This window comes from Nannobrachium achirus (genome assembly GCF_963921795.1).
Source record: "Nannobrachium achirus genome assembly, chromosome: 3".
Classification (NCBI taxonomy): Eukaryota; Metazoa; Chordata; class Actinopteri; order Myctophiformes; family Myctophidae; genus Nannobrachium; species Nannobrachium achirus.
In genome coordinates this window covers 23385459-23529637 of record NC_137812.1, presented here as the reverse complement: position 1 = coordinate 23529637, position 144179 = coordinate 23385459, and the positions used below count along the sequence as shown (strand labels likewise).

The 144179-nt window shown below is 41.2% G+C and overlaps 5 protein-coding genes and 1 pseudogene across 6 annotated transcripts; 2 read left to right on the top strand and 4 right to left on the bottom strand.

The window, feature by feature from the left end:
• Positions 1–25325: 25325 nt before the first annotated feature.
• On the bottom strand, positions 25326–42999 carry naf1 (nuclear assembly factor 1 homolog). The gene is made up of 11 exons (XM_080721875.1): positions 42895–42999; positions 41225–41442; positions 40573–40769; positions 39390–39596; positions 38790–38919; positions 35917–36010; positions 35439–35521; positions 33947–34107; positions 29675–29726; positions 29126–29219; positions 25326–27440 (listed from the first exon to the last, which is right to left on the bottom strand). Exons 2-11 carry the CDS (start codon positions 41432–41434, stop codon positions 26977–26979), a joined length of 1692 nt encoding a protein of 563 aa, XP_080578001.1. The 5' UTR covers positions 41435–41442; positions 42895–42999; the 3' UTR covers positions 25326–26976.
• Positions 36373–37603, top strand: LOC308281531 (WD repeat, SAM and U-box domain-containing protein 1-like; annotated as a pseudogene). Its single transcript has 2 exons — positions 36373–36385; positions 36507–37603. The product of its transcript is annotated as a WD repeat, SAM and U-box domain-containing protein 1-like (transcript).
• Positions 43000–47501: 4502 nt separating the features above from the next.
• On the bottom strand, positions 47502–119070 carry LOC308281527 (extracellular calcium-sensing receptor-like; the record flags this gene model as incomplete). The annotated part of the gene is made up of 9 exons (XM_080721745.1): positions 47502–48400; positions 49045–49168; positions 49266–49493; positions 50019–50294; positions 50726–50932; positions 51725–51994; positions 54171–54257; positions 55744–56038; positions 118829–119070. 9 exons carry the CDS (start codon positions 119068–119070, stop codon positions 47502–47504), a joined length of 2628 nt encoding a protein of 875 aa, XP_080577871.1.
• Positions 68934–72559, bottom strand: LOC308281530 (GTPase IMAP family member 9-like; the record flags this gene model as incomplete). The annotated part of the gene is made up of 3 exons (XM_080721748.1): positions 68934–68956; positions 71648–72394; positions 72523–72559. 3 exons carry the CDS (start codon positions 72557–72559, stop codon positions 68934–68936), a joined length of 807 nt encoding a protein of 268 aa, XP_080577874.1.
• LOC308281529 (GTPase IMAP family member 7-like) lies at positions 78654–82963 on the top strand (the record flags this gene model as incomplete). The annotated part of the gene is made up of 3 exons (XM_080721747.1): positions 78654–78684; positions 80240–81049; positions 82953–82963. 3 exons carry the CDS (start codon positions 78654–78656, stop codon positions 82961–82963), a joined length of 852 nt encoding a protein of 283 aa, XP_080577873.1.
• LOC308281528 (extracellular calcium-sensing receptor-like) lies at positions 103416–118354 on the bottom strand (the record flags this gene model as incomplete). The annotated part of the gene is made up of 5 exons (XM_080721746.1): positions 103416–104326; positions 104417–104540; positions 106291–106518; positions 107255–107530; positions 118259–118354. The coding sequence occupies 5 exons, from the start codon at positions 118352–118354 to the stop codon at positions 103416–103418; spliced, it is 1635 nt and encodes a 544-aa protein (XP_080577872.1).
• Positions 119071–144179: the final 25109 nt, after the last annotated feature.

The following is a 144179-nucleotide window of genomic DNA, read 5'->3' as shown; positions in this document are numbered from 1 at the left end:
GGATCGTGGATCATGATTTATTTATTTTTGGGGGAATCAGCACCCTTACATCGCACCACTGAGTTATTTGGGTCCATGACCTAATGCAGTGGTTCTCAAACAATGTTTTGTTCCAGGTACCTCCAGAGAGTTAAAATGTCTGCATATCCTATTCATATACTATAAACTACTGACATGGTTGGTTCTACATTAATAAGCTGTTTAATACCGAATAAGAAGAAGTCCTTTAGTAAGCTTTTTTCCACAAGACCAACTTCTCTACCTTTACCTATTACATTTGCAGATGGCACTCCACTTGAGTGGATGAATTCAAATATTTAGGCATCTGGCTTGATCCTCAACTTTCATTAAAGTCCCATGTTACTTTATAGTGCCTGAGAGTACTGTATTGTTCGATCCCTTCAGGTCAGTAAAATAACCATCACACAGTTAATATTATACCAATTTTAGACTATGCTGACATTGTTTATCAAAATACCTCTGAAACAATCTCTATCCACTTCATGTAATTTACGACAGATTTATCCTGAGGTGTCCTTATAGAACCTCATTGTGCTATGATTCATTTAACTGGTTAACTACCAATTCTAGAAGACACACTCAAACTAACAAATGACACCCAAATTCACAAAACAAGATTTGACAGGAACATGTATTATTTTAGTTTTTCAGAATACCGTATATATATTGTCACAAAAGTGTTTTCATCTTTGTCAAATATAGCTGCAAAAATGTATTTCTTTCATATCTGTGCTCACATAAACAGACCATTGATGTTGTGAATTCTATGAATATAAATGTAAGTGGTAGGTAGATTTAACTCATCTCATCATGTTAGAAAGACAGCTGGTTAACAGGATATGAGTAGTAGCCTCTGTCACCTCATGTTACAGTAAGATCTGTCATCTTTGTTTGCTGTCACTCTTTCATTTAGCACATGAATGAGAACATAACTTTAACAATAAACACAAACAATACAACACACTTTATTGATATACAAAACATTTTGTTAAAATACAACAGATTAGATTAATGTTATTCGTATTCAATAGGTTCCCCTTAAACTAAATAATGAACATATGAATATGAATTGCAATGTAATGCCCTATATTGAGTAGACCTGCAAGGCAAACAAAAACAAACTTCCATATGTACTGTGTAACACAGTAAGACACCCATCATGTAGCTGTACACACAAGCTAATACATTGTGAAAATTATGATTTCAGTTGATGTCTCTTTCACAGATCCACTGGTAATTCTCACGACATGGTGTGACATTCCATTCTCTTGACTGAGAAGTAAACTTAACACAGTTTACTTCTCTGCTATCGGGCGAATGAGTGCTTCTGTACCTGAAGAAATAGGAACATTATTACCATCCCTTTACTAGGATTGTTATCCGTGCAAAATCTTTAGTTTTTTTTATCATGACCTCAAATTATATTTTATTATTATTATTATTATTATTATTATAAAATATAATATTATGAATACAAAATATTATATTCTTTATTATTCTTTATTATTATAAATTCAAATTAACTGGATAGTGAAATGTATTACTTGTCTTAGACTACATTTAGACTGCGTCTAGAGACCAGAGTTTAGACTTTCTATCAGGTAGGAAGGGGCCCAACATTGTTGAATTTTTCATGTGGTTTTGTTTACTTTCACACTGCTCTTTGTTAAGCACACCAAACATTGTAAACAAATGTCACACAGTTGAAACTGTTGCTTGGACAGAATTTTCTAGGGAAAGAAATTCTCATTTTCACATACAGCATGTACAGTATGTGAATTGAATTGAAGCTGGTGATTTGTGTTTAAAGGTTAGGCTGAAGTTTGAATTAGGTTTATTCATGTGGGTTTTGCTGAAGTGTAAACACAGGATGACAGATTCCTGTCATCCTGATTGGCTGGCTATGTGACCAAAACATTGCTTAAATATTATATGTGTTCCTATTGTGCAAGTGCAGACAGGGTGCTGTTCATTTTGTTTTATTATAGTTATAAAAAAGCACTGTGTACAATGTACTTAAAATGTTTGTTATAATGAACAAAAGAAGAATGGAGGACACATTAAGATGATTAGGCTTACATTGGTGAGGCCAGTGGTTTTCCATGCACCCACACATCCTGCTTTAATCTGATAACGAGGTCCTGAACAGAAACACTGCTGGTTATACAAAGTGTACAATACATCTGTGTCTCCACAAAGTGAAATATGTAGGTTAGAGCACACACACACACACACACACACACACACACACACACACACACACACACACACACACACACACACACACACACACACACACACACACACACACACAGGTGCCTGCACACACACACACACACACGCACGCACGCACGCACGCACGCACGCACGCACGCACGCACGCACACACACACACACACACACACACACACACACACACAGCTACCTTTTTTTCTTCGCTGTTTATGACCATCAGGGCTGTTGCTTTGTTTCTACACCACAGTCTGCTCTCCCCCCAGGTTTTCTTCCAAGTAGATGGAGATATGTAATAACACAGGCCATCATCAAATGTAAATCCATGAGGCGATTCTAACAACAAAAGAATAAAGTCAGCCACTGTTTCATTTGCTCAGATTGAACAACATGATACAACAATGAAGAAAAGTAGTGATGTGTCACTGACCACAAAGAATCCTCTTGAAGTCATCTCGTGACTGGTTAATTAAGCTGTTCTCTAACTGGTGAAAATTGGACTGTAACTGATCTCGCTGTACAGTTAAGCTGTTCTCTAACTGGTGAAAATTGGACTGTAACTGTTTTCGCTGTTCAGTTAAGTTGATCTCTAACTTGTCAAAACTGAACTGTATCTCTTCTCTGTCTTTGGCCAGGTTGTTGTCTTTCTCTTTAATTAATTCAGAATCTGTAAGAATAAGAAGCAACACATCGATGAGCTTCACAGTGAATCAAGCAACAGTCATCAACATTATTTCTGACTCAAATATAACACTCACTGTTTTTGACCAGACCAATGATGACAGCCAATAGGAGAACACACAGCAGCACCAGAAATAATCCAGCCAGTTTCTTCTTTGTCTCATTAGACACTGAACAACACAAGACAATATAGGAAGTTACTTCAAGTTATATTTTAAAATAAGACATTGACGTTTTGTGTCAATGCTCTTACACAATTATGTGATTAGGGAAAGGCAACTTGAGGTTCATTGATAGGCCTATCAGTAGTCTGCATGTAAAATGTCTTTAACACTTTAATCAATGAGGTATTGTGTTTCGCTGCATAGCGATGAAAGCTAAATAAATATATACATATGCATGTATACACATGCATAAGATTAAAATAATAAATACAAATAAATAGCATAATAATTGTGTGAGTGGTTAGAAATAATGTAAAAAAAAAAGAAATACAAAAAAGTTAAACACTACGTGAGGAGTTTAGAATACATGAGGGATGTGGTACACAGTGTGTGTGTGTGTGTGTGTGTGTGTGTGTGTGTGTGTGTGTGTGTGTGTGTGTGTGTGTGTGTGTGTGTGTGTGTGTGTGTGTATGTTACCTCCACACTGCTCTTGTGCTGTGTTCCTCTGTACAGCATGCTGCTGTGTTCCAGGGTCAGGGCCGTCTGCAGAGACATAGATGTCTACTACCCTCTCTTCTCTCTCTCCTCTCTCCTCCATCTCTCCTCGGTCATGTCTAACTTCCATTGCCTGGTCTGGGAAGATGGGGTTGTCATACACGTGCTCAGACATTCAAGCGGATGATCAAACTGTATGTATTTATGTGTGTGCTGCCTGTATATATGTAGAGAGATGAAACAATAACACCGACATTTGCATCTTTTGTTGTGGGATCAACTTTCATACATCACTTCCTCAGACATTCTAGTTGTTGTTCAAAGTGTTAAATGTCTTTGTGTGTGTGCTGTGTATATTATATAGCATGATAAAAGGAAACATCTCCAACATTTGCATCTTCAGTTACACCACTGAATCTGCGTGTCTTGGATTATTATCCTCTTTGCAGAAAAGGGAACATGTTGGTTTTATCTTTGAACACAATGCAGCAGCATGTCTCTCAGGTGGCAGAGAAGGAGGAAGTATACTACTGCATGTAGTGTGTACCAAAAAAAAAACAAAAAAAAACAACTAAATATTGGGGTCATAATAGTCACCCTTTTTGCAGATTTCTTGTTTCTGTTATTTATTTATTTTTGCAAATGTTTCTAAAGAGTTTATTGTTCTTATCACAGCAACACTGCTGTAGAACTTCCCCCATGGGTTGTTTAAACGAACCAACCATCTCTGAATCCTTGACTGACTGACTGACTGACTGACTGAATGACTGACTGACTGGCTGGCTGGCTGGCTGACTGACTGACTGGGTGGGTGAGACGGGTCCAACTGCAGTACGCGGAAACCAAGTAGGAGGCGGGCATTGGAGGAGGCGGGCATTGGAGGAGCCAAGTAGGAGGCGGGCATTGGAGGAGGCGGGCATTGGAGGAGCCAAGTAGGAGGCGGGCATTGGAGGAGGCGGGCATTGGAGGAGCTGTATTCAAAAGCGGGAGGCGGATTAGAAAGGTTCATAGTATCCAATAGAATCATGGCAATAATGTCACGTCCTCTTCAAACCTTTATTGAACACAGAAACTAACATTCCCAAAAAATAAAACGTTTTTTAATAATGAAAAGTAACTTTTAATAATAAATAACTGTATTGCATTCATTCTTATTGCCGAAAATGCCTTTTCAATATTCAACACTGGAAAATAATAAGAAAACGTTTATTAATAATGAAAAATAACGTAATAATAAATATTAGCGGCGATACCCCCCCAGTGGTCCGCGAGAGACCCCAGTGTGAGTCAGCCGTCCTGCGGGGGTTTCTTTCTCGCCACCGACCACGGGGTGACCGCAGCGGAGGTCTGTGAGTGGTGGTCTCCCGGTGGAGGGTCGACGGATCCCCGCACGTGTCGACCCTCCACCGTGTCGACCCTCCACCGGGAGACCCGATGGTCACCTCGCCGATGACCGTCACCTCGCCTCGCGTAGCCGTGTGGCTACCGTGTCGACCCTCCACCGGGAGACCCGATGGTCACCTCGCCTCGCCGATGACCGTCACCTCGCCGCGCCGGTGACGGTCAACGGCTCCGCCGGGGCTATAGCGGCGGGGGCCTCGCTGCTGACCACCGGGGTGTCTCTCACCGCTGATTTATTATTAAAAGAAACGTACTATATTATTAATATAGAAACTATTTACTGTATTATTATTATTAACTATTTACTATATTATTAATATAGTAAATAGTTTCTTTTAATAATATTCTTAAAGAAACGTGTTATTTTCCTGTGTTCAATAAGAATTAATAATCCATGTCGTTGTAGTATTCTAAAAACGACTGGGCACCGGTGGCTGTGTTGGGTGGCGAAAACAGCCGATCTACAAGCCCACAAAGCGCTGCGCTTGCTTGCGTTGTGAGCTTGTAGGTCTGCTGTTTTCAGCACCTCCAAGGCCCGCCTCCTCCATGATTCTATTGGATACTATGAACCTTTCTAATCCGCCTCCAGCTCCTCCAATGCCCGCCTCCTACTGAGTACTGCAGTTGGACTCTATTGGGGTGGGTGGGTGGGCTGGAGATATCCTTACCCTGCTTCACCACTGGTACAGTACCTTCAGAAGGAAGATTTGGAACTTCCATTTCATCAGGGCCGGTTCCTGGCATAGGCAACATAAGCGGTCGCTTAGGGCCACAACCATAAGGGGGCCACATCACAGGGAGAAGACTGCAACGAGTTTTGAGCTTGTAGATTAGCTATTTTTCACTATATGCATTGTGGAGTGAGTGTGAAGCGGCCCTCTCGACATGTGGCCAAGACCCACAGGTTAATATCGGAATACTGATATATTATTGATTTCAGCTGTTACCCACTTTAATTACTTCAGTCTATAGTAGTAGCATAATGACCAGTGCTATAGTCTTTTTTGTCAATGTATTTGCATTTCATAAGGTTAACATACGAACATATAAATGTATTTGAAATTAAATAATAATGTTACTTTTCAGGATTCCAGTTAAAAAGAAATAGCTAAAAAGAATACAGGATTCCAATTTAAAACAATTTGAAAATAATGGATCACCGCAATGCTTGTAGATCTTTTTTTTTTACAATATGCATTGTGGCCCTCTGGAGTGATTGTGAAATATAGTGGCCCTCTCCATCATCTAAGTTGCCCACTCCTACCCTATCCAAATGCTACTTATTATTTTAATGCGCAATAAAATTTAGATCTCACACAAGACAACAGAACTGAAAATATGCCACATACTGTAGAGTTGAATAGGCCTACAAGTTGCAATTTGAGACCAAAAGAACACAGGATGAAGGTGTGTGATGTTTTGTATGAATCTGATTCAAATCAATTGTTGTTTTTTCTTGTTATAACATTACACTCATGTTTTTGGACAAATTAAACAGTGTCTAGAAATAGATAATGTATTATAATAGTTATATTTTGGTTTTGAAATGTTTTTCATTAGGGCATAGGCCTACATGTTTCTGTTTTAACTCATTGACTGCGCCGCCACGAGTTTCCCGAGTTATTTCCATTGTCTGAGGCTGCGTCGCCCGAGTTTCACGAGTTGGGGCTGTTTTCAAGGTTTATGCAAAAGTACACTTTCCCCTAGCCTGTTACAAAATGTCATGTTTCTATGATAAAAGGGTGGTTAAAAATCACACATCAAAGTCAGCTTGTTTGAAAACAAAGGAGAAATCGACCTCCCCAGTCCCCATGACCCAAAGTGAACTCATTTATCAGGACACGGCTTCAGTTCTGCCGACACAGTGCGGCGCGGCCGCAGCAGTGGTGAAACAAAACTAGCAGATCTTCAAGCAGACCATTCTGCATGAATCAAAAACATTTTCACTTGAAAAGCTGTGACCTGCTGCACTGGGTCACCCTAACTCTAACCCACACACAGCTCCATACCCACACAAAAAAGTTCAAAGTTTCTACAACAAAAGTTTACCAAAACGGTAAGACCCAGCAAGAAAACAATGGCTACATCAGAGCCTCGTAGCAACCGCCCGGCCTCTCAGGCCTCTCTATACCAAAACAAGCCAACACAAACACATCAACAACACAGCAACACCTCCCAGATGAAAGCATTGACAAATCAACACTCAAAGTGTTATAAAAGTTTCAACATAAACTTACCTCAGTGTGATGAGGAGAGCGTTGGTGTAACACACACACACACAGAGAGAGACAGATAAGTCCAGTGCCGTTTAGTGTCAGTAGATCAGTAATCCTATAGTTTCATTCGTGTAGTTTTCTTTTTCTGTTTGTGAGCGGGTTTCATGCCCTCACCACGGCACAGCAAGCGCCCGACGGCTAGCCATGGTTCGCCGGTCGCCTCTGATTCTGGTTCCCGTCGCGAACCAGCCCGATCCCTGGACACGGGCGAGGGGCTAGAGGGCCTCCATCGAACCCCGGTCCTGGTCAGATCACCATGGATGCCTTTCTAATCGCCAATTTGCCCCGTCCGGAGACGGATACGGAGTACGAGACGGATGAGGCGGCGCCGCCGTCCCAACAACACACACCGCGGGCAGACATGGCTCCACTGCCCGCACTCCTCACGCCGGAATCGGTGGCTTGCGTGAGGCCACGCGAAGAACGCTCTGCCATGCCCATGTCGCCGAGAGATAACATCGAGACGCTCTCCCAGTCCCAGAGTGAGATGTATGTATTATCCATATCATTGATCCATTCAAAAACAGCAGATAGCAGTCAGTGCAAGTTCACAGCGCATCACTTTGTAGCCTACTTTCCTGACTAACTAACTTTCGCTAAATTATTCACTCGATCAAATGATGTGTACTGTACAGGTCCGTGTCCGATGCAGATGATGTCATCGGCAGCACTGATGATTGTCAGAGCAGTATAATCAGAGAGTGGTGTCACCGCGGGGTCAGAAACAGCGCTGGTCACGTGGTTCATTGTCACTTTACACCTCATAGACTTCAATGCATTTTGTAAACTTCCGGTTGGCCGTTTATCACTATACGCCAATAGATGTGTGCGTAGAAGACCTGGCCCCATGAAGTGAACGGGAGTGACGCAACTCTCCATTCTAGGGCTCTGATGATTGTGAGTGGCACCCCCGGAGAGCAACACGCAACCGCAAAGACGACCCTTTCTATGCGCGTAAGTTGTGCACATGCAGCACACATTGCGCGCGCGTGCACACACACACACACACACACACACACACACACACACACACACACACACACACACACACACACACACACACAGTATATTCTGTATAATGTATTTATTTATTTAGATGAGTAACTAATCGCTCTGGGTCTACTAAATGCCTAAAACATTTCCCATGTCAATATGTTCAAAATAAAACAGCATAATGGCAAATATAAATGTATTTTTCTGTTCAAGTTATTCTAGTCAAGGTATTGATGTTTTGTCATTACCCATAACAGTAAAATACATATTCCCATTTTCACCATGCAGTACCCCTGCATACCCATAGTACACATACACCCACAGCAAACCTTTATGTATCTCATATAGCATTGATGCTTTTCTCACACACACACACACACACACACACACACACACACACACACACACACACACACACACATGGAAACAGAACTTTTCATTCAATTTGAGGAGTAAATAATGTATTTTATTTTGGTATGCGTTTTCAGAAGCTGATCAAGGAAGTGCTTCTCTGTCAGGCACTGGGACACAGAGACCTTCAAGCAAAGGAACAGGCAAAGGTAAGATAAAAATAATGATATTTATATATATATATATATATATATATATATATATATATATATGTGTGTATATATGTGTATATAAATATATATATATATATATATATATATATATATATATATATATATATATATATGTGTGTGTGTGTGTGTGTGTGTGTGTGTGTGTGTGTGTGTGTGTGTGTGTGTGTGTGTGTATATATATATATATATATATATGTGTGTGTGTGTGTGTGTGTGTGTGTGTGTGTGTGTGTGTGTATATAGGAGCTCCTGAGCTTCACCGAAGCCATTGTCGAAGCCTGGTGCACCCCGCGACCCACCCAACCCCTCTGGCCCGATCCTCGGAGTGTGAGGAGGTCAGCCCATGTCCCTGAGAAGATACCGCCCAGACCACGAAGGAGAAACCCTACAAGGGTCTGCTACATCTGCAGCAAAATACATAAGAAAAGGAGTGAGACCTCATTCTACTGCCCTCTGTGTCTTGTGCCTTTGCACAGGAGGCTTTGTTTCGAACGGTACCACGCAGAGATTGACTATGAGCATGCAAGCGGTGCTCGACGTCGACGATAGACAGACACATTTTGATGACATGAGTGTAGACATACTGTGTACCGATTTGTGTGATTTTAGGGCAAATTCTGTAGGAGCAGTGTCCAAAAATGTGTTTGAAAAAATTGGCCTGATGGTGGCGCTATATGGGACAGATCCATTTTGATGACATGAGTGTAGACATACTGTGTAGCGATTTGCGTGATTTTAGGGCAAAATCTGTAGGAGTAGTGTCCAAAAATGTGTTTTGAAAAATCGGCCTGAAGGTGGCGCTAAATGGGACATATCCATGTTGATGAGATGAGTGTAGACATACTGTGTACCGATTTGCGTGATTTGAGGGCAAATATTGTAGGAGCAGTGTCCAAAAATGTGTTTTGCAAGAATCGGCCTCATGGTGGCGCTAGAAGAGGGGCATGTGAGAATTGATGGGTGGAGGTTGTAGGTTGGCAGGCAAGGAGTGTGTGTGCGAAATTTGGCATGGATCGGGGCAACGGTTGCGGAGATACGATGTGACGTGCAAAAGTGTGACGTGTGACGGACGGACAGACAATGTGCCCATTACACTGTAAGAAAATATTGTTTTTGTTTCAAATCATAAAGTAAGCATCTGATGTAATAAATAAAGAGCTGTGAGTAAAAAAAAATGAGTTGTTTGCTTGAAAAGAGACCATTCACAAAAACTTCTTTTTCTCCAGTTGTTATTCTGAGAGGGCTTGGTTTTGGTGAAACAAGGGTTTTCAAATGGCTATAACTAAAGAAGTGTACATGATAAAAACATAGTTTTTTTTTCTGTGGAAACTAGAAGTTATCCTCTTTCATCTGGGCCATGGCATGACATAGTCATCATTAGACAGAATTAAAAAAAAAATGGTAAACATGGTAAAAAATCAAGAAATGCTTGGCAACCTAGCTTGATAGTTCACTTTTAATGGTGGCAGTCAATGAGTTAATAGCTTTTAACCAGAGAGAATGATCTAATAATGTTTTACCTCCATTGTAAACTTTATTGTGTGTTATAGGTAGAACTGTCTGATCTGTGCCAAAATGCAGATTTCTATGCATTTCTGGGGTTTTGACCGCCCCTCAAAACCCCAAATATTTTTGGCCGCCCGCCTTGCGGGCGGCCAGGATGTATCCCTAATTTGAATCTCTGGGAGTTGGCAACCCTATGTGTAGTTAGTAGATACATGCTTGAGTGCTAACAACAGACACCACATGTTCTACTAGATAGAAGAAGACATTATTATTTATAACTTTGGTTTTGGCGATTCAAAGACAGTTAATAAGTGCGCGCGTCCGTCAGTGGGGGGCCACCTAAAATAATCTTGCTTAGGGCCACCTGAACCCTAGAACCGGCCCTGCATTTCATGGCCCACGCGGTCTGTTTGTAACTGACCACACTCCATTATAACTAATATCGTCTGATTCGTCTCTGTCGGGTATTGTGGAAACCCCATATGTCCAAAACTGGGAAAACAAACGGATAAAAAATAGCAAAAGTAGCAGATCGACAAGACTTTGGATCGGCTACTGTACATGTGATACTTTTGTGTAACGCTGTAGTATGATCAAGTAATTAATTTCTGCCCAACAGTAACAATATAATATTAAGGAGTTGGGACATATCTAAGCGTTTGTGTGGAAGAGGAACAGTAAAAGTCATCTTTCAAAAGGGAGAGCTACTAAATAGCATTGTTTCATTTGACAATATGGTGTTTGCTTTTCTTTTGGGTGAGGGGTTGATCATGATTTATTTAGTTTTGGGGGAATCAGCACCCTCGCATCACACCACTGACTGAGTTATTGTTCAATGTTTTGTGAAGAAGCAAATATTTGAATTACAAAAATGTTCAGGATTTTTCAAAATTAATGCAGATCTACAAGTTCATATAACCTGGCATGAAATGACGCGCTATGAGCTTTCAGATCTGCTATTTTTGAAAAGCCAAAGCATAAAAATGTATTAAAGTGGTTATTTATTTATGTGGTGGTACCCCCCCAAGGAACCCCGGGAGAACCATGACCCCACTTTGAGACCCACATGGCCAATGTATACAAGCTCACAAATTACACCCAAACTCATAGCACAAAATGTTAAACAAGAACATTTATTATCTTTGTTTTTCAAAAGATCGCGCATATCATGTCACAAAAGGGTAAAGTGAAAAGAATGCATTTCTATCAGCTCTGTAGTGAATTCTATGAATATAAATATAAGCGGTAGCTACAAGTTGTGTGTTAGATAGATAGCTGGTTGTGGCATCAGTTGGCCTACTGGTCTAGGCGCATACCGGATAGATATTGTACCGGCATCGCCAGTTCGATTCCCGATCTGGATGACCTACATGTATAATAACTTAACTTAAACAATACAACATCAGACTATATTAATATACATGAAACATTGTTAAAATACAACAGATTAGATTGTGAGAGTCTGCTAAATGCCTAAATTGTAAATTGTAATTGGTTTAAGAAGTATTATAATCAAAATGCATTATAAGCTCAGCGGAACAGCATACAAGTACCAGGTAACACTTTATTATAAGGTCTGAACAAGCATTCTGTTAAACCCTGATGAAGACTGGCAACAGTCGAAACGTTGGTAAATAAATCATTTGCATCGTGGCTGAAGAGTGTGCGGCCTCTTTCCTCTCATTCATTGTTATTTGCGTGGTCAGCACCTCACTTACTTAGGTGTGCGCTCCTCCTTATGTGCTTTCCTGAACAAGCATGCTAACATTTATAATGCATAATAAATCCATAATGCCAACACTAATACAAGACCTGTCATGTTCACAAATGCAGCAGCATGTCTCTCAGGTGTAAAAGAAGAGGAGGTACAGTATACTACTGAATGTAGTGTGTATCACAAAAATACAAATCTAAACATTGGAGTCATAGTAGCCACTTCTTGCAATTGTTTTGCACAAGGGAATTGTTTCTAAAGAGTTTATTGTTCTTAAATGCGACACCAACACTGCTGTAGAACTTCCCACAGAGTGCATGGGTGGTTTAAACGAACCAACACGCCACTGGGTACCCTGGAGCTACCCTTACACTGCTTCACCACTGGTATGCCTATTGCCATTTAAAGACCCACAAGGTCTGTTTGTAACTCATATCGTCTCTGTCAGGTGGAAGCCTCATTATGTCCAAAACTGTTACTTTTCAGGATTATAGCAAGCTTGCAAATCTGGATCAAAATTTCGATCATCTCTATGCTCTCATAAACAGTCCATTCATTTTGTGAATTCTATGAATATAAATGTAAATGGTCATCTCATCATGATAGAAAGACAGCTTGTTATTTAGAGGATTATGAGTAGTAGCCTCTGTCACCTCATGTTGCAGTAAGATCTGCCATTTACGGTATGTTTTGTTTGCTGTTCTCTGTCAAATGAGAACTCAACTTTGTTTAACACACTTTATTAATATACATGAAACATTGTGTTAAAATAGAACAGATTATATTCATGTCATTAGGTTCTCCTTAAACTAAATACCGGTAATGAAAATGAAATAATGAATATAATTTGTAATTTAATGGGAAAATTATGATTTCACTTGATAACTCTTTCACAGATCCAAAAAGAGTTATCGTTGTTGTTACATGGTCTGACATTCCATCCTCTAACACCATCAGCAGTAGAAATCTCAACACAGTCTTCTTTTCCGCTGTGGTTATTAGGTTGACCATCGAGCCAGTGCCTGAAGAAATAGTCATTACAATAACTTTACTAGGATGCATGGTTTTCCATCCTAAATCTTTAGTTTTGTAATCATGACTTCAAATTATATTTTAGATGTTATAATAAATTATAACAAAAAGCGTAAAATAATGATAAAATAGTCATTTTGGCCATTGTCAGACCGACACTTTGTTTACATTCTAGTCTATAGACTATAGGATGTAAACAAAGTGTCGGCCCTACAATGAAAAAAGTTGACTATAGCTTGACAGTGTGGCCATTGGTGTTCCATCCACCCACACAAATGTTCCTTCTTGCGCTATGTCAGTCAAACCCAGCCACACCCTCTTTTCTTTTAATTTGGCAACAAGCTCCTGAACAGAAACACTGTTGGTTAGTGGTTATAAAAACTGAAAAATACATCTGTTTCCAAAACGTTTAATAGGTTAAAACACACACGCACGCCCGCCCGCACGTTTAATAGGTTAAAACACACACGCCCGCACGCACGCACGCACGCACGCACACACACACACACACACACACACACACACACACACACACACACACACACACACAGAGTATACCTGTTTTTCATTGCTGTTTATGACCATCAGATCAGCATATCTGTCTTTACAGTATTGTCTGCTCTTCCACCAGGTTTTCCTACCAGAATAGATGTAATAACACCCCCCGGCAATTGTCTTCCATCCCGATAATTCTAACAACAAATGAATAAAGTTAGCCACTGATTCATTTGCTCAGATGACAAATTATGAACAGCATGACATTACAATGGGGGAAAAAAAAGAAAAAACATACCACAAAGCATCGTCTTCAGGCCCTCTCGCTTGTATCTTGTCTCTAATTGGTCAACAATTGACTTTAGTTGTTCTTTTCTTTCCTGTTCATTCAGCTGACTATAACTAGTGCCAAACTGGTCAATATTATCTATCTGTTCAGTCAGGTTGTTAAGTCTGCTGTCTAAGTGGTCAAAACTGGACTGTAACCCGTCTCGCTCTTTGGCCAGGTTGTTGCTTTTCTGTTTATCTGCAAGAAGAAGAATCAACAAACTCATGAGCTTCACATTCAACTTCGTTCTGATAGCAAATCAAGCAACAGTCAATACTAAACACAATAATCAAAACAATTTCTGACTCACATATAACATGCAAAGATACTGTTTAGTTTATAGAATGACACTCACTGTTTTTGACCAGACCAATGATGACAGCCAATAGGAGTACACACAGCAGCACCAGAAACAATCCAGACAGATTCTTCTTTGTCTCATCAGACACTGAACAACACAAGACAAACAGTAACAGGAGGCTACTTTGAAATTCTATTCCTGAGTACACTCACATTTTGAAAAACAATATTACTCTTAAACAATTATTTTTGAGAATCAAAATAAATGGCAACTTGAGAGTCTGCTTCATTGATATTGGTAATTTGCAGGTATAACACGCTTAGCTCAGAAAACATTAATGTACTCAAAGAGGCATTGCATGAGTCATGACAATAAAAGCAAAACAAATATGTAATAAATGCATAAATACACATGCATAATATAAATTAATAAAAACAAAATAGCATAACAAGTGTTGATTGTATGTATGGAAATACAGTGTAGAAATAAATAATACAAAAAGTAAAACACTATAAGCAAGGACTTTAGAAACATTACATGAGGGGTGAGGTACGTGTGTGTGTGTGTGTGTGTGTGTGTGTGTGTGCGTGCGTGCGTGCGTGCGTGTGTGTGTGTGTGTGTGTGTGTGTGTGTGTGTGTGTGTGTGTGTGTGTGTGTGTATGTGTATGTGTATGTGTCTGTACGTGTGTGTGTACGTGTGCCTGGTCAGGGAAGATGGGGTTGTCATACACATGCTCAGACATTCTGCTGGATGATCAAACTGTTCTTTTTTGTGTGTGTGCTGTGTATATATAGCATGATAAAAGGAAACAACTCACATCTTTTGTTCTGGGATTATTCTCCTTTCAATTTAATTTGTGTTAAAGGGAAGAAGGTGGATTGAACAACATGTCTGTCAGGTGGCAGAAAAGAGGAATTATATGAAACACAAAAAAAAAAAAAAAAATCTAAATATTTGAGTCATAATAGCCACCACTTGCAGTGTCGTTCTTTGCATGAGTGAAATGCTTCTAAACAGTTTATTGTTCTCAAAGTTCACACAGACAGAACTAGAACCTCCCAAATGCATGGGTTCGGTTGTTAAAGCTAAGACACCATAGCCTGGAAACCAGACAAATCTGCTAGTGGAAAATAAAATAATAAAACAATAAAATCATAAAAGCCCCTGGCATAGTGAGATTAGCCTGGCCATCCCAGGCTAAGCCACCCTCACACCACCTCCCAAATGCTTTACTGACTACTAGGTATCCTGGAGCCATCCTTACAGTAGTTCAGAGACGCACAATAAAAATATAAAGAAAAACATTTAGAAGGAACCAAAGATGTGGAAGTTCTATTGACCTCAGTGTCTATTTTCAATTGACGACCATACCCCACATAATATGAAACGGTCGGGACCCATGTAGGAAGTGTTTGAGTGGAAGAGGAACATAGACATAATGGTCAGCTTTCAAAAGGGAGAACTACTAAATCATATTAAGAATACAATGTTTGTGTTGTGTCTGGTGAGGGATAGTGGTCGGGTTGGGTTAATTTAATTAGAAAAAACAAAAAAAAACAGTGGTGGAAAAAGTACTCACATTTCTTACTCAGGTAAAAGTACCAGTACTGCAACGCAAACATACCCTGTTAGGGCACTTTTATTCTACATATGCATTTCAATGGGAATGGAGCGGTTTGCTGCCATTTACGGATTTCTGCAAAAAACACACTCCCATTCCCATTGATTATCAGAATCCGCCCTCATAGGTAGAATAAAAGTGCGGTGTGAACGTGCCATTAAAAAGGTACTTTCGTAAAGTGCAAAAGTTTTGGTAAACTAAAGTATGTTTTCAAATAAAATAATAAGATAATACAATTAAAGTATTTGTCTCTGAGATGGAACGGAGTAGAAGTTAAAGTATTGAAAATTGGACATCCTATAGTAAATTGAAAGTACCTCAAAATTCTCAAGTACAGAACCTGTGTACTGTAAATGTACTTCACACCAGTGACACCACTGGTAAAAACTAATATACTAGACTCTTCTGCTATGCAGTGTTTTCATTGGCTTGTATGTAGAATGTACCGGTATAAGTAGTAGACGTGTGAAATGAACATTACCGACAGCTTCCAAAAGAAGACATTTATTGATTATCAGACGGTAGAAATGTCTTCAAAACAACACATTAAAGACATTCCTTTTGTTTTCTTTATACAGAGTGAGTGTCGTGAATCCATTTTCTGGATGTTAGTGTGAAGGCAGCATCTCAGCTCTGGCTGTTACAAAATGTTCCAACACAAACAAACATAATCATCATTTTAGATTTGAGCAATATATAGCAACATAGGTTCAAAGAATTAGGATTTAGAACAGAGGTTCTCAAAAATAGCAGATATATAAGCTTGTACAAAACAAAAATCAACCAATCAGATATGAATAATTTAAATTTACATCATCAAGCACATACTTGAGAACATAACTTTAACAATAAACAATAAACACAAACAATACAACACACTTTATTGATATACAAAACATTTTGTTAAAATACAACAGATTAGATTAATGTCATTCGTATTTAATTGGTTCCCCTTAAACTAAATAATGAAAATATGAATATGAATTGCAATTTAATGCCCTATATTGAGTAGACCTGCAAGGCAAACAAAAACAAACTTCCATATGTACTGTGTAACACAGTAACACACCCATCATGTAGCTGTACACACAAGCTAATACATTGTGAAAATTATGATTTCAGTTGATGTCTCTTTCACAGATCCACTGGTAATTCTCACGACATGGTGTGACATTCCATTCTCTTGACTGAGAAGTAAACTTAACACAGTTTTCTTCTCTGCTGTTATCGGACGAATCAGAGCTTCTGTACCTGAATAAATGGGAACATTATTACAATCCCTTTACTAGGATTGTTATCCATGCAAAATCTTTAGTTTTTTTATCATGACCTCAAATTACATTTTATTATTATTATTATTATTATTACCCCTATTATAAAATATAATATTATGAATCAGGTAGGATTCTATCACACCAAACATTCTAAACAAATGTCACACAGATGAAACTGTTGCTTGGACAGAATTTTCTAGGGAAAGAAATTCTCATTCTCACATACAGCATGTACAGTATGTGAATTGAATTGAAGCTGGTGATTTGTGTTTAAAGGTTAGGCTGAAGTTTGAATTAAGTTTATTCATGTGGGTTTTGCTGAAGTGTAAACACAGGATGACAGATTCCTGTCATCCTGATTGGCTGGCTATGTGACCAAAACATTGCTTAAATAATACATGTGTTCCTATTGTGCAAGTGCAGACAGGGTGCTGGTCATTTTGTTTTATTATAGTATGATTTAAAACCATTGAAAAAGGTAACACTTTGTACAATGTACTTAAAATGTTTGTTATAATGAACAAAAGAAGAATGGAGGACACATTAAGATGATCAGGCTTACGTTGGTGAGGCCAGTGGTTTTCCACGCACCCACACGTCCTGGTTTAATGTGATAACGAGGTCCTGAACAGAAACACTGCTGGTTATAACAAGGTGTACAATACATCTGTGTCACCACAAAGTGAAATATGTAGGAGCACACACACACGCACATGTGTATGCACGCACACATGCACGCACACGCACACGCAGACGCACACGCACGCGCGCGCACGCACGCACGCACGCACGCACGCACGCACGCACGCACGCACGCACGCACGACACACACACACACACACACACACACACACACACACACACACACGCACTACCTGTTTTTCTGTGCTGTTTATGACCATCAGGGCTGATACTCTGTTTCTACACCAATTTCTGCTCTTCTCCCAGTTTCTTTTCCCCTTAGATATGTAATAACACAGGCCATCATCAAATGTAAATCCATGAGGCGATTCTAACAACAAAAGAATAAAGTCAGCCACTGTTTCATTTGCTCAGATTGAACAACATGATACAACGATGAAGAAAAGCAGTGATGTGTCACTGACCACAAACAATCCTCTTGACGTCATCTCGTGTCTGTTTAATTAAGTTGATCTCTAACTGGTCAAAACTGAGCAGTATCTCTCCTCGGTCTTTGGCCAGGTTGTTGTCTTTCTCTTTAATTAATTCAGAATCTGTAAGAATAAGAAGCAACACATCGATGAGCTTCACAGTGAATCAAGCAACAGTCATCAACATTATTTCTGACTCAAATATAACACTCACTGTTTTTGACCAGACCAATGATGACAGCCAATAGGAGAACACACAGCAGCACCAGAAACAATCCAGACAGTTTCTTCTTTGTCTCATCAGACACTGAACAACACAAGATAAACATAGGAGGTTACTTTAAAGTTATATTCTAAAATAAGACATTCACATTTTGAAAACAAGTGTCACTGCTTTTACAAAATTATTTAAGAATCCTAATACGTTATTAGGGAATGACAACTTGATCCTGCTTCATTGACGTCAGTCATGTAACACAAAAACATGTAACACAAAAACTTTAAAGTCCTTAATGAGGCATTTCGTTTTGCATGATGATAAAGCAAAACAAACATGTAATAAATGCATAAATACACAAGTCATGCATAATATAAATTAATAATTACAACATAGCATAAAAAGTGTTGAGTGTATGACTGTATGTATGGAAATACAATGTGTAAAAATAAATTATACAAAAAAGTGAAACACTCAAGTGAGTGAAACATTATACATGAGGGATGAGGTACACGTGTACTGTGTGTGTGTGTGTGTGTGTGTGTGTGTGTGTGTGTGTGTGTGTGTGTGTGTGTGCGTGTGCGTGCGTGTGTGTGTTACCTCCATGTTGCTCTTGTGCTGTGTTCCTCTGTACAGCATGCTGCTGTGATCCAGGGTCAGGGCCGTCTGCAGAGACATAGATGTCTACTACCCTCTCTTGTCGCTCTCCTCTCTCCTCCATCTCTCCTCGGTCATGTCTGACTTCCATTGCCTGGTCTGGGAAGATGGGGTTGTCATACACGTGCTCAGACATTCAGCTGGATGATCAACCTGTTCTTTTTTGTGTGTTTGCTGTGTATATATAGCCTGATAAAAGGAAACAACTCACATCTTTTGTTCTGGGATTATTTACTTTACTTTATTTGTTTATTTAGACGGGACAATGCATATTAATGAACACTACATGAAAGCAATGTAAATAAGCCGGAATTAGCAAGAATGCTAAATTTCATCCGTAGTCCCCACATGAAGACAAAACAATACATACCAACAAACAGTAACCCTACATTAGGAGAGGGCGCCTACGAACATACATACAAATACTATTTTTCCTCAACCAAGAGAAAACAACAAAAACAACACATATTACTAACAGTACCCTACATTAGAAAAGAAAGGTTTAAAAATATACGTACATGACATGGGCTGTACTCTTAAAACTATACATGGTCACAGGTTTGATTGTCAACTAACCATTTTTTTAGATTGAACTTGAAGGATGGAAATGACAAACAGTCTCTTATTGTTAGAGGTAGGTCATTCCAGATTGAGCATCCCTGCACTGAAAGGGTGTTTTTTCCAAAAGCGGTTACCCGGTACGGTACTTCGCAATCCCCTCTAGTGATTGCTCTAGTATTGAGTCCTCTATCGGGCTTCCTTTTTATGAATTCCTTTAGGGGAGGTGGGCATAGACCATTTAGGGTCTTATATATGATACTGACCTGTTTAAATACCTTAAAATTAGCGAAACTCAAAAAACGGTACCTCTGAAGAATATTACAATGGTGATATGAGCGGGGTTTCCTATCGAATACCTTAAGCGCACTCTTATATAGCTGTTCAATGGGTTTGAGAATCGTTATACCTGTGCAAGACCAGTTTGTGAAACAGTACTCAATGTGTGATTGGATCATGCATTGGAGGTAAGATTTAGCAGCACTAACTGCCAAACAAGGTCTGATTTGTTTAAAGTTCTGAAGGTTGAACTTGATTGTGTTTGTAACCTTTTTTACATGTTTTTTAAAGGTTAGGGTTGAGTCTAACATGACCCCGAGGTACTTGAACTCTGGCACAAGTTCAAGTTCCTCTCCACCCAGAAACACATTTGATGACTCCATCACAACTGGTCTTTTGGAAAAAGCCATGCAGACCGTCTTTTTTGCATTCAGGAGCAGGCATGAGTCTGTAAGCCAGTCCTGAACGCTGGTCAGAACAGAAGTTAAAACCGTTGACACCTCTGCATAGCTCTTTCCATGAGTCAGTATAACCGCATCATCTGCGTACATCTGGATATGTACATCTTTACATACATCAGGTAGGTCGTTTATGAACAGAGAAAACAGAATTGGTCCTACTATTGATCCCTGGGGGACACCAACCGAGCAAGTGTGATAAGGAGACTTGATGCCATTTATGCTTACACACTGTTCTCTATTTGATAGGTATGATGTAAACCATTTGATGGCCTCTGGGGACAAGTTGAAATGTGTTAGTTTGGACAAGAGGACCTGATGGCTGACAGAGTCAAATGCTTTCTTGAAATCTAAAAATACTGCCATTGCGCAGGGGGCCTTGTTCAAAGCACACTTTAGCTTTTCAATGAATAAGCAATTTGCTGACTCAGTGGAGTGGAAGGCTCGAAACCCAAACTGCATAGGATGCAGAGGGGTGTAGCCTTTGTCTAGATGTTTAACAATAGACTTTACAATCCACTTTTCAGCCACTTTTGATATAACAGGTAAGATGCTTATGGGTCTATAGTTTGATATGTCCGTTTTTGAGCCAGATTTGAATATAGGTGTTATAACAGCAGCTTTCCACTGAGTTGGGACAGTGCATTTTCTTATGGACAGATTTACCAGATGTGTGATTGGTGCCACCAGAGATACAATATTTGTTTTAAGAAAGTTTGTGTCAAGCCCGTGTGCATCTTTAGCTTTGGATGCTTTCAGTGATCTGACAATGTTTGTCACCTCGTTTTCTGTGACTTCCTCCAAATTAAAAATGGGGAGATCATTTTGAACAGGGCGTGAAACAAACTTAGAGGGTCTGAACAACTGTGTGATTTCATACACAGAGTTTAGAAAAAACAGCATTAGATTGCTAGCAAGCGTGTGGGGATCTTTCACCAGGACATTATCTATTTTAAGTTCTAAGTTGTTATTATCCTGCTTATAGTATTTCCCTGTCAGTTTATTTATGTATTCCCACACTTTTTTTCCATTTCCTCTGGCACTCTCTATGATGGAGATATAAAATCCAGCTTTAGCCCTCCTTAAGAAATTTGTGACTTTGTTTCTAGCATGTGTGAATAGCTGTCTGTCCGTTGTCAGGCCAGATTTTAATGCCTTTTTAAGCAGTAAATCTCTGGTTTTCATTTGATCTCTACATTTTTTATCGACCCAAGGTAGAGTAATTTTTCTCACTTTCCTCTGGTTACCACCTCTGGTGAAAGATTCCATTACCCTGCCAATTTTGGAAAGCAGGATATTACAACCTTTCAATTTAATTTGTGTTAAAGGGAAGAAGTTGGATTGAACAACATGTCTGTCAGGTGGCAGAAAAAGAGGAATTATATGAAACACAAAAAGAAAAATCTAAATATTGGAGTCATAATAGCCCCCACTTGCAGTGTCGTTCTTTGCATGAGTGAAATGCTTCTAAAGAGTTTATTGTTCTCAAAGTTCACACAGAACTAGAACTTCCCAAAAGCATGGGTTGTTAAAACTAAGACACCATAGCCTGGAAACCAGACAAATCTGCCAGTGGAAAATAAAATAATAAAACAACTAGAAGCAGTGCTCTTCCGAGCACAGGTCTCCACCAGGCCGTGCGTCCTGGTGGTGCTACTGTATTATAGGCCAATGTAAAAAGGGTGGCATGTGTTCTTCACCTTAGATCTTTCATGGCAATCGGACGCTGCATGCATGATTTGAAGCATTGTTCCAAAAATATGTTTTGCTAAAGTCTACCTGCTGGTGGCGCTATAACAAGCCAATGTGAAAAAGGTAGCATTTGTTCCTTGACCTAGTGGGAATATGTGTGGCAAATTTCACGGTAATCGCAAGCATGGTTGATGATTTGAGGCATTTTGTTCAAAAACGGAGCAATCCTGCAAACTTTGGAAGCTAATATTAGCCAATCAGGATGGAATATGAAATATCAGACGGATCGTACTTGATCACATGACTATAGAGATACTGTGTACCGATTTGCGTGATTTTTGGATAAAATCTCAAGGAGTAATATCCAAAAATGCGTTTTACATAAGTCGGCCCAAAGGTGGCGCTATAAAAGGCTGATGTGAAAAATGCAGGGCAAAGGTTTATCCTTAGCCTCTAGGGAGTGCGCTTACAAAGTTTGAAACTGATCGGTGGAGTTATAGGTAAAAGCACAAATCGGCCTGTTATAGCGCCACCATGAGGCTGATTTAAAAAAAATGAAGTGGCATTTCTTCCTCGGCCTAGTGGGAATGTGTGTGTGCGCGATTTCATGATAATTGCACTTTGCGTTTGTGATTTGAGGCATTTTGTTCAAAACGGCTCAATCCTACAAACTTTGGAAGCCAATTTTAGCCAATCAGGATGGAATATGCAAATTCGGATAGATCCGTGTCGATCACATGACTGTCGAGATACTGCCTACCGATTTGTAGGATTTTTGGACAAAATCTGTAAGAGTAGTGCACAGAAATGTGTTTTGCGAACATCGGCCACTAGGTGGCGCTAGAAAAGGGCCATTTGAAAGATTTAGGGCAGAGGTTCTAGATTGGCATCCAGGGAATGTGTGTGCTCACTTTGGCAGCAACCGGGCCAACGGCAACTGAGATTAGGTGCTCACAAACTGCGAGGACGCACGGACGGACGGACGGACGCACGCACGGACGGACGGACGGACGGACGGACGGACGGACGGACGGACGGAGGGGAAAACATACTCTCCCCCATGCCTTCGGCTGGTGGAGACAATAAAATGAAAAAAGACCCTGGCATAGTGATATTTGTCTGGGCATCCCAGGCCAGGCTAAGCCACCATCACACTAGCCTGACACTTCAGTCCGCACATCACCACCCCCTGCTGGTGGGTGGAAGTGAAACGTAGTGTGAGATGTCTGGCGCTGGCAGTCAGGCAACCATCACACCACCTCTCAAATGCTTTACTGACTATAATAGGTATCCTGGAGCCATCCTTACAGTAGTTCAGAGACACAAAATACAAATATGAAGAAAACATTTATGAGGAACCAAAGATGTAAAAGTTCTATTTAATGACCTCAAGGTCTATTTTCAACTGACCACCATACCCCACATGACATGAAACGGTCGGGGACCATGTAGGAAGTGTTTATGTGGAAGAGGAACATAGAAAGAATGGTCAGCTTTCAAAAGGGAGAACTACTAAATATCATATTAAGAATAGTGTTTGTGTTGTGTCTGGTGAGGGATAGTGGTCAGGTTGGGTTCATTAGTAAAAAACAATGGTGGAAAAAGTACTGAGATTTCTTACTTATAGGTAAAAGTATCAATACTGCAACGTAGAAATACTCTCTTAGGGCACGATCACACCGCACTTCTACCTATGAGGTTGAATTCAGCCAATGCATTTCAATGGGAAACGAGGGGTTTGCTGCCATTTACGTATTTCTGCAAAAAAAATAATAATAATAATAATACTCTATTCCCATTGAATTGTAAAAGGTACTTGTGTAAAAGTGTTTTCACACATTTTTATATAGTATAAAAAATCTTTTTGAAAATAGCTGATCTACAAGCTCGATTCGACACATTGTGAGCTTGTAGATCAGCTATTTTCAAATTGCTGAAATGTAGGGCTGAAGAGGTTAGTGTATGTTTAGTAATAATAATAAAAATCAATAAAGTAAGTAAAGTTTAAAAATAATCTTAGTGGAGCAAAAGTACAATATTTGTCTCCAAGATGTAACGGTATAGAAGTGAAAGCATTGAAAATTGGAGATAGGCCTACTATAGTAAATTAAAAGTTCTTCAAAATTGTACTTAAGTACAGTACTTGAGTTAATGTAATTTACACCACTGGTATAAACAAATATAGACACTCTTCTGTTCCTGCAGTGGTTTCATTGGCTTGTGTGCAGAATGTATGAAACACTTTATTTAGTAGTAGTACACATTACCAAAGAAGACATTTATTGATTATCAGACAGTACAAATGTCATTTACAACATTTCTTTTCTTTTTTTTTTTTCTTTTTTTTTTTTACGGAGCGAGCGTTGTGACTCCATTTTCTGGATGTTTATTTGAAGGCAGCATCTCGGCTTTGGCTGTTACAAAATCTTCTAACACATAACCTTACAAACAACATTATAATTTTAGCTTTTAGCTGTATATATAGCAACATACTAGGTGTGGGGGGTTAATGGTGAAAAACATTTTCAGATGGGGGGTACCTCGACCAAATACATATCATTTTGGGGGTCCTTGCCTCCTTGGCATGAAAATTCTTAATGGGTTAGGCCAATACAGCATTACAGATGCATCTGGGTCTGCATAGAAGATGTATCTAGTTCAGAGTTCAAATTACCAATGTTGGCGATGTGACAATAAAAAACTAATAATTAGCAAAATACTTAATGACGGTTCTATGGAGGCAATGACTCAGCATTAAATCTCCCTTTACAGCCAGGCCTCTAGTTTGAAGGTCAGTGTTCATGTTTACAGAGAGCACAACTGACATACAGTAGGAGTACATTCGGCACTAACAGACTAACATGTTGGTCCTAATGAAGAGCAAATCAAAGAACACATTTATTATCGGATTTTATATTGACATTGTATCACCTGTGTGTCAAATCGAGTCTATGTGGTTCCCCAAATTAAAGAGGGGTGTGATAAATTGATTACAAGTGTTTATTACACTTTGTGGTCATCCCGGGTTATAATTTATATTGTTGAAACTTGTATTTATTTTGCCAAAACAAAAATCTATCAGATATGATATAATAACCTAAACTTACATATCAAAAGATTACACACCCACATCAGGAACATGGACTCGTAAAAAAGATAGATTTAAGTTAAAGGAGTAGTTCACACACCGTTTATTTTCTATCAATTACACACCACATGAAGCCTTGAATTCATGGAGATTATTTAGTTTTTTGTCACATTCCTGAGCCAATCATTAATGACTCATTAAACTCTCTGAAGCAGTCAAGAGACCAAGATGCATAAGGCCACATTAATAATAAAGTGTCAATGTAAGACATCTACACAAGACAATGTACGACATTAGTAAACACAAAAGAAAAGAAGCTTTCACAAGCTAAAGGAAAGTATTTAAAAATGGTAATAATGGAACATCAAAATGATACAAATCTAGCTTGGAATCAAAACGGCTAGCTTTGATAATCGATACTTGGTCATGAAAAGCCATTTCTTGTTTGTCATCCTTTCAATGGCTGTAATGTGAGAAATGCCACCACAAGAGGAAGTGGCGAGCAGAAGTCCTTTTGTGTCAGAAAGGGCAATTATAATAATAATAACTAGACACAATCCACATAGCAGGAACATGTTGAAGCCAGCTGGAACAGGTCAACAAGAATAATTAAACTGTTAATAAAAAAAACTGCCTGCTGTCATCCATTGACAGATTAATATCAACATTCAGTTGATGTCTCTTTAACAAATAGCTGTAAAATACGAAGAAGTATTTCACATAACATTTTGCAACTGCTGCTTTGTACTGCAGTGCAGTCGTAGCATCAAGAACGCTTGAATACCTGTGTACAACCTGTGTACAAACTACATCAGTGACTGCTTAGCACTGGTTACCATACCATTAACATATATCTCAGCCATACATTCAGAGAGAATTCACACACTATTAGTGGTGAAACTGAAATTAAAATATTTTAAACAAAAACAATTACTATAGAAACTTAAATGAACTCTGGTATCTGTTCAGTGCGCTCGCCCCTGGTTGAAAACGCTGTTTTAATCAGTCTGGTGCCCATATTTTGGGCATTTATGTATCAAAAGAGTCAAAACATTTTTTTCATAATAACAACGTAACCTGTATCATAACATAACTACATGTCTAATAGTTGTACAGTAACAAACCAAACCAATTTGCGAGTTATGATTTTCATTGTGGAGAGATCTCCTGCTTCAGTCTACAAACAGTACATGCAATAGGAGGCGCAGCATTGACCAATATGGCGTCCACATCGATACACAGATGCAATCAATACGGTATCTGACGGGTGTATTTAACTACAAGATCTTAAGTGAACCGTGCTGTGCAACGGATTTCACAGGATTCAGGATATGTTTTCATATGCTATGGCTTCATCTTCAGTTATGGTCCTCTGAACCAAATCTTGGGCCCTACTTAAAAGTTGGCAAGTAACCCTGAGCTTGAAAATGATTTGCACAAAAGTAAAACAAACAAACAAACAAACAAACAACCAAATCTTGGGCCCTACTTAAAAGTTGGCAAGTAACCCTGAGCTTGAAAATGATTTGCACAAAAGTAAAACAAACAAACAAACAAACAGAAACGTGTTGCTGCGTGTAGATCAGCTATTTTCTTTTCTTATTTGTGAGTTAATTTTTAAGGACGACTTCAGGGGTGGTTGTGATTATAATAATGGAAACCAAAAAAACTAACATCACAGAAGTTCCATGTTTGGGAAAGTTTCGGGTTATGGAAAATTCTGTTATCCTTCACAGTGGCAACGAGCCACATGCGTAATACAGTATCTATATATTTGTGTGTTGGACGTTTTGCCGTCACTGTGGGGGTGGAGGAGGTGGCGGGGGAGGGGGGGGAGGAGGAGGCAGATGAGCGAAGGCCATATGAGGAGGAGGGGGAGGAGGCATGTTGTGGGGGGGCCAGGGAGGAGAGGAGAAGGAAGGGTGGTAGAAGGGCGGAGGGTGTGGAGGGTAGAGAGAGAACGACGGAGGTGGTGGAGGAGGGAAAGGTAGATGCTGCTGGTTATGGTTATGATGGGGAGGAGGGGGGTAAGGGCAGGGAGGGGGGAGATAGGTGGGAGGCCCGTGCTGGGAGTGGGGGTGTCTGTGGGGTGTGTGAGAGCGCGGGAACGCTTGGTGGTGGTGGTGTTGGGGATGGGGGTGTCCGGCGTTCTGGTGCCTGAAGGGCGGCGCTCTCGCCTGCCTGGGTGAGAACGGCGTCCTGTTGGTGTCCTGCTGCTGCTGCTGGTGTGAGGCATTGTGGGTAGTCTGGGCCGGGTTACCTTGAAGGAGAGGGAAGGATATTTAACCCATTAAGACCTGAGGGCAAGTCTACGAATGCCTTCTAAAATCTGTTAGTTCTCACACTTTAGTGTAACAGGACACACAAATTGATTTATTTGACCCCCATCTAAAAATGTTTTGTGCCAGGGACCCTCAGAAGAGAAGATTTGTGAAGGAAAAAACAGGACAAAGACAAAGACTAAGGAATACAATCGATATAAACTGTGGAATGGTGAGATAGGGCAGTTAGCTGGGGAAAGACATATTGAAGAGGTAGGTTTTGTTAGCAGTTTTGAAGGATTGGAGGGCTTTTTTTTCATGCTTTAAGGCAATAAAGTTAATCCCTTTTTAACACGACCGCCTGTCCAACAGATTGCTCTAAGATATATTCAAACCAATGATGATTACCGAGGGCTCATCCCATCCTATAATGGAATTGCTTTTGTGATATATGGGCATATCGGTCAGAGTGGTGAGTCTAACACTAGATGTGAGGCACGAACATCAAGTAAGTAATAAAGCCTAATATAGACTATACCCAGCAAGCATGTGTTTTCAGCATCATCCTTAAAATGCCTTTCTCCAACGAAATAAGGAAGGCTGTGCAGATTCCTATTTGTAATCTGCAATTTGGTACTTTTTTAGTAAATAAAATGCTATCTTGCAAATCTGTAATGATAGAGTATGTTAATACAATATAACTGACACATCTGCAGTGGTTGGAGGTGGTCTAACCGCTCTTCTCTGGTTGAGTAGGACACCTACTGGTTGACAAGTAGTACTGCATGAAGGTCAAACAGGCTTTGTGTATTAACTCTGCAGTAGAAATTGTGGCTGGTGTCTTGGCTTTGTAGCCTGGCATTGTTCAATCCTTTATTGAACAGCAGGCAACCCCAAGTCTACTCGTACCGGTCTGTTTCACGAGGAAAACTTGAGAGAATATCCATTTCCATTATAGGACAGGTTGAAAATAACGTTTAACCAAACCAGTGTAGATAGACAGAGGGAGAGCCCAGCCAGCTTGCAATTGGCACTGGGTGAAAAATAGGTTACAAAATCGTGGGATAAAAAAAAGGAAAAAATATTGAAAAAGAAAACGGACAGTGCAACAGGTACGTTTTACTCAGTATAGAGGGACTAAGTGGTTACACTGAAGGGATATCGTTACATTTCAAATATATAAGCATTCTGCGGCACCCCTGGACTTTGCTTATTTATAGAAAAAAACAAAAAAACAAACAAAAAAAAAACAGGTAGGACTTCGGGCTTCGGCGCTCTACAGACACATGAGGGTGGCAGTGGGTCAGGGGTCAGAGTGGCCACTTGGCAACCGGAGAGTTCCCAGTTTGATGCCAGGCTCCCCCAGAGTTAGTGTCGAAGTGTCCTTGAGCAATACTCTGAACCCCTAATTGCTCGCGATGAGCAGGTTGGTGACTTGCATTGTTTCCTCCGCCAACGGTGTAAGAATGTGTGCGTGAATGGGTGAATGTAACGCACAATCTCTGTAAAGTGCCATGGGTAAAGGCACTATATAAATGCACCATTAACCATTTACACATGTCCAAGCTGGATGCCCCAGTGGATTTGAACCGCCGCAGTCAGCGGTGAACAGGTGGTACATTCAGGTATTTCAGAATTGCCTTCCCTATCTACCTGTGTTTTTATATCGTGTTGAAAGGCCTACCTGTGCTGCTGCTAAGGTCTCTCTTCTTCTTAGCGCTTTGTCTCTTCTTCCTCTTTGCTTCCTGCTCCAATTCATCATCGCTGAAATCTACAGCCTTGAGACAGTCACACACAGAGATATAGACATTATATCATCCATTCATCCATTCTCAGAATTATGATGTTCCCCCCACACCAGATATCATATGCTTCCATCTCCCACCAAAAAGGCCTTTTGGATACAGTGGAAACCATAGACCTGGCAGTTGAGCCAGTATGTTTATTAGCAGCATAAGGACTTAATTGGGAGAACATCACGTTAACACTACTGCATGGATTACCAGTATTCATGGCATTTATACACATTTAATCCTATTCAATGAAAATAACAGTCCAGAGCAGAATAAATGGCTTTCCCAGGCTAACATTAATTGTGGTGGACACTAATATTAATTATCAAACTACAATAAACAGATGGAAGTCAACACTAAATAATTTACATTGTACAAATACAAATTGTTTTGAGAGCAAATAAGTGTGTGTGTGTGTGTGTGTGTGTGTGTGTGCGTACCTCTGGTGGTGGTTCTTGGTCGTTCTTCCAGGATGCATCGGATCCTTTCAACCTGAAAACAAATCACTTTCACTGAAAACAAACCAACTTTGAACCAACTCAGAAAAGAATGGATAGTTCATGTTTTATATCGATTCTAACTCAACACCACATTCAAGTGTTTCTTCAAACAGTAACTATCCAGAATTTGACTGGAGTCACCAGTGCCCCATCCTTGGTCTCACCAAATCTAGTATGTGGTGTGAGCCTGGAAAACTCAAACTAATTCCATTTCCAGAAAAAAAGTGAATGAAAACAAAATAAAAAATACTCAACTTCCTAAAACTACTAAAACTAAATTGAAATAAAAAATGACATTGATTAAAACATATATAAACTATAAACTATAACTCTGGTCTATATGAATCTGTGTGTGTGTGTGTGTGTGTGTGTGTGTGTGTGTGTGTGGACAGGTTTATATTACTTTGTGAGGACCAAATGTCCCCACATGTATAGTAGAATTGGAGAAATAGACATTGTGGGGACCAAATAGTAGGTCCCCACAATGGTTAGGGTTAGGTTTAGGGTTAGGGATAGAGGTTAGGGTAAGGGTAATGTCCCCACAACCTATGAAAACTAAGCGCGCGTGTGTGTGTGTGTGTGTGTGTGTGTGTGTGTGTGTGTAGCAACACGGAGGTGAAGCACCGGTGAACGCCAATGTTGTTTTTATAAACTAATAACAACCGCACCCGTTGTAACTACCACCGTTAATGTAGTTGGTGCAGAGCTGAGATGCATTTGCAACTTTTGTGGATTATGTGCCTGATCACGGCGATCAGGCTCGTGTACAAGGAGGCACTACTCACCGGTAGAATCTACAAGCAGTCGCGGCCCCCTGACGGCGCCCCCCCCCGCGAATATTTACCCGGGGAGAGAGGCACCAAGCCCGGATGACTTCCAGCAGTACGTCCGTCCGCTGTCGGAACAGCAATGGCTTGATTTCCAGGTCCATGAAAAGATCTACAGGGACCGGTTGAACACCAAGCGACAGTGCGAGAGCGAGACCTTCGTTTCCTCTGGTGATCCGGGAAAGTGGAAAAAGCTCGCTAAACTACTGATAGGAATATTCTTCAAGAATGGAGTTTTCACAGCTCAGAGCCACAGTGGAACACACTTCGGAATACAACTTCTGAAATATGTGGCTAGAGTCCTGAAGAAGTTCCCGCGTTTACATCCACAACCTGATGTTTTGACAGCTATTTCAACAGCTGACTGGATTAGCCTCCAGCTGTGCTTCCTGCGCGACACCGTCCTGCCGTCTCTGGAGACAGCAGCAGCAGCAGCGCGCCCCAATTCCAACAGGGGGCGCAAAGTCAGCAGGAAAAAACTAGCTGATCTCTGGCAGAACAGGAGATCAAAGGCAATCCAGGTAATACTGAACAACAGCGAGCATCCCGACCCTCCCTCATGCCCCAGTGACATTGCAGTCATACAATCTTATTATGATAATAAGTGTAAAGACCCCAGGCATAATGGAGAGCTCCCACCTCCACCTTGGCACAGTGATGTGCCACCACCTGAACCAGCATTCCTCCCCAGTACTGAGCACTTTACAGTAGATGAGGTACAGGCTGTTCTACATGGTCTCCCTAACTGTAAAGCCAGCGGCATAGACGGGGTGACATATGAGTCCCTTAAAGCCACGCAGTCATGCCATATATTAACATCTATTTTTAACATCTGCTTAGAGAATAAGAGAGTACCAGATTCATGGAAGGGAGCTTTAATCCACCGCATCCCCAAAAAAGACAATATCCCTGAGGACTTGACAACCTGGAGAGACATATCTCTTCTACCCACCATCTACAAGGTTTTCATGAAATGCATACTTGCTAGAGTCCTCCCCTGGTTGGTGGATGCTGACATCCTGTCCACTAAACAGAAGGCCTATATCAACAGGCAGGGTATGAATGAGCATGTTTTCTGTCTTAAAACAGGGATTGATGACTTTAAACATGAATCATGCAAACTGTATTCAGTCTTCCTTGATTTCAGGGATGCATTTGGAACATTAACCCACAATGTTATGATTAAATCTTTGGAGGAAATACAGCTACCCCAACTATTTATTGACATTGTGAAAGATGTTTATAAAGGCTCCTTTATCCAAGTAATCTGTGGAAAACAATTTACTCAACCAACACCTCTGCAGATAGGCATTAAAACCGGCTGCCCTTGGAGTGCGGTTAATTTCATAATTGCTACTAACCAATGGATTAAGTGGATGTGTCAGTGTGCCCCCCATGGTGTAATCTCCCCCAACCCTGTACAGGGGTATGCCGACGATATTGTGTTAGTCTCTAGGGAGGAGAGTACTATTAAAAATATGCTCTCCAGGACAGATCATTTTTTAGAATGGTCAGGCCTAGAAGTGAAGAACACAAAATGTGCCGTCCTGTATGAGAGGAGGAGTGGAGGGAACCGGTGGTATCATTCAACAACAGACTCACCCCCAGCATTTACAATAGCATCGGAACCCATACGTGTGTACTCTCTTCACGAGACATACAACTATTTAGGACATAAAGTTAACATCGCAGGTGAATGGAAAGAGCAGGTTAACAACATCCTGTCTGAATACACAGCTAGGCTGGGCCTGATTGACAGGTGTCCACTACCACTCTCCATGAAGCTGGAGGCTGTCAGACAGGTGGCGCTCTCCAGAGTCCAACACCTGTTTGCTAATGTCCACATACAACAAAAGGTACTGTGTGAAATGAACGACAAAACTGTTAGCCTGGTGCGTAAATGGTTTGGCCTCAATACACATAGTACCCGTGACATTATATTTCATCCACAGTGGGAGGGAGGGTTAGGCCTGCCAAACGTGGAATGGATCTACACCAGCATGCGGATTTCCCACCTTCTAAAAATGCTGAATAACGATGACAAGGATGTTAGGGAGCTGGCTCGATCCTCCCTGTTCCTGGACCTGAGGAGGCGTAAGGTCCCATTGGCCAGGGATTCAGAGCCCCATTTCCTTGGGTTCAGGAGGAAACCAAGCGGGAAACTGGACACCCGTTCCGCTGGTTTCGGGGTCTGGTCAGATTGGCCAGACCTTAATGACCTCTGCGTCCGTACTGGAGTGTCCCTACAATGGGTGCGGTCTGACTCTGGGACTGTGAGGGTTTCAGAGGACTTTATAACTGACCCCCTCGTCCAGGTCAGGGCAACAGCCACCTATGCTGGTCACAGTCACCTGCTAACAGCTACAGGTGCCAGACGCGTCCTCATGGACCTACACCAACACCAACAGCAACAACACTGGACTGGACTGAAACTCCAGGGGAAACTTGCATGTCTCCCCTATGCTGACCACTCTGTCTCACATTCATTCCTAAAGAACACTGCACTCAATGAGGACATTATCACATTCACAGTTAAAGCCAGATTACAAGTCCTTCCCACCAGACTCAATCTTTCCATCTGGTTCCCCAGCACTCAGGTTCCTCATTGCTTGCATCACACCACAGAACAGATCACTGAAACACTGTCACATATCTTGAATGGCTGCTATGCATACAAAGGGATGTACATAGCACGCCATGATAGAATAGTGGAACTCATAGCAAAGGACATATCAAAATACCATGCACCCTCAGTGAGAATGTACAAACATTCCCGTGTCATTCCATCCATGTTTCATCTCTGTGATAACTTGGACATTTTTGCATCTTTGACAGCTAATACACCAGATGTTGTTGTGGTTGATGAAGAGTCCAGGGAAGTGTCTGTATTGGAGATGGCCTGCACCTTTGACCCTAGCCTAGAGGAAGCTTTCATGACCAAGGTCATTAAATACCAACCTCTCCTAAATACGATCTCAGAGCTGGGGTACAGGTGCAGACTATTTGTTTTCATATTTGGCAGCCTAGGACATACCCACAGGCTGGTTGTTAGAGGGTTTCAACAACTTGGAGTGCCTAAAAAAGAGGCAAAAAGGCTGGCAAAGTATTGTTCCGTCTCCGCTATAATCGGCAGCCGCCACATATGGCGGAGACGCTGTTACTTATACCCGTAGAGTAAAGTGCCTTGCTATTGTATCATGAAGACATAATGCCATGATTTTGTAAATGTTACTCTACTGCACCTATACTATTTGTGTCCTTGTATGCATCTCCTTTGTGTGGACATAAATAAATGGTTAAAATGTGTGTGTGTGTGTGTGTGTGTGTGTGTGTGTGTGTGTGTGTGTGTGTGTGTGTGTGTGTGAATGCGCGCGCTCATGCTTACTGTCTCAGCTGCTGAGTCAGAATGTATCCGGTGTATTCTTTGATAGCAGGGGCGTAATAGAGGCTCTGCCCCAAGGTCAGCCCTTTGTCACTGATCTGTTCCATGCTGTTGAAACGCATCACGTAGAAGGGACTCGACACTGGACCAAACACCTCAAACACCTGACACATAACACAAACAGTTAATGGATGAAACAGGATCATCTGGAGACAAATCCATCCATTATATACGCAAGTGGAGCTGCTTAAACACTTTAACTTCAACCATTTTCAGTAATCTTCATATAATTGGTCCTCACTAATGCTCATTATACTATGGTAACATTTAGTCGTTAAGAGGAGGGCTTCAGAAACTTGCCTACCAGTGACACCATCGGCAGGCGTAAAGGTTTGTTCATTTTTGTATTAATACGAGAACAATGGTTTCCACTATAGCATGCTAACCTTCCAAGAATAGCAAGCCTGCAGTTTCTATTCGCTAGTTTGCATTATTTTAATGACATGCCCAAACTGCCATAAAAATGGTGCCATGGCATTGGTCCGCAGTCCCCATAAAAATAAGGATACCAGATTTAAAGGAGCTATAGTCAACTTTTTGTCAGGCTGACACTTTGCTTACATTCTAGTCTATTCTTTATAAGTGTTAGACTAGGATGTAAACAAAGTGTCAGCCCGACAATGGCCAAAATGATTATTTTATCATTATTTTACGCTTTTTGTGGTCATTTTTTAATAGAAACAAATATGTGAAGCTTATTTTTTTATAAAATATTTTCGAAACATTCTTTTTATTTTAGCATCCGTTTTTCAAGAAAAAGTTGACTATAGCTCCTTTAAAGTGGTTGAGTCGTTCTCTGGGTCTTATAAACGTTTATCCAATGATAAGTGAAGTATAAACAAGAGCTTGTGACTAAATAATAACGACATTGGATCGACTGGAACACAGGTTCTTTGTTTTTCTCATTTCCATCCCACGATTTTTGTAACCCCCTTCTTTCACACGGCATCAATTGTCTAATGAAATCCTGGGCCTTACTCTCCCTCTGCCAACCTGGGGAGACTAACTGAGAGGCAGCATGTACAGTAGTTCCTGGATAAATGTAGTCTCGCGTAGCCAGACAACTATTCCACAATCTCCGAATGCTATATAGTCTGGAACTGCACCTCCTGAACAGTAATGGAAGCTGGTATTTCCATTCATGAAAATAGATTTTAAAATGTCATTTCTGCTAAGCAGCAAGCTAAATATGCTTAGATGATTTTTATTTATATAAGGATAAATGTGCGCAATGTTAAAACAAAATGGGAGTGGGGGCGATGCTTCACTTCCGCTTTAATCGGGCACTCATCATAAGAACTTCCGTCCCCCAGACTGTATGACGGGAGCATTTGCAAATCGCGGGAGTCAACAGTCTGGCCACGCGAGACTAGGGTAAACTAGGATCACAAGTAAACCAAGAACCTAGCATCAGTCTAAAACACGTGTACTGTACCTTCCCCACAGCCTGCCTCTCAGAGTTGAAGATCATGGTGTCTTCCGACAACGGGGGCATGTCCTTCAGCGACTGGACGATGACTGGGGACGGGGACAGACAAGAGACACAATTCAGTTGTTCCATCAAAAGGACCTGACAAGAAGGGCTAAATGTGACCTGTTCTGCTTGCTACACTGAACTCAACTGTCCCAAGTAATAGTGCTTAAGATAGGACTTATTGTCATTGTGGTCCTCATACACATAACAAATACTGTACATCTCATAACATGGCAGTTATGAACAATGAACAGTAAATTATATATATTTCAGACATGATAAATTACATTTACACTATTCTAAAACCCACTGCAGCTAGCAAACCCAGAATCAACTCTGGAACCAAGCCCTTGTTAAACGTTTGTACGTATCTATTTCGATGGCATTCCACTGTGTTTCCAATGTCCTGTGTGCATGTGTGTGCGTGTGTGTTACTAACCAAGTGTCTGTATGATACTGGAGACCGCTCCCATTGGTAGCATCTCTGTGTCATCGGTTAAGAACGCACACACATCCTCCACGGCAGGAAGCTCCTAAAACACACACACAATGACACAACACACACCATGACACGTTAAAAAAAACATAAACAATACACATAATAAAAGAGGTGGTGCCATATCTTTGATCTTTTTCTGGTTTCCATGTGTCTATGGAAGTTGACAGTACTTCATTAGACCCCCTGGTGTGGTTGTTATGAGCAATTATGTATTCCCTTTGAATTTGGGGTTTCTTCCTGGAGGCTGAAACCTTGGGAGGTCAAAAGTGCCAATTAAAAAAACAGCGATTTAATGACGCAATAAAATCACATGCACCCACACTCCTCCCCTCATTATCATTTCATTATATTAGTACAACCTTTGTGGGCGGAGCTGGCCCCAACACACATGTGAACATGGCAGCGCCAGGTTGCTCTGTGCCCAGATGCTGCTGACAGCTGTCAAACAGTCAAAAGTTTTTTTTTCCCGTTTTATACATTTTTGAAAACATTTGAAACATTTAAATGAAATGGGGCTGTGATCACATGAGATTTCACGTCCAAAAGGCTGCTCAGGACTGCGGCAGCGAACAACGCTACGTTGGCAGCCTGCTCCTTCAGTCCCTGTGGACAGCTGTTCATAACAGGGTCCGCGTACGGGGACCTCCGCCTGTGGGACCTTGACGCGAACCAGCTGCACGCAGAGAAGGACGCGCACGACCTGGGTGTCGCCTGCTGTGCATTCGCTCCCAGAATCCTGGGCAGTGGTCACTGGTCATGCAGTGAGGTTCAATCTAGCGTCCTGTGGGCAGGACAGCAACGTGAAGATCTGGGCCATAGATATAACCGACACGGGGGGCTGTGAGATGAAGCTCCTACATACTCTAACCGGCCATTCGGCTCCCGTCCTCTCCTGCGCCTTCTCCCCAGGCGGACGGCTGCTGGCATCTGCCTCTGTGGATAAGACTGTTGCGATTTACGATGCCGATAACGCCGTTGTGCTTCACACGCTGAACGAACACGCACGGTACGTGACGGCGTGTGCGTTCTCTCCCGCGTCGCAGCTGATCGCTACCGGCTCCATGGACAAGACCGTAAACGTCTGGAGGTTAGAGGAAAGCCGCAGTGGCCGAGGAGGGGAGTCGTCGCCACCCGAGGAAGGGTCACTCATCTCGAGCAAAGGGAGAACCCCGCCGGGGCACTCCAAGAAGCTGCTCGTCGGCGATTGGTCAGAGGAGGACGTTTCGGCCTGGGCGAGGGCCTGAAGGAACTGGTGAAGACATTCCGCAGCAACAACATCGACGGAGCGGAGCTGCTCCTTCTGACCAAAGACATGCTGGCCTCGGAGCTGCGCGTTGAGTCGGCGGGGCTACGCAGCAAGGTCTTGAGGAAGGTGGAGGAGTTGAAAGGTGCGTCGTCATCATCAGACGACGTCCCCGGCGAGTTCCTCTGTCCCGTCACCAGAGAGCTCATGAGAGAACCGGTCATAGCCGCCGACGGGTATTCGTACGAGAGAGAGGCCATCGAGAGCTGGATGGCCACCAAGAGCCGCACCAGCCCCATGACCAACCTCCCTCTGCTGAGCACCTCACTCACCCCAAACCGCACCCTGAAGATGGCCATCGCACGCTGGAGGACCAGCCATTAGCATTCACTAACACTATCTAGACACTATATACCATTTTTGTTGTTTTTGTAGCTAATTTAGCCGTCAAGTACAGTGGTTCCCAAACTGGGGATCCCCATATTATTTTGGGAGGTCCCAGATTATTAGCTTGATATTCAACATTGTTTTCTCACTCAATAACAGTAAACATACCAACGTCAGGGTATCTGCACATTTCCAAAGTTTCATTTTAATTAATTGTGAAATATGACGTAGAAAGAGGCAAACATTATGAATAGCCAATCTAAAAGCTCACACCGCCTTGCCGTGCGAGGCGTTGTAAGCTTGTAGATCGGCTATTTTTACAACGGTTATCTGTGGAACCGAGTCAAACTAAATAAATGTAAATTCCAAGTGCTTGTCAGGGTGGATGGTCCCCAGTTCAAATATGATTATTGTGGGGGTTGCAGCCTGAAAGGTTTGAGAACTCTTGAGTGGTTTTCAAACCATTTCAAGGACCCCCACTTTTACTATATAATTATGCAAGAGGCCACCAACACCCATTGATTTGGTACAATTTTCGAACTCTGGGACGACAATCTACAGTATGAAATCCTAACACAGAGAGAGTACAAATGGGTCCATTTGTTACAGGACCCCTGGGTGTATGATGGAAATTGTAAGACTATTATTTTTCTTTATGTCTTTATAGGACATACAGCATTAGGCCATACGTTTAGGCCATTCTTTCACGCATAATTTTGATATTTTCACTTAGGCCAAAGTCATATTTAATGTATAAATTGTTTTGTTATATTTTAGAAGAAAAGTTAGATTGAATGCAGTGTGACCAATTGTGGTTCCTGGGTCAACTGCGACACCAAGTGGTGAAATTCGGTATTGTCAGAGGGTTTTTGCAACAGCCCATTTGCTGAACAATTATATCATTCATGGAGCATTAGTAACTGCTGAAGTTCTCACAGGACCAAAAGTAAAACAATGTTTAACTTAACAGTCCAACACTACTTTACCAAGTTGACCTTATATTACAATGATTTGGGAAAGTTGATTCAAAAAACGTTTAAGCTTGTAGAGCTGCTATTTTCACTGGTTTGGGTACCGGGTGAATGTGTCATTTCTCTTTTGGGTCACGGGTTAAAACGTTTGGGAACCAGTGAACTACAGACAGATCAACAGACAAACAGACAAGACAGACAGAGAGTCTGACCTCCAGTAAGACTTCATCCTGTGTCTTGATGGGGGCCGGCTGGCTGAAACCTTCATCGTCTTCGTCGTCTTCTCCTGCTAACACAGCACGGAGGAGAGGGCTGGGCGAGGAAGAGGAGGAGGAGCTATCGCTGGAGAGGAGAGAAAACGGGAGAGAAAGCCATCACACTGTGATCCTCATGGAAAACAACTCAACTCATGTTTTCTTCACACAGTCACACACTGTAGCAGCCATTATTAATTACTACTACTTCTAATACAAATAATAAGCATTAATTAATTGGCATGTTTAATCACTTAAAGCACTGTATACTTTCTACGATGAAGCTCCCAGAGCGTCACTTTGTGCCACGCTGCGATCTTGCACAAATCCTCTCTTCTCGAGGTCCGTGGCACAAATGCATTCCACCGCCACATATATATGAATTTGGAGGTCCTTGGCACGAAAACATTTGAGAACTACCGATTTAAAAAGCATTTGTAGAATTGGCCTCAGGTCTCAGGTCTTAACGACACATTCCACTCTACTCCTCCTGTCTACACAAAATCGTTTTAATGTTGTGCGTGTGTGCGTGCGATAATGGCACGTAGGTTTGAGTACCTGTCTGAATCCTCTGACGTCTCTGCCTCGCACTTGATGACTTGCATCGCCGTGGCAGGCTCCCCGTCCGTCGTGGTGGCGGGGGGTGTGGACCCGGGGGTGGGCTGCACCTCTGGGGGTGTGGTGGTACCGTCCGGGAGGGTGGCTGTCGTCTCCCCGGGGGTGACGTTAAGGCTCTCCAGCTGTGTGGTCACGGTAACCTCCATCCTTCATAAACGAAAATGGTAAACAAACGAGACACATGAGCGTGAGTCACCGTCAGACATGGGCTGGACGTTTTCATACTAACTGCAACCTGACGGTCGCGATGACACAGAGGTGTACCCAGCTTGAAAGGTATAACAATGTATAGGTGATAGCACATTTAAAGCAGCAGTGATAACACATTTAAAGCAGCGATGTTGAGAAGTTTTTAATGTAAGGGGAACCGGGAGGGACCCACAGGTGGTCGTTCAAATGCGTCCCAGGGACATTTCTTAATATCTCTCTTTGATCTCAGAGGGTTATTATAATTACTTGCGCCAGCGTAGCGCGCAAGAACTACTTCCGGTGCCGTCCGTTTCTGGTCGACAGTACAAAGGCAGGGTCTTTAGCCAATAAGGGAGCACTGTTATTGGTGACATCACCACCAAGTGCCACCTGATCTAAATAACAAGACGCGTTGGCACCTCGACAGAGTACAGTCTAGTTATATTCATGCATGCTGTAGTTCAGAGCAGAAGACATAACAGAAGTAGAAGCAGAGGGAGATACAGGCAATGTAAACACACCCCTAGTAGGCTGAGCATAGACTGAGGCAGGTAGGGGGCACTTGATGAATTGAATACATACACAATGGAAACAGTCCCTCAGGGTGTTTTGTATTATCCTTTTAACATTATTGTATAACTGTACCTCTGTACCTTTTGCAAGCTGTTAATAAAGTATTCAATCAATCAAAGGTACATTTAGTTGTAGAAAATATACCCGTCTTAATACCTGCAACTGTTTTTTGCAGTACTAAAACACAAATAAATAATTACGATTAACCTACCTACCTAAGAGCAAGATTAAGTCCCATATTGTTTCTAAATGTCAATTTCAATATATGTCCGGTTAATTGACCAGCCCTAGTGTGTATGTAGTATGTACGAACGTACGTGCGGGCTTGCGCACGCGTGTGTTAGCACAAATGCGTGCGTACCTCTCTGCATCCTCTGTGTTGCTGCCATCTTCTCTGTCCTCTGACACACAGCCAGGGTCTGTCACACCGACGCTGCCAACACTCCCTTCAGGGACACACGCGCTCTCTGCCTCGCCAGCGCTCTCCGTGGGGGGCTCGCCGTCCGTCACAGTGGCGGGGGGTGTGCGCCCGGCGGTCAGCTGTCCCTCTGGGCTAGGCTGTGACAATCATGAGATGTGTTAGTTGACGATTAATTGCCTCACAAAAAAAAGATTCATGATCTAATTGTGTTTTTGCCATTGAATATTGGAACATAAATAAAATATCTCATTATTGAACGTTTGCCTTTTAGAATGTCTAAAGAACCAATGAACAGGGCAGTTATGACAAATAAGTAAGCCTATTAGTGAGAAATTACTGACAATGACTGGTACGGATAATCAAAACAAATTATGTGCTACATTCTGCAATAGTACATTTTGATACTAACATGTTCGTGCTCTTACTTAAGTAAAGTTAGAATTCCGGACTTTAGCAAGAGTATCTCTACATTAGCCTCGCAACAGCCAGACTCGAGAAAGGAAGCACATTGGTGATGACGTCGCTCGGGATGCCAGGCTATCTCTACATTGCAGTATGGACGCTTTTACTTTAAAGTTTAACATTTAGGTACCTGTTCCAGCACTGCATTCAGTGGTGCCTCTGGCGGTGTGGTGCTAGTAGGGTCAGAGAGGAGGGCTACGGCCTCCATGGGGGTGACGTTCAGGCTCTCCAGCTGTGCGGTCACCGTCACCTCCATGGCCTCCTGCTCCCCCTGCACTGTGTCCTCCTCCTCCACTGTGGAGGACATGGGTCCATTCTCTTCCACCGGCTTGCAGGCCATCACCACACCTGGAAACGCACACGGTCATATGCCAATGGTGATCCTCAAAGTTTTCCATTTGCGGAACCTCGTGACTCAAGAGTGTACAAGACCTTCTGTTTGTGGGCTTCCACCAAATTGGTTCTAGAACTGGTTTCCTTTCTAGATTCTTTGAACCATGGTGCTTACACGGAAACGGGGTTCAGAACCAATCCATTTTCAGACCAGAAAGTAAACTAATTAGGCAGAGAGGAACCCCCAAATCAATAGGCATTAGGCCTTAGGTGGATCATTTGAAATATTTTTGCCAGGAACCCCCATTGAAGAAGAGTTTCTTTTTTTGTTATACATTGTATACATTGTACAGAATTCTATAATTAACTATAGAGAGAGAAAGTGAACCCAATGATTGGAATATACATTATTATTTAATTTTGTTGTCATTGGTTAGGTTTTTAATAAATACGCATGAAGTATTTTCTAACTTTTAGCGTGACCGTGAAATAATCGTGAGATTAAACTGTTGCTCATCTCTCTGGGGTGAGAACCCAAGAAGGGGGTCCCCCAAGGACTCCTGAGACATGGGGTCCCTCCCTGGACTTTGAGCCACTCTACATAAATATAGAGTTGCAGAAAGAGATTTCTTGATGATTGAACTGGTTTTAGATAGATTATATTATTTGAGTAAATTGTAGGATATTATGTAGTACTGTAGGGTTAGGTAGCTAGCTATATGCTAGCTATTTCCATCTTGTCTGTCTGTATTTTCTGTCTTTTTAAATGCTGGCCATGGGAGCTGCTGAGCGCCAAGATCTCCAACGCATTTGTGCAAAACTGCAAATGGCAAATAAAGTTGATTGATTGATTGATTGATTGAAGACTTTATTAGAAGTTTGCATAGGAAAAGTTACAGTTTCATGACGGTACAGTTCACTGGTACAAGGTCTACTAAAAGGAGATCCTAGAAAAGACTAAGCTTATTTCCATAGGAAACCATTGAAGTATCTCATATAAAAGTATATTCCAATGAAGTCTATTCCATTCTATTTCCATCAATCGCTCACTTATAAAACAGGGCTTAAAGAGGTTAACGTCGTGGTTGTTACAAAAGACGGATTCGCCTTCTCAAGAGAATTAAGCGAAGTTGTGGTGATAGTAGGCTACTGTACAACACTACACAAGCTGTGTAGTGTTGTACAGTACTGAGCAGCCAACTATCACAACACAACACAAAACATGAACACAACACAGATTAAAACAACAGTAGAAGTAATCTGGGAAGTGGGAACCCATCGTCTGGACTCCGGAGAGATTACAGTAGTAGATAGAAGTGATAGAAGTGATAAACCCTGTATTTTCAAGCCAGCTAAACATGCTAATGCTAATCAAGTTAATCACGTTAGTCGCAGGTTGTGATCTGACACCACCTTTTAACCCGCAACAAACGTTATTTTTTCACGTGCGTTAGTTTGTTTTCATACCTGTCCTGGGTGGATGTATTTATGTTCAATAAGATTGTTTCGTCCCACTCTGTTCAGGTCTTCCTTCCATACAACCATGCATCCAACTATGTGCACAACACGTGGGGATTGTTTTTCCTGGTTAACGCTGCGCGCATGCGCATTACTCAATCATAACCGTCGGCTAACTAGCCGCTAGACGGCGACAAAGCTTTTCTTTTAAATAGTCTATGAGCCAGTGCATTTATTTTCTTTCTTTCTTTCTTTCTTTCTTTCTTTCTTTCTTTCTTTCTTTCTTTCTTGACTACGTTGCAGGATTATCTTATGCAAGTGTAAAAATGAAATTTAGATAGCATGTTATGCAGACATGGCATCATATAGTAATAGTATGTAGTCGCAATGTATGTATTTATATATGTATTTATGTATATATGTATGTATGTATTTATTTATTTATTTATAATAGTTGTTTCCTTCCCCACTTCATAGCCGACTTGTTATGCATTCATATCCATGCAAAGTTGCAAACACTATTTAAACCATTATTTTTGGGTTAGGGTGTCATCTTTCAATATAGCTCGTTTTCAATTATAACTATGTTAAATTCACTCATTACATGTCCTATAATGAATGGAGGCACTGACATGTCTTCAGTCAACCAGAGTCTGCCATAAAGCAACTCTTTCGGGCACTTTTTGTTGCATATCTTTTGTCTGACACGGACACCACACCTGTGCCTCTGACGTCCACCAAAGCCTTGGTTCTGACTCACAGGGAATGTGGTGTTGACTGGTTTCCGGCCTAAACTGGACTTTAAAGCGAGTTATAGGCAAGATGACAAGGCAAGTTATTGCCTTGTCATCTGAAGGCACCTTCTGTAGGGGCCTCCAGACTGAGATGGTCTGGTTTCAGGCCCCTACAGCTATCAAGGGCTTCAGCTCATAATGACTGTCTATTGTAAATACAGAAAACTTGTACTTGTACCTTTTTATAATTTGTATATAATAAACATAAAACTTAAAGTTCTGAAATTTGTATTTGGTGGAATTTTTCTATCTCTGAGATAATAGTACATTTGCAGAATGACAAAGGAAGAGGAGTTCAGCCACCAGAGGGTACCACCACACCACCTCTATTTGATCATAATATACTGACAACCCAGTCAAAATTGTATCAACTGGAAATACACAGATTGAACATAAGTCTAGACATCAAATATATAGCGTACTCTAATTCAAAGGCTATTCAGTGACAGGAATATATTCAAAACAGAATACCTATATGAGATACAGGTGATAACATAGATAGATGTTTATATATATTTTTATACAGTAGCCTATGTTGAATTTAGAGTTGCCACATCAAGCGCATTGCATCCAAACAGAGAAGTCCTATCTGATTATATTAAACAAAGTTAAACTCACACAAAGTGTTGATAAAAATCCACCGTTGACATGTTATGAGCTACTTTCTGTAAAGAAATTCTTTGTAAGGTGATTACTTTTTTAAGTGTTGGAGTTTGGAAGTGCTTGTGGGAAATCACTCAACAGTCCAGTCTTTAGTTCTCAGCCCCACTGGCCTGAAAAGGCTGGACACAGGGCTTCATAATAGGTCACTCACTGACTGATGAGTCAACTTGTATTTAAGTGTACCTTCCATGCAATGGCAAAACACTTATTGTAATCCGCCATACTTAAGTATGTATGTATATAATGTCGCCACAAATTTCGGCACGTAATAACTGCCGCATAATTTACGCCACCCCGCAATATATACATCAAAACGTGCCACATAACTCTGGCATACTTTTGCCTAGCAACGTGATTTAAACTTCAAAACGCTCACAAGACTTTGGACTTTTTCCGGCCAATAGACCGGTTTCTTGTTTACAAACATTGAGACTAAATGCACAGCTGAATGTATCATGTAATCAATTCCCACCAATCCCCAAACCTGTTGTTTTGGGGAGCACTGCGTGGTTTCTATTTATTGGCTAATTTTGGTACCGACCCATCAGTGTGACGTGGACCAGAAACCCGTCTATAGGGACGAGCTGTAATTGTTTAAGCCCTGCCCCCTCTGTATCCTATTGGCTGGGTTTAAACTAGCCTGACTGCAAGCGTCAGACTATCACACACTTAGTTTTGGGAAGAGAGTCTGAGATTTCGGGCAGACATTCCACTTCTGGGGGGGCGGGCAGGGGGTGGATTAAAAAAATGTTATGTTGACTTGCTCTTAATTGCTCCCTCTGAACTTCAAAGGGCTTGTGAGCTGCTGTAATTGATTGAGCCATACAAGTGTCAATAGCTCGTTAGTCACTGAAAGCATCAAAGACTACAATCTGTTTGATGTCTGTAATAAGAGTGGAGGGGGGAATGTGTTTGAATACACACAGACTCACCTGATTGGCTGAATGGTTTTGAACCAGGCCACCACCCACCACGTGCCCCCTACAGCCCTGATTGGCTCGCCCTCTCTGAGGGCTGGTGGAAAAAGCTTATTTAATGTGAAGGGCCAGATTATGTTTAAACAGCCATAACTCTTGAAACTTGGTGTCTGGACTTAAATGACCAATAGGAACGTATTATTTAAGCCCCGCCCCCTCTTAAGCCCTGCTTAAGTTATTGGCAGAAACTTTATTTGGCTATAACTCATCAACCGTTTGTCGTACAAACTTGTGGGTGGTGTCTTACTCTATTGACTCGTTTCAGAGTTCTTCAACTTAATTGGTTTAACTTAGCCTTGCCCCCTCTTCTGACTGGCGAAACTTAATTTGGCTGTAATTCATCAACCGTTTGTCATACGAGCTTGTGGGTTGTCATTTGACTCGTTTCAGAGTTCTTCACATAAATTGGTTTAACTTAGCTCCGCCCCCTCTTCTGATTGGCCAGAACTTTATTTGGCTATAACTCATCAACCGTTGGTCGTACAAACTTGTGGGTGGTGTCATTTGGCTTGTTTCAGAGTTCTTCACCTTAAATGGTTTAACTTAGCTCCGCCCCCTCTTCTGATTGGCCGAAACTTTATTTGGCTATAACTCATCAACCGTTTGTCGTACAAACTTGTGGGTGGTGTCATTTGGCTTGTTTCAGAGTTCTTCACCTTAAATGGTTTAACTTAGCTCCGCTAAAGTTAAACTGACCGTTGGTCGTACAAACTTGTGGGTGGTGTCATTTGGCTTGTTTCAGAGTTCTTCACCTTAAATGGTTTAACTTAGCTCCGCCCCCTCTTCTGATTGACCGAAACTTAATTTGGCTCTAACTCATCAACCGTTTGTTGTACAAACTTGTGGGTGGTGTCTTTTGAGTCGTTTCAGAGTTCTTCACCTTAATTGGTTTAGCTTAGCCTTGCCCCCTCTTCTGATTGGCCGAAACTTAATTTGGCTATAATCCATCAACCGTTTGTCATACAAGCTTGTGGGTTGTGTCATTTGACTCGTTTCAGAGTTCTTCACCTTAATTGGTTTAACTTAGCTCCGCCCCTCTTCTGATTGGCCTGAACTTTATTTGGCTATAACTCATCAACCGTTTGTCGTACAAACTTGTGGGTGGTGTCATTTGACTTTTCTCAGAGTTTTTCACCCTAATTGATTTAACTTAGCACCGCCCCCTCTTCTGATTGGCCGAAACTTTATTTGGCTATAACTCATTAACCGCTTGTCGTACAAACTTGTGGGTGGTGTCATTTGACATGTTTCAGAGTTCTTCACCCTAAATGGTTTAACTTAGCCCCGCCCCCTCTTCTAATTAGCCGAAACTTAATTTGGCTCTAACTCATCAACCATTTGTCGTACAAACTTGTGGGTGGTGTCATTTGACTTGTTTCAGAGTTCTTCACCTTAATTGGTTTAACTAAGCTCCGCCCCCTCTTCTGATTGGCCGACACCTTATTTGGCTATAACTCATCAACCATTTGTCGTACTAACTTGTGGTTGGTGTCATTTGACTTGTTTCAGAGTTCTTCACCTTAATTGGTTTAACTTCACCCCGCCCCCCCTTCTGATTGGCCAAAACTTTATTTGGCTATAACTCATCAACCGTTTGTCGTACAAGCTTGTGGGTGGTGTCATTTGACTTGTTTCAGAGTTCTTCACCTAAATTAGTTTGACTAAGCCCCGCCCCTCTTAAGCCCCTCCCCTTTCTTCCTATTTCCTGAGATTTAAACAGCTATAACTCCAGTTTGCAGCATGGTACCGTCTCGAAACTTGGCGTGAGTACTAAATGGCTAATAGGGACGAGCTGTAATGATAAGCCCCACCCCCTCTTTCTTCCTATTGGCTGGGCTTTAAACATCCATAACTGTTCACTGTTCTCAAACTCGATGGGTGGTCCAACAGACCTAACGGCTAACCGCTAATGCTAACCTTTACTTCCGTTAATGCTTATGCTAAAAATGCTAATGCTAACGTTAAAATGCTAATGCCTATGTTAAAAAATGTTACTGCTAATGCTTCAAATGCTAATATTAAAATGCTAATGCTTACACGTAGCGAGCTGCAGGCACACTTAAAATGTCTTAGGAATTTTCTTTTCTAATTATCTTTCCTGGTGCAAGAGTCTGTGTTGATTACATTAAAATGAGTTTTTCAAAGAATTGATAATGCTATACTGCTGCTATATCTTGGTGGTTCATCGACCCATTATGGACTTCTTAGTGTTTCGCTCAGGTCTCAGCAGGATGGTATAACACTTTGGGCCAAATAGTGCCATCAATAGACCAAAACTAGATGCCAATATGGCAAATATCTCCACCACATCAGCATATTTGCCTGGAGAGCTGATATATGCTGGGACGAAGGCTATCCACACGGCACAGAAGATCAACATGCTGAAAGTGATTAACTTTGCTTCGTTGAAGTTGTCTGGAAGATTCCTGGCCATGAATGCCAGGAGGAAGCTCAGGAGTGCCAGTAAACCAATATAACCCAGCAGCACTGCAAACCCAACTGTTGATCCCACTGCACATTCATAGACTATCTTATCACTGTGGTATTGTGTGTTTTTATGAGGAGCTGGTGAGGCAGACACAAGCCAAACTGTGCAAATTATTCCCTGGATGAAAGTAAGAACCAGAACCGTTCCTCTCTGCTGCATGGCACCAAACCACTTCATAATGTCTGCTCCTCCAGGCTTGGAGGCCTTGAACACGGCCAACACCACCATAGTCTTTACCAGAATAGAGCTGACACACATTACAAAACTGATCCCAAACGCTGCATGTCTCAACTGACAAGTCCAGAGCCGAGGACGACCGATGAACAGAAGAGAACACAAGAAACACAGTTTGAGTGACACCAAGAGAAGGAAGCTGAGTTCTGAGTTGTTGGCGCGCACCATGGGTGTGCTTCGATGATAGATGAAGATTCCCAGGACAATGGCACAGGTAAGTGTGCCTAGCAATGAGATGGTGGTCAAGGAGATCCCCAGGGCCTCGTGGTAGGAGAGGAACTCCATGCTCTTGGGGAGACAGTGGTCACGCTGGGGACTGGACCAGAAGTCCTCTGGACAGCTGGTGCACTCTGTAGAGTCTAACAAAGAGGGCAAGATTAAAGGGACATACAAGTATAGTAAGATAAGCTACTCTAGCTATAGCTCTGGTCCATCGCGTCACCTCCCGGTGACGCTCTGACAGACCCGTCGGGAAATGGCTGGACTCCAGTATCTCAGCCCCTCCGAGCGCTCAACATCAGTCAAAATAAACTAAACTACTTCACTACTCACCAAACCAAAGGTAGTTTTGCGTTGTTGAAAGTCTATTCTCCGCGGTGGTAAACCTCTCAGCACCCCACCTACTCTGTAAAATACATTATTTTTGTAATGAAATAAAACGCACCCACCTCGAGCCACCTAGAGGCCACCGCAGATACAATGGTTCACAACCCGGAAATAAGCGGTGGTCGAGTTGGATGCACTTTATTTCATGCCAAAAAGAATGTATTTTACAGAGTAGGTGGGGTGCTGAGGGGTTCACCACCGCGGAGAATAGACTTTTAACAACGCAAAACTACCTTTGGTTTGGTGAGCAGTGAAATAGTTTTGTTTATTTTGACTGATGTTGAGCGCTCGGAGGGGCTGATATACTGGAGTCCAGCCATTTCCCGACGGGTCTGTCAGAGCGTCACCGGGAGGTGACGCGATGGACCAGAGCTACTCTAGCTATATGCAAACCTACCAGTCTCGTTGCTGATCTCTCCCTCAGAACAAGCAATGCAGTCAAAGCAGCAGACAGGTTCTCCTTTCCTTCTGGCCACTCGGGTTCCAGGGGAACAGCTCTCACTGCACACTGACTGCGGTGCCTACAGAGAAGAATAACCTAATGATCAATATCAGTTTCAACTACATTACATTTGCACCCCGAGCTTGACATTAGCTATTCTAGAAAGCCACAGTGACCTTTGTGGATTCAAAGTTCCAGAAGATTCTGCCTTCATGGACGATAAGCTCTTCATCTCCGGAGGCCGTCTTCTTGACCACACCCACATTTTGAACCTGTGTGTTTCCATCAGGGAGCCACGCCCAGTTCATGACATCATAGATTGGTATAGGATCACCATTCTCATCAAATGACACATGATCACCAAATGATGTGGTGAAGTTGATCTTCTCCAGGTAATACATCAGCTGGTGATGCACAAATGGATATGAGGAGCAACAGACTTCTAAATATTATGTTTATACAATATACAGTACATAATACTTACATTGACAGTCTGTTGTTGTACTTACACCCCTGCAGTATTTGCAACACATAAACATGAACTGCGTTTTGTATTTAATTATAAATATAACTGGTGAATACAAGAACACTTTCCCCAAAACACACTCGGTTACCAATCTGTCCATTAGAAAAGGCCTTTTTTAAGCATGACAATCTTAAAATCTTGATCTGCTGTGTCCCTGCATTATACACAGGCTTCTGTGTAACTTTGTGACTGCTTCAAACACGGATAAACCTTTACTGCCACACAATAATGTTGTAGGCCTACTATACATCATTGTAAGAAAATGTATAATCCTTTTTTAATCCAACAATGTCAATTTTAAATGATTTATTCTTTTAACCAATATATTTACATATACATTATTATTCTAAATTTGTATCTAACTATCCATTGATATTAAGTAAAATGTAAATTGTTATCACACCTGCCACGGCTGTATTGTCTGCAAACTGGCACAGCTGTGCCCAGTGAAAGGCCCTCTTCCTGGCACACACTGCAACATGTCATGGAGGGCGTGGGCCAGAGCATAAACAGCCTTGTACACATTATACTCTAGCCTGAGCTCAGACACATCCAAAAGTGTAGTTTCTGCTTTTTCAAGGTCCTCTTGTCCAGTACACACCCCTCCACCAGCATCCACCCACCCTGCCGGAAGGGGTGCAAATTTACAGCCAAAAGTGTTCTCCCAAAACTGCCTCACCTGAACAAACACAATGAAGATTTAAGCATATAAGAATCCACGGTGGTGCATCCAGCATTGCTGAGCGCCAATAGTACTATAGACACTCGACAAAGCCAGACTTATTAACCCCCTCAAACACGCAATTGGCCTGTGTTCGGGGGAGGGAAGTCGGGCAGAGAGGGTTTTATTTATCACTGCACTTATTCCTACAGGCTGTTAGCAGGGAGGGTTTGGCGGGAGGAGTAGGACAAAGGCCCTACGTCCTCCCGGTGTGGGCTCCTCACTGGCAGGTTAGTCAGTAGAATACGACAGGCTGCAGTGACAACACACAAATGATTGTGGGGAGGAATTAATTGGCATGGGGTTAAAATCTTAAAATATAAACATACATACCAACAGACATCAATTAGAAATGACAGCCGAAGTACTAGTTTAAACAAAAGACTCACTATGGTATTTTCATGTCTGTTGTCAGGGTCGCTGTCAGGATGTATTTTTAACAAGAAGTCCTCGAGACCTGCTATCTCTCCACGACGGACAGCAACACCCAGGGTGCCTGCCAGGTACGGCATGAGGCGAGGAATCTGGAAATTAGGGTCTGTCACCCAGCCCAAATCAGCTATCCACTGCACACCTGTCACATTCTGCTTTGCCACCTGTTGATTGTTTTATATATTATTGTATATTAAGGGTGTAATGGTAGATTTGTAATGTCCCAGTTCAATATACCATATTTTGGTTCAGTGCGGTCATGCAGGAGTAAAATCTTCGCTTCCAAACTTGGAAACGGTATGCACCATATTAATGCGAATTAATGCTGAAAACCATCAGGTTGTCAGTGGCAATAATTGTATGCAAATGTGAACTGTGCGTTTTTGTTTTTCACAAATTATTATATGTTGACATGGGAAAGTGTCAATTCAATGGCTCTAATTAGACCTCTGTGAGGAATGGTCAGTTCTTTAAAAATATGTTTTGGTTAACACATTTTATTATTATTTTGTTTTGTTTGCAGGGAATTATATATTATATATAAGCATGTCCCCCCTTCCCCTTTACTGTACAATAAAGCAATAAAACAATAAAAAAGGAACTGTGCCAACAAAACCCTAACCCTAACCTTATTATATCAACGTTGTTGGGTGGAAACCTTGTACATCCTAAATGTCATTGTTTGTTATTATTAAAAAATATATATATTTAAGATAGTGAGCCGATCTACAAGATTTTAACTACTTTGTGCAGGGCTGATGTAGGGATTTAACTTAAAAAACAATACAATAATTTGAAACTTGGAGATACAAGGTTTCTGCCTGACAGTGATGCTATGAAATACTGTAATACCTATTTATGAACTGTATACAGTATGAAAGCATGTCTTAACTTTATATATATTTTCAGATTCCAGATACTTGTGAATCTAGATCAACGTGAATCTTAACCCCAACCTCCTCCATGAGATGAACCATATATCTCCCATATACGAAGGCAATGACCACACGCGCTGTGGAGGTCTTCATCACGGCGACAATCCTCTGCAGTTCAGCTGGGTCATTGTTCCAGGGCAGGACCTCCACATAGGCCAGACAGCCCAGACCAGACTGGGCCAGCTCAGACTGGAAGGTCCTGGCTGCATCGCGGCCATAGGCGTCATCAGTGAACAGCATTCCTATCCACGTCCATCCAAACCGCCTCAGAATCTGGAGCATAGCTTGCACCTGGTTGGATAAAGCAGTGTTTCACAAACCATTACATTTAAAGGTCTCCCCTTAACTCTGACAGTATACAAATGGAATCAAATCGACCCATCAGGGTCTATTTGGTTCCACTTGGTTCCATTTGTATACTGTCAGAGTTACATACTTGTATGGGTCAATGTAGACCCCCATAAAGGAACCCACAAAGTTCCTGGAAACCATTTTGAGAATAGAGAGAAGAATGGAGGGACACATGTTTAGGCTACTAGGCTATTATAAAAGAACAGTAAAAAGTGACCCTCTGTACTTTGTACTATGCACTTTCATTGGTTAATATTCTTGCCCTGTATTTTATTGTTTGTGTGTTTTAGATAGTTTTATCATGTTTTTATCATTTTGGAGCCTCCAAGCGTACATTTTTCACTTGTATGTACCTAACCAGTGCAACCAAGTGACAATAAATCTAATCTGAATTTGACCACATCACCCATTTTCAAATGGTCTTCATTAATGCTACATTATAAGATGGCACTATTTCTGTCTACTTGCTCTGCGTCTCATAGAAGGGCTGTGGACAGCTTCGAAACTTGCCTACCATTGACATCATCGTCGGCAGGTTTGGCAATTTCAACTGTCAATTTAAAAATGCTTTTGTTATTAATGCAAGAACAATGGCTTCTACCACTTTTTCGAGTCACGTGTTCAAATACTGGATTCTGATTGGCTAAATTCCGGAGGTTATCAGAGGACAACTGCCGCAAAGTTGTGTGTCCGAGATCAATGCGCCTCAGTGTACATCCGGGGACTTCCCCCAACCAACAAATGACGGTGGCAACGGTCCTATGTTTACTAACGTGCATGCTATAGTCGCCGATTTATTTGGATCCAATGCAATCCGCCAACTTTAAAGCCCCTTTTCTCTGAACCTATGCCTTTCTGGAAGCGAACAGCCTCTATTTACGGCCGGAACGGTACTTCTAACTGACGTTAGCTTAGCTGTAAGCTAGACGCATGGATTAGTATGGAGTTGGCGCCATCTGTTGGTGAGTAGAAGATGTTGTTTGTGGAACTATCTGCTGTCTCGCGGAAGTTTTATAGGCAATAATGATTGTAACTTAAGATCCTTGCAAGTTACAACTATGTGTTTTCTTTCATGTATACGGGAAAAAGTGGTAGAAAAGCTATTTACCACTCGGGGTCGGACATTATGCTCTCATAATGTCCTGAGTGAGGTTGTTATTGGACTCGGCTGCGCCTCGTCCGATAACAACCTCACTGCGGACATTATGAGAGCATAATGTCCTCTCACTCGGGGTAAATTGCTTACTTCTATTTCAGTATGCCAACTTTACAAGAAGAGAAAGGTTGTAGTTTATTTTAGCATGGAATCCCTGTTGATGATGTAATTGAGGCAGGCCATAGCCCACCAACGATACGCAGAGAGTGAGTATATATATGGAAATTGTGCCATCTCATAACAATCATTAGTGAAGACCACGATGATGTTGGAAAATGGGTGTTCCTTTAACTTAATGGTAAATCAGTGAATTTCCTAAACAGATTCCACAATAAAAAGGTCTCATTCTAATTACATTTTTGAGGCACTCAACAGAGACATTCAGCCCCAGCAACAGGCACGTGCACACATAGACATCAAAGGGGGCTTGAGCCCCTGCCCTTTTATTCGTCTGTAAAAAGTGCCCTCTCCAGACGTGAATGTAGATTTACTATGGTGAAAGAAATGCAAATGCTCTCTTTCCATGCCATAGCTGAAAGCCTTGTCCAAACTCTCCTGAACAACATCTTATGTTGAGAGATAGTCGAAAGTAGTTGACCTCCAAGCTCACACTTTGTGAGCTTGTAGATCTGCTCAACATTTGTTTTCTACTTTATAGAATTTCTTCAATTGTTCTTTTATTTATTCAAGAAAATAGGCTTACTTAAGAATAAAATCATTGCATTTTATATAGATTTCTTTTGCCTTTTAGAAATGTTTTTTAAAATATTTTTTAAATAATAATAAAAAATAAATAAAAATGAAATGTAGACAACATAAAATTAAGGGACCCATAAACATGTGTCTGCGACCCACAAATGGGTCCCAACCCAGTGCTTGGGAAACAGTGCACTAGAGGGATGCTTTTGTCAAGAGTGTGGAACATGTGCTACTTGATACCAGCTGTTTGTAGAAGTTCACCTGGAAAGCACCACTTGGAACTGTTCTAAAGAAGGATGGAAACTTATTCCGGTCACTCAGACACGAGCAGGTGGCGTAGTAACTAACCTGCAAAAAGCACAAAACATTTGTTCCTTAATATAGGCTACTACATTTATAATTTAGCTGACAATCTTAACCAGAGTGACTTATGCTAAACAATAAGGTAAATAATTACAATTTAGAGAGAACTGTTTAGTGCCTGAATAAACTAGGATCTAGTATCTAGTATCTCTCTAAATAACAAGCTTTCTACCGTAATTCACATTCTTTACATTTCAAGGGCTTGGACGCAAAGGGCGTAAGTAACATTTACAGAGTGCTTTTTCATTGATTTTAAAACAACATATTTAAGGGGTGCCCGCTGGTGCCCGCCTGGTGGCGTTGACAGCGCGCACGCACGCACGCACGCACGCACGCACGCACGCACACACGCACACACACACACACACACACATACACACACACACACCCACACACACACACACAGTGGCAGCCCTTACAATTTGCAGGCCTTTGTCATAAACCAGTTGGAGCTCAATGTATTCTTTCAATGTTGTAAGCATGTAATCACAGTGTACATTATACACTCTATAGACTACCCCTATAGACTATATTTTTAAGCACCATGGATGTAACCTGATGTAATCTGGAAACATACAGGAATAAACCATCAGACTTAAAAGATTACATAGAAAGTTTAGAAATCTGTTCAGAACTGAAATGTACAAGACCCGAGATGTATTGTTTGTGTGCATGTTGCTATACTTTAGTATTATGATACGGTTGAAACCTTATTATGTATTACTTGAGCATATTATGATTATAAGTACTTGACCCCCAGCATCCATAATCTGGGGGAACATCAGCCAAAAAGTGATTGACAACATGACGTGTTGTGACACGATGTTGATCTGTGATTTTGGGAAAGAGGTTTGGTTTAAGTGGTTATACATGATATACAATGTTCCAACATTCTGAATACCACACCAAACAGCTTAAGCTTCTCCCCAATTACAAAATAGTAGGATTCCTACTCTTTGATTCAGGCAGAGAATCAAACCTGTAACACAGATCCAATGCACTCTCCCTTTTTGAAAACCTGTTCCATTCTAAATCTGCCCTCAACACTCCCATGCTCTGCCTGCAAGTACATTATGCTCTGTCTTTAAAGCTGAGGGGAAAAAAGATGACAAACAGTTATTCAATAAACAAAACTTGGTTTTGTCCCCTGAATCATAAGAATAAGTTGTTGTGTCTTTCTGTTGGCTTTTCTCTTTCTTGTTTTTTATGAGCTGGAGTGGGGAGGGGGGACATCGGGGTTGTAATGTGTTGCATGGTTTTGGATGTAAACAATCTGACACTGTGAAAAAAGAAAAAAAAGGATAAAGCTCAATACAAAATATACAAAATAAAATAAACATAACATAACATAACATAACATAACATAACATAACATAACATAACACTACATTGTTTATCATATTGTGTAAATCACAAAATAAGCATGATTAAACTTGGCGATGGTAAAAGTGGCTTCACGTGGGACACTTACCATGGGAACTCTGTACAAACCTAATATACTGGAGATGTCAATAGAAAGTGCTGAGGAAACGTCGCCGACTATTCCGAGCACTGGAGGAGACCCGACACAGCTCTCCTCCAGTGTGAACTGCTCCTCTCTCCCACTGACCATTGACAACGCTGCATGGAACCCAATTCCAAGCGAGTAACAAGTATCATAGAGACTGTATCCCAGAGTCACGTTGGGCAGCAGGCTGGGGTTTCTGTTGATCTCTGCAATGGCAAAAGCCATGGTCTGGGCCCATCTGAACGCTTCAATGTTAAAACTAACACACAGAACTCCACTGTAAAATTTAATAGGCTATTCATCATTGTAGGAATATACAACATAATCAACAAATCCTAGCAAGACTGCAGCAGTTGTTCTGAAAGTTGTTGAACCACCCTTAATGGAGTTCCAGAGGCCCCCAGGCAAAACTTGTTAACATAGCATAAAAGACCCATATTTTATGCTTCAGCTATTTAAAGAATTACACATTGCAACGTGTTGTTAGCTTGTTAGTACCGGTAGATCTGCTATTTTAAAAAGAAAATAGTCTGATCTTTGTGGAATAATGTGAATACTTCTTTTAACACAACTCTTCTCTTATGAGGGTCCCCTGGCACCAAATCTTTTCAAATGGGTGTCTGTGGCCAAATACATGAAAACGCTTGAGAACCAACTGAACTACAGCATCTTGCTTGCTACTTTATTGTTGATATACTCACCCATAGCAAGTGGGGTCCTTTTGCCTGGAGGTGAAAGACAACTCAGTGACCACAGACAATGAATGGATGTCAAACAAGCCACCCAGAATGAAGTCCCCGGCCTTGTAGATTCTGTTGAGATTGAACTGTGCCTGCAACTCACAAGAAGAGGAAGGCGAGGAAGACAAAGGAGAGGAGAACAATAGCAAGTACAAGTACAGGTATGAAAGCAGGTGTATGTCTAGAGAAGCTCTCATCATGACTGTCCTCGTCTGTCTAACCCCCCCTCTCCCCAGGTTGTTTGTCCAGTTGCTATGTTTTATACACAGTGCTGTGCCGTCCCCTGTGTCAACGTAGGTCATTACGTAATTGTTTACTCTTCCCACAGTCTCTACAGCTAAGAGTAGGTGGTTGAGTAGGTGGGTTTATGGGGGGGGTGGGTAGGGGAGCAAATGAATCCCGGTCCAGAAATGCTAATGGGAATGAATCAAATTAATGCTATTGGCTGCAACCACAGCGAGGGCGGGACTTCACTTTGTAGAACCAGGAAAAAGCCTAGAAACATAGCCTACTTTATCATTAATTTTAAAATGAATGTGACCATAATTTACTGAATCCATATCATGATGATTTAACAAAGTAAAACTAGCGATTGAAAACTTTTATGAAAAGGTTTACTAAGGTAATAAAATCAAGTGTAAAGTTCACTCCAAACCTCATTGACTCATATTGAGATTGTAATGTCTTGCCACCAATAGAAGGTGAAATAGTGACATCTGCTGAGCCATTAATAGGAACAGCAGGCTCAACGAGAACTTGGAAATGGGCTTAAATTCCAATGAACGAAGCTACACTCTTCGTCCACTCCAAACATCATGCAAATCTGTAAACAGAATATCTCTATAGTCATGTGATCAAGACGGATCTGTCCAATTGTCCATATTCTATCCTAAATGTCTATGATTGTCTTCTAAAGCTAGCAGGAGTGTTCCATTTGAAATAAACGCCTCAAATCATGAACGCAGCGTGCGATTGCTGTGAAAATCTGCACATACATTCACACTAGGCCAAGGACAAAATGCCACCCTTTCCACATTGGCTTGTAGCACCACCAGGAGCCCACAATAACATACCTGACCTGGCGGAGACCCGTGCTTTTTCTAGTCTCTATTTTTTAACAGCTGACCAACCAGCTCACCACAAATCCAAAAGCAACAATGTGTTGTGAGCTTGTAGGTGGGCTAGTTTAGCTATTTGTCAGGAAAAAAATGGGCCTTGCTCAGAATGTAGACATGATTTGTGTACTCACCAGGTTAGCATTCACCAGCGTTAGTTAGGGTTAGGATTAAGGTTAGGTTTAGGTGGTCCAACCAAAGAGAGGTCTAACCTTAATTTAGGCCTTTTTCCTTTGTTTAATTGTCTGACCACACCACATGCACTCTGTGAATCCGTTGTCTTGCTGTTTTTTTTTAGTAAATTAAATTAGTAGTACATTTTGAATTCCAGACTTTTGCTTGTAACAGAGTATTTCTACATTACAGTATTGACACTTTTACATACAAAATGTTTGTACTTTTTCCACCACCACTAACAACTATAACACTCCACAATCATAATCCATGCAACCCTCCATCCATATCCTAGTACCTCTTCCAACCTAAAAGTTAGCTCGCCTAGTCTGATCAAAGTTATTTGCTTTCACATTAAACTATTTGTGACACTGTATTCAATTAAAACCTGTCATGCCCTTCATTAATCACTCATCAAGTACATATCTTTTGTTCTCTCTCAAGTTTCCTTGTTCCAGTATTCCATTGGCATTCATCCTTGACGTTTCCGTGAGAAGCATTTATCATGTAAATCGAGGGTAGCTTGCGTGTGTCTTTAATGGAAACTATTTAAGCTACCTCGCCAAACCTGGTTTAGCTGGTAGAACTAGATCTCCTTCTGTCCTCAAGAAACACTGTCCTTTGAAAAGGATAACAGGTATATGATGCATAATATGCACCCACTCACCTTTGCAGCTTGTGTTCCTTTTGCAATGGAAGCACTGTCTGTACTGATGAGACTCAAATATTATTATCATCCAAAATAATTATTACCCATTTTAATTGTTGTTTTTGTGAAGTTGCTCAGTGGTTTATGCAGACATTGTTTTAAAATGGGCAGCGCTTTGGAGTAGACCCTACATTAGGAGTCCATTATACATTTAAGGCAGGCCAATGTGTTTTTGGTCAAATTATTGTGTCCATGTCCATGGCAAAAGTGAATATTCACAAGCTGCCATGGTGATGACCTCACACTGTACGACTGCATGGCTAGTTCAGATGTGTTCAGATTAGACATCTACAATGCGTCACTACAACAAAATGTAAACCAGGATTCCGTGTTGGATTGCGCAGACTGAGACGCATGTTTTGAAATCCGACTTTTAATCACATTTCAAACCATCAAGGAATGTGGTTCAAATCTGATTCACAAAAATCTGATTTGGACACTTTCCAATCTGATTACGATGCGGAAAGGCCAACAATCTGACCTGGACTGCCTGTGTGAACAGTGGCTGAGGGGGACTTCCCACCATGCCTCAGCATGTTCTGTGTGTTTTTTGTTTATTATTTACTGATTATATAGTTAGTATGTGCACAATAATGTGTTTATTAGGTTTAATTTGTCATGGGGTTTGTGTGTTGTGTGTAATAAAATTTAGTTTATATGTATGAGTCACATGTGTGTGTGACATAGTATTTGGTGTCACAAAAACTGATCCTTTGATCCGAATCCCACCGGTCAATACAATATTATAGTTAGCTATAGCTACATTTGACGTATTTTGTTTACCACACAGATGTATTGTTGCACATCCCTGTCTTCTGTTATGACACTGTACATTAGACATAGCTGCTGCCAATTAATGTTATGGAAATGATCCCTGGTGACTCAATCCCCTCATTAATTATGTTCCAATATTGCACCTGTTCAGTCATTATTTCATAGCCCCGGGCACCGGTGTCATCACTGACAATTACAAACACATACAGTACCTGTCCTGCTTGCCCAGTTCATGTGTAACCTATAGCATTGTGTTGCCAGACGATCAGAGATCTTCTCTGCCGAACCAATACATCTGGGAACTTCTAAATGCAATTAAGCTGGTTGAGAACAATGGCAAGAGAGAACAAAGCAGCAGATGTGCTATTTCAAAACTTCACACTTAGGCTATTGCCATTGGCATTGACCAAAAAGGAAGAAATGGCCCAAAAGAGTGGGGACTAACCATAAGACCTCTGACCTCCAACCTAAATGTTTTCTCACCTCGGAATCGGATCAAAGTTATGCACCTTTGCATCACACTAGTTGTGACACTGCATTCCTTTAAGTCCTGTCACGCCCTTCATTAATCACTCATCGTATACGTATCTGTTTCGACTCTCACCTCAACTCATAGAATGCATGTTCACGAAGCCGTACAGCTGCCTACCGTGCAAAAAAAAAAAAAAAAAATGTTTCGCTGGAAGAACTTGATCTCCTCCTGTCCTCCTGTAACTCATGTCCGTGTGTTACTGCATTGCGTTTGACAGGAAGTAAGTAGATTGCACTTTAAAGGAGTAGTTCACCCCAAAATGTTTTTTTCCCTATTGATTAGTCACATCATGGAGACTTGAGTTCAATAATATTTATTTGTATTTGTCGCATTCCTAAGAAAAAAAAAGATTATTGCGACCGAAGGTCGCAGTATGAAAAATGTCGTAGCTTGTCCTTCTGTAACGGAAGTGATGTCACGTTACTTCACCTCATCAAAGATCAAACCCTGGATATCCATACTGTCACTGTGACATCACTTCCTGTTCCACTTTCTGATTTCATCAATCTCAGGCCCTAACTGGCCCAAAAGCCTGCTTTACTCTAATTTACACCCTACCTTCCGTTAATATTAAGTCCATATATGTATATATATAGATATATATATTAATAAAGGACCCCTTATGCCCATATATGGAGATCCCCAGGCATCAAACCCAGGCCTTAACTCACCAAGGCCCTGCTTGGCTTTACTAATTAACATACATTTTATGCCAATATATTGAGATCCCTGTCCGAATGTCGTTTTTGGGCATTCCCAGATCTCCATATAATATGGGCATAAGGGGGGTACCCTTATGCCCTTAGGCCCTAACTCGCTATATTATCAATATTAAGGACATTAATAAGGATATTATGTCATCAATATTAAGGACATATCTGGGAATGCCCATATTTGGTGATGTCCATTTATGGGCATGTTTTGACATAAAATTGTTGACTATCATGCAGGGGTCTCCATATATGAGTAACTGGTCCCATATACATCAGAAATATATCAGATGGCCAAGAATTATGGCACCCTAAGGTGTCTTACTAGTAGTAAATTTACCCCCATTGATTCTGGATGGGGACCCAAATGCATGGCCCTGGATGGGGACCCAAATAAGGCCCTGGATGATTATTGAACTCAAGTCTCCTTGGGGTGACTAATCAATAGTAAAAAAGTCATTTTGGGGGTGAACTACTCCTTTAAGGGACTTATGACATAAACATTGTAAAATACACCAAACATTTATCATAATTTGGGCTTGATGAAGACTAGTGTTGGTCGTAACGTGTAGACTAACTTATCTTCTCTGCAGTGCACATATGGTTGTCCAGCCTCCTTTACAATGTAGATTTTTGGATTTGTGTGCTTCCCTTTGGACTCTGTTGTTGTTCACAATGAGGACATACTGTACTAGCCTCGCACGGCCATCCCGAGCTACGTCATCATCAATGTGCTCCCTGGGAGAGTCTGGCTGTTGCGAGGCTACTGATACTGTACCTATCATTAGATGCAAAAAGAAAAACATAATAGGGCTGCTACTTTAACCAACTCAAGATGACAGCCAGACGGTGAATTACGTTTATTATCTTAAACTGAAACATACATTAAAATATGTATTTGAACACATCTGAGGTGAGATACACGAATCAGTGCATCTCTCAATCTCTCTCTCTCTCTCTCTCTGCGTGCATGCGTGTGTGAGGTGAGCGGAGGGTGGCGTGGAGTGGTGTGGAGTGAGGTTTCTACGGAGCGAGTGAGCTTGGTTTCTATCTTTCTTTTTTCATGCTTTGCTGGGTTACTGTTCAAAGTGATTGTTTCATTCATTGTGTGTAGTGTTTAACCCTGCAAGACCCGAATTAATTTCTACTGGCCAATTTTTTTTTTTAAATCAGATGCTGTTGTAGGAGTCCTAATCACAGGAAAATGTAATGTTAAAAAATGAATAATGTTTTTGTAAGGTTCTATAGCCATAAATCATGCTCTAATTTGCATTTTGGAGATATTTTTCACAATAATAACATACATGTTCTAGACATTCTAATGATCACGAAAAAATATATTACAGGCATTTTACTTATGTTTTAGTGAGGAATAGCTTCAGTTAAAAAGTGAGATGTTCTTCGTCCAGACGCTGGAATTTCAACTTCTCTGGGAGGTGTGAATGTCAGCCCCTGTGGGGGGTATTTATATGCAAATATCGTGGCCAATGGCATCGTAATACTAAACAATAGGATTTAATGGTGATGTTAATGTGGAAAAAGAACACGAAAACTAACTATAATTTTTTTTTTAAATGATTTAAAAAATGTTGCCAAAAAGCAACGCTGGGCCTTGCAGGGTTAATCTCCGCTGACTGCCGTGCGCGGTGCGTCGCGGAGGCGGTCCTTCGTGTCTGTAACGCCTCTCGCTACACCTGCGACTAAAGTTTTACTGTCAAACATCCCGCTGTTCATAAGCGACCAGCTTATTGTAGAGCTGGCCAGGTTTGGTAAAGTTGTGCCAGTCAGAAAGTTGGCTTCAGGGTGTAAAGCGCCTGAACTGAAGCATGTGGTGTCACACAGGAGAATGCTTTTCATGATCTTAAATGACAGGACACGGGAAATGAATATAACTTTTAACTCATACCCCGCCATTTGCAAATACCTTCGTACTTTCATATGCCTCTGTCTCCATAGACTTCCATGTAATTCATAGTGCACTGATAATGTCATGTCCATGCCTAGATCATGCACCACGTGTGTGCACATTGCTCACAGCTTTCAAACAAAAAAATCTGAATGGAAATCCGTTCAGGCATTCATGAAATAGCAGCCATTATGTTTTCCTAAAATGTAACAAAGATGGCTGCCATGTTTGAAAGATGGGGTTGCTATGGGGGTTAAACATGCAATTTCGCAATTGCTATCATGCCTACTACATTTTGTTTTTTCAAAAACGGGAAATTCTCCGATTCAGATGGCTGGGAAAATGATGATCATGGTTGTTATGAGCTGTCGCAAATGAAACAATTTCTGCAGAAAACAAAAAAAAAATAGAGATTTTTGAAAATTGAAAAACACTTCCCTGGAAAACTGTTTGTGAGATCAGCCAAATTAAATATGAAGAAAAAAGGACGGCTCTCACTGACCAAGAGATTAGGTTGAAAAAAAATGTATTACAAAGGTTAATCAAGAGTTGAAAGACACTGATAAACAGACAGCTTAATTTCTCTTGTCATGTTTATGGTCCTTTTTCATCCTAATATTTTAGTCCTGTACAAGGTTTGTTTGGTGCTGTTTTGGGGTTCCCTCTCTGTACCGAGCCCTCCTTGACATTGAAAATGACTTGTGCTGTTCTGTGGACGACAAACTGTTGCACAAGTGTTGTGTCCGCGAGGGCGGGCTGGGTGTGGAGGAGGACTCGGTGCAGAGAGGGAGCTTAGAGGTGACAGCATCAAACAATTGGTGTATCTTTTTGTATCAATTGATTCTTTGTGTTAATGTACCTAGTCTAGAACATGGAAGGATTTATTGTGTGACTGGAAAAACTGAAATAATTTAAAGTAAATAGTCATTTTGTTTTGCTCAAGAAAAAGTGCCTGGAGCCTTTGTTTTTTATTGTCATCACAGTGCTGATGTGAGAATAATATGAACAGTATTTGGACAATATTGTTTAAATAAAAGGGATTTTTAAAAGTAAAAAAAAGTCTCTCTCTCTCTCTCTCTCTCTCTCTCTCTCTCTCTCTCTCTCTCTCTCTCTCTCTCTAGTAAAGCCGATTTTCATAAATGGAGAGAAATTGTTTCAGAAAGTGTCCCATAGGCTAATACTAATAACTACATAACACACCAATAATACCAATAATATTGCAAAAACAAAATGACCTCCAAGTGCTACAATAATAATGCTTTACTGCTGCCTGTCTTCAGTCGGAGACATGATGTTCTGTTTCACATAACATAGACGCCTAAGGGCGAAAAGTAGGGCGAGGTTATATAGGAATAATTTGCCCATACACATTCGAGCTGCCTAGTCGATATCTATTTTTAAAACCCTTTTAAAAACGTATTTCTTCTCCCTGGCTCTTAGCAACACCTGATTTCCTTTATTGGTGCTAATGCTTTTTCTTTTTTGTGCTTATTTCATTGTATGCTATTGTTTTGTTCTTATTGCACTGTTCGCTCTTTGTTTTTAACTTGTACAGCACTTTGGTTGACTTGTCATGTGAACTCCCAGAGATGATCATCAGGGACATAGAAATTCATGACTTTTGGCACAGTTATACCTAACACTCCCAGAGCAACCACAACCAAAGAATTTTTTCTCCCTCCCCTGTGATGTGCCCTAGCAGAAACCGGTACTGTCACCTTAGATCAACGTTAGGCATCTTTGCATTCCTTTAAGTCCTGTCATGCCCTTCATTAATCAATCATCATGTACGTATCTGTTTTTGATTCTCACCTCAACTCAACAACAGTACAGCTGCTTACCGTGCCAAAAAAAAAGCTGGTACATCTTGATCTCCTGTCCTCAAGTAACACTGCCCGAGGGTGTCTCCCTAATGAAAATCACACAGTGTACTGTACTGTACCTATCATTAGATGCAAAAAGAAGAAAAAAATAAATAATAGGGCTGCTACTTTAACCAACTCAAGATGACAGCAAGACGGTTGTTTATTTATGTTTTTTATTTATTATTTATGTTTATTATTTTAAACTGAAACAGTACATTAAAATATGTATTTGAACACATCTCTCTCTCTCTCTCTCTCTGGCATACCATGTTTGAGAACAAATGAGGACCTGAGACGAATAACCAGACTGTGATTTACAGACTGTAAACCACAAACTGGTAGTTTCTAATCTGATGTACTCCCCCCTCATTATATTCAATTAGATTTTTTTGCTTAACTCTTATATATTAGGAAATATAAGACATAATACTTATGGAATCTGGAAAAAACAGTATATCTCCAACAGTTTGTGGAATAACAGTATATGTCCATACAAGCAATTCAGCAGACAAAGGGAGCAGATAACATTAAAACTGAATTTATTGCAAAGAAGGCACATCAAAATACAATCTACTGCAATAGTATCACACTCTTGCATGCATGTGCACGCGCATGCACGCACGCACGCACGCACGCACGCACGCACGCACGCACGCACGCACGCACGCACACACACACACACACACACACACACACACAGATCTAACTTTAACTTTTTTTTTGGTTTGTTTGTTTGTTTGTTTGTTTGTTTGTTTGTTTGTTTGTTTTTTGCCTGCCTGCCTGCCTGCCTGCATGTCTGTCTGCTTGACTTTCATGGACAGTATCATGGCTGCCTGACATGACAGTATCGTGTCAGTATCATGGTCAGTATAATAGTCATACTGACACAGTACTGACCATGATACTGACACTAAACTGGCCATGATACTAATATTACTGCCATGATACTGACCATATTACTGACCATGTTACCAGCATCATGGTCAGTAATATGGTCAGTATCATGACAGTAGTATCATGGTCAGTTTAATGTCAGACAGACAAAAATAGCCGAACTACAAACTCACAGCACTTCGCAATGGGTTGTTACCTTGCAAATTAGCTATTATTTTCCATTGTTGATCCTTTTTTTACCCGTCTGCCTGACAAAATGGCAAAAATAGCTGATCTACAAGCTCGCTCTGTCTGCCTGCCTACATGTTACAGGTCTGTAACAGAGACTGAATGTGTTCAAAATGGAAGCAAATGGACTCTTAGCTCTTTAACTTCCACTATTTTGAAAAACATTAAAATACCTCAAATAGCTGATCTACATCCGACACATTGTGAGCTTATAGATCAGCTATTTTAACTATTTAAAATGTTTTTCAAAATAGTAACAAAAATGCAAAGAAGTTTAGGGATAGGAATTAGGGGTAATATCAATAAAAACTACATATACAAAAAATAATAATGGCCCTCAAGTGCTACAATAATAACGCCTTACTGTTCCCTATATAGAATGACTAAACACAGTGGACACATGTCACGCAGAGGCAAATATAATAAATAAAATAAAAGAAGAGAAGAAAAAAAAATACCCTAAAAGAGTATAGGGACTAACCATCATACTTCTGACCTCCAACCTAAATGTTTGCTCACCTTGCCGGGCCGGTTCTAGGATTTTGGTGGCCCTAAGCCAGAGGTTTTCAAAGTGGGTGACGGGGCACCCTGGGGTGCCGCGACGGCAGTCCAGGGGTGCCGCGAGATAATTTGATAATATTTGGAATTTATTTGGACACAAAAAATATTTAGTATCATTTTAAACTTGAAGTACACAGTTATTTTCTGTCAGTTCTAACCAAAATGGCTATTATCTTAACGTTTTCCTCGCAACATAATCACTAAAATATCATCACTGTCAGGCAGAAACCTCAGTCGCACAAAACTAGTGAAAACAGCCGATCTACAAGCACACAACGCCTTTAGTACATTTTATAGATTGTTTAGTACATGTTGTAGATCTGCTGTTTTCACTAGTTTAGTACATTTTATAGATGATAAATACAAAACGAACGGTTTTGGACATACAAGGTTTCCACCCGACAACGATGATATGCTATAAATATAAGGTGCTGGGAGTGAAAAGTATAATTTAGGGGTGCCTCGGATTCAAAAAATATTTATGGGGTGCCCCGAGACAAAAAAGTTTGGGAACCCCTGCCCTAAGCAAGCAAGATTTTCTTTGGTGGCCCCCAAAAACCAAGGGTGATAGTGACTTGAAATTTATGCTGGAACTCCCAGAGATGAACATCAGGGACATAGAAATTAATGAATTTTGGCACAGTTATACCTAACACTCCCAGAGCAACCACAACCAAAGATTTGTTTTCTCCCTCCCGTGATGTGCCCTAGCAGAAACCGGTACTGTCACCTCAGATCAACGTTAGGCATCTTTGCATTCCTTAAAGTCCTGTCATGCCCTTCATTAATCAATCATCATGTAGTACGTATCTGTTTTTGAATCTCACCTCAACTCAACAACAGTACAGCTGCCTACCGTGCCAAACAAAAAGCAGGTAGATCTTGATCTCCTGTCCTCAAGTAACAATGCCAGAGGGTGTCTCCCTAATGAAAATCACACAGTGTACTGTAGTGTACCTATCATTAGATGCAAAAAGAAGAAAAGAATCATAATAGGGCTGCTACTTTAACCAACTCAAGATGACATGAATTATGTTTATTATTTTAAACTGAAACAGTACATTAAAATATGTATTTGAACACATTTGAGGTGAGATACACGAATCAGTGCATCTCTCTCTCTCTCTCTCTCTCTCTCCCTCTCTCTCTCTCTCTCTCTCTCTCTCTCTCTATTTCTCTCTCTCTCTCTCTCTCTCTCTCTCTCTCTCTCTCTCTCTCTCTCTCTTTAGAAGAAACTGTTTGCTACCAAGGCAAAGGAGGGCATAACTTGATAGTAAAGCCGATTTTCATAAATGGAGAGAAATTGAAAGTGTCCCATAGGCTAATATCAATAACTACATAACACACCAATAATACCAATAATATTGCAAAAACAAAATTACCCCCAAGTGCTACAATAATAATGCTTTACTGCTGCCTGTCTTCAGACGGAGACATGATGTGCTGCTTCACATAACATAGACGCCTAAGGGCGAAAAGTAGGGCGAGGTTGCGCCATCTGTCTTGGCCATATATGGATTCTGTTAGTGTGGTTCTCCATACAGGGAATCATCTGGGATACAATGCCTTTTATGCCCATACATGGAGATTCCTAACACCCCCCCCCCCCCCCCCCCAGAGGGTGTCTCCCTAATGAAAATCTCACAGTTGAATGAAATCATGATTTGTATATTCATAAGGTCTTGCTGATGTAATTACACGGTATGTTCACGTTTGACAGGAAGTAATTTAGATTGCACTTTTAGAGACTTATGATATAAAAATGTATGAAATATTTATCATAATTTGGAGCTGATGAAGACCTGTTGGTCGTAACGTGCAGAAAAACATATCTTCTCTCCAGTGCACGTATCGTTGTCCATCATCTTTATATTTTGGTAGGTCATTCCTCATTTTGGAGGCAGCATGGCATCAAACCCATGTTTGAGAACAAATGAGGACCTGAGACGAATAACCATCTAAGTACATATTTTTCAAATTTTGAATATAGATATTTTTGTGATTTACCAGACTGTAAACCACAAACTAGTAGTTTCTAATCTGCTAAATTCTTAATGTACTCCCCCTCATTATATTCAATTAGATGTCTTTGCTTAACTCTTATAGGCCTGCCTATATTAGGAAATATCACACATAATACTTATGGAATCTGGACAAACAGTATATCTCCAACATTTTGTGGAACAACAGTATAACACACGCATGCACACACGCACGCACGCACGCACGCACGCACGCACGCACGCACGCACGCACGCACGCACACACACACATCTAACTTTAACTTTTTTTTGTTTGTTTGTTTGTTTTTTTGATTGCCTTTCTGCCTACCTGCATGTCTGTCTGCTTGACTTTCATGGTCAGTATCATGGCTGCCTGACATGCCAGTATCGTGTCAGTATCATGGTCAGTATAATAGTCATACTGACACGGTACTGACCATGATACTGACACTAAACTGGCCATGATACTAATATTACTGCCATGATACTGACCATATTATTACTGACCATGTAACCAGCATCATGGTCAGTAATATGTCAGTATACCTTGCAGATTGGCTATTATTTTCCATTGTTGATCTCCTTTTTTTACCCGTCTGCCTGACAAAATGGCAAAAATAGCTGATCTACAAGCTCGCTCTGTCTGCCTGCCTACATGTTACAGGTCTGTAACAGAGACTGAATGTGTTCAAAATGGAAGCAAATGGACCCTTAGCTCTTTAACTGCCACTATTTTGAAAACATTAAAATACCTCAAATAGCTGATCTACATCCGACACATTGTGAGCTTATAGATCAGCTATTTTAACTATTTAAAATGTTTTTCAAAATAGTAACAAAAATGCAAAGAAGTTTAGGGAGAGGAATTAGGGGTAATATCAATAAAAACTACATAACTATACAAAAAATAATAATGGCCCTCAAGTGCTACAATAATAACGCTTTACTGTTCCCTATATAGAATGACTAAACACAGTGGACACATGTCACGCAGAGGCAAATATAATGTGACAAAGAAGAGAAGAAAAAAAAATACCCTAAAAGAGTATAGGGACTAACCATCATGCATCATACTTCTGACCTCCAAGTCTCCAACCTAAATGTTTGCTCACCTTGCCGGGCCGGTTCTAGGATTTTGGTGGCCCTAAGCAAGCAAGATTTTCTTTGGTGGCCCCCAAAAACCAAGGGTGATAGTGGCTTGAGGTTTATGCTGAAACTCCCAGAGATGAACATCAGGGACATAGAAATTAATGAATTTTACCTAACATTCCCAGAGCAACCACAACCAAAGATTTTTTTCCCCCTCCCCTGTGATGTGCCCTAGCAGAAACCGGTACTGTCACCTCAGATCAACGTTAGGCACCTTTGCATTCCTTTAAGTCATTTCATGCCTTTCATTAATCAATCATCATGTACGTATCTGTTTTTGACTCTCACCTCAACTCAACAACAGTACAGTTGCCTATACCGTGCCAAAAAAAAAGCTGGTACATCTTGATCTCCTGTCCTCAAGTAACACTGCCCGAGGGTGTCTCCCTAATGAAAATCACGCAGTTGAATGAAATCATGATTCATATTATATTCATTCACAAGGCTTGCTGATGTAATCACGCAAGTAGGCTACGTTTGTGGTTGACAGGAAGTAATTAAGATTATACTTTTAGTGACTTAATGACATATGATGATCATAATTTGGAGCTGATGAAGACCTAGAGTTGGTCGTAACGTGCAGAAAAAACGTATCTTCTCTCCAGTGCATGCATATGGTTTTCCAGCACTTCCTGTACAATTTACATTTTCGGATTTGTGTGCTTCCTTTTGGACTATTGATAATGAGGACATACCTATCATTAGATGCAACCCCAGATTTGGCTCAAACAAAGGGTTAAATTAAACGCCGGCTCAGGGACAGATTGGCTGAACATAACATTTACAATACGCACTAACAACGTAGATTACCCAATAGCTAGACATTTTAAGACAGTCCACAAGAGTAATGATTCTCTTTTACGTATCACAGGCATTGAACACGTCAAACCCTTCACCAGAGGTGGATATCGTCTCAAAAAACTGAATCAACGTGAAACTTTCTGGATACATTCCCTAGACGCCCTAACTCCTCCTGGTCTAAGTGAGGATATTGATTTCATGTGTTTTTTATAAGTTGTTCTTTTCGTTCTTTTTTCTTACATGATATTTCGTACAATGCATTTTTTTCCTTTCTGTTTGAGGTACTTTGAGTATACCCTTTTTGCATGTATTTTCTTTATTGGTTTTTTTTGTTATTTGTTATTATGATAGCCTATTTGAATATGTCTCCTACACTTATAGTGCAGTCTCAGACTTCTCTGTATGCTCAGAACGAGGACATACTATGGGTGTGTGTTGCAGTGTGCAGACACCACAATCAGTGTACATGCACACACACACTTGCGTAGTTTGGGTGTGTCTTTTGACAACAATGGTCATTAATTGCCTGTTTATCTGTAACATCACATGAATAGACACTATTTAATAGCTCTGTATGTTTGGTGCTCCAGTTCTTGCCCTGAAGAAGACTGCAAAGTCGAAACATGTCGGTTTTAATGTAATACATTTGTTTTAACTATTAATTCCCTCTCCTCCTTATCCTGAGTGCTCGGATCCCCTCGTCCTTTTAACAGTGTTTTTCCCACTGATCGTGGCAGCCACACTTTTTAAGACGCTTTTATTTCCCTTGAGCACCCGGTTGTTCTCTGTTTTTTGCAAAGGGTTAAATTTGTTCTCCTGCTATGCCTCTAAAATGTGGAACACCCTACCGAAGGCATTAAAGGAGTGTAAATCGCTATATTCCTTTAAAACCGCTCTGAAAAGTCACTTACAGGCGGCTGCTATACTCAAAACTCAGCAGAAGCGGGTGCAGCACTGGTAAAAGAAAACAAATCCTATCCTTACCTCACCCTGACCTTATTGTAAATACCATTATTTTGCATTGTGTTCACGTTGTATTGTACTGTTGTGTTGTAAGTACTGTGTTGTATTTGTTCAACACAGTATTCATTCAATGTTATATGAGTTAAAAAAGGGGGACCCTGTGATTGTTGAAAACAACCAAAAGAAAGTCAACTGTAGTAGGAAAACCCATAAAAGGCTATGTTTATGGAGTAAAATAACAAATTCACTTTACTTACTTTATTTGTTTATTTAGATAGGACACGCATATTAATGATAAAATACATATACATTGAAATACATATCAATGTAAATACAGTACACCAGAACGTAGGTGTTTCGCCCGAACCTCAAGTTATCATTAAAATCTTTGTGTTTTGCCAAATTCATTTGGGGGCCCACTTGCAATATCCTCACGGTCAACAATGTGCCCCGGTTCACAGGTTGGGAATCGCTGTCATTGGGTTGTGCATGAACTCAATGAAGTACCGACCCATTTATCCACTGCAGTCCCTACAACACCCCCTATTGCCGCACCAATCTCTCCTTGATAAGCACGTCCAATAGCTTGTCCAGCTGTCATGAATATGTTACATTTCTCAGCTTTGTTTCTGGCTTCTTGTTCATATCGTACTTTCAACTCTGCTAGTTGTTCTCGTTGTTCTTTCAACTGGGTTGCGCTTTTTTCCAGGGCCTGCCTCATTTCTTCCGTCTCTCTACTTTTACTCTTTTCCATCTTTCTAGCAGATCTGTGTTGTTCCAGTTTTTCTTCAATCCTTTTCTCAAATTTGCTCTTCAGTTCTTCCTCCTCTTTACGTCTCTCCTGTTCAGTCTCTTTAAGAATCCTCTGTTTCTCTTCCTCTATGGCTCTCTCTGCTTCTTGGAACATCTCAGTGGTGTAGTGGCTTCCTCCATTCTCCAACACCATTTTGTTGATTTTCTCCAGCAGCTCAGTGACCTGAGAGGGATCCTTGGTTTTGTTCTTGAAGACGTGATAGCGACCTTCACATTTTCCGATCAGTTTTGGACATTGTTTCACGATGTCTTCAATTGTTTGATCTCCAATCTCATCACCGTGAGTGAAGAGAATCATAGTGTATTTGGCTGACATTTGGCCAAATACCTCCTGAATCATGTCAACTGATTTCTGCTCCTCTTCTGTGAATCTTCCCAGTTTAATCACAATCAGGAACACATGGGGACCGGGAGCAGCAAAACAAACACACTGTTTGATCTCATTAAAGATTCCCTCTTTACTAAACCTGGTGTCAAAAAAGCCTGGTGTGTCAACAACAGAGATCTTTCTACCAGCCACTACCCCACTGCCCTTTTCACATTTCTTTGTCAGAGATTCAAGCGAAAATTTGGATTCAAAAACTTTAGATGCCAAGATGGTGTTTCCAGATACGCTCTTTCCAGCTCCAGTCTTTCCAACCAGCACAACCCGAACTTCTTCATCATTCTTTACGACAGCTGTTGGATTAAAATGATATGATTATGGATGCTATATATTTGACATTTCCAGAAACATGATTTAACAACTTTATGCTTGTCTTATAATATATATAAAAAGATATTTGGGTTATGTGTCCTGCACATACCTTCCCCTTCCTTCTTGCGGCTTGAATCTCCACTCATGTCTGTTGTCTTTTCTGCGTGAGAGAGAGAGAGAGAGAGAGAGAGAGAGAGAGATAGAGAGAGAGAGAGAGAGAGAGAGAGAGAGAGTCAAATGATGTTATACATATTTTGAAGCATAGATGCCTTCAAAAATAAAGAATTTACATAATATCTGTGACCTTTTGTAATTTGTATGTGTCACTGAGTGTGAGGACAAAACACAATGACCTTTTTCACTGATCGGTTGTATTAGTATCAGATTCATGTTGCGCAGTGACAGCCCTAGTATGTCCTTTTTTACTCCCTGTCGCATTTTCTGCATCCTTGTACCGACAGTCTATTGTTTACACTAAACTTTAGTGCCAGTGCAACGTTTCGTCTGCTGTCTCCTTGTTATTATTAGTGTCATATCAAATTGTGTATGGATTTACACAACAGTTTAGGCTATACAGTACTACGATGTAAGGTATATAGCCCACAGCCCCACACACACACACACACACACACACACACACACACACACACACACACACACACACACACACACACACACACACACACACACTTTAAACTTTATTTAACCAATTTAGTCCCAATGAGATCAGAATCTCTATTACAAGACAGGCCTATAAATATACATGTTTTAATTATGACATTATTTCGATTGACTAAAGTCCTTTGCACACAGGACAGTTGCGTTTTTTTCGTTTGCGGCATGAATATAACGCATTGGATTTGGTGTGCAAGGCTGTGCGGAATCGGCGCTGCGGATCCAAAAAGGAGTCATAAAAGGAGTGATGAGTTTTTTACCGCATGCGACAAGACGCACGAATCGAACTGGGTTCGATCGAGAAAGAAACGCACGGCGGCAGCCACTCGTCGCACGGCTAATTCGGAGCCGGTGTGCATGAGGTCATAGAGAATCATTGTTTTCTTTTCAAAAAATTATATTGTCCGTTTTATCCGTGCGGTTAAACGCGCCTGTGTGCAAAGGGCTTAATCGTTAAAGATTTTCATTAGAAATTGTGTGTTCAATACATTATTGGAAAAACATGTAAACCCGGGAAAGCATCGGCATGCGTGTGACTGACTTTACATCATTTTGCATCACAATCTTATTAGTATAATAGTATTTTCAGAAAACTGTTAGGATTTAGGCTAGGTTAGGATTAGGATTTTAGGATACATTATTGGAAAAACATGTAAACCCGGGAAAGCATCGGCATGCGTGTGACTTACTTTACATCATTTTGCATCACAATCTTATTAGTATAATAGTATTTTCAGAAAACTGTTAGGATTTAGACATTATGATAATTTAAAGTGAAGTAAGTAAGTTGTCTAAATGTCACTAAAAGACAAGCAGTCTCAGTGTCTTACCTGCTTCAGTAGTGAGATCTTGATGTAGGTCAGGAGAGAGTGAGACAGAGGAAGGATAAAGACAGGCTATGAAGCTTCAACAACAAGGATCAGCTCACTGACACGTCTCCTGTGTGTACATTACTGTGTGTGTCTGCATTATACATTCAAGCAGGGCTTCCAGGACTGAATACTCCGTCAGCACATCTAAACCAATCACAGCAAAAGGGAAGGGATGGGGGTGTGGGGGGGGGGGGGGGGGGGGGGGGGGCGGGGTGGCTTACACGTCCTTCTAAAACAATCAAAGCAACTGTAGGTGTGTGTGTGTGTGTGTGTGTGTGTGTGTGTGTGTGTGTGTGTGTGTGTGTGTGTGAGACTTCAAGGTCACCCTGGGGCAGCACACAGGGTTCATCTGGGTCTGACTCCACCTATAGAAGGGACTGTCTGCAACAATGCATAAAATGACAGGCAGACACAGAGTTGTGTCAGTGAGCTGGTCCTTGTTGATGAAGCTTCGTAGCCTGTCTTTACTTCCTCTGTCTCTCCAGACCTACATCACTACTGAAGCAGGTAAGACCGCTTGTCTTTTAGTGACATGTGTACAGTAGACGGTAATGTGTGACTTAACCACTTTAATGAAATGGTTTTCAAATATTTTCTTGTCCAGGACGCCCAAATTAATACTTAATAGGCCATACCGGTATGGTCCCCTATTTGAAAAGACTTTGTGCTAGAGTAACTGCATGAGAGAATAGAGCAGTGAAGTCATGACGTGACTCACTCATCCCCCGGATCATGGAAGTAATTTCTCTATGGAGAATAACATTGAGTAATCTTAAAATCGTCTCATATAAGCATTGTGGTCGTCGGGGAGGTGTCTCTGTATGGTTTATGATAGTCAGTCACTCATATTTGATAAAGCCTGTTTCTAGGGTTAGGGTTGTAACTAATTCGGCGACAGTAACAAGTTTTCTCACCATCAGCTGATTCTTCATATCCATATGAGTGAAGCCGCGGAGATCATTTGTTTATGTTTGGAACACAGTTCTTATATGATGCGATATGAAAAAAGTCTATGGGAATTCAGAATGGGGGAAGAAAACCGCGAACTAAGTAGGATGTGTAAATTACATCAAACTTCACTGCTCTATTCTGTTTTATGATCTTCTTAGCTTTTTAAAATAATTTAAAAACGTTGGTTCGGTTCTGCAATTAGCAAAGCTTTATGCAACTTTATAAAGAGCTCTATACATTTTATTATTATTATTATTATCCCAATTATTTTCAATGCATGCAACGCAAAATACATAATTTTATTATTATTATTATTACCCTTATTTGCCCAATTATTTTCAATGCATGCAACGCAAAATAAATATGGAAATAACACATTCTTAATATATGAGTTAATCATTAGTCATTTCTATAAAAAAAAATGTAGGCTGAAGCCTATAGCTATACTGTATACTGTTCACCTACGCTTTTTATATTCATAATTTTGTTGACATCCCTTTAGAATTATACAACCAATGGTGCTTGGGTGACGCAGTGGTGAATTATCTGCCCACCAGCATGGAGTTTAGGGCTTAGCATGGAGATAGATATGTTGCATAATTTGAGAGAAAATACATTTGATTTGATTTGAGCACTTGAAATATACAATCAACACACTTGTGCATTGATGTTTGCAATTATGTAATCTATCATCCACACACAGGTAATCTGAATTTGAAGTCACACAAAAGAAAAACCTGATGCATTACAAGTTTGCAGCAGTCGATCTACACATTTGTGAGTATTCTTTTTCAGTGACTACATTATTTCTTCTTTATGACTGCAAATGTCAATTTACAAGTGTAGATTGCACTGTATGAGCGCTTGCTCAGATTTGTGTTTTTGTAAAACTGATTTGAGAGGTTGAAGTGAGTGATTTAAAGTTTTACTTGAAAATGGGCTAAAGTAAAAAAGAAAATGCACAAGTAAAAGTTGGATTACAAATGTGCAAGTGGCGATTTACATGTGTTTATTTCGGCGAACAATTATTTTCCCCATTTGCATGGCTTAAAAATCAGAGTAATATGCTCGTGTGGATGATGACAGATATCAATGCAGTGCTCAAATCAAATCTTTTTGCTCTCGAATTATTCAAGGTTCAAGGTTGGTTCAAGGTTGTACTTTATTGTTACGTCTTTTGTACAGGTACATAAGAGTAAAATTTGTTTTTGTTTGGCATCCTTCAGTCAATGCAGTCGTATATCAAAGAAAAAAAAACAATATAATAACATCAAACCACATCTAAAAATAATAATAATAATAATCTAAAAAGGAGTGCAAAAGGCAAAAAGAGCAACAGGAAAAGAAAAGAGCATCCTCAGATGTACTTGTGCAAAAAGTTTGGCATATTCTATACGCCAACAGCATATTTTTCCAGTAGTTGCTACTGTACTGTACTTAACTTTTGTAAACATCTTCACAGAGTGTTCTATGTGAAGTTGTGTGAAGTTGATGTTCTATTCAACATACAGTATCTATCTCATACCATACTACGAATCCACCGGGGTGCATCCGACTTGCAGAGCGTCTAGATACAAACAGCAATTAGCCGTTTTCGGGGGAGAGAAGCAGGGCAGGGAGGACGATCTTTCATCTTTGTACTTCTACGGGCTGGGGCGGTGCCTGTCTGCGGGGAATGTTGAAGAGCAGGGGTAGGACAGAGGTGCTACCTGTGCTTGCCTGACTGCAAGCGTCAGACTCTATCACACACTTCGTTTTGGGAAGAGAGTCTGAGATTTCGGGCAGACATTCCACTTCTGGGGGGGCGGGCTACATTTTTTTTTAAGTTGACTTGCTCTTAATTGCTCCCTGAACTTCAAAGGGCTTGTGAGCTGCTGTAATTGATTGAGCCATACAAGTGTCAATAGCTCGTTAGTCACTGAAAGCATCAAAGACTACAATCTGTTTGATGTCTGTAATAAGAGTGGAGGGGGGAATGTGTTTGAATACACACAGACTCGCCTGATTGGCTGAATGGTTTTGAACCAGGCCACCACCCACCACGTGCCCTAAGCCTACAGCCCTGATGGGCTCGCCCTTTCTGAGGGCTGGTGGAAAAAGCTTATTTAATGTGAAGGGCCAGACTACACAACACCACCACTACCAACAGGGGGTGGTGTTGTGCAGTCTGGTTTATTAACCAGGCTACCTGAGCAGGGCTCCTCACTGGCAGGTGAGCCAGCAGAGGGGACTAGAGGGTTGCAAGTGACAATTAAGCCCAATTTCAAAAATAGACACTATCTACAATGCATAGCATCAATGAATGAATACATAAATGATTGAATCAATCAATCAATCAATCAATCAATCAATCAATCAATCAATCAATCAATCAATCAATCTATCAATCAATCAATCAATCAATCAATCAATCAATCAATCAATCAATCAATCAATCAATCAATCAATCAATCAAGCAAGCAAGCAAGCAAGCAATCAATCAAGCAAAAAACCAAACAAACATAATTGTCACAATACAGTGACTGGTAAAGGTGGGTGAAACTCTTGTATGTATATGCACTGCAAGCTTTCAAGTGCAAGAAAATGCCTACAATGAATACAGTTTAAAAGTGGTTAAACAAGTGTCATAATTGTCAATCTAAAATCATATTAATCTAAAAAAAAAAAACATATTACTCAGCCTCTGTAGCAGTTAGAAACAAAATTCCAAAACTATTTGATAACTTACAACTTTGGCTTTCATAGACAAAAATCTGAAAAAATTAAAATATTTTTTCAAAAATTACTGTACTACATACTGTACATACTGTAATACACAAAAATGTGTTCCCGGCCTGAGGGGGTAATACACTTTAATGTGTACCCGTCCAGAATGGGTTAAACCAGTGGTTGTCTAATATATTCATGTCATGGACCCCCAAATTAATATGTATTTGTCCCTAACCCCCACCTGAAAATGTTTTGTGCCAGGTGTGTAAAGTGCTCATGTGGCCTATAGTCTATTCTTTTGGGCAGAGGTGTAATTTCATAAAGAAATAGGGGGTGGCAAAATATAAGTTACAGTACCATAGCCCCATTTCTAAAATAGCGAAGACAGTGGATCAACTATTTTCAGTTTTGGGGCGAAAAGAAACAATGTTTGTATAGTTAGTTGATTCACATTGGATCAATTATTTTTCAGTTTGGGGCGAAAAGACAAAATGTTTGTAAATATTTCTATTTCTACAAAATCTGGCAACACTGCTGGAACCCCAAATGTGAGCCAGTACGGTACAACAGCAGTGGCAAGCAGTGGGAAGAATTCATTTGTCATAACCACTAAATTTGTCTACTCTAAATAAAAGATTTAATAAAAAGCAGCTGGGTGAAGCTGAAAACTGAAGTTCCCCCTTGGGATAAGCTAAGTGTAGGCCTAAATAAATAAATAAACGTATTTGCAATTTTGAAAAACATTTTTGAAATGTCCAAAAAGCTGATCCACAAGCTCACAACGTGTCGATGTAGATCAGCTAAAAATATTTTGTTTATGTTTTGTAAAATAGTAAAAGAAAAGCAAAGAAGTTTAGGCATGGACGAGAATATAGCTGCCACCAGTGTTGTCTACTTGACTTACAATACATGTATTCCCTCTCTCTCTCTCTCTCTCTCTCTCTCTCTCTCTCTCTCTCTCTCTCTCTCTCTCTCTCTCTTCTCTCTCTCTCTCTCTCTCTCAGAAAGTAAGAAAGAAAACTTCAAAACAGACATGAGTGAAGATTCAAGCAGCAAGGAGGGAGGTGAAGGCATGTATCTTGACAAGACATACAACTCATTTCAAGACAAGCCATGAGGAATTCTGTGATGAAATGTAATTCATTGAAGTAGAACAGTAGAATCTTTAAAACCATGGTGTATAGGAGCCCTCAAAGTTTTTGCATCCATAATCATATCCTTTGTAATCCAACATCTTGTAAGAAATAATGAATCCTGATAAGACAAAAGCAGTCTAAAAATGATGGCACACTAATGTGATCCTCATTGAGGGGTTAGTATTGTTTCAAGATTGTAAAAGGGGAGACCGGGAGAACATGTATGGCAGTTGTGCATTTTGTCATTAAGGTCCTGTGTAGCCATGGGTGGAAACTACTGCAGGGTTTAGCGGTTACAAGGAGGACCTTGTCTAAGTTCCCGATAGGGGAATTCTATCATCAGATAACACCTCATATCAGATATATTGTTATAATACCCCCCCCCCCCCCTCTCTGTCTCTCTCTCTCTCAGAAAGTAAGAAACAAAACCTCAAAACAGACATAACTGAAGATTCAAGCAACAGGGAGGGAGGTGAAGGTATGTACTGTATCACACATACCCTGTACAACTCATTGCAAAACACATTTCTGTGCACTACTCTTACAGGTTTTGTCCAAAAATCCTACAAATCGGTAGGAAGTATCTCGACAGTCATGTGATCGACACGGATCTGTCCACGGATCTGTTCCATCCTGATTGGCTAAGATTGGCTTCCAAAATTTGTAGGATTGAGCCATTTTGAACAAAATGCCTCAAATCCCAAACGCAAAGTGCAATTATCATGAAATTGCGCACACACATTCCCACTAGGTCGAGGAAGAAATGCCACTTCAAATTTTTGAAATCAGCCTCATGGTGGCGCTATAACAGGCCGATTTGTGGTTTTACCTACAACTCCACCGATCAGTTTCAAACTTTGTAAGCGCACTCCCTAGAGGCTAAGGATAAACCTTTGCCCTGCATTTCTCATATCAGCCTTTTATAGCGCCACCTTTGGGCCGACTTATGTAAAACACATTTTTTAATATTACTCCTTGAGATTTTATCCAAAAATCACGCGAATCGGTACCCAGTATCTTTATAGTCATGTGATCAAGTCCGATCCGTCTGATATTTCATATTCCATCCTGATTGGCTATTATTGGCTTCCAAAGTTTGCAGGATTGCTCCGTTTTTGAACAAAATGCCTCAAATCTTGTCACACATATTCCCAAATGCTACCTTTTTCACATTGGCCTGTTATAGCGCCACCAGCAGGTAGACTTTAGCAAAACACATTTTTGGAACACAATGCTTCAAATCATGCATGCAGCGTCCGATTGCCATGAAAGATCTAAGGTGAAGAACATATGCCACCCTTTTTACATTGGCATATTATACAGTAGCACCACCAGGATGCACGGCCTGGTGGAGACCTGTGCTCGGAAGAGCACTGCTTCTAGTTTAATGATATGCAATTCACTGTTGACATTGAGTCTTTAAACATACTGTTGGAGGCCTCAAAGACTTTGCATCCATAATCATATCATTTTAATCCAACAGGTCTCATAAGAAATAATGAAGAGGTTCGGATTGTGATGGTTGGAAAGACTGGAGCTGGAAAGAGCGCCACTGGAAACACCATCTTGGGTTGTAAAGCTTTTGATTCCAAATTGTCTATGGCATCTCTGACAAAAGAATGTAAGAAAGTCAGGGGTAAAGTGGCTGGTAGATGGGTCTCGATTGTTGACACACCAGGCTTGTTTGACACCAGCGTTAGTGAGGATAAGACTGCCAAAGAGGTTGCGCAGTGTTTTCGCTTTGCTGCTCCTGGTCCCCATGTGTTCCTGATCGTGATAAAACTGGGAAGATTTACAGAAGAAGAGGCAAGAACCATGGAAATTATTCAGCAAAGATTTGGTGATATGTCAAACTCATACACCATGATTCTCTTCACTGGTGGTGACAGCCTTGACGATGATACAGAACCTGAAGTCTTGTGGGCAAATACTCCAATGCTACAAGAATTGATCAAAAAATGTGACAATCACTATCACATCATCAGCAACAAAACAAAGGATCCCTCTCAGGTCACTGAGCTCATGGAGAAAATCCACAACATGGTGTTGCAGAAGGGAGGAAGCCACTACACCACTGAGATGTTCCAAGAAGCAGAAAAAGCCATTGAGGAAAAGAAACAGAGAATTCTGAAAGAGAATGAAGAGGAGAGACTTAAAGAACAGGAAGAACTGAGAAACGAACACGAGCGAGAAGAGAGAGAGGAAAAGGAAAAAGCAGAGAAAGCTAAAGAAGAAGAGAAAAGGAGGATTCTTAAAGAGAATGAAGAGAAGTTCCAGGAACTGATAAAACAACGTGAGAGAGAGGAAAGGGAACAAGGAAAGAAAACAAAGGAAGAGAAACAGAGGATTCTTAAAGAAAACAAAGAGAGGTTCCATAAAGAAATTGAAGAACTGATGAACAAACAGAGAGAGGAAAGGGAAACAGTAGAGAAAGTAAAAGAAGAAGAGAAACTGATGACTCTTAAAGAGAACGAAGACACGTTCTGGGAAAAGTTAAAACAATATCAGAAGGAGGAAATGGAAAAAGTAGAGCAAGCAATGATGGAAAAGATATACAAGGCGCAGGAGACTAGGAGAGAGCATCATAGGAATGCACTTGAAGAGTTGAAAAACAAACAGGAAAGGAAAGCAAGAGAGGAAGCTGAGCTTGAGAGCACAACAGGATCACCATAGGCGAATTCACAATACACAATGATTTCAGTGTTTTAAAGTAATGTTTGGTCGAATTGCATGTCAAAGTTATAGTTCAGGCTAATGATAGCTTGCTGATTTATCTTCTTTCCTTTTAAACCCACTTGTAGATGTTTGTATTGATACGTTGTTGTTTTTGTCATTTTATTTTACATTTAATCAAAATGTCTTTATTCTCCTTTTAGATATTGTATTGATATTCATCATACATGTCACTGATTCATTTAGATTATTTGGTGAATAATTGACAAGGAGCTTTTTACTATAATTTTCCACTTACACCTACTCCACTCTGGTCTCTTAAACTAATCACTCTTACACTTTTGACTTTTATTATTTGACACATTTTAAGTTGTTTCTGTTTTTTACATGACTGTTGATTAAGTTTTATGTTGCAGCTTTTCCTGCTGCTATCCTGAACAGGAAAAATAACAATTGCTGCCTTTGATATGTGTGAGGACCAGCTGCTTGGAAATATGAATTTACACAACACCACATGTCTACTAAGTGGGCTTCAACATCATTAAAATGCAGAGGGCATTGGGCTGGTAGCAGCCGTGTCATTTTTTGTCACTATGTCACTATGTTTTTGTTTAGGTAGCGAGTGTAGATATCTTAGTTTTTTAGTTTTTGGTGTAGTTTAGCTTTTTATTTCCAGGTAGGATTGTATTTTTGGCTTTGGCCACCCTAACGATTTAAGTTTTCCCTGTTTGATCTATCCCTTGTAAATTCATGTTTGGTCATAATAAATGTACACTTTGTCATTACTTTGTTTGTGTTACTTTCCACTATTTGACTCCTTCTTGACCCTATAGATGCCATATAAGGGCGGAACACTGATACAGCTATGTGTGAGGATTTAATTTAATCTTAATTTTTTGTTTTGTTTTGCTAAATTCATATTTATATTCCAACTGGATTTTAGGACTGGCTAGATTTGTATGGTAATAAGATGAGATAACATGAACAAGCTGAAAATGACTTCCACTTTCCACCCAATGTATGAATGAATGAACCATTGTAAAGCACTTTGAGTACTTAGAAAATACCTAAAAAATGCAATTCATTATTATTACTTATTGCATGTGTTAATTCTCGTATTATTTGTCTGTAAGACAAGCTCAATTAAAGTGCCTTTTTGTCCAGCAGGCTAATGATAATGCAACAAATTATTGATACCTTCTTGGAAACATCATTCTTTATGATGTCATGGATCACATCTTATCTTTCTGTTTCATATAATGTATGTTTACCATCATGTTCCAACATACAGCAGCAGATAACACAATATTATAGCATAATTCTCTCATACAGGTCAATGTGGGAAAGGAGATTATTGGTAATGTGGTAACTGTGGTCAGGTCAGGAAAACAAGACAGCTAGAATTTATATTAGTTAACTATGAGAAACGTCACACGGTCTATGGGTTTGCCACTCTGACATCATGCTCTGGTGTCACTGTGATGTCCGGCACATCTTGTCCACGTATCCGTGTATCTCTGAAGGTCACGCCTGACACATCACATACACGTACATATGGGTATTCCCCAGAATCCCTTTTATGCCCATATATGAAGATCACTGATGTTATCAATATATATCACTGGCCAGATGGCCAAGACATGGCCCATATCTGTGTGGCTGGTTCGGATAGGGATCTCCATGTATGGGCATAAAATATATTGTATGTTGTGATGTCATGGGAACCATTCTAACAGATTCCCTTTTATGCCCATACATGGAGATCCCTGATGTCATCAATATTAAGCCCATATCTAACAGGACTTCATATTAGTAAGGGAAAGTTAGCCGAGTGCTGGACCAATCTGGGAACTAAATCATTACCAATAGCTTTCTTCACAAATGTGATAAAGGTGTCTACTATCACCTCTGAACCTTTTCAATCACAACTCCCTTGGGAGACTTTGTGGGAGCCAATCAAAGTTGGGGGTATCCCGAGGGCCTTGGATTAAAGGGGGAAAAATAAGAAAATTGCCAATATGAGTGTATGAGGTGTGTAATTAGGGTATTTCGGGGCTGCTGAATTCATTCCAACCATTAGTTATTAGTAAAAATGACTCCTTGGCCATAAAATAGGCCAGACCTACTTTTGTGTGTCCATGAGACATAATATTGGCAATAACAAAAATGGTTGGATTAGGGTTTGAATTCATGAAAACTATTTAATACAGTATCTGGCTTAAAGTCCTGTTCGCAATTTGGTGTTAGGGGGGTTTCTCACCTGAACTGAGTCAGTGGGTCCCTAGACATTAAAAATCACAGAGGTGCTCGTCCGCCATAGTGCCAGGAATGGCGCAATGGCCAAATCAAATATGGCTGCCATCGGCTATGATGAAAATCCAACTTTTCTGTTTCTGGGTGTATATGCACATGTAATACCTCTATTTGGACTAATTGTGGTGTGGGGAATTCATTTCTGATATTGTTTTGACCATTTTGGGCGATTTGGACCTCAAAAGGTCATGGTCAAGGTCATTTTGCTATTCCGAAGACCGTGGGCCATAACTTGGCCATTGTTAGGAGTAAAAACAGGTGCAGTAGGTCTAAATCAACTAATGCTGACATGTATAATTCATTTCTGACATTGTTTTGACCATTAAGGATCATCTTGTCTTTGAAATATCAATGTCAATGCCATTTTTCAAAAACGACTTGCACTTTTATAGTATTTTGTGTAAGTTTGTTACTATTTTATAGTAAGTTTGTTTTGTTTATAACAAAAGACATACTAGTGAGAAATACAACAAGTAAGCATCCACATTTAACTTTAAATTGGGGTTTAAAATGGGTGTTTAAATGAGCAAATAAGACTATTTACGAATAAAAGCACACACAAAATCACACACAATTAAATAACAATTTCCCTCAAAGTGCACCATATTGGGATTGTGTGCATGCAAGTTAGTATGAGGTGTTTTTACAGGATTGATTTGGCATTGTTCCATGGCAAAATATGATGCACAGAACTCCATCAGTGTCGAGTGTCTTGCTTCAGACATGGCAGGAGTGTACTAAAGTCAAAGTGCTCCTTCCATCCATCAGAGCTTGACATTGACTTTTTGAGGCAGTTGTCCTTTGGACAAGTATATTTCCCATTCACTTGTCCGGAGACAAAAGTCACTTGTCCGGATAAAAATTTCATACATTGAAATAATAACAAAAGGACGGCTAATGACCCCCCTTGCTCCCTCCACTCCATAGTATGGGCACTTGTCCCGGACAACAGGACAAGCCTTTATGTCATGCCCTGTTCCATGTTCCATTGGTTCTAGTCTTTCCTCAGGTTCCTTGGCTGTTCAAGCAGGTGGCAAGAAATGCGCTAGAAAGGTGCCTTGTTGGTCTCAGCAGTTGTACTTCTCTGCTACCAATACTGTGTCTTGTTCTGTCAAGGTCTTTGCCTCTCCAAAGTTTGTTAGACATTGTACTCGGTCAGAAGCCATAACTACATGTTTAATCCTCACCTGGCCCATGCAGTCATCTCCTGTCTCCAAGGCATATGTGCCTTGATCACTGTCTTGGCTAGTGGTGCTCCAAGATGAGACTGCTTGATGCAGTGCAAGTGAGTCTCACCAGTGCCATACTGCTGCCAGATCTCCTTCATCCCCAGTGCTTGGAAATATGGGGTGTAGTATAGCAGTAATTTGAAGGAGACAACAACTCTCTGGGGTCCGCTCATAGTTCCGACATCCCATTATTCTGACCATTAGGTTAGTGAAGGTTAGGGATAGGCTTAGTTATAATGGAGGCTGTACATGCACCAGGTGTCAGCCTCCTTAATCCTATTCAAGATGTCTGGGATCTCTTCTCCACTAGCGACATCATCAACAGAGACAACAGAGCTGATAATGGTAAATGGACTGCATTTACAGTATATAGCGCTCTTCTCCAAAGCGCTGTACAATGTATTTCACATTCACCCATTAACACACACATTCACACATACATTCACACCAAGAAACCATGCAAGGTGCTCATCGGGAGCAGTTAGGGGTTCAGTGTCTTGCTTAAGCACACTTCGACAAATAAGCAGGAGGAGACATAAATCGACCCTGGAACCTTCAGATTCCAAGGCAGCCGTTCTACCTACATCGCCACAAGCTTGAATGGCCACCATATTCCGAACACACAGCTGGAGAGCTGTTTGTTCACCTCAGACACCCAGAATGTGTAAAGTTGATGAGGGATGGGTGCGTCTATCGACTCTGTTATCTCTGATGATGATGAGTGGCTCCCTGCAAATGGGGCTGGAGGTGAAGAGATCCCAAAGATTGAACTAGATTGAGGAGGCTGTCACCAAGCTGCTGGTACATGTGGAGCCAACTGGCCCTATTATAACTAAACCTACCCATAACCCTAACCTAATGGAGGGAATAATGGGTCGCCAGGATTATGAGTGGACCCCAGAGAGTTGTCGTAGTGATACTTCCAAGCACTGGGGATTAAGTAGATCTGGTAGCAGTATGGCACTAGGTGTGCAGCGGCACATGCTTCTACAGCATCAAGCAGTCTCTCATCTTGGAGCACCACTAGCCAAGACAGTGATCAGGGGACATATGCCTTGGAAACTGGAGATGACTGCATGGTCCAGGTGGGGACTAAGCATGCAGCTATGGCTTCTGACCGAATACAATATCTAACAAACTTTGGAGAGGCAAAGACCTTGACAGAACAAGACAGCATTGGTAGCAGAGAAGTACAACTGCTGCCTGAGACCAACAAGGCACCTTTCTAGTGCATGTCTTGCCACCTGCTTGCAACAGCCAAGGAACCTGAGGAAAGACTAGAACCAATGGAACATGGACGGATGCAAGGAACACTTCGACTCTCGAGGATATGGCTGCCTTGCTGAATACATCCTGTAAAAACACATCATACTAACTTGGATGCACACAATCCCAATATGGTGCACTTTGGAAATTGTTATTTAATTTTGTGTGTGCTTTTGTTGTGTGATTTTATTTGTCACTTTTATTCGTAAATAGTCTTATTTGCTCATTTAAACACCCATTTAAAACCCCCCTTTAAAGTTAAATGTGGATGTTTACTTGTTGTATTTCCCACTAGTATGTCTTTTGTTATAAACAAAACAAACTTACTATAAAATAGTAACAAACTTACAAAAAATACTATAAAAGTGCAAGTAATGAACAAAATCGTTTTTAGAAAATGGCATTGACATTGATATTTCAAAGACAAGATGATCCTTAATGGTCAAAACAATGTCAGAAATGAATTATACATGTCAGCATTAGTTGATTTAGACCTACTGCACCTGTTTTTACTCCTAACAATGGCCAAGTTATGGCCCACGGTCTTCGGAATAGCAAAATGACCTTGACCATGACCTTTTGAGGTCCAAATCGCCCAAAATGGTCAAAACAATATCAGAAATGAATTCCCCACACCACAATTAGTCCAAATAGAGGTATTACATGTGCATATACACCCAGCAACAGAAAAGTTGGATTTTCATCATAGCCGATGGCAGCCATATTTGATTTGGCCATTGCGCCATTCCTGGCACTATGGCGGACGAGCACCTCTGTGATTTTTCATGTCTAGGGACCCACTGACTCAGTTCAGGTGAGAAACTCCCCTAACACCAAATTGCGAACAGGACTTTAAGCCAGATACTGGATCAATTCAAGATCAGGCGGGTAAGCGCACATCATGACACAGGATCATGAGAACACAGAGTTCCCTAAAGGTTTAATGCTAAATTGTTTTCTATAACTGTATTTGTGTGATTTCTTTGTGTGATCTGTTGCTTATTTATTTCCAATACATTGATTGTTGTTTTTTATTAGTGGCCAAGGCCACGAAGTGGCAAATGGCCACTCATTGATATTGGACTTTCTCATTAGTGGCCAAGGCCACGAAGTGGCAATGCCTTGGCCACTCATTGTTATTGGACTTCAGCACTATTATTATTATTATTATTATTATTCTTCCGCCACTTTTGCTCTAGCGGCTAGACCGTGCAGTCGCTTTTTACGAAACTCGGCAGTATGGCAGAGGACTATGCCAAACGGCTAAAACGCGAAGCTCGCAACAATCGGCCAAAGGGTGGCGCTGTAGGAAGCCTTCGAAAGTGCAAACTTTGAACTGGTGTAGCTCTTGCCCTGTTTCAGGTACAGCAATGAAACCTGTATACACTTATGCGTCTCCTCATGCCGAACATCTTTTACGCTCTGACTTTTGACCTCTGACCTTTACCTCTCCCACAATTTTGAATTATATGAAAAACAGTCAAAATCTATCTCCTCCTGGGATTTTCGCGTAACGTGCGCAAAACTTTTTTTACATGAACTTTGGACCAACACGGTCATCGCACAGCGGCCGGATTTTCTTTAAAGCGAAACATTATTTTTTAATAATTAACCGTATAATGCAGTTTCATGCAAATTATTCTTCTGCCTCTAAATCATACATGCAAAGTGACACGTTCATGGCAGTATGGCAGAGGACTATGCCAAACGGCTAAAACGCGAAGCTCGCAACAATCGGCCAAAGGGTGGCGCTGTAGGAAGCCTTCGAAAGTGCAAACTTTGAACTGGTGTAGCTCATGCCCTGTTTCAGGTACAGCAATGAAACCTGTATACACGTATGCGTCTCCTCATGCCGAACAACTTTTACGCTCTGACTTTTGACCTCTGACCTTTACCTCTCCCACAATTTTGAATTATATGAAAAACAGTCAAAATCTATCTCCTCCTGGGATTTTCGCGTAACGTGCGCAAAACTTTTTTTACATGAACTTTGGACCAACACGGTCATCGCACAGCGGCCGGATTTTCTTTAAAGCGAAACATTATTTTTTAATAATTCACTCAATGTTGCAGTTTTATGCAAATTATTCTTCTGCCTCTAAATCATACATGCAAAGTGACACGTTCATGGCATTTGGCAAATATGTCGAGGGTTAGTCCAAATATCACTGAAAGCAATCTTACTCCAATTGGCCAAAGGGGGGCGCTATACGAAGCGTTTGAAAACTCAAACTTTAAAGGGGCATAAGTCATGCCTCGTTTTGTTTGAAGACATGCAACTTGCTTACACGCGTGCCTTGACTCAAGCTGAAGACATCTGTGTCTTTGTTAAGTAAGCTCCGCCCTTCGATTTTCCGCCTTTTGGAGCAGTTCGTAAAACACTTAAACCATCTTTTATTCCGGAACTTTCGCGTCACGTGCACAGAACTTTTTTTACATGAACTTTGGACCAATATCTAAAGATCTGTCAGATCGGATTTTTTAAAAATTGAAACATGCTTTTTTAATAATTCTATCAACATTGCAAGTTTTATGCAAATTATTCTTCTGCTTCTAAAACAAACATTTAAAGTAATATTTTCTCACTGTGCAGAGCTGTGCATAGCTCACATGGTAAGGCCTTTGTCTATCATTCCAGAAGTCCCCTGTTCAAGCCTTACCTCATGCATTTAAAATACATTTTACAACATTTTGCCGTGAAAACCCTGGTACTGCAACTGAACATGGCAACCCGACCAAACATGGCAACCTTCTTAAGCAAGGGTATAAATAGTGGTTGAGTTGAGGCCACTCCCCCCCTCTCAGATTGTTTGAAGCCGCATGGTGCTGGTGGTTGCTGCTACTCACTGCTACATTATGCAGCAGCTGCAGGTCTGTACACTGTTCATTATTCCAACAACTATTCCAATTTCTAACAGTTTCATTCATTATACTTACCCATACTATAATTTGTCTTTTAGATTTACCTCACCTGAACATACCTACCTGATCCACTCGATACACTGGCTGTGTATGATGGAGGAACAATGTGTCACTTGGTAAGCTGACCATGTGCTCTGAAATGTTATGTTGTTTTTGGTTTTGGTATCTAAATGTTAAACGATTTCTTTTGGAATGTAATGCTTGTATGTTAGCTGCAACGTTGATTATTGAATTGATGTATTTTGAGTTTAATGCCAATGCCTAGTTGGGGAGATTAATGGAATTATTTTGTTTCAAGCCTGTAGTGCAGCAGATTATTTGAATTTGTTGTTTTTCTATTCATTTGGCCTTTTTCTTTGATCCAGGCCAGGTTTATTGCCTAGAACTGAATCTGAAAGATGGCGAGCCTGCAGAAAGACTGACACAATCCTGTCTGACCTATGGTTATGGGTAGGAAAAAGCAGCCGCAGTGACACTCATTCCTAGTTTGATTTGATTTTGAAGTAATGACTTTGAGTTTCTTTATAAAGTAATGATGTTTGAGTGCATTCATTTATTCGTTTATTGTTTCAAACCATGCAGGGGAAGCTCAGCCTCACACCTGAAGCCCATCTGACAATCAGCTGACAATCAGTACCAGCTCCCAGATTGCTTCATTGAAGCCAAAGAACGGCAGTGTAAGTGGGTTCATTATTCTGAATTGTGTGGAACGGGCAGATTGAACACCTCTTCTCTAACTTGTGGCTCAACTGTAATTATTCTGAAGCTCACCTCATTTCTCTCTCCCTCCCCCACCTAGGCTGGCTGGGTTCCAACACCCCCAATTGGAATCCATAGTCTGCTCTGCCCACAGGACGGCAGCCCCATGTGAGCGTCTAAAGTTCCAAGTTTTGACCCCCAGCCGCCTTCCCCTCAACGTTTTTCAATAAAAACAATTTAAGTTTAGTTAAGTCTGACTCTGCTAGCCACTTACAGAAAATAATGCTGCCAAATATTTTGCAATTGCAAATCCTTTGTGTAAATAAACTGAAATTCATACTATTGCATGACTATTTCTTTATCATGTTTCACAAGCATCTGGGTCTACAATGCCAGGGGTGTAAAAGTAACTGAGTACATTTACTCAAATACTATCCTTAGTATAATTTTGAGGTATTTTATACTTCACTTGTATAGTCTTACTTCTAGGCTACTCCAGTAAATGCTCATGCGTTGCATTGCATTGTGAGCTTGTAGATCTGCTATTTTCAAAAAAATTCAAGTTGATGCCAATACCTTCGTACTTTTATTCAGTATTACTATTTATCTCTATATATTCATGTTATTCCTGGCACCGCCCCTGTTATCCTGTTCATATCCTGAAAAAGGTGGGGGCTGAAAAAGCTGTCCTGAAAAACATCATTTGATTTCCTGTTGTCCTTGCATTAAAGTGTCAGTAGTTGGGTTCTGGGTTGCCATGTCTGCTTATAATAAGCAATTTGTGTCTCGTTAAGATTTTTATTTATCCAGCCCCCACCATGCAGTTGTACAGTGAAACCCAAAATTCAAAAATGGCAAAAATAAACTTTGCCAAAAATCTAAAAATGAAGAACTCGGGAACGGGAACAAAAGGCAAAACTCAAAAAGGCAAAAATAACAAACACTGCACTAGGCTATGGGGCCCTTGCAACTCTCACTGAGATTTGTTCATCTCGCTCTGCAGCTATAGACAGAAAATCACACAAATCAGTACACAGTATCTCTACAGTGATGTGATCATGACGGATTTGTCCGATATCATATTCTATCTAATTGGCTAAAATTGAATTCCAAGGTTTGCAGGATTGCTCCTTTTTGAACAAATTGTCTCAAACGCAGCCTGCTATGTGTGTGAGATTTTGCACACACATTCCCACTAGGCCAAGGAACAGATGCCACCCTTCTCACATTGGCCTGTTATAGAGTCACCAGTGGGCCAAAAAAAACACCTGACCTGTTCGGAAGAACACTGCTTCTAGTTTCTCTTTGATGTCTTCTTTGCTTTCCCTTGATGCTTTTGCCTTGGCCACTTTATCGCTGCTTGCAGCTATATTTATTATTATTATTCCGCCACTTTTGCTCTAGCGGCTAGACCGTGCAGTCGCTTTTTACGAAACTCGGCAGTATGGCAGAGGACTATGCCAAACGGCTAAAACGCGAAGCTCGCAACAATCGGCCAAAGGGTGGCGCTGTAGGAAGCCTTTGAAAAATGCCAACTTTGAACTGGTGTAGCTCATGCCCTGTTTCAGGTACAGCAATGAAACCTGTATACACTTATGCGTCTCCTCATGCCGAACAACTTTTATGCTCTGACTTTTGACCTCTGACCTTTACTTCTCCCACAATTTTGAATTATATGAAAAACAGTCAAAATCTATCTCCTCCTGGGATTTTCGCGTAACGTGCGCGAAACTTTTTTTACATGAACTTTGGACCAATGCGGTCATCGCACAGCGGCCGGATTTCTTTTAAAGCGAAACATTATTTTTTAATAATTCACTCTATATTGCAGTTTTATGCAAATTATTCTTCTGCCTCTAAATCATACTTGCAAAGTGACACGTTCATGGCATTTGGCAAATATGTAGAGGGTTAGTCCAAATATCACTGAAAGCAATCTTACTCTAATTGGCCAAAGGGGGGCGCTATACGAAGCGTTTGAAAACTCAAACTTTAAAGGGGCATAAGTCATGCCTCGTTTCGTTTAAAGACATGCAACTTGACGTGCCTTGACTCAAGCGGAAGCCATCCGTGTCTTTGTTAAGTAAGCTCCGTCCTTAGATTTTCCGCCATTTTGAGCAGTTCGTAAAACGCTTAAACCCGCTTTTATTCCGGATTTTTCGCGTCACGTGCACGGAACTTTTTTTACATGAACTTTGGACCAATATCTAAAGATCTGTCAGATCGATTTTTTTTAAATTGAAACATGCTTTTTTAATAATTCAATCCATATTGCGGTTTTATGCAAATTATTCTTCTGCTTCTAAAACAAACATTTAAAGTAATATTTTCTCACTGTGAAGAGTTGTGCATAGTTCACCTGGTAAGGCCTTTGTCTATCCTTCCAGAGGTCCCCTTGTTCAAGCCTTACCTCATGCATTTAAAATGCATTTCACAAAATGTTGCCGTGAAAACCCTGGTATTGCAACCAAACATGGCAACCCTATTAAGCAAGAGAGTATAAATAACGGTTGAGGTGAGGCCATTTCCTCCTCACTCACATTGTTTGGAAGCCGCATGCTGCTGGATGCTGCTCCCTTCTGCGCCCATCTACTCAGCGGTGAGTTGTGGCTTGGTTGGTTAGTTTTGCTAAAGTGTGTTGAAATGTGTCTGCTAGTTGTTTGGTGATTTAGCAAAAAGGCTAACTTTAACATGGGATTTAACATGGAACACAAGCTCAAACCGATTATTTTATTAGACAAAATGGAGAACAGTACAAGTACAGTCAATACAATAGTAATTGTAACCCAGGGTTCAGATTGTATATTTTCATTTTATTTTTAAATGGAATGTTTTCTTCATTTCCACATGCAATGTTTTGGTCCCGGTCAGGGGCGTCACACCAAATTCTGGGCCCTGGGTACAAGGATTCACAGCGGGCCCCCCATGAATGTTAACTATTGAAAAATAGCAGATATACAAGCTCACAGCGCGGCACCGAGTGCCACGCTGCGAGCTTGTAGATCTGCTATTTTTGAAAAAAATGTGAAAATGTGTGCAAGAAACATATGTTTCCATGTCAGTGATGCTCAAACTTTTTCATGTGAAGGACCCCCAAAATTATATGTATTTAGCCACGGACCCCCATCTCAAAATATTTAGTTCCAGGGACACCCCAGAAGCAAAATTTGAGTTACAAATGTTCGCTTAAAAAAACACATTCAAAGATTTGCACACATTTTCACGACTTTTCAAAAATAGCAGATCTACAAGCTCGCAGCGCGGCACCGACGCGCTGTGAGCTTGTATATCTGCTATTTTTCAATAGCTAAAGTTACTAGGGCCCCTCCAACTTGGGCCCTAGTAACTCAGTCCCACTTTCCTACCCCTTGTGACGCCCCTGGTCCCGGTCCCCAAGTCACACAGCTGCGCAGCAATTGACAATCATCACCACACCCAGTATAAAACCGTCAGTCTGCAGTTTGCTCAGTGAGGTGCACATCACTGGAGCTGCTGCAGATCTGTACTGTTCATTATTTCAACAACTATTCCTATTTCTAATTCAGTTTTAATTCATTCATTATACTTACCCATACAATAATTTGTCTTTTAGATATACCTCACCTACCTGATCCACCTGATCCACTCGATACACTCGTGTGTGTGATAGAGGAACAATGTGACTTGGTAAGCTGACCATGTGCTTTGAAATGTTATGTTGTTTTTGGTTTTTGGGATCTAAATGTAAAACAATTTCTTTTGGAATGTAATGCTTGTATGTAAGCTACTAAATTGACTTTTGAATTGATGTGTTTTGAGTTTAATGACAAGCCTGTAGTTGGGTGGATTAGTAGAATATTTTGTTTCAAGCCTGTAGTGCAGCAGATTATTTGAATTTGTTATTTTTGTATTCATTTGGCCTTTCCTTTGATCCAGGCCAGGTTTTATTACCTAAGAACTGAAACTTAAAGATGGCGAGCCTACAGAATGACTGACCCAATCCTGTTCGATTCCTGCATGATCTCAGTGCAGTCCTGATCTATGGTTATGGGTAGGAAAAAGCAGCAGCAGTGACACTCATACACCACATTCCCCCCAGTTCACAGTTCTCCCAATGCCAAACTCCACTCTGCCCCTGAACATTGAACATTGAACCCTGACAATGACTTGACTGCCAAGAACCTTTGACTTATTTGGGTTTCACATCAACTGAATATCAACTGAATGCTTTTTTTTTTTTTTTTTTATACAATCCCTTGCAATGCAGTTCTGTCTCTCTGGTTTCATTTAATGTTTTTCATCAATTTAATTCCTCCAACCCACACCTACTTCTGCAATAACTGGTCCATTAGCAATGTATACTTTTCATTCACAAAGCATATGCTACATAATGTAGTACAAGTAAGTTAAACACCCTGCCTAAATGGAACATCTCAAATAAGACCTTTTTACTGTATAATATTTGGACACCCAACTGTATTTAATTCATGGGCTTGAATTTTGATTATTCACTTCTGAAGTATTCATGTTTTGAAGTAATGACGTTTTTGTTTCAGAGCTGGCTGGAGAAGGCAACGCCCACCCCTGGGCCAAGTGATGGGCCAATGTACCTGTTCAATCAGCCTAATCTGCTCCACTCACCACTTTCCACTGACTCCTCCATGCTGACAGGGGCTGACGGTAAGAGAATTATACACTCCACAAGTACTTTTAAATGCCATATAGTTAAATGAAATCCTAATGTTGCATATCTGTCATTTCAGGCAATATAGGAGAACATGCACAATGATGGAACGAGCATGCTTAAGGACTGCAAGTACGAATCAAGGGTTGACTAGACTGTTAGACTGTTTTTGACTTTGACCGGAGTTACTTGGCTTTATTGTTTAAAGGAGTAGTTCACCCCCAAAATGACCTTTTCTATTGATTAGTCTTACCATGGAGACTTGAGTTTTGTATTGAAACATTCCAGACAAAAAAAGTATTATAGTACACCCCCATTGATTCCGGACGGGGACCCAAATGCATGTGGGTCCCCATCCGGACCCAATGGGGGTAACTTTATTGAAAGCAAATTGTTTTAGGAATGCAACAAAAAACTAAACATTATTGAACTAAAGTCTCCATGGCCTGAGTTAAGAGTCATTTTGGGGTGAATTACTACTACTAATACTTAATTCCTCATTTGATTATCTACTTCATTCGTACTTACTACCTACTTTACGGAGCAGAGCTCCGCTGCTGCTTGTCCTCCTTTTTCTAAATAAATGTGCCAGTGTGGCTACACTGCTCATTGTTTCTAAGTGTTGGTTTGGTCTCAGCCCCCACAATATATATTAAGTACATTACATGGAACTTTTTTTTGTTTTTAAACATGACTGTCATGCATGTGCATCAGCCAATGGTTAGTGCCTATGCTGAGTGAAAGAATACGATCACATAATGTCAAATACTCAGGTTACATTTACTCAGATTACTTTTAGTAGCCTCCAAAATATGGAAAATCGATAAAATACTGTGGCAATGGCTATTGAATCATTGTTTAATCGAAGGCACTCAGCCTACATGGAACCTTCTTTTTTTAACAAACATGATGGACACCAAATGTGTGGCTGTCTAGCGGTTAGAGCATATGCCTTTTATGCAGAAGGTTGGTGGATCAAATCCTGCCTGTTGATATAAGCATAAAACAATGACATTTGTTAGACCTGTACAAATGCCCCTCCTTGATGCATATTTTTTATATCCGCCATTACTAAAGGTATTTTGCATCATAACTCCTGAACCAAGCATTATAATACAAACTATGTGATGTCTACACCTACTGTATGTTCTGATGTCCAAGGATTACAATGATATCATGTACCAGCTCAGTGGCCTGTTGGATTGAGTGTCTGCCCATGAGACAGGGAGATCGGGGTTCAAACCCCAGTCGGGTCATACCAAAGACTCTGAAAAATGGGACCCAGTGCCTCCCTGCTTGGCACTCAGCATCAAGGGTCGGATTGGGGGTAAGTCCCTGCAACACGCTAGCGTCATGTCAAGGGGGTGTACTTGTACATCAAGCTGCCTCACGCTGCAGGAGACAATAATAATAATCTTTATTGTCCCTGAGGGGAAATTTGTCTTCAGTCTGTTCAACACAAAACCATTTAACACAAAACATCACTGGACAGATCATCAGGTCCCCACTAGTCACAGAAAACCATCCTAGCGACGGGGGCGCTTGCTTAGCAGATTGTTTAGTGCAGCGATGGCTGAGGGGACAAAACTCCTACTAAACCGGCTCCTGCCCTATGAGCCTCATGGCTCGGCCGAGTCATATGGGCCTCATGGCTCGGCAAGGCTTACTATGTACAGCATCATAAACTATCCAGGTGAATAGTATCACACTATTTTATGTCTGTTGCATATAGGCCTACAGTCTTTTGCATACATGTTGTGTAGAGGCCAATTTGTGCTTTTACCTATAACCACCGATTAGTGTAAAACTTTGTATGCACACTTCCCAGAGGCCAAGGAAAAACCTGTGCCCTACATTTTTCACATCTGCCATTTATAGCGCCACCAGAAGGCCAACTTACAGTATGTAAAACATATTCTTCAATATTACTCCTTCAGATTGTATCCGAAAATCACACAAATCAGTACACAGTATCTCTACAGTGATGTAATCATGACGGATTTGTCAGATATCATATTCTATCTAATTGGCTAACATTGAATTCCAAGGTTTGCAGGATTGCTCCTTTTTGAACAAAATGTCTCAAACGCAGCCTGCTATGTGTGTGAGATTTTGCACACATATTCCCACTAGGCCAAGGAACAGATGCCACCCTTCTCACATTGGCCTGTTGACCCGCCACCAGCGGGTCAATTTTTGCAAAACATACACATGAAGCGTCCGATTGCCGCCCAAGAACATGTGGTACCCTTTTCACTTTGGCCTATTATAGAGTCACCACTAGGCAAAAAAAAACCTACCTGACCTGCCAGAGTCCTGTTCGGAAGAACACTGCTTCTAGTTTTTCTTTGATGTCTTCTTTGCTTTCCCTTGATGCCTTTTTGCTTTCCTGCTTTTTATGCCTTGGCCACTTTATCGCTGCTTGCATCTATTGATGTCATTTAATAATGAGACACAGCTGTATTAATTGTATGTTCTACAAAGCAATTTAACCTATACGTCACTTCCTGAGCTAGCCATTCAGTAACACTGATGATGGCCTAAGGGCCGAAACGCGTCTGTTCCTGTCCTGACTACTGTTGCTGCTGTTCTTCCATTATTAAAAAAGACTCTTAATGAAAATGTGAGTTGCTTCTCTTCACACGTTATACCCAAATTCCGCACCCAAGAGACCCAGAAACACGGCAATTCTACAATGAGTTGAGCAAACCAGTTCTTTGAAGCAATCTGACAAGGAACACTCAAACACAGGGTTTAAAACATAGGGACTAACAGGACACAGGTGAACTCGAATGACATGATTGGCTAAGCCTTAGCCAATTAGGCCTATATTATGGCCAAGGAGTCATTTTAACTGAAAACCTCAAGTCATGTCATATCATAAATGCGTGGCTGGTTCAGACAGGGATCTCCATGGGCATAATGTACTATATACAGTACATGGATCTCCATATATGGGTAACTGGTCTGATATACATCACTGTCCAGATGGCCAAGAATTGGCGCATGTCGCCCTGAGGCGTCTTACTAGTATATATATACAGTATATAGCCAAGAGGCCCTTTGGCTCATGTGAGATGGACACACTGTATTTCTTATCTGGGTATGTTAAAATCCTCATCTCTCACTCTCAGTGTTATTGTTCCTTCTGCTTGTAAAGCAGAATGAATGTGTTTTAATGAATTGTCATATTTATGTGGCTATTTGAGGTATAGCCTACTTTGGTTCAAGCATGTTTACCTATCGTAGTTTAGGTACTGAACTGATCAAATACTCAAATACTTTTTGATTTGATTAGCACAGACCCAGTTCCTTCTGTCCAAACCTTCACACTGATTTACATTCATTGTTAAAAGCCTAGCGGATTATATATAGCCTACTCATACTCACCTGAATGTTTGCTAAAGAGTTTTCGCTTTCAGTGTTTTTGTTACATGTAGCCTATTTTGTTTTTACTGTTACTGCACTAACAGTAGGCTACTACAAAACAAACAAAGTCTACAGTTGGACAAGACAAGTATAACATTGGCTATTGAGTCATTTGCATTATTCCTGGGATTGCATTAGGCTAGCAGTATGCAACCTATTTATTAATTAATACTAGCCTACAACAAACTGCAAACTCCTTTTGCTTGTTGACATAACCACCAGGTTCTTCAAAAAAGAAGTTGCTCAAGAACACATTACACAGACAAGGAGAGAGGGGCGGGTCGCGGGAGGTGTGTGTGACCTTAACATACTGACAGTGTTCCAAATATCATTTGAATGTGCTGGGTACACTGCAGGCAGGTGTGCATTACACTTGTCCATATGCTATAAAGAATGAGAGCCGAATAACAGAAATCCAAGTGTTATACGTCCTTATTTAGCACAGTAACTCTAGTTGCGTGCTGGTGGTGCGGAACAAAAATGGCTGATCTACAAGCTCTAATAAGCACAACATGATGCTATGTGTTGTGAGCTTGTAGATATGCTACTTTCTATGCAGTGCTACACAGCGGGATCCTTAAGTGGATAATCTGGGATGGGACTATAGGCTGCTTCAGTTGTGCCTGTCTCAAATGTCATATACTAGTAATAACAAACGTTATATGCTTAAGTATGTTTTTGTAAATTATGTTTTTGACCAAAAGTCCATTTGGTTCAACTTGTAGCCTCTCAGAGTTAAATTAACACAGGTAAATTGGTGCTGGAGGCGTCAGTGACTGTGTAAATTGTATCTGTTGTAGCCTATATGCCAGCAAATTACAAAAAGCCCCCGTAATGGCATTTGAGTCAACAAACTGTTGGATTATGAACGTCTGACGTCTCATTACTCCGACTACGTGGCTATGTGTGCGGTTATAAGGGTCAGAGATAGGGTTAGTAACGGGGAGTAATGGGTCAGACGGACACTACGTTGGATTAATGAGACGTCGGAACAACAACACACCCCGCAATGGCGATGGAACATTAGCGAGCGGAGAGGTCATGCTCACACTCACAGACAACCTGACAATTACCAACAGCTGCCATTCGCCAGGGATTGAGAGAAACACACGGTCGGTGGCTAAAGATAAACATCGAGAGCTGGTTCTGGTAACATATTTTGGCTAAATATGCTTCAGTTTACAAATGTGTGTACAGAAACACTTCCGCTGCTTTTATTGATTGATATTAATTCATTTCATTGATAAGATGGGCCTACTACAAATCAGCAGGAATCTCTGCTGTAATTTCATTTTCTAATAAATATTAATAAATATTCATACAGTATGAGGCCAGCAATGTATGGTTTTATTTTAAGAACCGCTAAAACATTTCAAACATCCTCTATTAACAAAATGTAAATCGCACACTTGAATCATGTGATGTCCTTTCTCCTTTTACTGTACTATTGTGGAGATTTTGTGATTAATGTACTAGGAGCCAAAGGTCATCTGACAAGCGAACATGACAGATAAGCATAGGACAAAAGTGATGTGAGCATTATTACACTGCATTATAAAACTTAAAAAAGCACAGAAATGAGGTCAACAACAATAGCCTTCCCAAACCTCTGGCTCACCCACCGCCTATTGCAGTTATCTGATAAAACGTTTGGAGCCCGCGCCACTAACTGCATTCCCAGTGACGTGTTGGGCCCCTGATTCAGCCCGGGAAAAGGAATTGGAGAGGCCCTCATTGTGCGTGGCTATTGGCAGTGCGCCAGATTTTTAGGGGGGCTGTTATTCACATGATAGACAAGCCCGTGGGGCCAATGTGATTGCAAGACTTGTCTATGTCCTTGGCCCATTTTGTTTATTTCTTTTCAATGAAAAATATAGTCTATATAAATATGTTCTTTGATGAGTACATAATTGTGTTGGGATGACTTGCTCATTAATATGTTGCAGGATATTTGTGGTACTGTACATGATGGCATCAGATGAGACCAAAACAGCTATGATGGCATCAGATGAGAACAAAACAGCTAGAAGTAACTATACCCCAAACCTAGTTTTTGGACATATGGTGTGGTCAGACAATGAAACAACTAAAGTCAATGGGACCGCAGTGACAAATTGTGCAGGAAAATATCAAAAACAGATCTGTTCAGAAGGATCTATTTGCTACAAAAGCAAAGGAGGGCAGCACTGGACAAGTAAACCCTTGAGAGAAAGTGTTTGAAAGTGTCCAAAAATAACTATAATGCTGTTGTAACACTCCACAATCATAGTCAGTGGAAACCACTTGGGTCCACAATCACCATCAGACCTCCAGCTTATATATCTGCTCACCTCTGATTAAAGTTAGGAGACATTGCATTAAAGTAGTTGTGACACTGGATTCCTTTAAATCCTGCCATGCCCTTTATCATGATCTAATCACTGGTCATGTACCGGTATGTCACGTACAGTACATGACCTTTCTATTTCCATTGTTGCACATATCTTGTATCACAACTAATGCACGGTCTAAGACTTTCTCATCATGATAGAAGATTTCTCATCAATCTATCACCACAGTGGAAAGAAACAACAACTGCTGAAGCTACCGTACCAAAACATAGTTTGGGATTGATAAGGTAGAACTGGTAGAACTTGATCTCCTCCTCACCTCAGCTAACCTCTGACAAGCCAGCAATCTCTACAATAACCATATGACACGCAGCAACTCAACTCTGCACCTAAATGACCCTTTGGCTCATGTAAGGGGGGGGGGAGGGGGGGGGGGGGTGACTGAGTTACTAGGGCCCAAGGTGGAGGAGCCTTAATTATTAGGGCCCGAGCACCACACAGTGGTGTGAGGACCCTATTGTAATTGCAAAAATTATTAGGGCCCGAGCACACACAGTGGTGTGAGGACCCTATTGTAATTGTAAAGATTCTTCTTCTTCTTCTTCCGCCGAATGAATTGCGTTTTTGAGGCGCCAAACGTACTCCAAAAGTTGCGCAACTTTGCATGCACATCACAAGTGGTGAAAAATTACGTATTTAAAAAAAAGATATATAGGGGGCGTGGCCTAATGGCTCAACAGCGCACCCTACAAAATTTCAATGGTGCAGCCCCACTATACGGTTTCACCTACCAGGTGTGTACCGAAAATCGGTACACACCTGTATCATGTCCGGACTCACAAAAAAGTCTCTTGGCGCCACGTCCGAAACCAAACAGGAAGTCAGCCATTTTGACCTCTTTGAGGTGTTTTGGCGCATTTTGGGCCGTTTTCACGTGTCACACTTTAACACACTTCAAATTCGCTCAGCGTACACAAGACACGTTAACGATGAAAAGTTATCAAAATCGCGAGTTTTCATAAAACGGGGTGACTGTGGCGAAGCGTCAAACTTCCTTCGCCAAACAGGAAGTGCCTCCTCTTCTGATTGGTCGATACTTGATTGTTCCTTTTTTTGGCTATTACTCGTCAACCGTTTGTCGTACAGACTTGTGGGTGGTGTCATTTGACTTGTTTCAGAGTCCTTCAGCTTAATAGAGGGTATGCGTGTGACATCATCATCATACCCGGAAGTTATGTGGGAACGCCTACTGAGGCAAAAAACTATTTTTTTGCCTTGACAGCCCATATATCCAAACAGAAAAGTCCTATCTGATTGCATTAAACAACGTTAAACTCACTTTGCCACCCGATTTGCCACTCGATCTGCCATTCACTTTATGCATGTGCATACCCTCTATTGGTTTAACTTAGCCCCGCCCCCTTTTCTGATTGGCATAAACTTTATTTGGCTTTATCTCGTCAAACGTTTGTCGTACATAATTGTGGGTGGTGTCATTTGACTTGTTTCAGAGTCCTTCACCTTAATTGGTTTAACTTAGCCCCGCCCCCTCTTCTGATTGTCCGAAACTTTATTTGGCTTTATCTCATCAAACGTTTGTCGTACATAATTGTGGGTGGTGTCATTTGACTTGTTTCAGAGTTCTTCACCTTAATTGGTTTAACGTAGCCCCGCCCCCTCTTCTGATTGGCCAAAACTTTATTTGGCTATAACTCATCAACCGTTTGTCGTACAAGCTTTTGGGTGGTGTCATTTGACTTGTTTCAGAGTTCTTCACCTTGATTGGTTTAACTTAGCCTTAACCCCTCCTCTGATTGGCCGAAGCTTTATTTGGCTCTAACTCATCAACCGTTTGTCGTACAAACTTGTTGGTGGTGCATTTGACTCGTTTCAGAGTTCTTCACCATAATTGGTTTAACTTAGCCCCGCCCCCTCTTCTTATGTGCATAAACTTAATTTGGCTATAACTCATCAACCGTTTGTCGTACAAAGTTGTGGGTGGTGTCATTTGACTCGTTTCAGAGTTTTTCACCTTAATTGGTTTAACTTAGCCGCGCCCCCTCTTCTGATTGGCCGAAACTTTATTTGGCTATAACTCATCAACCGTTTGTCGTACAAACTTGTGAGTGGTGCCATTTGACTCGTTTCAGAGTTCTTCACCTTAATTGGTTTAACTTCACCCCGCCCCCTCTTCTGATTGGCCAAAACTTTATTTTGCTATAACTCATCAACCGTTTGTCGTACAAGCTTATGGGTGGTGTCATTTGACTTTTTTCAGAGTTCTTCACCTTGATTGGTTTAACTTAGCCCTGCACCCTCTTCTGATTGGCCGAAATTTTATTTAGCTCTAACTCATCAACGGTTTGTCGTACAAACTTGTGGGTGGTGTCATTTGACATGTTTCAGAGTTCTTTACCTTAATTGTTTTAACTTAGCTCCACACCCTCTTCTGATTGGCCGAAACTTAATTTGGCTATAACTCATCAAACGTTTGTCGTACAAACTTGTGGGTGGTGTCATTTGACTCGTTTCAGAGTTCTTCACCTCAATTGGTTTAACTTAGCCCCGCCCCCTTCTGATTGGCCGAAACTTTATTTGGCTATAACTCATCAACCGTTTTTCATACAAACTTGTGGATGGTGTCATTTGACTCGTTTCAGCCCCGCCCCCTCTTCTGATTGGCCAAAACTTTATTTGGCTATAACTCATCAACTGTTTGTCATACAAGCTTTTGGGTGGTGTCATTTGACTTGTTTCAGAGTTCTTCACCTTCATTGGTTTAACTAAGCCTCGCCTCTCTTAATCCCCGCCCCTGTCTTCCTATTGGCTGAGCTTTAAAGAGCTATAACTCCAGTTTGCAGCATGGTACCGTCTCGAAACTTGGCATGAGTACTTGGCCTATAGGGACGAGCTAATAAGCCCCGCCCCCTCTTTCTTCCTATTGGCTGGGCTTTAAACATCCATAACTCCAGTTCCCAACATGTTAATGTTCTCAAACTCGATGGGTGGTCCGACAGACCTAACGGCTAACCGCTCATCGCTACTTCCGCTAATGCTAATGCTAAAAATGATAATGCTAACGTTAAAATGCTAATGCTAATTTTATATAATAATTGCGGTGCGAAATAATTGCTGCTATTTCGTGCCGGCTCGACCCATAATGGACTTCTTAGTGTTTCTCTCAGGTCTTAGCAGGATGTTATAACACTTTGGGCCAAACAGAGGCACCAAAAGGCCAAAACTAGATGCTAAAATAGCAAATACCTCCACTGCATCTGCATATTTGCCTGGAGAGCTGATATACGCTGGGACGAAGGCTATCCACACGGCACAGAAGATCAACATGCTGAAAGTGATGAACTTGGCTTCGTTGAAGTTGTCTGGAAGATTCCTGGCCATGAATGCTAAGAGGAAACTTAGGAGTGCCAGTAAACCAATATAACCCAGCAACACTGCAAAACCAACTGTTGATCCCACGGCACATTCATAGACTATCTTATCACTGTGGAGCAGAGTGTTTTTATGAGGAGCTGGTGACGCAGTCATAAGCCAGGCGATGCAGATTATTCCCTGGATGGAAATAAGGACCAGAACCGTTCCTCTCTGCTGCATGGCACCAAACCACTTCATGATGTCTGCTCCTCCAGGCTTGGAGGCCTTGAACACGGCCAACACCACCATAGTCTTTACCAGAATACACGATACAGACATTACAAAACTGATCCCAAACGCTGCATGCCTCAGCTGACACGTCCGGAGCTTGGGACGTCCAATGAACAGAAGTGAGCACATGAAGCATAGCATGAGTGACGTCAAAAGTTGGAAGCTAAGCTCTGAGTTGTTGGCGCGCACCATGGGTGTGTCTTTGTGATAGATGAAGATTCCCAGGACAATGGCACAGGTAAGTGTGCCTAGCAATGAGATGGTGGTCAAGGAGATCCCCAGGGCCTCGTGGTAGGAGAGGAACTCCATGCTCTTGGGGACACAGTGGTCACGCTGGGGACTGGACCAGAAGTCCTCTGGACAGCTGGTGCACTCTGTAGAGTCTAACAAAGAGGGCAAGATTAAAGGGACAGACAAGTATACAGTTACTATTTACTGTAGTAAGATAAGCTACTGTAGCTACATAAACCTACCAGTCTCATTGCTGATCTCTCCCTCAGAACAAGCGATGCAGTCAAAGCAACAGACAGGTTCTCCTTTCCTTCTGGCCAAACGGGTTCCAGGGGAACAGCTCTCACTGCACACTGACCGAGGAGGCTACAGACAATATTAATTAGTGTGGTTGCCCAGACTATAGTACTTGTCCGACTTTATTATTCTTTCCATCCTTCTTTCTGGATAAACTTTATTTTGCCGCGCCACTCCTCCCACTGTTTTGGTGGCATGCACTTTGCCGGGCCATATATCAAATTGGACAGGCTTCATCTGGACTCGTCTGCTTGCATTTTGCTAATAATTTATATCAAAACATTTCCCAAATATGAAGATGACTGACATCATAGATGTCTCCCGCACTGGCGCCTATTCAATGGAGCTAGGGGGTGAAAGTGCTCCCCCTATCGGCCATTGCTAGTACACAACAATAAGCAATAATAAATAACATAATAATATAATGAACGTCACCTGTGGCCGGCTGCCCTTCTGACAACACACACACACACGCGCACGCAAGCCAAGCACAGACTAACACATAAATGTTATCCGTTCAACACCATCGTGCAACGAAAAATAAAAACAAATCAATATATGATGGAAGTTGTAACACTGTTGTCAACAATCTCTTCCCATTGTGATGATAATATGAATTCACTTTGACAATTTTTGGGGTGATCTGTTTAACTCTTTGACTTTTCTACTCTCTCTCCACTGAACACTGCTGCTGCTGCTGCCGCTGCGTCCTGATTTATGATTAGTCGTATCTGCTAGGGCCACCTTAAGACACCCTACCCGACCCGTGGTTAAAAAGGTTGTTAAAAGGGATAAAACTTAAAAAAAGTACGTGTTATATTTTGTTTACAAAATTTAAATTCATAGTAGCTCACCATTTAATTCATTGGGAGTTTATTTTAGTTTTGTTAAAAATAGTCAAACCAGACACATTTAATTTGGGGTTAACAAATGATCAGAGGAAGCCGGATCCCATATCTCACCCTAAACTGTGCTTGACAAAGTTAGCCACACCTGGTCTGCATAATGTTGGAGATGTTTGATAAGGACTGTATAAGTACTGTGGGTTTGTCTCATTCGCCCCTGGGGCATCAGCCAGGACACATTCGACAGGAGAGTGAAGATGGTTTTATGGCAGCTTTACTGGAGTGGTAGGCACAGGTAGGCATACAGACATAGGTTGCAGAATAGATGTGTAGGGTAGACAGTACTGAGTGCGGTTAATCGTCAGGGACTCACACAGGCACGTCAGTGCTGTACAATAATAAAGTTTGTAGACGAGCGAATGTACCATCTGGCTGGCATTCACCGCTACGCATGAAATGAGAGAGAGAGAGCCATAATGCATTGCGTCTTAAGGTGAATAACGCTCACCATTCTTAATGTGGTAATAATTAGGGTGGTCAGTTCGATACACTTGGAGCCTTTTTAACATAACATGATGACATAACATGATAAACAGGGATAAACATATATGAGCATAAAAGGGACAAGGACAGGATGGTTAGCACCACTCAAATAGAGACATGGACGGACAGATACAGAGATATCCATATGGGCACGAAAGGGACAAATGGTAAGACAAAATACATTTCCCAGCGGATTCCTCGTGACAAGTGTCAGGGCAACCACACTTGCAATTTCCCAGAATTGCATCTTTCTAGTTAATCGCTGTCCGACCTAAAAGACATACTGTGGAAGGAAAGGAAGCCGGCAAGCTTATTTGGAATCCTTTCCTTAATGGAAGGGGTCATTAAATAACAGATTAAAAGTTCAATAAGAACAATACAAAATAATACATTCACATTATGAGCTCAACATTTTAGAAAGCCAAAGAGACCTTTGTAGATTCAAAGCTCCAGAAGATTCTGTCTTCATCAAGGATGAGTTCTATCCCAGCGGAGGCTGACTTCTTGACCACACCTACATTCTGAACTTTTACACTTCCATCAAGAAGCCACTCCCAGTTCATGACATCAAAGATTGGTGAAGCGTCACCATTCTCATCAAATGATACATGATCACCAAATGATGTGGTGAAGTTGACCTTTTCCAGATAATACATGAGCTAGAAATGGTGAGTAAAATTATGAATATCGAAACTACTGAAGATCAAGACAATATGAACAGAACTTTGAGATGGACTGTTGCTGTATTTGCTTGGGTACTTGTGCTGTGTGCTGAAAAATAAAAAGAATAAACTGCACTGGCATACTGCAGTGACAATGACCTCTTCCAAGTCTATGAAAGGGGCCTTAAATAATTTGGCCAATATGAAAAAGTGGCCATTTCTTCATTATGAAAAACATTCTCTTCTCATCTCAGCATGCATCCGAATAAAAACTATGTTTATTGCCACCGAAGTATACCATGAGAAATTTCGCAGCTTCGTGTCAGTCAGTCAGTCAGTCAGTCAGTACGTACACATTTTTGCAGTCGGTCAGTCCTATTGGTTGGTTCCCTTGTCACTGTATATATATATATATACCCTACTATGTCAAGTTCTACCAATGTCATGAGACTCCAACCAGAAACAATGGAGTTTAATCAATGACGGTTTTCAGGACGGCTCCGCCGGCGACGGGTTCCCACCCCTTTTACTGAACCCTTTGTTTCCCAAGGTGACGCATCACGTTGTAGACACTTGATGGAAGTGTCTGTAGTTTCTGCCGTAGTAGGAAGGGCTGCGACAGCAAGCAGGTTTCTATCGGGCACTGATTTATTACCGGTTGCCGGAGCGGACTGCTGTAGCCATCCTTGCTTAAAGTCCCTATTAACAAGTAAACCGTGACTTCATATCACACCTGCCATGGCTGTAGTGTCTGCAAACTGGCACAGCTGTGCTCAGTGAAAGGCCCTCTTCCTGGCACACATTGCAACATGTCATGCAGGGCATGGGCCAGAGCATACACAGCCTTGTACACATTATACTCTATCCTGAGTTCAGACACATCCAGAAATGACGTTGCCTCTGTTCCAAGGTCCTCTTGTCCAGTACACACCTTTCCACCATCATCCACCGACCCTGAAGGAAGGGGTGCAAATTTACACTGAAATGTGTTCTCCCAAAACTGCCTCACCTACGGAAACACAGATAAATTACATTAAGATATTAATCACTTTGTATATTCATTCACCACAATGAAATTGCAGCATGAATACTAAATAATAAAAAAGACAGACTATGGTATTTTGATGTCTGCTGTCAGGATCACTGTCAGGATGTGTTTTTGACAAGAAGTCCTTGAGACCTGGTATCTCTCCATGACGGATGACACCACCCAGGGTGCTTCTCAGGTATGGCATGTAGCGAGGTGAGTGGAGATTAGGCTCTCTTATCCAGCCCAAACCGGCAATCCATTGCAGACCTGTCACATTCTGCTTTACCACCTGTTGATTATATTATGTCACAGTACATTTTAGGAAACCAGTACAAGTGGGAAAGCCCAGCAGGCCAGGGGATAGCCGTGCCGAACGGGAAGGGAATGTGGCCGGGGCGCCAGGCGAGCGAGCGGGCTGTCCCGGCACAAAAAATAAATAAAAACGATAACGCTTGTTTGTTTCCCCTCCATGGGCCTAGATTAAAAGTTACAAAAAAGAACGGGCGCTCCTCAATCCACTTTTCTCACTTGTACTGGTTTCCAACTTATGTTCATAAATGGAGGGATATCTTCAGTTCAATACAACTACTTTCTGATTCTTTCTTATAGTTATGAATCCCTAAATTAACACAACATTGCATAACACAAACCTCCTCCATCAGATCAACTATATAGCTCCCATATCCATATGCAATGACCACACGAGCTGTGGATGTCTTCATCGCAGTGACAATCCTCTGCAGTTCAGCTGGGTCGTGGTCCCAAGGCAGAGCCTCAAAATAAGCAAGACAACCCATACCCGACTGGGCCAGCTCAGACTGGAAGATTTGGGCAGCATCGCGGCCATAATCATCATCAATAAACACCACTCCAACCCAAGTCCACTCAAACCGCCTCATAATCTGGAGCGTAGCTTCCATCTGATTGAATAAAGAATGGAATCACTTTGGCTTTTCACATACATTGGTGGAAAGTACTGTATATTTATACAAATGCAGTTAAGTACAGTTTTGGAATACTTCAAAGTGTTTTCAATTTTTCAATATTCTTTTCTCACGACATATCAGAGGCAAATATTGTACTTTTTCTACAATTACTTTTAAACTTTAGTTACTAGTTAGCTGGTTTTGATTATTATTACCAAACATACATTAAACATTTTACTCAAGTACATTTTGAATTCCAGACTTTTACTTGTAACAGAGTAGGCCTATTTCTATATTGCAGTATTGATAAGTAAAAGTACTTAAAAGAGTACTTCACCACTTTTCAACCTATCTTCATATAATTGGTCCTCGCTAAAAAATTGCTTTTCTTTTTTTCTTTTTTCTTTTTTTTTCTCATTGGAGGGTTGTGGGCAGGTCAGAAACCCATCGTCTTTTGACATCATCGATTATGAATCCAAGCTAATAGAAAATGCAGGATTTCTACTCTTGAAAAGTTGCAATGTTAAAGTGTAAGCCATTGTTCTTGCAATAATAAAAATCGAAATATTATTTTCAAAAATATTGTTTTTTTTTTTTTTTTTTGAAAATGATGATGTCACAAGACGATGGATTTCGGAACTTCCCACAGCTCTCCTAAGAGACTTGGACAGAGTAGAAAAAAAATGTTCTATTTTTATTATGAACATTAGTGAGGACCTATTATGAAGATGGGTTGAAAAGTGGCAAAGTCCTCCTTTAAGTAAAGAATCCGAGTACTTTTTCCACCACTGGAAGAGAGGTAGTGTGTTGACTGCAGCTCATTGAGTAGCTACTACTTAACACTAAAGGACTAGTCTGGATTCAATTGAAGTATTAAGATAATGATAATGATAAACATCATCTTCAACAACTAAGTAGCCCACTTCAAGATCAAGGTCAGGTTCCCAAACTGGGCAATTTATGCTACAGGCTGCAGCAGATAATACAAACTCTACAACACAGTACACATAGCCTAAATGAACTTACTTTACTGCTCTTTTCATGAAAATTTCCTGCAAATGCATTTTTTTCCACAGATTTTCTTTCCCTGTTTTGCCTTTCAAATTTGTATGGAGAATGGAGTGTATTTTTGCAGAAATTCGCATGCTAGAAATCACTCGATTCCCATTGAAAAGGGAATAGGTAGATTTAAACGTCAAAGTCAGAGAAGCTCAATGTTCTGCACTGCAAATCCCCTGAACATCTACTGTCTTGCCAATGGCAGGACATGTGAAGTTTTGAATTGGCACTTCTGTAGACATGGTCACAAGTGTAAGTAAAACTAGACCAGGTCAACCTGGTTGTGCCAGACCCCCTGTCTGTCATCATCATTTATGACATCATGCCTTTTGTAGGCATGTCATCATCATGTCATCATCATATATACCCTTTATATAGAAAAGGGACAGACCGACATTTGCTTATGTAGGCCTACCCATTTCATGGGTCTGGCAACTAGACCAGGTCAACCTGGTTGTGCCAGACCCCCTGTCTGTCATCATCATTTATGACATCATGCCTTTTGTAGGCATGTCATCATCATGTCATCATCATATATACCCTTTATATAGAAAACCCGGACAGACAGACCGACATTTGCTTATGTAGGCCTACCCATTTCATGGGTCTGGCAATAAGAACAACCACTCTCCCTCCCACCCACCCACATCCATAATTATGGAAGTAGACCACGACCATATTGCACCATAGCAAACAATCCTTTAATCTCCTTTAATGTCTAAATGTCTAATGATTCTCATTTGATGCTGTCAATAAAGACCTTATTCGGCTCCAGCAGTAATACTCACAAGCAAAATGAGAGGTGAAATGCAATCTCAGTTACACTCACTAGAGACTCACTAGCGTGTGGAAAATGAACTAGTTCGTACTGACTGTATAGATACATTATTTGTTTACAAACATTGAGACTGAACGCACAGGTTACTCTTTCATGTAATCATTTCCGACAGATCCCCAGAACCTGTTGTTTCGGTGCCGAACTGCGCTCGCATACTGGTTCTTATCAGTGTAATGTTGTCTGATAAGGGGTCTATACCAGGGGGGCCCACACTTTTTTGATTTGAGAACTACTTTTAAAATGACCAGCTCAACATGATCTATCCACCCAAAAATGTTTTACTTGAGGCGGCTTTGGAATAGTGGCATTGGCATTACATTATAAGACAAACTCACTTGATAAGGGAAAAAAAAGTCTTCGTCCCATTCTGTATTGAAGCGGTAGGTTTTAAGGTTCCTTAGAATGCTACTGACTCTTGAAAACACACCGTTGCATTAGAGGGTTTGCCTACTTTAGTGTGTTTAGAAGCCGGGAAGGGAGCTGACTATATATATATATATATTAGGGGTATGTCATTTGGGCACCCCTGGTCTATACCAACAGCATTGTTGTGTGTGTGTGTAGCAGTTCACCTGGAAAACATTACTTGGGATTGTTCTAAAGAAGGAGGTGTAGCTGTCACAGGTTCAATGAATAGGGTCCACGCCTCATACAGATGTCTTTCAGGTTTTTTAATGTCACAAAACTCCTCCAATCTCCTCCAACAGACATAGACACCATGACACCGTGAAAACTATAAGAAAATAAAACATACAGTACATTTGAGTCCATAATCATTGTGAAGCAGTCCTCTCTGATCAGTCCACACAGCTGCATTAATTATACAAATGCAGTTTCTCTGGCAAAGTATACGTTTTACAATAATACAGAAATCAATCACATATCAATGCAAGACACAATAAAGAGCATTTACCGTGTGCGCCTTTGAACCATGTGCAGAATCTGTAGCAATGTTAATATTTCTCTCTCTCTTTCTCTGTTTCTCTCTGGAGTTTTCTGCGTGGCTTCTCTCTGTAACTCTGCTTTGATCTGACAGGCTTCACTCTGACCAGGTGTAACTCTGTGCGCTAATTACCGTACACCCTCTTGATGACAGGCACATCAGTTTTTACCTTAGATCCATGTGATATATAACCATTTTAACATATTTATTTGTACTTTTTAATACCAATTATTTATCATGAAATTACCTTTTTAATCCCATTGTGCACATGAATTATAAACCAAACCAAACACATATTTATATTAATTAAGTCACTGTCTTGACCTCTGGGACAGTTACACTCCCACCAAATTACTGTAATTTAGGATGAACTTGTGTAATAAATTCAGTAATTTCTCAACCAGTCTTTAACTCTTGACTCAAAACCTTTGACCTTCAGGTACAATGAAATCTTTTTAACACTTCACACAGGTAAGTATTCGTTACACCATCATAAACATTGTTTCACATTATACCCATTTCTTTTCACTCATCAATAGGAACTCAAGTAAATATTTACAGATTAGTTCAATCAGACCTCATATTAGTGAAAAGAACCTTTAGCCAATACCCCTTTGGCACTTTTCTAGGAAGGGGAATAGGACCTCTAGGGGGTCGAACACAGATACTACAGTAGTGCGCATTCCACTCTGTGTTACTGGTTTCTCATCCGAAGTGACTTCTAAGGAGAATGTGTCCTTGTTCACACTCTGTTTGACTCCCACCATAGCTTGGGTAGGCGGCTTGTCATAATCTACATCTTGAACTCTAATGGCTTGCTCAGGACTTGACTCCAACACCTCTCTGTTGTTGGACATGAACTTGAGAAAATGTAACCTCCCATTCTCAGGTTCCTCTTTTTTGTCTTTATGTGCATGTATTTGCACGTTGTGTTTCCTTTCCTCTTCAGGTTCTGGTACCACTTTGTGAGTGCAATGGGTCTCTTTCTTTGAGACTTCCATCTCCTCTTCCAGACTCTTGTTCTCTGTGTCTCTGTCGTCCTTTGTGTTTGTCTCTCTGTTTTTCTCTGTGTCAAGAGCTCTGGTGACAGCAGTTGCTGTCTTTTGAGGCAGTTCCTTGACTATGATCTGATGACACAGGCTAGTCACCTCTGTTGACCTTTCTTCCTGCGGTGCACTGCCAACGATGCTCCATCCCAAGATTGTCCGTACAGCATACGGCTCGTTGCTACCTCCTGTGACTACTTTTCGTGGCGCCAGTGCTTTAGGGCAGTCGAACCCTATCAACAACCCCACCTTGATGGTGTTGATCATCTCTGACATATCTTTTGCTATATCTTTCAAATGCTCCCACCTTCTGGCTGTCTCTACGGTAGGAATTTGGGAGCGTTCATGTGGGATAAAGTCCCTGGTGTAGACAGGTGGCAAGTCCACATAACCACATGTGTTATGTGGTCTAACTCTTAGCCCACTCACTTTCTCAGTGTAAATGATGGCGTCTTTTCCCATCATTGTGGTAAGCTTTAACTTGACAGGTTCTCTTACTAACCCCATATTGCCTAACACTTCCTTGTCTACAAAGGTGTTGCTACTCTGGGTGTCTAGTAGGGCATATACTAGTGTCCTTGTTTTAGGATTGGTGGTTGTGGAAAGCCATACAGGTACTATCATGGATGTGCTCCCACCATCACCACTGTTTACAAAGCAAGAAAGAGAAGAAGTACTTGCTTCTACTTGCTCATCCTGAGAAGATGTATTGTCCTTAACAGGACGGTCTTCATGAAGGGGTGTCGGATGATTTCTCTTACATATGTTACAAGTAGCTTTTTTCTTGCAATCTTTTGACTTGTGTCCTCTTCTTAGACAGCCGAAACATAGGTTATTGTCTTGAATGAACTTTTTCTTGTCCTCAGCAGACTTGTCACAGAATGTCTTGCATTTGTAGATGAAGTGGCTCTCTCCACAGCATATACATTTGATTGTGTTCGAGGATGCTTTTGCTTCCTCCTCTCCGGAAGCCTCCTCTGAACCACTCTCCTCTGTTTTTGGCTTATCTCTGGTACTTAGGTTTGTGACAAACACATTTGCCTTTGGGCGCTTAATTTCTCTCGATTGCCTCTCTTCATTAGGCTTCAGTGCATGAAGTGAGGATACTGGGTTGCACGCAATGTATGCTTCTTGTGCAATAAACTCTGCAAATTCCTTGAAACCAGGGTATTCCTCATTTTCTTTTAGGCTTTTAGAGACCATTCGATTCCAACGAGAGGTCACCCAGTCAGGAAGCTTTTGAAGCATCTCTTGATTCTTTTCACATATGTTGAGCACTTCAAGCCCCTTCACATGTGGCATGGCATTGCTGCAAGCTTTAAGAAAATCACCAAACTCTCTCAATTTAATTGCCTCTCGTGAACCAATCTTTGGCCAGTTCTTCAGTTTGTCACTGAAGGCTCGCTGGATTATGAATGGGTGGCCATAGCGCTCATTCAATGCCTCCCAGGCCTGGTCGTAGGCTTCCTCATCCTTTCTGAAGAAGCTTCCTTCCAACACGGATCGTGCCTCTCCACTGATATATTTTGATAAGTAAAAGAGCCTGTCTGCCATATTTGTGCAGCGGCGCTCAATCAACGCTTTGAAGCTCATGCTCCACTCTAGGAATTTCAACGGGTCGCCCGTGAAGATAGAAGGCTCAGGTGCAGGAAGTCTGGTAAGCACCATTGTGTCATGAAGGGCTTGTACTAATGACACTTCGTTGTTTGTACTGTTTGATTGTACTTTATCTTTACATAATATTTTACTTTTTATTTCCATCTTAGGTACTGGATAAGGAATGATAACTTTACTCCGAACTGATCCACTTTTTATTTCCATCTTAGGTACTGGATGAGGAATGATAACTTTACTCCGAACTGATCCGTTATCACAACCTTCACTTTGGTCAGCTTCAGAGTATGCCTTAAGTTTGGCAGTTAGTACTTGTACATCCCTCTCATTTTCTAGCCGTTTAAGCTCTGCTTCCATCGCTTGTTGCTGCGCTGCTATATCTGCTGCCATAGCTTGTTGCTGCGCTGCCATATCTGCTGCCATAGCTTGTTGCTGCGCTGCCATATCTGCTGCCATAGCTTGTTGCTGCGCTGCCATATCTGCTGCCATAGCTTGTTGCTGCGCTGCCATAGCTTGTTTCTTTTCTGCCATGTCTTGTTTTTGCGCAGCAATGGCATCCTCCATCTGCATTTCTACCTGTTTTGCAGCCAATTCTGCTGCACAATCTACAATTTTTGCAGTGACACTTGGTCGTTCTGATCCATGCTTTGACAGCTGCTTACTAACAGTAGATTTAGATATTGTAGACTCTATTACAGACTGGGCGTATTCCTTTTTAAACACCTCATTGAGTCTTGCTAATTCTGCTTCATCATTAAACTCCGATCCCAATTCAGTCTGGCGTGTTTTAATCAAATCGATCAGGTCTCTTGTTAGGTCTACACAGCCATCGATTCTTCTCCTAATTTCAAAGGAGGGTGTTGACTGTGCTCGTATGTTATGATACGCATCTTTTAACCGTCCCTCTGACACTGCAACACGATCAATAAATTCAAGCAATTCACCATCAGAGCACTCATATTTCAGACTTGCCCGTGCAGTTCTCACATATCCTTTCCAAATTTCGTAGAGACCTTCAAATTTACCCTCCAGTTTGGATACTTCTTGCTGTTTTAGCTCCTGCATTTTTGGAGTTAACTTTCTCTCTCTACTAGATTTCCGTGTTCCGTCTTGTTTTGACGTGGATGCTGGCTCTCCTTGTGGGACTCTGAGTATTTCTAATTTAGCATGAATTTCACCTATTAGTGTCTCCAGCTTTTCTCTTTCTTCTTCATCATCTTCTGTTTTTAGCTGTTCTTTTAGTTCTTCATATTCTTTTTGAAGAGACTCAATCTTTGTCTCATCACCTTGTGGTTCTTCACCGTCAGAAGGCATGATGTAATTCAAAAAACAACTTGCAGTATATCAAAATGCACATAGAACCTTGTTGCAAATAATGAATGCAAACCCAAATACAATACTGTATATAGCTCACTCAAAATATTATACCTTGTGCACTCTTATACTCTGTTTTCAATATCTAAACTCTCAAACACAAACAACATTGCAATGAAATGTCAGAAAAACAGCAAAATAACAATTTACAGTCAGTAATTGTATAGAATCTCTTTTTCTTTTAAATTCTTCTTTGTAACTTTTATAGCTCTTTTATCTTTTTACTTTTCTTAATGGGGTGCATTGTCAAACCTTGACGTCTGGGATGATGATGCAACCTTGCTGCTTGTGTAGTGCTTCGATGACGCTGATGCGATGAAACAGTCCGCACGCAAAGTCTCTTGTTGACTGCAGCTGTAGACTGAACATGAACAATGCTGCCCTCCGTGGGTGGCACCGCGGTACTGCAGCTTCAATTCTTCAAAGCAGTCAGTTCTTTCCTCTCCGTCGGACCTTCTCTCCACGACACGATGATAGCGTTCTGTCGGTCGCTGTTCTTTCACCGTCACGTTGCCTTGTTCAAGTTCTCTCTGGGACAACGCTGGCGTGGAGTTTTGTCGTTCTCTCTTGGGGACCACGCTGGGCGTTACGTTTTCACTGTAGCTGTCACAGGTTCAATGAATAGGGTCCACGCCTCATACAGATGTCTTTCAGGTTTTTTAATGTCACAAAACTCCTCCAATCTCCTCCAACAGACATAGACACCATGACACCGTGAAAACTATAAGAAAATAAAACATACAGTACATTTGAGTCCATAATCATTGTGAAGCAGTCCTCTCTGATCAGTCCACACAGCTGCATTAATTATACAAATGCAGTTTCTCTGGCAAAGTATACGTTTTACAATAATACAGAAATCAATCACATATCAATGCAAGACACAATAAAGAGCATTTACCGTTTGCGCCTTTGAACCATGTGCAGAATCTGTAGCAATGTTAATATTTCTCTCTCTCTTTCTCTGTTTCTCTCTGGAGTTTTCTGCGTGGCTTCTCTCTGTAACTCTGCTTTGATCTGACAGGCTTCACTCTGACCAGGTGTAACTCTGTGCGCTAATTACCGTACACCCTCTTGATGACAGGCACATCAGTTTTTACCTTAGATCCATGTGATATATAACCATTTTAACATATTTATTTGTACTTTTTAATACCAATTATTTATCATGAAATTACCTTTTTAATCCCATTGTGCACATGAATTATAAACCAAACCAAACACATATTTATATTAATTAAGTCACTGTCTTGACCTCTGGGACAGTTACAGGAGGGGAACTGATTCCGGTCACTCAGACAGGAGCATGTGGCCCAGTAACTTATCTGAAAGAAGGCAGAAAACATCTGTTCTGTAATACACTAGTTACCAAACACGGGGTCACATTTTTATGGGTCACTACATTTTTTGTTTCCTACATTTTGTTTTTAGAAATTATTTTATTAAAAAAAATAAAAAAATGATTTTGATCAGTAATTTCATAAAGAAACAAAAGAAAAATCTAATCAATTCCATAAATTAGAAAACAAATGTGTTGTGAGATTGTAGATCTGCTGTTTGAACACCGTGACAATAGCCGGGGAGCCACTGTGCCAAAATGAGAGAAGACCTGTGATGTCATGACATACTCCAAATTTTAGTTTTTCCTATTAATTTGGTCAATAAGGTACGCAGAATGAGAGGCCTGCTCTGCCGGAAACATTGCGAAAAAAAGTTTCCCATTGACTTCACTATACTGGAAAAAACACACAAAAAAAATGTGCTTTAAGTAGCATGTGAGGGGTCAAACTAGGGGTTCTTCTTGATTCTGAAAACATTGCAAGCATTTGTTTTGCATGAAAAACATTCCTTGGGCTATATTTCAGCCTCTCAAACCTGTGAAAAGTGATGAGTCATCACTTTTCACCATTATTTTGGTCCGTTTTCTAGCCCAAGGAATGTTTTTCATGCAAAACAAATGCTTACAATGGATTCGGAATCATCAAGAACCCCTAGTTTGACCCCTCACATGCTACTTAAAGCATATTTATTTTGGTGTGTTTCTTTCCTGTATAGTGAAGTCGATGGGACAGTGATACAAATGGCCATAACTTTTTTTCGCAATGTTTCCGACAGAGCAGGCCTCTCATTCTGTGTACCTTAATGACCAAATTAATAGAAAAAACAAAAATAAAAAGTATGTCATGACATCACAGGTAAAACCCTATTCTTTGAGCTTTTGGGCCTGTGGCTCCCCGGCTACAAGCACTTGGAAATTATGAGTCAAGGCATTACATTTAGTTTGACCACAGATAAATATTATGAAAATACCCCATCTACTGTACAATGCACATCAGCTATTTTCTTTTTTCCTTTCTTTTTTCCTTCTTCTTTTTTGCCTGTTATATTATTTGACAATTTGGCCAATATTTGACCTGTTTTTACACTAATAAGTAGTTTGTTGATTACCTTTGATGCAGTAATGGTCTTTTTCATTCCGCTCCTTCATTAGGTTTAAAAAGGTCTTAATTAATATATTAGCAGATACAAGCTTTGTACTGTGGGCTTGTATAAATGCTATTTTATACAGGCAAATAAATCTAAAATGACAGAAATAATTTCCTGGTTCCATGTAATGTCTTTCATGCTGCAAAATACCAAATACATTATTTATCATAATTTAAATAATTAAATAACCAGATAGCAAACAAATCATACACAAAGTAGGTATGGTTAAAGGGAATTTAGGTATAGACAACTTACCATGGGCACTCTGTACAAACCTAATATTTTAGAAATCGCAATGGTGCTTTTTGAGAGAGCGTCGCCCACAATTCCAAGCACTGGGGGTGACCCGACACAGCTCTCGTCCAATTGAAACCTCTTATCTCTCCCACTGACCATTGACAACGCTGCGCGGAATGCTACTCTCAGCGTGAGACAGTTATCATAGAGACTGTATCCCAGAGTCACGTTGGACAGCAGGCTGGGGTTTCTGTTGATCTCACTGATGGCAAATGCCATGGTCTGTGCATGCCGGAACCCTCTCATGTCAAATCTAACACACAACATATCACTGTAACCTTGAATATGCATCTGTGTAGAAATATACAACTTCAACCAATCCTGTTTTGCTATATCATCAATTTATTTTGGGGCTTTTTATGCCCTTATTGATAGTGAAGTGAAGTCAGACAGGAAAGGGGGCCGAACCCGCAACACGCTATCAGGCTACAGTATTAGAGAAGAGTTCTCAACGGACCTGAAAATGAAGACCTGGCCCTAATTGGTAGGGTCGGGTTCGTAAAGACATTTGAGAACTCTATATTAGAGCCTAAGTGCCCGGACCGCTACGCCAGCTGTCCGGGCCTCTAATGTCAAATCTAACACACACACCATGCATGTAACACTGTAAATATTAAAGGGATTATGTCTCTTTGTAGAACTAATACACATCAAAACACGTTACCTATCGCCTTGCTTGCTATTGATACTCACCCATAGCAAGAGGGTTCCTGTGGCTCAGAGGTGAAAGACAGCTCGGGGAACACAGAGGAGAAGTGGATCAGAAATAAGCCACCCAGAACAACGTCACCAGCTTTGTGCATTCTGCTGAGATTAAACTGTGCCTGTAACTCACAAGAGGAGGAAGGTGAGGAAGATAGAGCAGAGAATGAAGAGAACAACGTCAAGGTCAACTGCATGTATGAGAGCAGGTGTGTGTCTAGAGAAGCCCTCATGACTTTCCTCCTCTGTCTACCCGTGACCCCTTTCTGAATCCACTGTCCAGTTGTTACGTTTTATACACAGTGCTGTACGTGCCACCCCCTGTGCTACCTATGCCACTACGTAATCTTTCAAATCACCCATCTGGGCAGAGGCTGTAAGAGGCAGGGCTTAAAGGAGTAGTTCACCCCTAAAATGACTTTTCTTTTCTATTGATTACTCAAAATGCATTTGGGTCCCCATGCGGAATCAATGAGGGTACATTTATTTTAATCAAATTTTTGTCTTAGGGATGCGACAAATACAAAAATAAATAATATAGCTGCAAGCAGCGATAAAGTGGCTAAGCAAGAAAAAGCAAAGAAAGCAGCAAGGAAAAAAAAGCAGGAGAAGTGGGAAAAGAAATCAAAGAAAAACTAAAAGCAGTGCTCTTCCGAGCACTAGGTCTCTGCCAGGTCAGGTAGGTTATTGTGGCCTCCTGGTGGTGCTATAATGGGCCAATGTGAAATGGGTGCCATGTGTTCTTGAACCTTTCACGGCAACCTTTTGTTTCAAAACAGTGTTTTACAAAAGTTGACCTGCTGGTGTCGCTATAACAGGCCAATGTGATAAGTGTGGTATTTGTTCCTTGACCTAGTGGGAATGTGCTGTGCGTGCAAGATTTCTCGCACATCGCAGGCTGTGTTCAGGATTTGAGGCATTTTGTTCAAAAAGGAGCAATCCTGCAAACTTTGGAATCCAATGTTAGCCAATTAGGATAGAATATGACATCGGAAAAATCATGCGTGATTACATCACTATAGAGATACTTTGTACTGATTCACGGATTTTTGGATAAAATCTGAAGGAGTAATATCAAAGAATGTGTTTTACATAAGTCAGCCTCCTGGTGGCACTATAAAAGGCAGATGTGATAAATGCAGGGCAAAGGTTTTTCCTGGCCTCTGGGAAGTTAGCATACAAAGTTTTACACTGATCGGTGGAGTTATAGGACAATAAACACAAATCGGCCTGTTATAGCACCACCAAGTTTAAAGTTATACCATGTAACTTTTTTTATAAAACAAATCTTAAAATTGTCCTAACTGTTAAATCGCTAAAGTTTTAGAACACCCACTCCGTTATTTTCAGCTTCTGAAGCCTTCTCTTTATGTTTTCTATGAGCCGTGAGGGGGGTAGAATTTCGCGGCAAAATGACGTAATCTGCATCATCTGTATACGTTGTGTATACGTTGGCCAATCACATCGCAGATCATACACACATGATACACTACCGGCCAATTACAGTGCATCTTGCGTCTTTTCAGGAAATAGCTTGCTTCAACAGCTTTGTTTACACTGGTCTAGAAGTCTAGCATGTAACTCCCCAACCGCTGCTCGTAGAGGCACACGAGACCCCTCTATAGATGCGTCTCGGAGAGGCGGACGCGGTGGTCTGAAGGCCCGGTTCAAGCCGAAAAACGGCCGAAAAAAGCAGACGCGACCGCGGTTTGCTATACTGCTACAGACCACTAGTTGAGCAACTTACACAGTATAGCTTTAAGAAATAAACCTTAGACCATGCAGGATACCAAGTTTCAAAATGAACAAAAAAGAAGGAAACAAAAAATAATTCAAGTCAAATCAAAGAACCCAAGTTACGTAACCTATAAGTTTCAATGCAACCAAAAACAATTTAATTGATTTCAACCCACAACAGGCAGCGCACAACAGTTCAATGAATGAACACCAAATAAATAAATAAATGTCTTGTGCCACAGGCTTTTAATAGTATGCGACCGGTCCTGGAACGCAAGCAACGCAACGCAACGCAACGCAACGCAACGCAACGCAACGCAACGCAACGCAATGTCAATAGCACTCCACCGAGGAATAGTGATGTGCACATAACATAGGCTTTTGAGCCGAGGTCATCCAAATCCATCCGCGCAAATTAATTAGAGAGAGAGAAACAAACACTCACACAGCTTGTTAGTGGGAAGTTTAACTTAGCTATACTTTGCAATATGCGTGAGGGATCTATGAAAGATATTCAACTTTTTAGCGCAGCGTGACCATAGAGGTAAGGTAATGACTAATGAGCGCGACGTGGCATGCAGTGATGTGGTTGCAGCTGTTTTGTTTTATTGTGGACTGTCTGGACATTGCCTCTGCTCCTCCAACGCAGATGCGATTCTCTCAGCTCCTCACCAACGTAAGTATTACATTCTCTTCTGCTTTCTCCACAGAGAAGTTATAATCGTTCCGAAGACAGCCGAAAGCGACAGCCTAGGTCCAGTCCAACGGCTTCGGGACTCTGCTTCTCTAGTCTTCGTTTTCCAGCGAATTATTTCACTGTTTGGTGCATTATTATTGTGCTAGCCTAGCCTGTTCCTAGCCTAGCCTAGCTTTAGCCGTTGCCCACTAGCCCTGCTAGCGTCTATGGCCTTTGTGTTGCTAACCTGCTTTTAGCTTACCGCTTGCTTGCTTGCTTGCCTCCTGCCACAGAGCCCCAGTGCTTCTCAGGTAAGACTGACGCTGACGATGGCTGCCTCCAGCCCCATCGCCATCTGCACCAAACCTGAGTGCAGCCATCCCCTGCGGGTCGGGCCGCGGCTGCTGCTCCTCCGGCCCACCCCGTGGCCGTGAGTGTTTCTTCGGATTCCTCCTCCTCGTGCTCCGAGGACGACGACAGCGAGGAGGAGGATGAGGGGGAATTCAACGACGACGAGGAGCAGGATCTCTCCTCGGCTCAGCAGCCGTCCGCCGCCGTCGCTCCCATGGAACAAGGGTTCCCTGTGATCTCCCTCCACCCTGAGGAAAATGACTCCCCCCTCCTCTCCTTCGCCTCCATTTCGGCTGTGGCCCTGTCCTCACATGGAGGCAATGAAGCTCGCGCCGCTCCCGGAGCTGCCGTGGCAGGCCTCGCTGCCACCCCGGGATCGGCTCCAGCGACCTCGACTCCCACTGATGCTGGGACGGGGACAGGCCTCGCTGCCCCCCCAGCCAGTGCTGGTGCTACGCCTGCGAGGGCCGCCATGTCGGACTCGCAGGCATCCACCCCCTCGGCAGTCGGTAGCTCACTTCTGTCACAGATGGCCCTGTCCACCCCCCCTGTGGGCCTCCTAGCAGCCTACGTGAAGCTGCTCCACAGCTCCCCCACTCCGCCTCCTGACCTCGACGTGAAAGCCGAGCTCAAGGCGGCCATGGACCTCCTAATAGAATTGAACTTCTACGCCGTGGCGTGGAACAGCAGGGCCATGGATCACCTGATGTCGCTGGAGGTATGCCACTGGTTAGACCCCATCGACTGGAAGAAAGACGGACCGGACAGGAAGGAGCTCAGTGACCTGCCCCACGCAGGGACCGAGCTCTTGGCGGGAGAGCTCCAGCTCTTCCAGGCCCGCGCCGCCGCCAGGAGAGAGACAAGAGAGCTGGTGGTCAAGGCTGTCCCCATGCCCCCACCGGCTGCCCCCTCCACGCCCAAGAAACAGCGGACACATCGCTCTTCCTCCAGGGACAGCGGGAAGTCTAAATCTTCAGCTTCAAGCAAGTCCTCCAAGTCAGGTGCCCGACCCCGGACTCCGGCGGACCCCCCTGCCACCTGACCCAAGGAGGACCGTCCTAAGCCCCGCCCCGCGAAGGGACGCGGAAAGGGACAGCACAAATGACTCTTTGCCCACAAATGACTCTTTAAAACCACTGACACACAGTTTGCCTCCCTCTCCCCGAGAGGGCAGCCTAGCTCCAGGTCTAGAAAACTGTCCTATGCGACATTTTGACTTGCCAAGCGGCCAGCAGCGTCACCACCGGCACCATCTTACGAGGGTGCGTTCCAGTCGCCTGAGCGCCCGTCGAGCTCCACAGCGCCTCCCGCCCGGGCGGTGCTTTCTCCGGCGGCGCGCCAGACGGCGCCAACGCAACTCTACACTCCACTGGCACACTGTGCCGCACAGTGGAGGAGGTGCAATCCGAACCCTTGGATTTATCGCAACATCAGAAAGGGCTACAGAATACAATTCAAGAAAAGCCCCCCACTCTCCTCCACGTTGATTTTCACCAACTCCAAGGGTAAATACGCCCGTGCTCTGGAGGAAGAGATACAGGCCCTCCTCCTAAAGGGGGCCATTCGTGAAGTGCCGTGGAGCCGACTCCGTCTGGGTTTTTACTCCACCTACTTCCTGGTTCCCAATAAGAGGAGGGGGGGGGGGGGGCTGCGTCCCACTCTGGACCTCCGCCAACTCAACCAGTACTTGATGACGTTCAAGTTCAGGATGCTCACCACCGCCAGTCTGCTGCGGTCGGTGAGGGAGGGCGATTGGTTCACTTCGATAGATCTACAAGACGCATACACGCACGTCGCGATCTACCCTCCACACAGGAAGTTCTTGAGGTTCGCCTTCCATGGGAGAGTGTTCGAGTACACTGTCCTTCCCTTTGGCGAACCTCTGAGACGTCAGGGAATAAGGATTTCAAACTACCTGGACGATTGGCTCATAAGCACTTCCTGGAACATGATCGCACGCCTCTCCCAGGAGAGGGTGGATAACTTCTTGTCCCGCGCCAGCACCTTCCTCTCTGCGGAGGAGGTCCCTGTCAAGCTGGTGCAACATCTCACAGGACTAATGGCTTCAGCCTTAGACCTGGTGAGACTTGGACGGTTTCACATGAGACCTTTTCAGAGGTGGATGCTCTCTCTGGGCATCGCCTCCACGCAGGGCAGCACTCTAGTCCGGGTCTCCGAAGGAGCTCGAGCAGCCCTGGGCCCCTGGTTAGAAGCAGACTAGGGGCTGTGATCACCACAGACACCAGTCTCTTGGGTTGTGGAGCAAACCTGGAGGGGCGCACAGCGAGAGGACTTTGGGGCCCCCACTTGAGCAACAAGCACATCAATTACTTAGAATGGAGGGGTTGTCACGTCGGCGGCGAGCACTGGACAGCCTAGCTCGCAAGGTGGCTATCTGGTGCTCGGAACACCTGCAGTGGAGCCAATGGAGATCGCCAAGCTGACTTTTTCAGGGTGGATAGTGGAGGCCAGTAGGATAAGGGGCAGTTAGGTCGGGAGGGCAGTTGGTGACGTCACAGTAGGTGTGCGTGCATGTGTGTGCATGTGCGTGCGTGCGTGCGTGCGTGTGTGTGTGTGTGTGTGTGTGTGTGTGTGTGTGTGTGCATGTGCGTGCGTGTGTGTGTGTGTGTGTATGTGTGTGTGTGTGTTTCAAAAGTGAATATGTGTAGAGGCATGTGTAAAGGGCCCCTGTTGGGTTATTGTTTAGTCTTCTTTCTTAAAGACAGTGGGGTTTATTGTTTCTCTAAAGGGTGGCTTTACCGTGACTGTAATTAGTGAATGGACAGGATGAGGGCAGCCCGGGTTGTGCTCCTTGTGGGATGGGGAAAGCAATGGCTTTTTCTTGAGGGCGGTTTACCGATCAGCCTGGGGTTCTATTCCTTGTAGGATGGGGAGATGATGATTTTGGATTAATAGCATTGTGACTCCTCTGTCATAAAGGTATGTGTACACATTGGTGAATGGAGGGTCACCGTGTTGGGGGGAGATTGTGGCTCTCTTATGTATGACTTTAGTCTCATTCTGTATGTACTGGGGACAGTGGATATGGCTGGATGGACATGCTGCAACATGTGTGATGTCCACAACAGGGAGAGAGGATGGATCACTTTACCTAACTATGCTCCTGACCCCAGCATGGGTTAACTACAGCAGGTCCATGCCAGTAGAAGAATGGTCACACATCAGGGGGTGGTGTAAAACAATGATAGGCCTACTGCTAAGCTCAGTGACCACAACACAGGGTGTGTAGAAACAGGGCATGCACTTTTAGTGGATAATGCACTATATATATTTTTTTCCAGTATGCACACATGGATATATTATAGAAACCTATTACCTAGCCAAATGTGAGAAATTCCATACATGAAAATAAAAGAATAAATAAGTAATGAAAAACAGCCGATCTACCTGGTCACAGAACGAGGCGATATGGAGAGAGAGAGTAAGATGTGACAGGGGGCAGACGCTGACAGATCTACAGTACAATTATGGCTTGTACTGAGGCTATGTTGATCGTTTTGGGGGGGCAAACATATAATTTATCGATTGGGTCTCGAGATAAATAAATACCATTTAAATAAAAAACGTTTGGAAGCAATTAGTAGACACAGAGTTTTAAAAGGTTATAGTCCAAATAATATTAACAGACCAGTAAATATTTAGTTATTATTTTTTTACATTAGCAAGCCTTAACTAACTATGTCATGGTGTCTGACATGAATTTCGTGGTCAAACCTTAACACAGTTAGTGGTTATTAACAACAACACTCATTAGTTGAGTTTTGCAGTCGTACAGTAGAGTACATAAAATCAGAACTAGTCTTTAACCCTCAAATAAAGCCAAATGATTCAAGTCACAAAGAGGGAGTGATAGGAGTGTGCTGTGTAATGTGTAATGTTAGGTTTGTACGAGAGTGGACTCTCAAAGCATTTACGGGTCAGGGGACAGGCCTGTAAATCCAGGGGTTCAAACTAGTCAAAATAGATGATATACAGTATATCCATGTCAGTGTCAAATTGTTCAGCAAAACCTCATTCTTGCATGCTATTCTTAAAATTCTATAATGCAATATTATAACACACACACATTTCATCCTTCAACACGATTTGAAAGCTTTGAAAAACTATGTAGTTCTGTATTTAAAGAAAAAATGTGTTACACACGCTCTTACAGAAATTATACGAAAACAGCAGATCCACAATCTCACAATTAGTTTACTCTTTACTGTCACTTAACAACAATAACAATGTCTGAGGGATGTAGATTCTTTCTGGTTTTTTTCTTCCTATTTATATATTTTCAATACATGATAGGGACCATAGTAATAATTAGACAACTTATTGTTTATTTCCTGGGTGTTCTGTAGGGTAACTACGTTTGTAATTAGCCTGTACCTGTCACGATTTGTTAAACTGGCAGACCCAAAAGCAGACAAAAACACAGTCAAAGTCCAAGGGTGTTTATTGAAACAAAGGCTGGAGAGAGGGGGTCTTGGTGTGGGCCTGGGGTGGGCACAGCGTGAGCAGGCAGGCAGGCAAGGCAGCAGGAAGCGTAATCACTGAGGAGGAGCAGAGGGCAAAGTCAGAAAACACAAAGGCAAAAAGTCACGAGGATCAAAAACTGGGTTTCGAAAAAACACAAAAGCTGAGATTCACTAGAGCTAACAAAGCTAAAGACTGAACTGGCTAGTAGCGTTACCACGCACGGGAGTTTGTGCAACGATCTGGCATCGCGGGCAGAGCAGACCAAACATTTATAGACTCCCAGTGATGAGCTGATGGCAGGCAGCAGAGGATGATGAGGGAACAGGAACCAGGTGTGCCTGCTGGAAACTGGAGCCAAGCCGCCGCCCAAAACACACGCCCACTCACAAAGACACACACACATACATAGACAAACACAGACACTGACAGACTGTGACAGTGCCTCCCCCTCAAGGAACGCCTCCAGGCGTTCCACCAGGCTTGCTCGGGTGGCGGCGGTGAAAATCCGAGACCAGGGAGGGATCCAGGATGAAGCGACGCGGCACCCAGCAACGCTCCTCGGGACCATACCCCTCCCAGTCCACCAGGTACTGCAAACCCCTTCCTTGACGGCGAACATCTAGCAGCCGCCGGACCGTGTAGGCTGGGTGGTCGTCAATGACACGGGGGGGTGGGGGGGGCGTATCAGGAGGACAAAGCGGGCTGGTCGAGACAGGCTTCAACAGGGAGACGTGGAAAGTGGGATGAACCCTCCAGCGAGGGGGCAACTTAAGCTTAACCACAGTGGGATTGATGACGGAGACGATCTCATAAGGGCCAACATACCGGGGCGAGAGCTTCTTGGACTCCACCTTCAAGGGAAGGTCTCTGGAGGAAAGCCAAACCCGCTGACCCGGCTGGTACACAGGGGCCGGTGTACGGCGGCGATCAGCGTAGCGTCTATTCCGGTCAACAGAGCTGAGTAGGGCTGCACGAGCATCCTTCCATACCTTGCGGCAGCGCCGCAGATGTGCCTGGACCGACGGAACGGCGATGTCCTCTTCCTCAGAAGGAAACAGTGGAGGTTGGTAACCACAAGACCCCTCGAACGGAGACACTCCTGTGGCAGCACAGGACAAGGAGTTGTGGGCATACTCAACCCACACAAGGTGGGTGCTCCAGGAGGAGGGGTTCTTGGCCGCGACACATCGGAGAGCTGCTTCCAGGTCTTGGTTAGCTCGTTCTGTCTGTCCATTAGACTGAGGGTGAAATCCTGACGTTAAACTTACAGAAGCCCCGAGGGCCCGACAGAAGGCCCTCCAAACCTTTGAGATGAACTGGGGTCCTCTATCGGAAACGATGTCCAGGGGAATTCCATGAAGACGGACCACATGATGTACTAGGAGGTCGGCAGTTTCTAGGGCCGTGGGGAGTTTGGGGAGAGCCACGAAGTGTACAGATTTGGAGAATCTGTCCACAATAGTCAGGATTACAGAATTACCCTTAGATGGAGGGAGACCAGTGACAAAGTCCAAAGCAATATGGGACCATGGACGACTGGGTACTGGCAACGGATGGAGTAGACCAGCAGGTGGCCGATTGGAAGACTTCCCACGGGCACACACAGCACAGGCAGACACATAGGCACGGGTGTCAGCATCCATGGTAGGCCACCAAAAGTGTCGCTTTAGGAGGGACAGGGTGCGGCCAACTCCAGGGTGGCAGGCAAACTGGGACGTGTGTGCCCAGAGAAGAACCTGAGAGCGGACAGAGTCAGGCACAAAGAGACGGTTGTCAGGACCATTGCCTGGGTCCGGTTGATCTCGCTGAGCCCCTCGAACTAGCGACTCAATCTCCCAAGTCACTGTGGCCACCACACAGGACGAAGGAAGGATTGGCTCTGGACAGGTGACACCCTCTGAGGTGAACTGACGTGACAGGGCATCCGGTTTGATGTTGCGGGAGCCTGGACGGTAGGTCAGCGTGAACCGAAACCGGCCAAAGAACAGAGCCCATCGGGCCTGGCGGGAGTTGAGGCGTTTGGCAGACTGGATGTACGTCAGGTTTTTATGGTCAGTCCATATGATGAACGGGTGTTCAGCTCCCTCGAGCCAGTGCCTCCATTCCTCCAGGGCGCATTTGACCGCAAGCAACTCTCGATTTCCCACATCATAATTGCACTCAGCCGGCTCTAGACGACGGGAGAAGAATGCACAAGGGTGGAGTTTCTGGTCTTCGGCAGACCGCTGGGAAAGAACAGCTCCCACTCCGGACTCCGAGGCATCGACTTCTACAATAAACTGGCGTGAGGGATCAGGGTGGATGAGGAGAGGAGCAGTAGTGAAACGTCTCTTTAGTTCCTTAAAGGCGGCGTCTGCGTCATTGGTCCAAGTGAACGGGACAGCTGGAGAGGTGAGTCTGGTGAGGGGTTGAGCCACCTGACTGTAGTTCCTGATGAAACGTCTATAGAAGTTAGCAAACCCCAAGAAGCTCTGAAGACGCTTGACAGAGGTTGGTTGAGGCCAGTCCACCACTGCCCGCACCTTTTCCGGATCTGCCTTCACCTGGCCACTCTCAACGATGAACCCCAGGAATCTAGTAGACTGAACATGGAATTCACATTTCTCTGCCTTTACGTAGAGCTTGTTCTCTAGAAGACGCTGGAGTACTTGTTTTACATGAACAATGTGCTCTTCCAGACTACGTGAGAAGATTAGAATATCGTCCAAATAAACAAAAACAGAGCGGTTAAGCAGGTCACGAAGGACATCATTCACAAGAGCTTGAAACACTGCTGGGGCATTTGTTAAGCCGAAAGGCATGACCAGGTACTCAAAGCCGTCTTCCATTCATCCCCGGCTCGGATTCGAATCAAATGGTAAGCATTACGGAGGTCCAACTTCGAGAATATAGTGGCTCCTTGGAGGGGCTCAAAAGCAGAGGCTAGTAATGGTAGTGGGTATTTGTTTTGGATGGTGATGTTATTGAGTCCTCGATAATCAATACAAGGGCGTAAGGAACCATCCTTCTTACCCACGAAGAAAAAACCTGCGCCCACTGGAGAGGATGAGGGTCGAATGATGCCTGTAGCCAAGGAGTCACGAATGTAGCTCTCCATAGTCTCACGCTCAGGACGGGACAGGTTATAAAGCCGGCTGGAAGGCAGGGGAGCCCCAGAAAGCAGGTCTATAGCACAGTCATAGGGGCGGTGAGGAGGGAGTGACAAGGCCAGTTGTTTGCTGAAGGCCTCTCCCAAGTCATGGTAGACTGCAGGGACCTTGGACAGATCTGGGGGCTCAGAGAAGACAGGGGAAGCTGTATCCTCAGCAGGGGAGCGGGCAGACCGCAGGCAGGTGGAATGACAGAAAGAGCTCCAGCTCACTACTTTGGCTGCGGCCCAGTCAATGTGAGGATTATGGAGTCTCAGCCAGGGCTGGCCAAGGACTACAGGAGCAAGTGGGGAGGCGATTATGTGGAACTGAATTTGTTCATGATGATTACCGGAGACCAGGAGATGTACAGGTTCGGAGCGGTGAGTAACTCGAGCGAGGAGTCGACCAGTCAGGGCATTAGCCTGCAGAGGTGAAGGAAGAGGCTCAATGTTGATGCCCATTTGAGAAGCGACACCTGCATCCAGGAAGTTTTCATCCGCCCCCGAATCCACCAGGGCTAACAGTGACCGAGACTGGGATTGCCAACGAAGGGTGGTAGAGAACTGCATGCGGCACAAGGATTTGGGGGAGGATACCGCCGGACTCACCAGAACCCCCACTGTTACTGGTGAGCCTGCCCTTTTGACCGCAAGGAACAGGCGGCAAGGAAGTGGCCAGGCTGGCCACAATAGATGCACACCCCTGCCTTCACCCGGCGGAGGCGCTCTTCAGGAGTAAGGCTGGCACGGCCCACCTGCATGGGTTCCTCACCAGGGGGACTGGAAGTTGATGCTGCAGGCACAGGGAATCTGGACTCGGCTGGTAGGGATTTGTAGCTTACCCCAAAGGCAAGTTCCGATGACCGAGAAGGAGCTGGGTCTACTTGCCACTGGGCCATCTGGTCGGAGAGGTTGATAGCTGTTGTAATGGCTTCATCTAAGGAAAGCTGCTCCTTCCTAAGAGCAATCTCTCTCCCAATGGTACGACTGAGCCCATTCTGGAAAGCAGAGAGCAGGGCCTGGTCATTCCAACCACTCTCCACGGCTAGGGACCGGAACTCAGAAGTAAATTCTCTTACTGAGCGTCTCCCCTGGCGGAGTCTAAGCAACTGCTGGCCTGCCTGCTGTCCTCGTATGGGGTGGTCGTAGACTCGTTTCAGCTCAGCGGATATCGCAGAAAAGGACTGGACTGCAGCAGCACCTTGCTCACGAAGGGCATTGAAATAACTCAGTGGAGGCCCCTGTAGCAGGTTGGCTACATAAGCGATCTTGGCTGCCTCACGGCCAAAGCGAGATGGCTGAGCATCAAAAGAAAGCTGAATCTGAGTTAAAAACTCACGACAGGTGTTGGGATCTCCAGAATATTTAGCAGGCGGGGGAATGTTAGGCTCAGAAGCAGGATGAATGGGAGGTTGCGCAGCGGGAGCTTCAGGTGGTTGTGCAGGCAGAGGTTGACCGTGGATGGCAGTAAGCTGTTCATTGACTAAAGTCATAGAGTCAAGAAGTTTCTGAAGCATTACCTCATGGTTTCCCAGGCGCTGTCCCTGAATAGTAATGGCCTCCTTCATCCTGTCGAAGTCTGCTGGGTCCATTCTGGCCAGATCGTTCTGTCACGATTTGTTAAACTGGCAGACCCAAAAGCAGACAAAAACACAGTCAAAGTCCAAGGGTGTTTATTGAAACAAAGGCTGGAGAGAGGGGGTCTTGGTGTGGGCCTGGGGTGGGCACAGCGTGAGCAGGCAGGCAGGCAAGGCAGCAGGAAGCGTAATCACTGAGGAGGAGCAGAGGGCAAGGTCAGAAAACACAAAGGCAAAAAGTCACGAGGATCAAAAACTGGGTTTCGAAAAAACACAAAAGCTGAGATTCACTAGAGCTAACAAAGCTAAAGACTGAACTGGCTAGTAGGAGTTTGTGCAACGATCTGGCATCGCGGGCAGAGCAGACCAAACATTTATAGACTCCCAGTGATGAGCTGATGGCAGGCAGCAGAGGATGATGAGGGAACAGGAACCAGGTGTGCCTGCTGGAAACTGGAGCCAAGCCGCCGCCCAAAACACACGCCCACTCACAAAGACACACACACATACATAGACAAACACAGACACTGACAGACTGTGACAGTACCGTACATGAACCTCACACCATGTACGGTACATTTACAGTAAAACATTTAAGCCTATGCATAACCATACTATTTAGTGTTTTATCTATGACAATATTGTATTTCACTGGATGTATAGCGGACAGGTATAGAGGATCAGCTATTCATTTACACTGTAGTTATCTATTTTCCTCTCACTACATATTTGTTTTCCCACTACAAACTGTTTCACAGTTTGTTTGTTACAAACTGTTTCCTACAAACTGTACACAGTATATCAATCATAAAGTGTAGAGGACCAACTATACAACACAACTATACAACATCTACTGACCTGCATAATACCTACAGTAATCAACTACTGTATATTCAGCACAAATATACACCACCAACAGAAATCATCAGAATCGTCACTGCACATTGGGAGTAGCACACAAAACATTAAAAAAAAACATAACTCCTGCATTCACGTGAAGACAAAATACACAATATGTTCTAATAATAAAGTGTTCAACAGACTTTTGCTCAACAACCTTTTAATATCATTTGACTGTGTAAATAACTGAAACCTTTTTTTTCCTTTTACATAGGTGATGGGAAAGTATTTGGTTTTTCAATGTATAGTTTGGATATTTGTTTTTGTAATTTTACTGTTACTGTTAATGATAGGATCATGGTTTACCTATGGTCATAGCTATGGATATGCATTTTTATGTATAACCTTGTTTATCCTTGTTTATCTGAACTCAATCTGGAGTGTTTTCTAAATGTCAAAACACTTCACTAATACATAGCAAAATATGATATCCTAGAAAACACATTAACATCAAACATCACCTATATCAAATTGCGTCTACAGTATCTACACTACAGTATACTGTGCATACTAAAACATGTAAGATTCACCATTGCATTTCGTTGATATGAAAACCTACGGTATGTTTTTAGAAGCGTGAATAAACTTTAACTATGCCTATAACTTGTTGCAGAGTTACACACTATCTTATCTCATGCATGTTGCTATATGCTAGACGTCACCGAAGGTGCTTCTACTGAGCAGTGGGGTCTTCTTTTAACATCGCACTCACATAATATCTCTATCGCCTTTCACTCAATCTATGACCAACACTGTATTTCTCTGACAATTCACAAAGCTACAATTTGTTTCTCCTAACCCAATAACAATTTGCTACTCTGGCCTCAGTACACCATTAATCAAAATCTGTAACTTATGTGACAATAAAGCTGCATATGATTCTATAAACATATGTCATTACTACCCATTTAAGTGAATAATACATTTGTAAAAATTGGTATAGGCCTAAGTCATTCAAGGATGCATTTGAAAATGTTTGGTGTAAAACACTAGCTAGTTTTGACTACACACACACACAAATCATTTATTCTTCCTCGCCAAGATGTACGTTGTTCACATTAAAATTGATGTATACTGCTATGCATTGGGATACATCCTATACTGCATAGTCTAAATGTACAGATTTCAGATTTTTTCTCTTTGGTTAATCAGGACACCAGAGCTAAATGGTAAATCTTATCCATATTGCATGGGTCCTAGAGTGTGGTTATCTACAAACCTTAGCTATAAGGTGACAGACCTGATACATTAGGTGGCTATGAGAAAACTATTTTGATCTTTTTGTGAACAAATCTCAAACAGCATAGATATGAGGACTGATTGTCTGTGTATTCATGTAATGTGTAATGATGCTTATTTCAGATGGAATTGCAAGCCCATCATACAAGTCTTTTTCTGAAATTATGTGTCAGATGTACTCATGGAACACTAAGTTGACAGGTGTAGTAGGGGGTATAGTTATATATGATAGGATGAATCACTAACAAAGATTTGTGTATTCGTTGTAAGTTGCAGGGGATAGCGAGATCACATATTATTTTGTGACAAACAATGAATCTGAGTACATGTAAAAGCGGTATCCATATGAATTTCATCAAATGTCCCATACATCCCCAATATTTTACCCATCATACACATTTGATACGGTACATTTTCAGTATAGTGTATGTTTAAGATGACTATTTAGTGTGTTTTAAAACAACTATTCATTTCACTTGTAGATTAGCCCACAATATTCTGAAATGTGGGTTATTATAGTCTTTGAATCAACACATACGTGCCCCCAAGCTCCTCAAGTCCCCAATAGTTTGCTGATCAGCCAAACTTTATCACAGGATACATAATGTGCTATAGTTTTGAACATTACACCTGACATAGATATGAGGTAGGATTCGCTATTCAATGCTACCTGTCTATTTTCATCTCACTAGTGTTTCTCCACATACAATTTAAACAAAACATTGCCCTCATACACTTCAACATAACTAACCAACCCCGCACACCATCAACAAAACATAAAACTTTGCAAACAAAATAGAAAAATATTTAAACCATAACACCACTAAGAATTTCAATCACCACTAAAACGCACAAAACATAAACCTTTGCAACATAACAGAAAATATTACAAAAATAACAACCCTAAGAATGTTCAACCAGAACCAAAATGCACAAAACATAAAATTTTGTCACCTAACAGAAAATATTACAAAAATAACAACCCTAAGAATTTCAATCACCACTAAAACGCACAAAACATAAAACTTTGCAGCATATCAGAAAACATATTACAAAAATAACAACACTAAGAATTTCCAACCAGAACCAAAACATAAAACCTTTGCCATGTAACAGAAAAATATTTTAAAAATAACACCACTAAGAATTGCGACTATCACTAAAACGCACAAAACATAAAACTTTGCAAACATAACAGAAAATATACAACAACCCTAAGAATTTACAACGAGAACTAAAACGTACAAAACAGAGAACTTTGGCCACATAACAGAACAATTTTACAAAAATAACATCAGTGAGAATCGCGACTATCACTAAAACGCATAAAACATAAAACTTTGCAGCATAAGGGTCATACATGGGCTACATAATATGTCCAGGATATGTCGACAAAAGGAACGGAGACATCACTGAGACATCTAGATTACGCTCTACAACGATTGCACAGTCATTAGTTTGTTACTTATTTTGCAAAGGGTATTGTTCATCTGTGGATTTTTAGATAAAAAACATATTTTTTGGGGTCAAAGGGGGGACTCTCTCTCATACATAATATCTCTTAATCTCTCTCTCTCCAATACAATTTAACTAATAATTTCTCTATTCAAGGATGTATTTGAAAATGTTTGGTGTAAAAACAGTAGTTAGTTTTGACTACACACACACATCATTTATTTTTTCTCCCTGAAATTTGCGTTGTTCACATTAAAATTGTACACACTACAATCATACTAGGACATGTGTAGGCAGTTTAGCCATATGTAACAGTACAGGTATATACATTTGGTAAAATATAAAATATAATATACAAGACTGCATGAACACCATAGCTACTGAAAGTGGTGTACAAATATATGCATAACAAGTCGAAAATATAATTTATTCACAGTAACAACGTATGCATCAATTATTAAGGTGTTTATACTTTATCTAATAATTCTATAGTTCTACAGATGGCGAGTTCCTCCAGAATGTAACAAGCTCATTCAGAACTGCACACGTTTTCTTGTCTTTACCCAATACCAGATTGGCATTAACAATCGCCTTGATATATCCTGGAATATCTTTAACACCCTTCAATTCGTGTAGAAAAGTTTCACACACTCCTTGCACTCTAGATGTTGTTGTAATAATACCATGAGTTTCCAACACATGCATGATTCCTGAAATAAATCGCTCAGTCCACAGTCTTTTCATTAATTCTTCAAAACGATTGAAAAAATATCTTGATGGTTGGGATAGACACTGGTGATGGGCTGGGGTGGGATGATCTATTTCACAACCGTCACAATCCTCTTTCCATAGATCAGTTATTAAAGTATCCACTAGCATTGCTACGCATACTTTTATAATACGCAGAAAGCGTGAACCGAGCAAAGTTGCAGGTTGATACAGATCCAATGGTGATGTCACTGGGGAGGGCCATGAAAGTGTTGGTGATGAGAAAAGAAGAATTTATTTCCAACTTTAAAATATGAATATAACACACTTATAAACAGTATACATTACTGCAAAACTAATCTCTCAAACTACTTTCTCAAAAAAAATTCTGGAACACCTCATTTTGTGATTCTTATCCTATCCAAACTTATATTAAAGTATCCAATCAACCAATCAATTCTGAATCATTAGTATTAGTTTTATTCAGCTATTTTAATTACAAACATTATGCCAACAACACTTTTGGCTGCATAAGAAGTGAGGTAAAATGTACCTGTCTAGTGAAACAAAACAAATTTCAACATTATTACAATATAACCAACATTCTTAAAAAAAAAACTATTATGACCAAATATTTAGTATAATGTAGTTGATATTTTTATTTTGAGTAGAAAACATGTACACATATATACAATGATAATGATAAACAACATAACTGGTGGAATCATCATACAAAAAAAATACTATGTGGTAAAGCTACGTTTTTTATTTTTTATGCTTACAAGATTGTATGAACACTGTAATGAATGTGGACACTATACAATATAGGCTATGCACTTTCTTCCCTGTAACATTGTATTTTAATAAATGATTCATGAATTCTCTAGCAATACTATAGCTCAGTACTTGGTTCTACAGATGGTGAGTTTATCCAGAAAGGAATGACTTTGTTCATCACATTATGTTGTGTCACATTTTCTTTTCTTTGTTTCTGGCTTCATGATGTTGTCATCTGATTTGGTTGTAAGCACAGGCTTCCTTTTTTGCTGTTGTTTCACATGGTCACTAGAATTGTCCCATGGGATTGTCTTCAGAGCAGGAAACATCTTTATTACATTTCTTGTTTTCAGAATATCCAGGAAAGCATTGCACGTTGATTCACCCTTGCCCATAATTAAGTCCACAAGTTCAGTGGCTGGGTCCGCTGAGATACGATATCTATCCAGTTGTGTGATTAGTTTTTGTTCACAGATAAGCGAAATAAGCTTGAAGAGATTGTCAATATCTGACATCAGGGTGTTTTGAAGTGTTGACTTGTTTTTTCTTATACTGTCTTGTGCTCTTCTGACTGCATCTGTGCAAGCCATGTATCCAGGGCGTCCTTGGGGTTGTGCTGCATAAGGCAGTGCCTTCAATTCAGGTCTAATTGCTGTTACTTCATTATTTTGTAGCATAGCAATGAACCCATAACAGAATTCTTCACCCTTGCAGAGCATTTTGTCCAAAAGCTCAACAGCTGCTGTGTAGGGCGAGTGAGTGTCCCTGAGTTGTCTGTAGCCCACATTGCCAACAAGATCCGATTGGAAAGCACAATCGATGAAAAATTCCATATCTGACATGATGATTTCTTGCAGTTTTGGCTTGTTTACCCTTAAAATCTCTGTAAACGACATTCCCGGCATGAAACGAAATCCTTCCCTCTCTGTTTCAAAAACCATTGGTGGAAGACCGTACCAAGGCAATTTCTTCAGATCAGGAAGCCTGTCTGTAAGTTTTGCGTGTTTTAGCAGAGACAGGAACACTTGGCAAATCTTTTCACCCTTGTTCATTATCTTATCAATAAACCTGCATGATGTATAAAAATGAGACATTTGCATGAGGTCCCGGTACTCTCCAAACACCAGTAGGCTTTCTTCAAAAACACACTGGATGACATATTTGATATCTGGAAACAGTATTTTTCTAAGTTCTAAACTGTTTTTCCGTATCATATCTTTTGCTGTCACACATCCATTGCCAATCACGTTTGGACGACTGTACCATGACATGTGCTGTAGATCAGGATATGTTTCTATTGCATTTGACGCTTGTAGCAGACATAGGAACTCACTGCACGCAGTTTCACCATTGGCGATAATTATTTCCAAGAGTGCCTGAATTGTCTGTGAACTGTCTGGGTTATTGTACACCATGTGCTTGAGCTTATTGTAGGTCCCATGATCCATCAAATGTTCTTCATGTCCAAAAGCCAACTGGAGGAGATAAAGTATATCATGCTCCAGTATGCATTGAAGTTTTTTAGAGTTTTCTCTGAGCATATCAGTTGCTGACCATCCGTATGGTAAATTTGCCCCATTACCCACACTGGGGACTCCTTCCTCTATCTCACTTGACAATTGCACGGCCTTTTCTCCCATCTCTGGATAGGGTGGTGAAAGCGGTGGTGAGAAGTAAGGTGTAGAGTAGCCCAGAGGTGATGGAGGAGGTACACCCGGGCATGGACAATATTCATCATCAGTTTCAGATTTGGAATCGTGCATAGGATCGCATTCTACAGTTTCCACTGGTAGAATACCGCTAGAGTTGGTTTCATCCCTTCTTTCAGCAGCTTTTTCCATGGTGACTGGTGAAATCATAATATTCTACTCTCTAAGAGTCCCTTATATCTTGTGAAAGGAATAGGCGTGGTGTATCTTACGAGAGGAAGAGGCATAGGAGGGTGGACCAGTAAGGGGTAAGAGGAGGAGGAGCAGAAGTAGATTGAAAACAAAGAGGTTTCTTTGTTGAGAAATAGCTAATAGCTAACTATATTAGGTATAATTACTAGTGTAAATCATATATATTATATATTTAATCTGTTATTTATATATTTATCTTTATTACCTGTCAAATTTTCAAAAATTCCATGAAAAAAGATATGTTTTTATATGTTTTATTTTGACAAGAGAACATGATACATCTTTTCAGGCATGTTACACGCATGTTACAATTAATATAATATGTAAATAAAATGTGGATACACAATCTAGGGAAACACATTGAACATTCAACACATCATATGATTCGAGCAGACTATGATCCTCTCAAATCAACAGGAGAGGACACATGTATGGTAGGCCTATTGTTAGTTTGACCATCGGTTTCTAGCTCATGATCCAACACAGGTCTTACAGAGTTACAGTATTACAGTTGCCCCTTGACCACTGCGTATCTTCAGGTGGTTTTATAAAATCAATCCACCCTGGTTTATTGTACATTGAAAACAGAGTAGCTCCAGATGGTTGTGACTTTTTGGAATTTTCAGGTACTTTTATGGAATCAATCCAACCGAGCTTATGGTCCATTGAAAACAGAGTAGATCCAGAGGGATGATTGTGATTAGGTTCATTCAAGAGTTTTTTATCATGCATCAGGGGTACACGTCTTGGTTTCTTTGTAGAGAGGTAGTTCGTACGATTTACACCGTTCAGGCGATCATCCAGCAACATCATCTTGCGAGTCTCTTTTGCTTTGCGGAAAAACACATTGATTAATTTCAGCACGTCCTGCAGAAGCCACAAATCACCAGCATGAAAGGCTAAACGGATTGGAAAATACAATTCTTTGTCCATTACAGTCTTCGATCTTTCACAAGTTGGTCCCAATCTTACCAACAAACATAAAAATGACTGTGAACAGTCGATAAGGAAAGCTTCTCCTTCGGATAAGCGAGTAGGCATCGCTTCATCCACTTTCACCATATCCGATGGTTTGATGTAGTCATCTTTGGCCCATCTCCCCCAGAGCAGATAATCAGTGAAATCCATGATGGCCGTCTCAAACCTCTCAAATTCAGATGCATATACTCTCACATGATGCAAATCTGCAAACAATGTTTCCCCATCTTCCACTGTATACAGATCAACAAATGGAAAAAGGTGCATGGGTGGCGAAAAATGGCATCGTAATTCACGTTCATTAGACAGATTCCATATCAGCTTATCCTCGCTCTGGTAATTCAGGCGGTGAGAGTCCATTTTTGGTGGTAAGAATTGGTCTTCCTCATATTTAAAGAAATAGGACCCCGAGAGAGGGGGGTATTAGAGAGACCGAACGTTGAACAACCAATGAAATTTAATGTAGGAGGGATCTGGATAATTGCATTAGGTTAAAGTGACAACTGGTAGAATAACTGGTACAATATGTTTATACCTTGATACCATCTAGTTTACATAAAATAAGCCTATTCGCACATAAAATAAAAATACAATACATTAAATAAAATATACTCTTGCATTCTTGTAAGCAAAATAACAATAAACAAGTTTTGTATTTAATGAACCCTGTGTATAATTGTGTTATCACTGTAGCACATAGTGATGTTTAGTGTGAGCATATTTTACTGTGTACCAACTGTGTGTGAACAACGTAAATTTCAGGGAGAAAAAATAAATGATTTGTGTCTGTGTAGTCAAAACTAACTACTGTTTTTACACCAAACATTTTCAAATACATCCTTGAATAGAGAAATTATTAGTTAAATTGTATTGGAGAGAGAGAGATTAAGAGATATTATGTATGAGAGAGAGTCCCCCCTTTGACCCCAAAATATGTTTTTTATCTAAAAATCCACAGATGAACAATACCCTTTGCAAAATAAGTAACAAACTAATGACTGTGCAATCGTTGTAGAGCGTAATCTAGATGTCTCAGTGATGTCTCCGTTCCTTTTGTCGACATATCCTGGACATATTATGTAGCCCATGTATGACCCTTATGCTGCAAAGTTTTATGTTTTATGCGTTTTAGTGATAGTCGCGATTCTCACTGATGTTATTTTTGTAAAATTGTTCTGTTATGTGGCCAAAGTTCTCTGTTTTGTACGTTTTAGTTCTCGTTGTAAATTCTTAGGGTTGTTGTATATTTTCTGTTATGTTTGCAAAGTTTTATGTTTTGTGCGTTTTAGTGATAGTCGCAATTCTTAGTGGTGTTATTTTTAAAATATCTTTCTGTTACATGGCAAAGGTTTTATGTTTTGGTTCTGGTTGGAAATTCTTAGTGTTGTTATTTTTGTAATATGTTTTCTGATATGCTGCAAAGTTTTATGTTTTGTGCGTTTTAGTGGTGATTGAAATTCTTAGGGTTGTTATTTTTGTAATATTTTCTGTTAGGTGACAAAATTTTATGTTTTGTGCATTTTTGTTCTGGTTGAACATTCTTAGGGTTGTTATTTTTGTAATATTTTCTGTTATGTTGCAAAGGTTTATGTTTTGTGCGTTTTAGTGGTGATTGAAATTCTTAGTGGTGTTATGGTTTAAATATTTTTCTATTTTGTTTGCAAAGTTTTATGTTTTGTTGATGGTGTGCGGGGTTGGTTAGTTATGTTGAAGTGTATGAGGGCAATGTTTTGTTTAAATTGTATGTGGAGAAACACTAGTGAGATGAAAATAGACAGGTAGCATTGAATAGCGAATCCTACCTCATATCTATGTCAGGTGTAATGTTCAAAACTATAGCACATTATGTATCCTGTGATAAAGTTTGGCTGATCAGCAAACTATTGGGGACTTGAGGAGCTTGGGGGCACGTATGTGTTGATTCAAAGACTATAATAACCCACATTTCAGAATATTGTGGGCTAATCTACAAGTGAAATGAATAGTTGTTTTAAAACACACTAAATAGTCATCTTAAACATACACTATACTGAAAATGTACCGTATCAAATGTGTATGATGGGTAAAATATTGGGGATGTATGGGACATTTGATGAAATTCATATGGATACCGCTTTTACATGTACTCAGATTCATTGTTTGTCACAAAATAATATGTGATCTCGCTATCCCCTGCAACTTACAACGAATACACAAATCTTTGTTAGTGATTCATCCTATCATATATAACTATACCCCCTACTACACCTGTCAACTTAGTGTTCCATGAGTACATCTGACACATAATTTCAGAAAAAGACTTGTATGATGGGCTTGCAATTCCATCTGAAATAAGCATCATTACACATTACATGAATACACAGACAATCAGTCCTCATATCTATGCTGTTTGAGATTTGTTCACAAAAAGATCAAAATAGTTTTCTCATAGCCACCTAATGTATCAGGTCTGTCACCTTATAGCTAAGGTTTGTAGATAACCACACTCTAGGACCCATGCAATATGGATAAGATTTACCATTTAGCTCTGGTGTCCTGATTAACCAAAGAGAAAAAATCTGAAATCTGTACATTTAGACTATGCAGTATAGGATGTATCCCAATGCATAGCAGTATACATCAATTTTAATGTGAACAACGTACATCTTGGCGAGGAAGAATAAATGATTTGTGTGTGTGTAGTCAAAACTAGCTAGTGTTTTACACCAAACATTTTCAAATGCATCCTTGAATGACTTAGGCCTATACCAATTTTTACAAATGTATTATTCACTTAAATGGGTAGTAATGACATATGTTTATAGAATCATATGCAGCTTTATTGTCACATAAGTTACAGATTTTGATTAATGGTGTACTGAGGCCAGAGTAGCAAATTGTTATTGGGTTAGGAGAAACAAATTGTAGCTTTGTGAATTGTCAGAGAAATACAGTGTTGGTCATAGATTGAGTGAAAGGCGATAGAGATATTATGTGAGTGCGATGTTAAAAGAAGACCCCACTGCTCAGTAGAAGCACCTTCGGTGACGTCTAGCATATAGCAACATGCATGAGATAAGATAGTGTGTAACTCTGCAACAAGTTATAGGCATAGTTAAAGTTTATTCACGCTTCTAAAAACATACCGTAGGTTTTCATATCAACGAAATGCAATGGTGAATCTTACATGTTTTAGTATGCACAGTATACTGTAGTGTAGATACTGTAGACGCAATTTGATATAGGTGATGTTTGATGTTAATGTGTTTTCTAGGATATCATATTTTGCTATGTATTAGTGAAGTGTTTTGACATTTAGAAAACACTCCAGATTGAGTTCAGATAAACAAGGATAAACAAGGTTATACATAAAAATGCATATCCATAGCTATGACCATAGGTAAACCATGATCCTATCATTAACAGTAACAGTAAAATTACAAAAACAAATATCCAAACTATACATTGAAAAACCAAATACTTTCCCATCACCTATGTAAAAGGAAAAAAAAGGTTTCAGTTATTTACACAGTCAAATGATATTAAAAGGTTGTTGAGCAAAAGTCTGTTGAACACTTTATTATTAGAACATATTGTGTATTTTGTCTTCACGTGAATGCAGGAGTTATGTTTTTTTTTAATGTTTTGTGTGCTACTCCCAATGTGCAGTGACGATTCTGATGATTTCTGTTGGTGGTGTATATTTGTGCTGAATATACAGTAGTTGATTACTGTAGGTATTATGCAGGTCAGTAGATGTTGTATAGTTGTGTTGTATAGTTGGTCCTCTACACTTTATGATTGATATACTGTGTACAGTTTGTAGGAAACAGTTTGTAACAAACAAACTGTGAAACAGTTTGTAGTGGGAAAACAAATATGTAGTGAGAGGAAAATAGATAACTACAGTGTAAATGAATAGCTGATCCTCTATACCTGTCCGCTATACATCCAGTGAAATACAATATTGTCATAGATAAAACACTAAATAGTATGGTTATGCATAGGCTTAAATGTTTTACTGTAAATGTACCGTACATGGTGTGAGGTTCATGTACGGTACAGGCTAATTACAAACGTAGTTACCCTACAGAACACCCAGGAAATAAACAATAAGTTGTCTAATTATTACTATGGTCCCTATCATGTATTGAAAATATATAAATAGGAAGAAAAAAAACAGAAAGAATCTACATCCCTCAGACATTGTTATTGTTGTTAAGTGACAGTAAAGAGTAAACTAATTGTGAGATTGTGGATCTGCTGTTTTCGTATAATTTCTGTAAGAGCGTGTGTAACACATTTTTTCTTTAAATACAGAGGCACCATACTACATAGTTTTTCAAAGCTTTCAAATCGTGTTGAAGGATGAAATGTGTGTGTGTTATAATATTGCATTATAGAATTTTAAGAATAGCATGCAAGAATGAGGTTTTGCTGAACAATTTGACACTGACATGGATATACTGTATATCATCTATTTTGACTAGTTTGAACCCCTGGATTTACAGGCCTGTCCCCTGACCCGTAAATGCTTTGAGAGTCCACTCTCGTACAAACCTAACATTACACATTACACAGCACACTCCTATCACTCCCTCTTTGTGACTTGAATCATTTGGCTTTATTTGAGGGTTAAAGACTAGTTCTGATTTTATGTACTCTACTGTACGACTGCAAAACTCAACTAATGAGTGTTGTTGTTAATAACCACTAACTGTGTTAAGGTTTGACCACGAAATTCATGTCAGACACCATGACATAGTTAGTTAAGGCTTGCTAATGTAAAAAAATAATAACTAAATATTTACTGGTCTGTTAATATTATTTGGACTATAACCTTTTAAAACTCTGTGTCTACTAATTGCTTCCAAACGTTTTTTATTTAAATGGTATTTATTTATCTCGAGACCCAATCGATAAATTATATGTTTGCCCCCCCAAAACGATCAACATAGCCTCAGTACAAGCCATAATTGTACTGTAGATCTGTCAGCGTCTGCCCCCTGTCACATCTTACTCTCTCTCTCCATATCGCCTCGTTCTGTGACCAGGTAGATCGGCTGTTTTTCATTACTTATTTATTCTTTTATTTTCATGTATGGAATTTCTCACATTTGGCTAGGTAATAGGTTTCTATAATATATCCATGTGTGCATACTGGAAAAAAATATATATAGTGCATTATCCACTAAAAGTGCATGCCCTGTTTCTACACACCCTGTGTTGTGGTCACTGAGCTTAGCAGTAGGCCTATCATTGTTTTACACCACCCCCTGATGTGTGACCATTCTTCTACTGGCATGGACCTGCTGTAGTTAACCCATGCTGGGGTCAGGAGCATAGTTAGGTAAAGTGATCCATCCTCTCTCCCTGTTGTGGACATCACACATGTTGCAGCATGTCCATCCAGCCATATCCACTGTCCCCAGTACATACAGAATGAGAC

What these genes read in the sequence shown, in the direction of transcription:
- naf1 (XM_080721875.1), bottom strand. Translation starts at nt 41,434, where the DNA reads ATGGCCTGCAAGCCGGTGGAAGAGAATGGACCCATGTCCTCCACAGTG. An exon ending in AACACAGAGGATGCAGAGAG is followed by an intron (nt 39,597 to 40,572) that starts GTACGCACGCAT and finishes TCGTTTATGAAG; the next exon opens with GATGGAGGTTACCGTGACCA. An exon ending in AGACCTTAGCAGCAGCACAG is followed by an intron (nt 27,441 to 29,125) that starts GTAGGCCTTTCA and finishes CTCTCCTTCAAG; the next exon opens with GTAACCCGGCCCAGACTACC.